The sequence below is a fragment of the Neovison vison genome, chromosome 4, assembly GCF_020171115.1.
Source record: "Neovison vison isolate M4711 chromosome 4, ASM_NN_V1, whole genome shotgun sequence".
NCBI classification, from domain to species: domain Eukaryota; kingdom Metazoa; phylum Chordata; class Mammalia; order Carnivora; family Mustelidae; genus Neogale; species Neogale vison.
The window spans coordinates 91,124,181-91,268,359 of record NC_058094.1 but is presented as its reverse complement, the minus strand read 5'-3'; positions in this window follow the sequence as shown (position 1 = coordinate 91,268,359).

Genomic DNA, 144,179 nt, shown 5'->3' with positions numbered 1-144,179 from the left:
ACACTAGGTCAGGGCTCAGGCTCTTTCAGCACTAGTGGCCAGGGCAACATATAAATAGGGGTTCCCTCAAGGGCCGATCAGATTGATCTTCTTTTGGGGTTCCTGGCCAGACTCCCCAGCCACTTATTTCTATAGGGAAGGCAGAATGCTGCATTGTGACTCCAGAATTCCCTATCAAGAGAGCCTGGGGACCAGTCAGGTGAGGATGGAATTGTAAACACAAGCTACGATTCCATTCAGTGCCAAGCAAAAGGTAGTTCCTATGTGCAGCGGGTCATTCGAGACATCCACCACCAAAATAAGGGCGATGTCAGATGTTTGCTCACACTAGAGTTTGCGTCTATGATGACTGACAAATGGAGGGGTGGTGTCAAGAGGCCATGGAGGAGTTCACACAATGAGGCCTGTGAGATGCTGTAAACAGAAAGGTTTCCTTCTACTGGGCAGGTGAAGTCTGGTTTGTTTGCTCTAGGTTCTGCCATTTGGAAACTTTATGAAGCAGAGCTCTCTGACATGGATGCCTGGAAAGCACACCTCCATGGACCATTACAGTTTAGGAACATGTGAGGTTCATTCTGGTGGCACTGGGGCGAAGTACCAAGGCCTTGATTTGACATGGAATCTCTTGCAGATGGGCCACAATGATGGTTTGTTACCAAGGAGATCTTTAAATGTTCTGGTGGCTAAGGTGCCAAGCAGGATTCTCCTACCCTGTGGGTCTGGCACAGGTCGAAGAGCACGGTATCCTTCTGGGGACAGGAGATGTTCTGTTGCGTGGCACAGAGAACACATGATGTGTCATAAATGGGGATTGCAGGTCAGGCCCCTGAGAACAGATGCCTGAAAACCAAATTTAGGGCTCCAATAATGTCCTAGGGGCATGCTAGGTTTACTATTCTGATTAAGGACCATTGATTAGGCTGTCTGCCTGGATGTAGGTGATAAGGGTGTTTCAGACTGTGTCTTTGTGTTCAGAGCAGCATCCAGTATTGGGGTAGGCTCAGGGGCCTTGCTGGTTTCTCCTAATCTAGAAGGTTTGGGCAACTGTGATGGGCACAGTTTCCTTGAGGATGGCAGGGACAGGTCTGTGGCGTGGATCCTGAAAACCCATCCTGGAGGGCATGTGTGCCATAGTTTTGGTAGAGAAGTCTGCAAACACAAATTCGGATTAGGGTGAGTGGCGAGGTGATCGCAGGTCCAATGCATATACCTGGAGGGTAGCTCGTCTGGAAGTGTAATTAGTGTGATTGGAAGGCGGTAGCAGAGGCTTTTCTCTCTGGATTGTGTATCCAGGATGGCCTCAGAATGCAGGTGGGTTCTCATGGTTCCATGGGAGACATTTCCTCTCAATGGATCTTGGTGGCTCCCCATAGTTTGGTGGCTATTTTGGGTAAGGGAAGAGTGCTATATTCCATCTTAAGGATGCCCCAAAACAAGGATTCCAGAGACAGGCTCTGGGTCTGGGCACATGGGAAATACAACCAAGTTTTAGGATTTGTGCCTAGGGGCATACCAGGCCTGAAATGCGGAATCGTGGTGGTGCAACTGAGAGGGATTGCTTGAAAGCATGCTCAGGCTGAGGGTCACAAGCTTGTTTGTGTCCAGGTCGTCCCTCAGGAGTGGTCATGGTCTCATTGGTCTTGTAACTGGCTCCCCCTTTGAGGGTTGGACACCCATCCCAACAGCCAGGTTTATTGCCATGGGGAAAGAGGAGTTGTCTATTGTGCTTCAGGTTCCCCCATTGGCATGGATTCCAGCAAATGTCTGGGGACAGGTGCCTGAATACCAAGGATGGGTAGAGATGACGTACTTGGGACATGGCCATCCCATTTGCTAGATATGGGGCCTGCTCTCTGGTTGCTGACTCAATTGGGTCTCAGGCTCTGTCAGACACAACACTAGTGGCTGTGGCAGCCAATAAATTGGAGTTGACTTAAGGGCCTAGCAGATTGATCCTCATGTGGGGTTTCTGGCCAGACTCCCCAGGTACTTCTTTCTATAGGAAAGGCAGAATGCTGCCTTGTGGCTCCAGAATTCCCTATCATGAGGGCATGGGGACCAGTCGGGTGAGGATGGAATTGTAAACACAAGCTACGGTTCAATTCAGTGCCAAGCGGAAGGCAGTTCCTACGTGCAGCGGCTTATTCGAGATATTCAGCACCTGAGTTAGGGCGGATATCAGATATTTGCTCACACTGGAGTTTTTGTCTATGTTGACTGAGAAATGAAGGAATGGAGTCAAGAGGCCATGGAGGATTTCACACGCTGGGGCTTGTGAGATGCTCCAAACAGCAAGGTTTCCTTCTACCAGAGAGGGGGAGTCTGGTTTGTTTACTCCAGGGTCCCCCATGTGGAAAGTTTGTGTACCAGAGCACTCCCGCATGGATACCTGAAATGCACACCTCCGTTGACATTTGCAGCTGAGGAACATGGCCAGTTCATTCTGGTTTCTCTGGGGCGAAGTACCAAGACCTGGATTTGACATGGAGTCTCATGAAGATAGGTCCCAATGCAGGTTTGTTACCAGGGAGAACTTAAAATGTGCTGGTGGCTAAGGGACCATGTAGGATTCATCTACCCTGAGGCTTTGACACCAGTTGAAGAGCACGGTTTGCTTCTGGGACCAGAGATGTTCTGTTGTGGGGCTCATGGACCTAATGTTGTATCATAACTTGTAATTCCAGAACAGGCCTCTGTGGACAGATGCCTGAAAATTTAATCTAGGGTTCCAATGAAATCCTAGGGGAATGTCAGGATCAATCCTCTGACTCAGGACAATTGACTTCGATGTTTGCCTAGATGTAGGTGATCAGGGTGTTCCAGACTGTACATTTGTGTACAGAATGGCAACAGTATTGAGGTGTGCTTTGGGGACTTGCAGGTTTCTCCTAATCTGGAAGGATTCAACAGTTTTGATGGGTACAGTTTCCTTGGCAATGATGGGCACATTTTTCTGGTGTGGCTCCAGACACCGCATCCTGGAGTGTATGTGAGCCATGGTTTTGTGAGGGAAGTCTGCAAACAAAAACAGGGGTTAGGTTTAGTGGCGAGGTGTTCATAGGCCCAGTGCGTAGACCTGGAGGGAGCTCGTCGGGAACTGTAAATCGTGTGCCTCGAAGGAGGTAGCACAGGCTTTTTTATCTGGTTTGTGTATCCACTATGGACTAGGAATGCAGGTGTGGTCTCAGGGGTCCATGGGTGATTTTTCCTCTCAAGTATCCTGGGGGATCCCTGTAGTTTGGTGGCTTTCTCGTAGAGGGAAGTGTTCTCTTTTCCATATTAAGGGTGTCCCATAACAGGGATTGCAGAGACGTGCTCTGTCTCTGAGCACCTGGAAATACACCCCAAGGGTTACGATTTGGGCCTAGGGGCTTACCAGGCCTCCAATGCAAGTCCTGGAGGTACAATTGAGAATGTTTTATTGAAAGCATGCTCAGGCTGAGGGTCACTATGCCAGCTTTTGCCCAGGGTAGCCCTCAGGAGTGGGCGTGGTCTCAATGGCCATGCAGTAGGGTACCACTCTGAGTGTTGGATACCCTTCCCACATTCCAGGAATCCTGCCATGGGGAGGGAGGATTTCTCTCTTGTGATTCAGGTTCCCCCATTGGTATGGATTCCAGGAAAGGTCTGGGGACAGATGCCTGAATACCAAGGATGGGTAGAGATGACGGCCCTGGTCCTTGGCCTGTCTCACATGCTGGATATGGGCCTCGCCCTCTGGGTGGCTGACACGAGGTCGGGGCTCATGCTGTCAGACACAGCACTAGTGGCCAGATCTGTCTATAAGTCGGGGTCCCTCGAGGGCCAAGTAGTTTGATCCTCATGTGGAGTTTCTGGGAAGACTCACCAGGCCATTCTTCTTTCTATGGGGAAGGCAGAATGCTCCGTTGTGGCTCCAGAATTACCTATCATGAGGGCTTGCAGACCAGTAGGGTGAGGATGGAATTGTAAACCCCAGCTGCGTTTCAATTCAGTGCCAAGCAGAAGGCATTTGCAGTGTGCAATGGCTGATTCGAATATCCAGCACTGGAGTAAGGGCAGACGTCAGATGTTTGATCATGCTGGAGTTTGTGTCTATGATAACCGACAAATGGAGGGGAGGTGACAATAAGCCATGGAGGATTTCCCATGCTTGGGCCTGTGAGATTCTCCAAACAGCAAGGTTTCCTTCTACCTGACAGGGGAAGTCTGATTTGTTTGCTCTAGTGTCCCCCATGTGGAAAGGTTGGGTAGCAGAGCACTCCCACATCGATACCTGAAAAGCACACCTCCATTGACATTTGCAACTGAAGAACATGGCAGGTTAGTTCTGGAGGCTCTGGGGGAAGTACCAAGGCCTTGAGTTGACATGGAATCTCATGAAGATGTGTCACAATGCTGGCTTATTACCAGTGAGATTTTAGAATCTGCTGGTGGCTACGGGCCAAGTAGGATTCATCTATCCTGAGGGTTTGACACAGGTCCAAGAGCACAGCTTCCATCTGGAGAAAGGAGATGTTCTGTTTTGGGGCTCAGCAATCATATTTAGTATCATAAGTTGGTATTCCAGAATAGGCCTCTGAGGACAGAAGCCTGAAAATCTAATCTAAAGTTTGAATGAGGTCCTAGGGGAATGTCAGATTCAATCTTCTGACTCAGGACCATTGACTCTGGTGTCTGCCTGGGTTCAGGTGATCAGGGTGTTTCAGACTACACATTTGCATCCAGAGCGGTGTCCAGTACTAGGGTGGGTTCAGGGTCCTTGCAGGTTTCACCTTATCTGGAGGGTTGGACAACTGTGACGGGCAATTTCTTTGGGGATGGCAGACACAGTCCTGTGATGTGACTACAGAGACCCCATCCTGGAGGGCATGTGCGCCATGGTTTTGAGAGAGAAGTCTGCAGACCCAAACTCGGGTTAAGGTTAGCGGCAAGGTGATCGTAGTCCCAATCCATAGACCTGGAGGGCAGCAAGTCTGGAACTGCAAAACAGGTGATTCGAAGGTGGTAGCACAGGGTATTGTATCTGGATTTAATTTCCAGGATGGCCTTTAATGCAGGTGTAGTCTCATGGGTCCATAGGAGATATTTTCTCTCAAGGATCCTGGCCGTTCCCAATAGTTTGGTGGATTTCTCCGGGAAGGAATGAGTGCTGATTTTCAGCTCATGTGTGGTCCAAAACAGGGAATCCAGAGAGGGGCTCTGGGTCAGAGCATTTGGAAAATCCCATCAAGGTTTAGGATTTGGGCCTAGGGCCATACCAAGCCTGCAATGCGGGATGCTGGAGGTGCAACCGAGAGCGTTTGTTTGAAAGCATGCTCAAGCTGAGGATCGCAATGCCTGCTTGTGCCCGGGACGCCATCAGGAGTGAGCATTGTCTACTTGGCCATGGAGCTGGTTCCCATTCTGAGGGTTGGACACCCATATGAAAGCCAGGATTCCTGCCATGGAGAAGGAGGAGTTCTTGATTGTGCTTCAGGTTCCCCCATTGGTAGGGATTCCAGCTAAGGTCTAGGACAGATGCCTGAATACCAAGGGTGGGTAGTGATGATGGCCCTGGGCCATGGCCGGTTTCACATACTCGATATGGGCCCCACCATCTGGGTGGCTGACACGAGGTCGGGGCTCAGGCTCTGTCAGACACAGCACTAGTGGCCAGGGAAAACTATAAATAGGGGTTCCTTCCTGGGCTGAGTATATGAATCATCATGCGCAGTTACTGGGCAGACTCACCAGATCCTTCTTTGTATGCAGAAGGCAGAATGTTGCATTGTGGCTCCAGAATTCCCTATCAAAAGATATGGCGGACAAGTAGGGTGAGGATGAAATTGTAATCTGAAGCTAGGGTTAAATTCAGTGCCAAGAGAAAGGTAGTTCCAGTGTGCAGCAGCTGATTCCAATATCAGCATCTGAGTATGGGCGGATGTCAGATATTTGCTCAGGCTGGAGTTTGTGTCTATGATGACTGACAAATGGAGGGGTGGCGTCAAGAAGCCATGGAGGATTTCCCACACTGGGGCTTGTGAAATGCTCCAAACATCAAAGTTTCTTTCTACTGGACAGGGTGAGTCTGGTTTGTTTGCTCCAGTTTCTTATGTGAAAAATTTGTGTAGCAGAGGACTCCCATATGGAGGCCTGGAAAGCACAGCTTCATTGACTATTGCAGCTGAGGAACATGGCAGGTTCGTTCTGGTGGCTCTGGGGTGAAGTACCAAGGCTTTGAGTTGATATGGATCCTCATGAACATGGGTTACAATGCAGGTTTGTTACCAGGGAGATCTTAGAATGTTCTGGTGGCTAAGGGGCTGTGCAGAATTCATACCCTGAGGGTTGGACAAAGGTCCAAGAGCAGGGCTTCCATCTGGGGACAGGAGATTTTCTGTTGTGGGGCTCAGGGACCATATGTTGTACCATAAGTTGGTATTCCAGAAGATGAATCTGAGGACAGATGCCTGAAAAGCTATTCTAGGCTTCCAATGAGGTCCTAGGGCCATGTCAGGCTCAATTATCTGACTTAGTAGCATTGACGTGGGTGTCTGCCTGGATGGAGGTGATCAGGGTGTTTCAGACTGCACATTTGCATCTAGAGCGGCCTCCAATATTGGGGTGGACTCAGGAGTCTTGTAGGTATCTCCTAATCAGGAGGGTTTGGCCAACTGTGATGGGCCCACTTTCGTTGGGTACGGCAGGCACAGTCTTGTGGTGTGACTCTAGGGGCCCCATCCTAGAAGGCATGTGAGCCATGGTTTTGGGAGAGAGATCTGCAAACACAAACTCGGGATAGGGTTAGTGTTGTGGTGTTCACAGACCCAATCCATAGACCTGGAGGGCAGCATATCAGGAACTGTAAATCAGGTGACTCGAAGGCAGTAACACAGTCTCTTGTACCTGGATTGTGTATCCACGATGGCCTCGGAATGCAGATGTGGACTCATGGGACCATGGGAGATTTTTCTTCTCAAGGATCCTGGAGGCTCCCAATAGTTTGGTGGCTTTCTCAGGGAAGCGAAGAGTGCTGTTTTCCATCTTAGGAGTGTCCCAAAACAGGGATTCCAGTGAGGGGCTCTGGATATGGGCACAAGGAAAATCCCACCAAGGGTTAGGATTTGGTCCTAGGTGCGTACCAGGCCTGCAATGCTGGATCCTGGAGGTTCAACTGAGAGCTATTCTTTGAAGTCATGCTCAAGCTGAGGATCACAATGGCTGCTTGTGCCCAGGGCAGCCCTCATGAGTGGGCGTTGTCTCCTTGGCCATGCAGTTGGCTTCCACATTGAGGTTTGGACACCCATATCAACAGCCAGGATTCCTGCCATGGGGAAGTAGGAGTTCTCTATTTTGCTTCATGTTCCCCCATTGGCAGGGATTCCAGTAAAAGTCTGGGGACAGATGCCTGAATACCAAAGATGGGTAGAGGTGATGGACATGGACCCTGGCCGATCTCACATGCTGGAAATGGGATCAGATCTCTGGGTAGCTGAAACTAGGTCTTGGCTCAGGCTCTGTCAGACACAGAACTAGTGCCCAGGACAGCCTATAAATCAAGATTCCCTCGAGCACCAAGCTGATTGATCCTCATTTGGAGTTTCTGCGCAGATTCACCAGGCCCTATTTCTTTCTATTGGGAATGCAGAATGTTGCTTTGTGGCTCCCGAATTCCCTCACAAGAGGGCTGTGGACCAGGAGGCTGAGGATGGAATTCTAAACACAAGCTATGGTTAAATTCATTGTCAAGTGAAACGCAGTTCCAGTGTATAGTGGTGAAACAAAAATCCAGAACCTAAATAAAGGCAGATGTCAGGCATTTGCTCATGTGGGAGTTTGTGTCTATGATGACTGACAAATGGAGGGGTTGTGTCAAGAGGCCATGGAGGATTTCTCACGCTGGTGCTTCTGAGATGCTCCAAACAGAAGGTTGCCTTCTACTGATCAGTGGCTGTCTGGTATGTTTGCTCCATGGCCCACATGTGGAAAGACTGGGTAACAGAGCACTCCCACATGGATGCCTTTAAAGCACACCTCCACTGACCATTGCAGCTTAGGAACATGGCAGGTTCATTCAGGTGGTTCTGGGGCGAATTACCAAAGACTTGATGTGACATGGGATCTCATGAAGATATGTCCCAATGCTTGCTTGTTACCAGGAATATCTTAGAATGTGCTGGTGGCTAAGGGGCTGTGCAGAATTCATATACCCTGAGGGGTGACACAAGTCAAAGAGCATGGATTCCGTCTTGGCACAGGAGATATTCTACTGTGGGGCTCAGGGACCATATGTCATATCATATTGGTATTACAGAATAGGCCTCTGATGCGAAATGCCTGAAATGCTAATCTAGGCTTCCAATGAGATCCTAGAGACATGTCAGGTTCAATCATCTGACTCAGGACCATTGACATGGGTGTCTTCCTGGATTGAGGTGATCAGGGTGTTTCAGTCTGCACATTTGCATCCAGAGCGGCCTCAGGACTGGGCTCAGGGTACTTGCAGGTTTTTCCTAATCTGTAAGGTTTGAGCAACTGTGATGGACACAATTTCCTTGGGGATGGCAGGAACTTTCCTGTGGTGTGGATCCAGAGACCCCATCCTGGAGGGCATGTGAGCCATGGTTTTGGAAGAGAAGTTTTCAATCACAAACCTGGGTTAGGGTTAATGGCGAGGTGATGACAGGCCAAATGCGTAGGTCTGCAGGACAGCTCGTCTGAAATTGTAAATCAGGTGACTCGAAGGTAGGAGCACAAGCTTTTCTCTCTGGATTGTGTGTCCAGCATGGCCTTGGAATGCAGGTGTGGTTTCATGGGTCCATGGGAGATTTTTCCTCTCTAAGCATCCTGGCGGCTCCCAATAGTTTGGAACCTTTCTCGGATAAGGGAAGAGTGCTGTTTTCCATCATAGGGGTGCTCCAAAACAGAGATTCCAGAGACCGGCTCTGGGTATGGTGGCATGCAAAATCCCACCAAGTGTTAGGATTTGGTCCTAGGGGCGTACCAGGCCCGCAAGGCGGGATCCTGGAGATGCAACTGAGAGCATTTGTTTGAAAGCTTGCTAAAGTTGAGGGACACAATGCCTGCTTTTGCCAAGGGCGGCCCTCAGGAGTGGGCGTTGTCTCACTGGCCATGCAGCTGGTTCCCATTCAGAGGGTTGGGCACCCATCGCAACAGCCAGGCTTCCTGCCATGGGGAAGGAGGAGTTCTCAATTTTGCTTCAGTTTACCCCATTGGTAGGGATACCAGCAAAGGTCTGAGATATTTGCCTGAATACCAAGGATGGGTAGAGGTGAAGGACATGTTCCATGGCCGGTTTCACATGCTGGAAAAGGGCCCCACACTCTGGGTGGCTGACATGAGGTCCGGGTTCGGGCTAAGTCAGGCACAGCGGTAGTAGCCAGGGTAAAGTATAAATCGGGTTTCCCTCGAGGGCCGAGTAGATTGATCTTCATGGGGAGTTTCTGGGCAGACTCACCATACCCTTCTTCTTTCTATGGGGAAGGCAGAATGTTGTGTTTTGTCTCCTGAATTCCCTCTCAAGAGGGCTTGTGGACCAGTAGCGTGAGGATGAAATTGTAAACCCAAACTACGCATGAATACATTGTCAAGTGAAAGGCATTTCCAGTGTGCAGTGACTGATTCCATTATCCAGCACCTGAATAAGGGCAGACGTCAGATGTTTGCTGGAATTTGTGTCTATGATGACTGGCCAATGGAGGGGTGGCGTCAAGAGAATATGGAGGACTTCCCACGCTGGGGCTTGTGTGATGCTGCAAACAGATAGATTTCCTTCTACCTGAGAGGGACAATCTGGTTTGTTTGCTCTAGGGTGCCCAATGTGGAATTTTTGGGGAGCAGAGAACTGCCTCATGGATGCCTGGAAATAACACATCCATTGACCATTGTAGCTTAAGAATATGGCAGGTTCGTTTTGCGGCTCTTGGGCAAAGTACAAACACCTTGAGTTGACATGGAATCTCATGAAGATGGGTCACAATTCTGGTTTGTTACCAGGGAGATCATAGAATGTGCTGGGGTTAATGGGCTATGCAATATTCATCAACCCTGAAAGTTGGACATAGGTCCTAGAGCACCGTTTCCTTCTGGAGACAGGAGATTTTCTGTTATGGGGATCAGGGACCACATGATGTATCATAACTTGGTATTCCAGAACAGGACTCTGAGAACAGATGTCTGAAGACCCAATCCAGGGTTCCAGTAAAGTCCTAGGAGCATGTCAGTTTCAATCATCTGACTCAGAACCATTGACTTGCTGTCTGCCTGGATGGAGGTGCTCAGGGTTTTTCAGACTGTATGTTAACTTCCAGAGCGGCCTTCAATATTGGGGTGGGATTAGCTGCCTGGCAGGTTTCTCCTAATCTGGAGGGTTTTGGCAACTATGACGGGCACAGTTTTCTTAGGGATGGCAGGCACTTTCCTGTGGTGTGGCTGCAGAGATCACATCCTGGTGGGTATGTGAGCCATGGTTTTGGGAGAGAAGTCTGCAAACACAAACTGGGATTAGGGTTAGTGGTGAGATGATCGCAGGCCCAGTGCATAGACATGGAGGGCAGCTCGTCAGGAACTGTAAATAGGGTGACTGGAAGGTGGTAGCACAGGCTTTTGTATCTGGATTGTGTGTCCAGGATGGCCTCGGAATGCAGATTTGTTCTTATAGGTCCATGGGAGATTTTTCCTCTCTAAGGATCCTGGCGGCTCCCAATAGTTTGGTGCCTTTCTTGGGGAAGGGAAGAGTGATTTTGTCCATCTTACGGGTGTCCCAAACAGAGATTCTTAGACGGGCTCTGGGGCTGGGCATCTGGAAAATCAAGGGTTAGGATTTGGACCTAGGGCATACCAGGTCTGCAATACTAGAAAAGCAACTGAGAGCGTTTGTTTGAAAGCATGCTCAGGCTGAGGATCACCATGCCTGCTTGTGCCCAGGTCAGCCCTCAGGAGTGGGCGTAGTCTCATTGGCCGTGCAGCTGGCTCCCAAGCTGGGTTGGACAACCATCCCAACATCCATGATTCCTGCCATGGGGAAGGAGGAGTTCTCTATTGTGCTTCAGGTTCATTGGTAGGGATTCCAGCCAAGGTCGGGGGACAGATGCCTGGATACCAAGGATGGGTAGAGTTAACGGCCCAGGGCCATGGCTGATCTCTCATGCTAAATATGGGCCCTGACCTCTGGGTGGCTGACAAAAGGTCGATGCTCAGGCTCTGTCAGACACAGCACTAGTGGCCAGGGAAAACTATTAATTGGTGTTGCCTCGTGGGCCAAGTAGATTGATCCTCATGTGCAGTTTCTGGGAAGACTCAACAGTTCTTTCTTCTTTCATATGTGGAAGGTAGAATACTGCATTGCAGCTCCAGAATTCCCTATCAAGAGATACTGCAGATGAGTAGGGTGAGGATGGAATAGTAATACAAAGCTATTGTTAAATTTAGTGCAAAGCGAAAGGCAGTTCCTGTGTGTAGCTGCTGTTTTGAATATCCAGCACCTGAATAAGGGTGAATGTCAGATGTTTGCTCACGCTGGAGCTTGTGTCTATGATTACCCACAAATGGAGGGGTGGCGTCAAGAGACCATGGAGGATTTCCCACACTGGGGATTGTGAGATGTTCCAAATAGCAAAGTTTCTTTCTACCGGACAGGGGGAGTCTGGTTTGTTTTCTCCGGTTTCTCCATGTGGAAAGTTTGTGTAACAGAGCACCCCACATGGGTGCCTGGAAAGCACCCCTCCATTGACCATTGCAGCTGAAGAACATGGCAGGTTCGTTCCGGCGCCTCTGGGGCATTGTATCGAGGCCTTGAGTTGACATGGAGTCTCATGAATATGGGTCACAATGCTGGTTTGTTACCAGAGAGATCATAGAATATGCTGGTTGCTAAGGGGCCATGCAGAGTTCAACTACCCTGAGGGTTTGACACAGGTCCAGGAGCATGGCTTCCTTCTCGGGGAGATGTTTTGTTCTGTGGCTCAGGGACCATATGTTGTGTCCTAAGTTGGTTTTCCAGAACAGGCCTCTGAGGAAAGATACCTGAAAACCTAATCTAGTGTGCCAATGAAGTCCTTGGGGCATGTCAGGTTCAATCTTATGACTCAGGACAATTGACATGGGTGTCTTCCTGGAAGGAGGTGATCAGGGTGTTTCAGACTGTGCATTTGCATCCAGAGCGGCCTCCATTATTGGGCTGGACTCAGGGGCCTTGCAGGTTTCTCCTAATCTAGAGGTATTGGGCAAAAGTGATGGGCACAGTTTCCATGAGTCTCACAAGCACAGTCCTGTGGTGTGGCTTCAGATTCCAGAACCTGGAGGGTCATGTGAGCCATGGTTTTAGGAGGAAAGTCTGCAAACAAAATGGCGAGGTGATTGCAGGCCCAATGCATAGACCTGGAAGGCAGCTTGTCAGGAACCGTAAAACGGATGACTTGAAGGTGGGAGCACATGATTTGTATCTGGATTGTAAGTGACCCCGTGGTGCAATGGTAGCGCGTCTGACTTCAGATCAGAAGGTTGTATCTGGATTGTATGTACTGGATGGCCTCGGAATGCAGGTGTGGTTTCATAGGTCCATAGCAGATGTTTCCTCTCAAGGATCCTGGTGACTACCAATAGTTTGGTGGCTTTCTCGGGGAAGGGAAGAGTGCTGTTTTCCATCTTAAGGGTGCCCCAAAATAGGGATTCTGGAGATGGGCTCTGTGTCTGGTCCCCTGGAAAATCCCACAGTGTTAGGATTTGGGCCTAGGTGTGTGCCAGGGCTGCAATGCGGATCCTGGTGGTGCAACTGAGATTGCTTGTTTGAAAGCATGCTCAGGCTGAGGGTCACAATGCCTGCTTGTACCCAGGGCAGCCCTCATGAGTGGGCGTGGTCTCCTTGGCCATGGAGCTGGCTCCCACGCTGAGGGTTGAACACTCATCCCAACAGCCAGGATTCCTGCCATGGGAAGGAGGAGTTCTCTATTGTGCTTCAGGCTCCCCCACTGGCAGGAATTCCAGCAAACGTCTGGGGACAGATACCTGAATACCAAGGATAGGAAGAGATGATGGACTTGGGCCATAGCCGGTCTCACATGCTGGATATGGGACCCGATCTCTGGGTGGCTGACACTAGATTCTTGGCTCAGGCTCTGTCAGACATGGCATTAGTGCCCAGGGCAGTCTATAAATCGGGGTTCCCTCAAATGCCGAGCAGATTGATCTTCATGTGGAGGTTCTGGGAAGACTCACCAGGCCCTTCCTCTTTCTATGGGGAAGGCAGAATGTTGATTTTTGGCTCCAGAATTCCCTCTCAAGAGGGCTTGCTGACCAGGAGGTTGAGTATGGAATTATAAACCCAAGCTATGATTAAATTCAGTCAAGTGAAAGGCAATTCCAGTGTGCAGCAATTGAATTGAAAATCCAGCACCTGAGTAAGGGCGGATGTCAGATGTTTGCTCATGCCTGAGTTTGTGTCTATGATGGCCAACAAATGGAGGGGTGGCATCAAGAGGCCATGGGGAATTTCCCATGCTGGGGATTGTGAGATGCTCCAAACAGAAGGTTGCCTTCTACCGGACAGGGGCATTCTGGTTTGTTGTCTCCTGGATCCCCCATATGGAAAGTTAGTGTAGCAGAGCACTCCCATATGGATGCCTGGAAACCACAGTTCCACTGACCATTGCAGCTTAGGAACATGGCAGGTTCATTTTGGTGGCTCTGGAACGAAGTACCAAGGGCTTATTTTGACATGGAATTTCATGAACATGGGTAACAATGCTGGTTTGTTACCAGGGAGATCTTAAAAACACTGGTGGGTAAGGGGCCATGCAGGATTCATCTACCTTGAGTGTTTGACACAGGTCCAAGAGCACATATTCCGTCTGGGGTCAGGAGATGTTCTATTGTGGGACTCAGGGACCATATGTTGTATCATATTGGTATTCCAGAACAACCTCTCAGGCCAGATGCCTGAAAACCTAATCTAGGGTTCCAATGAGGTCGTAGGGGCATGTCAGGTTCAATCTTCTCACTCTGGGTCACTGAGGGAACTCTGGATCGGTGTCTGCCTGGAAGGAGGTGATCAGGGTGTTGCAGACTGTGCATTAGCGTCCAGAGTGGCCTCCAATATTGGGCTGGTCTCAGGGGCCTCGCAGGTTTCTTCTAATCTGGAGATTATTGGGCAACTGTGATGGACACCTTTTCCTTGGGAATGGCAGGCTCTCTCCTGTGGTGTGTCTCCAGAGACCCCATCCTGGAGGGCATGTGAGCCATGGTTTTGGAAGAGAAGTCTTCAAACATAAATTCCGATTAGGGTTAATGGCAAGGTGATCGCAGGCCCATTATGTAGACCTGGAGGGCAGTTCGTCTGCAACTATAAATCAGATGATTCAAAGGCAGAAGCACAGGGTTTTGTGTCTGTATAATGTGTCCAGGATGGCCTCGGAATGCAAGTGTGGTCTCATGGGTCCATCGGAGATTATTCCTCTGTAATGATCCTGGAGGCTCCCAATAGTTTGGTGCCTTAACCGAGGAGGGGAAAAGTGCTGTTTTCCATTATAGGGCTGCCCCAAAACAGGGATTCTGGAAACGGGTTCTTGGTCTGGGCACCTGGAAAATCCCACCAAGATTTAAGATTTGGGCCTAGGGGCCTACCAGGCCTGCAATGCATGTCCTGGATGTGCAACTGAGAGCGTTTGTTTGAAAGCATGCCCACATGGAGAGTAACAATGCCTTCTTGTGCCCAGGGCAGTCCTCCGTAGTGCGTGTGGTCTCACTGGACACGCAGCTAGGTCCCACTCTGAGGATTGGACACTCATTGCAACTTCCAGGAATCCCGCCATGGAGAAGGAGGAGTTCTCTATTGTGCTTTAGTTTCCCCCATTGGTAGAAATTCCAGGAAATGTCTGGGGACAGATCCCTGAATACCAAGGATGGGTAGGGATGATAGCCATGGGTAATGGCTGGTCTCAAATGCTCGATACGGGCCCCGCCCCCTGGGTGGCTGACATGAGGTAAGGGCTTAGGCTCTGTCACACAGCACTAGTGACCAAGGCAGCGTATAAATCGGGGTTCCCTAGAGGGCTGAGCAGATCTACCCTCATGCAGAGTTTCTGGGAAGATGCACCAGGCCCTTCTTCTATGCGTATGACAGAATGTTGGGTTGTTGCTCCAGAATTACCTATCAAGAGGGCTTGTGGACCAGTAGGGTGAGGATGGCATTTTAAACACAAACTATGGTTCAATTCAGGGCCAAGTTGAAGGCAGTTCCAATGCACAGTGCCTTATTCAAAATAATCAGTGCCTGAGTAAGGGCGGATGTCAGATGTTTGCTCATGCTGGAGTTTGTGTATATGATGACCGACAAATGGAGGGGTGACGTCAAGAGGCCATGGAGGATTTCCCCGGATGAGGCTTTTGAGATGCTCCAAACAGTAAGGTGTACTTCTACTGGACAGGTGGAATATGGTTTGTTTGCTCTAGGTTACCCCATGTGGGAAGTCTGGATAGCAGAACTCTTCAACATGGATACCTAGAAAGCACACCTACATTGACCATTGCATCTGAGGAACATGGCAGTTTCGTTCTTGTGGCTCTGGGTCGAATTACCAAGGCCATGAGTTGAGATGGAGTCTCATGAGGATGTGTCACAATGCTGGTTTGTTACCAAGGAGATCTTAAAATGTTCTGGTGGCTAAGGGGATGTGAAGTATTCATATAACCTGAGGGTTTGACAAAGGTCCTGAGTGTGGCTTTCATCTGGGGACAGGAGATATTCTGTTTTGAGACTCAGGGACCATATGTTCCCTGTTTGGGGGCACCCATAATATGGAAAAGAGCACTCTTTTCTTCTCTGAAAAATCCACCAAAATATGGAGAGCAACCAGGACCCATAGAGAGGAAAAGTCTCCCATTGAACCATGAGACCACACCTACATTCCGAGCCCATCCTGGACACATAATCCAGATAGAAAATCCTGTGCTACCAGCTTCCAGTCACTCTAATTACAGTTCCTGAGGGGCTGTTCTCTAGGTCTATGCATTGGGCCTGAAATCACCTTGCCACTATCCCTATCCCAAATTTGTGTTTTCACACTTCCCTCCCAAAACCATGGCTCTCATGCCTTCCAGGATGGGGTCTCTGGAGCCTTACCACAGGACTGGGCCTTCCATCCCCAAGGAAACTGTGCCCATTAAATTTGCCCAAAACTTCCAAATTAGGAGAAACCTGCAAGGCCCCTGAGCTCACCCCAATATTGGAAGTGGCTCTGGATGCAAATGCACAGTCTGAAACATCCTGATCACCTACGTACAGACAGACACCCATGTCAATGGTCCTTAGTCAGAAAATTGAACCCGACGTGAACCTAGGACATCATTGGAACCCTAGATTAGGTTTCAAGCATTTGTCCTCAGAGGCCTGTTCTTGAATACCAAGTTAGGATGCAACATATGTACCCTGAGCCACAAAACAGAACATCTCCTCTCCCAAGAAGGAAACTGCACATCGACCTGTGCCAATCCCTCAGGGTAGGAGAATCCTTCATGTCCCCTTAGTCACCAGCACATTCTAAGACTTCCCTTGTAACAAAGAAGTACTGGGACACCTCTGCAAGAGATTCCAAGTCAACTCAGGGCCTTGGTATTTGGCCCCAGAAAAACCAAAATGAACCTGTCATATTCCTCAGCTGTAATGGTCATTGGGGTCATTGGACGTGTGCTTTCCAGTCATCCATGCAAGAGGGCTCTGCTACCCAAACTTTCCACATGGGAAACCCTGGAGGAAACAAAGCAGACTCCTCCTTCCCATTAGAAGGAAATCTTGTTGTTTGAAGCATCTCACAATCCTAAGCATGGGTAATCCTTCATAGCCTCTTGAAGTCACCCCTCCATTTGTTGGTCATCATAGACACAAATTCCATTGTGAGTAAACATCTGACATCTGCCCTTACTCAGGTGTTGGATGTCTCGTATAAGCTGCTGCACATTGGAACTGACTTCCGCTTGGCACTCAATTTAATCATAGCTGGTGTTTACAATTGCATTCTCACCCTACTTGTCCCCAAGCCCCCTTGATAGGGAATTCTGGATCCACAACACAGCCTTCTGCCTGCCCCATAGAAAGAAGTGCTTCCTGAGTCTGCACAGAAACCCGACATGAGGATCAATCTGCTTGGCCTTCGATAGAACCACGATTTATAGGATTATCTGGCCACTAGTGCTGTGTCTGAGAGAGCCTGAGCCGAGACTTCGTGCCAGCCACCCAGAGAGCTGGGCCGGTATCCAGCATGTGAGAACGGCCATGGCCCAAATCTGTCATCTCTACACATCCTTGGTATTCAGGCATCTTTCCCCAGACCTTTGCTGGAATCCCTGCCAATGGGGGAACCTAAAGCACAATAGAGAATTCAACTTCCCCATGGCTGGAAAGCTGGCCATTGGAATGGGTGTCCATCCCTCAGGGTGGGAGCCAGCACATGGGCAATGGGACCACGCTCACTCCTGAGGGCTGCCCTGGACACAAACACCCATCGTGACGCTCAGCCTAAGCATGCTTTCAAACAAGCCCTCTCAGTTGCACCACCAGGATCCCCCAGTGCAGGTCTGGTATGCCAATAGGCCCAAATCCTAACCCTTAGTGTGATTTTCCAGGCGCACAGACCCAGAGTCCTTCCCTGGAATCCCTGTTTTGGGGCACTGCTACGAATGAAAATAGCACTCTTCCCATCCCGAAAAGCCATCAAACTATTGGGAGCCGCCAGTATGCTTAGAGAGGTAAAATCTCCCATGGACCCGTGAGACCACAGCTGCATTCCGAGGCCATCCTGTACACACAATCCAGATATAAAAGCCTGTGCTTCTGCCTTTGAGTCACTCAAATTACTGTTCCTGACGAGTAGCCCACCAGGTCTACGAATTGCTGTGTGATAACCTCCCCACTAACCCTAACCCGGGTTTGTGTTTGCAGACTTCTCTCCAAAACCATGGCTCACATGCCCTCCAGGATGGGGTCTCTCGAGCCTCACCACATGTCTGTGCCTGTCATCCCCATGAAAATTGTGCCTGACACAGTTACCCAAACCCTCCAGAGTAGGTGGAAACATGCAAGGCCCCTGAGGCCACCCCAATATTGGGGGCTACTCTGGACAGAATTGTGCAATCTGAAACACCCTGATCACCTACATACAGGCAGACACCCAAGTCAACTGTCCTGAGTCTGAAGATTGAACCTGACATGCCCCTAGAACTTCATTGGAACTCTAGATTAGGTTGTCAGGCATCTGTCTTCAGAGGCCTGTTCTTGAATACGAACTTATAATACAACATGTGGGCCCTGAGCCACACAACACTACATCTCCTGTCCCCAGAAGGAAACCGTGCTCTTCGACCTGTGTTAAATCCTCAGTGTAGGAGAATCCTGCATGGCAACTTAGCCACCAACACATTTTAAGATCTACCTGGTAACAAACCAGATTGTGACTCATCTTCAAGAGATTCCATGTCAACTCAAGGCCTTGGTACTTCACCCCAGAGCCACCCTAAAGAACCATCCATGTTCCTCAGCTGCATTGGTCCATGGAGATGTGCTTTCCAGGAATCCATGTGGAAGATCTCTGCTACCCATTCTTTTCACATGGGGGACCCTGGAGCAAACAAACTAGACTCCACCTGTCAAATAGAAAAAAGCAGCCTTGCTGTTTGGAACATCTCACAAGCATCTGCGTGGGGAATCTTCCATGGCCTCTTGATGCCACACTTCCATTTCTCCGTTATCATAGACACAAACTCCAGTGTGAGCATACATCTGACACCCACCCATACTCAAGTGCTGGATATTTCGTTTTTTGGCCATCATAGATACAAACTCCATCGTGAGCAGACATCTGACCCTCGCCCATACTTAGGTGCTGGAGATCTCTAACAACCGCTGCACATTGGAACAGCCATATGCTCGGCACTGAGCATAGCTGTAGCTTGTGTTTTCAGCCTTCTATTCTCACACTCCTCGCCTTCAAGCCCTCCATATTGGGAATTCGGGAGCCACAATGCAACCTTCTGTTTGCCCACAAGAAAGAAGAAGTGCCCTATGGGTCTGCATGAAACTCCAAATAAGGATCCACATGCACTGCCCTCTTTGGCAACCCAATATTTTAGGCCACCCTGTGCACTAATGCTCTGTCTAACAGAGCCCGATCCCTGTCCTCCTGGAAGCCACCCAGATAGCAGGCCCCATATCCTACAAGTGTGACGTGCCTTGACCTGAGTCCTTCATCTCGAACCAACCTGAGTATACATGTACCTGTCCCAGAACATAGCTCAAATTCCTGCGCATGTGGGAACACAAAAGAGTACTCCTCCTTCCCCATGGCAGGAAAACTAAATGTTGAGATGGTGGTCCAACCCTCAGATTGGGATCCAGGTACATGGAACAAGAGACAACGCCCACTCAGAATGGGCAGCTGGGCACAAACAGACATTGTGACCATCACCCTGAGACCCATTTCCAAAAAGTCCCTGTGGGAGCTGGACCAAGGCCCCACAGAGCGTGCTTGTCAGGCCTGTTAGGCACAAATCCTAAGCCTTTGTGGGGTTATCCAGGCACCAGTACCCAGAACCTATCTCTGGAATCCCTGTTTTGACAGGAACCCTGACACGGTAAACCGTGCTCTATCCTCCCCCAAGTAAGATAGCAGACTCTTGGGTGCTGGTCTAAATCCCCAGAGAGTAGAATATCCCATGGACACATGAGGACACCCCACCATTCTGAGGCCATCCTAGACACAATCCAGACAGAAAAGCATTTGCTGCTGCCTCCCAGCCACACAAATTTAAAATCCAGAGGAGTTGCCCTCAGGGTCTGCAGATCGGGCCTGCCATAACCTCCCCCATAACTCTTAGCCCAATTTTGTGTCGGAAGACTTTGGTCCCACAGCCCTTAACCACATCCCCTCCAGGATGGGGCCACCAGAACCACACTACATCACTGGGCATCCTCTCCAGAGGAAACTGCTGTCTCAGTTGCCCAAACCCTCCAGATTAGGAGAAACTGGAAAGGCCCCTGAGCCCACCCCAATTTCATAGGCCGCTCTGGACAAAATGCACAGTCTGACACAGCCTCAGCACCTACCTCCATGAAGACTCTCAGGTCAAAGGCCCTGAGTCTGAAAGCTGAACATGACATGCCCCTACAACCTCATCAGAACCCTAGCCTATGCATTCAGGCCTCTGTGCCCAGAAGCCTGTTCTTGAAATTCAACATATGATCCGACATGGGGTCTCTGAGCCATTCAAGAGAACCCCTCCTGTCCTGAGAAGGAAACATGGCTTCTGGGAAATGGGCCTAACCCTCAGGTAGTAGAACTCTGCATGGCCGCAGACCCACCAACACATTCTAAGGTCTCCCTGGATACCAAGCAGCATTGTGACTCGTTAGACTGAGAACATCCGTCAACTTAGATCACTTGGAAATTGGAACCAGACCAGCGGATCAAGCCTGCCATGTTTCTCTGCTGCAATGGTAATGCAAAGAAGGCTTCCCAGGTCTCCATTCAGAGACCTCTGCTATCGAATCTTTCCATATGGGGGAACCCTGGAGCCCTCTAAGCGGACTTCCCATGTCCCGCAGTAGGAAACATTGCTGTTTGGAGCAGCTCACAAGGTCCTGCTTGGGAAAACATCCAAAAATTCTTGAGGCCACCCCACAATTCATTGACCATCATCGATACAAACTTTAGTGTGAGCAGACATCTGACCCTCGCCCATACTCAGGTGCTGGGGATCTCGAAACAACCACTGCACATTGGAATGGCCATGTGCTTGGCACTGAGCTTATTTGTGGCTTGTGTTTTCAGACTTCTGTCCTCACACCTCTCACCTGAAAGCCCTCCATATTGGGAATTCTGGAGCCACAACGCAGCCTTCTGCCTGCCCACAAGAAAGAAGAAGTGCCCTATGGGTCTTCACAGAAACCCACATGAGGATCCTCCTGCACGGCCCTCAATGGCACCCCAATATAATAGGCTGACCTCTGCACAAATGCTCTGTCTGACACAGCCCAATCCCCGACCTCCTGTCAGCCACACAGATAGTGGACCCCATATTCTGCAGGTGGGTCCAACCTTGGCCCGAGGCCATCATATCGAACCAACCTGGGTATTCAGGTATCTGTCCCAGACATAGCTCAAATTCCTGCCCATAGGGGACCCTGAAGCACAAAAGAGTAATCCTCCTTCCCCATGGCCAGAAAACTGAATGTTGAGATGATTGTCCAACCCTCAGAGTGGGAGCCAAGTGCATGGCCCATGAGAAGACACCCATACCATGGGCAGCTAGGGCCAAACAGGCATTGTGTGACCTTAAGAATGAGACCCCTTTCCAAAGAGCCCCCTTGGGAGCTGGACCAGGATCCCACAGAGAGGGTCTGTCATGCCCCTAGGCCCAAAACCAAAGCCTTGGTTGGGTTTTCCAGGTGCCTGGACCCAGAACCCATCTCTGGAATCCCTATTTGGACAGGACACCTGAGATGGAAAAAAACATTTTCCTCTTTCCCAGAAAGACATCAAACTCTTGGGTGCCAAGCAGAATCCCCAGAGTGGAAAAATATCCCATGGACCCATGAGGTCACCCCTCCATTTTGTGGCCATCCTAGACACACAATCCAGACAGAAAAGCCTTTGCTCTTCCCTCCCAGCCACATGAATTTCAAATCCCGAGGAGCTTCTATCAGGGTCTGCAGATCGGGACTGCCATCCCCTCACTCCTAATTCTGACCCGAATTTGTGTCTGAAGTCTTTTGTCCCAAAGTTCTGACTGACGTGCCTTCCAGGATGGGGCCTCGAAAACCATACGACATCACTGGGTTTGTTTTCCTGAGGAAACTCTGCCCGTCTCAGTTTCCCAAATCTTCCAGATTAGGAGAAAACTTCAAGGCCCCTGAGTCCACCCTAATTTCATAGGCCGCTCTGGAAAAAAATGCACAGCCTGACACAGCCTCATCACCTACCTCCAGGATGACATGCAGGTCAATGGCACTGAGTCCGAAGATTGAACCTCCCATGCCCCTACAACCTCATCAGAACCCTAGCTTAGGTTTTGAGGTCTCTCTCCCCAGAGGCCTGTTCTGGAAATTCAACATATGATCCAACCTGTGGTCCATGAGCCATACAAGAGAACACCTCCTGTCTGGAGAAGGAAACCTGGCTCCTGGCTTCTGGGTCTAATCCTCAGGATAGAGAATCCTGCATGGCATGAGAACTGCCACTACATTCTAAGGTCTCCCTGGACACCAAGTAGCACTGGGACCCGTTAGACTGAGAACTTCCGTCAACACAGATCACTTGGAAATTGCAATCAGTGTCATTGGTTCAAGCCTGCCCTGTTCCTCAGTTGCAATGGTAATGCGATGTGGGCATCCAAGGCCTCCATTCAGAGAGCTCTGCTATCGAATCTTCCATATGGGGGATCCTGGAGCCCTGTAAGTGGACTTCTTCTGTCCCACAGTAGGAAACCTTGCTCTTTGGAGCAGCTCACAAGCTCCAGCTTGAAAAAAACTCCAAGAATTCTTGAGGCCACCGCACCATTCATTGGCCATCATGGATACAAAGTCCAGCATGAGCAGACATCGGACCCTCATCCAGGTGTTGGAGATCTCGAAACAACTGCTGTACATTGGAACGGACATGTGCTTGGCACTGAGCTTAACCGTAGCTTGTGTTTTCAGACTTCTGTCCTCACACTCCTCGCCTGCAAGCCCTCCATATTGTGTATTCTGGAGCCATAATGTAGCCATCTGCCTGCTCACCAGAAAGAAGAAGTGCTCTAAGGGTCTGCAGAGAAACCCCACATGAGGATCAAGTTGCACAGCTCTCAACGGCACCCCAATATCATAGGCCGCACTCTGCACGAATTCTCTGTCTGACACAGCTCGAGCCCGACCTCCTGTCTGCCACCCAGACAGCAGGCCCCATTTCCTGCAGGTGGGGCCTGCCTTGGCCCGAGGAACTCATCTCGAACCAACCTGGGTATTCAGGTTTCTGTCCCAGAACTTAGCTAAAATTCCTGCCCATATGGGACCCTGAAGCTCCAAAGAGTACTCCTCATTCCCCATGGCAGGAAAACGGAATGTTGAGATGGCTTTCCAACCCTCAGAGTGGGAGCCAATTGCATGGCCCATGAGACCATGCCCACTCAGCATGGGCATTTGGGCACAAACAGGCATTATGACCCTCAGCCTGAGACCCATTTCCAACAAGCCCCCTCGGGAGCTGTACCAGGTTAACATGGAGCGGGCCTGTCATGCCCCTAGGCACAAATCCTAAGCTTTTGTGGGGTGATCCAGTCTCCCAGACCCAGAACCCATCTCTGGAATGCCTGTTTGGATGGGACCCCTGACACGAAAAGCGTGTTCCCCCCATTCCCCAGAAATACACCAAACTCTTGGGTTCTGGGCAGAATTCCCAGAAATGTAGAATCTCACATGGACCTATGAGGCCATCCCTCCATTTTGTGGCAGAATCAGACAAACATATCAGACAGAAAAGTCTGTGTTCCTGCCTCCCGGCCGTCCGAATTTCAAATCCCGAGGAGCTGCCCTCAGGATCTGCACATCGGGTCTGCCATCATCTCTCCCCTAACTCTTACCTGAATTTTTGTCTGAAGACTTTGGACCCAAAGTCTTGACCCATATGCCCTCCAGGATGGGGCCTCCAGGACCACACCACATCACTGGAGCTGCTCTTCTGAGGAATCTCAGCCCATCTCAGTTTCCCAAACCCACCAGATTAGGAGAAACCTGAAAGACCCCTAAACCTACCCAATTTAATAGGCCGCTATGGAAAAAATGCACAGTGTGACATAGCCTCAGAACATACCTCCCGGAAGACACACAGGTCAATGGGAAGAGATGAATGGTGTAAGACCATGGCAGGTCCGATGTGCTGGGTGTGCAGCCAGCTGTCTTTGTGTCTGTCGCAAGGTCTGGGCTCAGGCTATGTAAGACAGAGCATTAGTGCTTAGGGTAGCCTATGCAATTGGGGTGTTGCCGAGGGCCAAGCAGGTTGATTTTCATTTAGGGTTTCTGAGCAATGCCATAGACAATGTTTTTCTTCTGAGGGGCAGGCATAGTGCTTCATTCTAGCCCCAGAATAACCAATCTGGAGGGCTTGTGGGACAGGAGTGTGAGGACGGAAATCTGAAAACAAAAGCTACAGTGAGGTTTGGAGCCAAGGGCACGGCAGGCCCACTCTGTAGAAGCTGAATTGAAATCTAATGCATCTGAAGTCAGGGTGAGTATCAGATGTTGGCTGAGGCTGGAGTTTGTGTCCATGATGGCACCTTCATGAAGCGGGAACCTCAAGAGGCCAAGGAAGTTTTCCCACGCTGTGTATGGAGGTTGCTCCAAACCACAAGGTTTCCTTCTGTGGGATAGTCATGTTTTGTTGGATAGCTTCAGGACGTCCCATTCGGAAGGACTGGAGAGCAAGGTTAAAAGTATGGATCCCTATACAGCATGCCTCGCATTCCCATTGTCCATTAGCGACAAGACATGTTTGATCTGCTGGGTATGGTGCAAGCTACGCAGGGGGCTGAGTTGAAATGGACTCTCCTGAGGATGGGTCATAATGTGGGTTAGTGTCCATGGAGACCTTGGAATGTGCTGGTGGTTCAGGGCCCCTGCGGAATTCCCCTACCTGAAGGGTTTGATACAGCTCCAATGAGAAAGCTCCCCATGTGGAGATGAGAGAGGTTCTGTGCCTCAGAAAAGCCCCACGTGCTGGTCTTAGAAACCATCCTCTGAGGAGGGACACTTGGAAAAGAAAGCTAGGGTTCAGATAAGAGCCTAGGGGCATGTCTTTTTCAATATTCTGTCTCTGGGGACACTGTCTGAGTGTCTAAATGGAGATAGTTGCTCAGCTGGTATCAGAGTGCCCCTCTTAGTCCAGGGCAGCCTACACTATTGGGATGTCCTCAGGGGCCATTGGGGTTTTTCCTAATCTGTAGGGCTGTGGTCAATGTATTGGGCACAGTTTCCTTGGAGAGGGCAAGCACAGTCTTTCAGTGTGGCTCCAGAGACCGTATCCTGGAGGTTGTGTGGGTCCAGTCTGTGGGCACAGAAGTCTGAAAATACAAACATGTCCTAGGTGTGGTGCCGAGGGTATGGCAGGCCGAATCTACAGAACAAGAGGGGAGCTCTCGGCTTATGAATGAAGGGTGAGTGGGAGGCGTTCCCTCAGGCTTTTGTCTCTGGATGTTGTGTCCAGGATAGCCGTGGATTGTAGGGGTGGCCTCAGGGACTATGGAAGAGTCTCCCTATCTGGGGATTTGGCCCAGCTCCCAAGAGTTTGGGGTCATTTTGGGGAAGGGTGGAGTCCTGTTTCCGGCTGAGGTGTCTCTCTAAGAGATGGATTCCAGAGCAGAGCCCCGGGTACGGGCGACTGAAAAACTGGAACTCTGGTGAGGATTGGGAGCATAGGGACTTGGCAAGCGCCATATGAGGGCTATTGGTCCAGGCCCTGAGAGGCCTTACTTCGACATGGGCTCACACTGAGGGTCACAATGCGAGTTTGTGCCCAAGGGGACACTCAATTTTGGGCGTGGCCTCAGGGGCCATGAAGGTTTCTCCTACTCTGAAGGTGTGACTTCATGCAAACAGCAAGCTTTCCAGCCATGGGTAATGAGGAGTACTGATTTGTGCTTTAGGTACCCACCTTGAGGGGATTTGATATAATGTCTAGGTTCAGATGTCTGAAAACCCAGGCTGGGAAGAGATGACAGCCTAAGGCCATGGCCTGTTCGATGTGCTGGGTGTGTGGCCAGCTGTCTCCTTGTCTGTCGGGACATCTGGCCCAAGACTGTGTCAGACAGTGCATTAGTGCCCAGGGCAGCCTAGCCAATTGGGGTGCGGTTGAGACCCGAGCAGGTTGATCCTAATTTGGGGTTTCTGGAGAGCCCCATAGGGCAACGTTTGTCTTCTGGTGGGCAGGCAGAGGGCTGCGTTGTGGTTCTGTAGTTCCAAGTCTGGAAAACTTGTTTGCCAGTAGTGTGAGAAAGGAAGTCTGAAAACACAAGCTAGCATGAGGTTTGGGACCGAGGGTACGGCAAGCCCACTCTGCAGAGGCTGAATCGAGATCTCCTGCATCTGAGGTCAGGGCTAGTATGAGACGATGCCTCAGGCTATAGTTTGTGTCCATGATGCCCCTTCCTGAAGGGGGTGGGGACTTCATGAGGCCAGGGAGGTTTCCCTACTCTGGGTGTTGTGATCTACTCCAAACCTCAAGGTTTCCTTCTACAGGACAGTCGAGTCCTATTGGATGGTTCCAGGATGCCCCATACGGAAAGACTCATAGGCAGTGGTCTAAGCATGAATGTCTGTAAACGCCACCTCACATTCCCACTGTTTGGTCAGACAAGGCAGACTCAGTCTGCGTGTTCTTGGGCAAGCCACCCAAAGGGCTGAGTTGAAATGGACTGTCCTGAGGATGGGTTATAATGTGTGTTGATGGCCATGGAGACCTTGGAATATGGCGGTGGTTCAGGGACTTTGCAGGATTCTCCAACCAGAATGGTTTGACAGAGCTCCAACAAGGAAGCTTCCCATGTGGAGAAGAGAAGTGTTCTGTTTGGTGCCTCAGGAAAGCCCCATATGCTAGTCTTCGAGCCGAGGCCTCTGAGGAGTGACACTTGAAAACCAAAGCAAGAGTTCAGATTCTGACCTAGGGGTCTGTCCACTTCAATCTTCTGTCTCTGTGGACATATGTCTGCATGCCTGCATGGAGTTAGTTGCCCAGCTTGTGTCAGAATGCCCCTTTTTGTCCAGGGTGGCTTACAGTAGTGGGATGTCCTTGGGGGCCATGAGGTTTCTCCTATTTTGTGGGGTTGTGGCCAATGGAATGGGCACAGTTTCCTAGGAAAGAGCAGGCACAGTCCTTTGGTATGGCTCCAGAGGACCCAGCCTGGAGGCTGTGTGTGCCAGGGCTGTGGGGACAGATGTCCAAAAAAAAAAAAAAAAAAAAAAAAACTTGGCTCAGGTTTGGGGCCAAGGTTATGGCAGGCCTGATCTCCAGTCTGTGAGGAGAGCTCCTCTGGATATGAAAGGAGGGCAAGTGGGAGGCGGTTGCTCAGGCTTTTGTCTCTGGTGTTGTGTACACAATGGCCATTTAATGTAGGGGTTGCCTCATGAGCCGTGGAAGAGTCTCCCTCTCTGGAGATTGGCCAAGCTCCCAAGTGTTTGGGATCATTCTGTGGGAAGGGAAGAGTACTGTTTTCTGCCACAGGTGTCCCCCAGTAGGGGGAATCTAGAGCAGGGCACTGGGTACAGAGAAATGGAATACCCGCCATCTTGTTAGTCCTGAGTGCCTATGGGCATGGCATGCCCCATATGCGGGCTCTTGCGCCAGCTACTGAGATGCATTACTTGAATAAGGAACTCACGCTGAGGGCCACAATGCGTGTTTGTGCCCAAGGCGGCCCTCAAGCATGGGCATGGCCTCATGCGCCATGCAGGTTTCTCCTACACTGAAGATTTGACTCACTGCCAACAGCAAGGTTTCTTGCCATGGGGAAGGAGGAGTTCTAGATTGTGCATCAGCTTCCCCCTGTGCTGGGATTGGAGATAAGGTCTAGGTTTAGATGCCTGAAAACCCAGTTTGGGAATGGGTGATGGCCTAAGGCTGTGGCGGGTCCAATGTGCTGGGTGTGCAGCCAGCTATTTAGGTGTCTGTGGGCAGGTCTTAGCTCAGGCTATGTAAGACAAATCATTAGTGCTTAGGGTAGCCTATGCATTGGGGTGCTGCTGAGGTCCAAGCAGTTTGATCCTCAATTGGGGTTTCTGGGCAACGGTATAGACAATGTTTTTCTTCTGGAGGGCAGGCAGAGTGATTCGTTGTGGCCCCAGAATTCCCAATCAGGAGGTCTTGTGGGCCAGGAGTGTGAGGACAGAAGTCTGAAAACACAACCTAGGGTGAGGTTTGGGGCCCAGGGCACGGCAGGCCCACTCTGCAGAGGATGAATCAGCATCTCCTACATCTGGATCAAGGTTGATAATCAGACGTTGGATTATGCTGGAGTTTGTGTCCGTGATGGTCCCCTCTGAAGTAGGGGCTTCATGAGGCCAAGGCGGTTTTTCTACACTGAGTTTGTGAGTTGCTCCAAACCATAAGGTTTCCTTCTGCAGGACAGGATGGCTAAAAGGACTTCCCATACAGGAGTGGAGAGCAGCGTTCAAAGGATGGATGCCTGTACTGCATACCTCACATTCCCATTGACTATTTGTGACAAGACGTGTTTGATCTGCTGGATCTGGGTAAAGCTACCCAGGGTGCTGAGTTAAAATGGAACCACCTGAGGATGGGTCATAATGTGAGTTTGTGTGCATGGAGACCTTAGAATGTGCTGGTGTTTCAGGGGCCCTACAGAATTCGCCTACCTGAAGGGTTTGATACAGCTCCAAAAGGAAAGCTCCCCATGTGGAGATGAGAGAGGTTCTGTTTGGTGCCTCAGGAAAGCCCCATTTGATGGTCTTCGAACCCAGGCCCTGAGGAGTGACACCTGGAAACCAAAGCAAGAGATTAGATTAAGCCTAGGGGCCTGTCCGGTTCAATATTCTGTCTCTGTGGACATCTGTCTGTGTGTCTGCATGGATGTAGTTGCTCAGCTTGTGTCAGAATGTCCCTGTTTGTCCAGGGCAGCTTACAGTAGTGGGATGTCCTTATGGGCCTATCTGGTTCAATCTTCTTCTATGTGGACATCTGTCTATGGGTCTGAGTGGAAGTAGTTGCTCTGCTATTGTCAGATCACCCCTGTTTGTCCTCGGTGTCCTACACTATTGGGCTCGCCTCGGTGACTTTGGAGGTTTCTCTTAATTTGCAACGTTGTGGCTAATGGAATGGGCAAAATTCTTTTGGAAAGGGAAGGCACAGTTTTGAGGTGTGGCTCCATGGTCCCAAGCTTGGAGGGTGTGTGCGTCAGGGCAGTGGGGACAGAAGTATGAAAACACAAACTCAGCTTAGGTTTGGGAACAGAGGTATGGCAGGCCCGATCTACAATCTGTGAGGAGAACTCTTCAGGATATGAATAAAGATCGAGTGTGAGGTGCTTGCTCAGGTTTTTGTCTCTGGCTTTTGTGTCAATGATAGTCGTGAAATGTTGGGGAGGCCACACGCACCATGGACGAGTCTCCCTCTCTCTGGATTTGGCCCTTTCCCAAGAGTTTTGGGTCAATCTATGGGATGAGATGAGTCATTTCTGTTTCTTTAACTCAGGTGTCAGAAAAAGAGAGGGATTCCAAAGCAGAGCCCTGGTGAGGGGCGAAGACAACACTGCCTCTGTTTAAAGATTGGGGCCTAGAGGAATGGCAAGTCCAATATGCCATCTCTTGGTCACTGAAAGGCCTTACCTGAGCACAGGCCACACGCCGAGGGCCCCAATGAGTGTTTGTGCCCTCACAGTACTCAAGCAACCAAGCCTCAGGAAACCCCCATATGCTGATATTGGAAACCAGGCCTCTGAGGAGATTTACCTATAAACCAAAGCAATAGATCCGATTAGGGACTAGGGGGCTGTCCGGTTCAATCTTCATCTTTGGGGACATCCATCGACTCTATGAGTGGAGGTAGATGCTCAAAAGTTGTCAGACCACCTTGTTTGTCATGGGAAGCCTACACTATTGGGATGGCCTTGGCAATTTGGAGGTTTCAACTATTTGTACGATTGAGAACAATGGGATGGGGAGAATTCCCGTGGAGTGGGCAGCCACCGACCTGATGTGTGGCTCCAGGGGACCCAGCGGAGGGTTTGTGGGCCAGGACTGTGGGGAAAGATGTCTGAAAACACAAACTCGGCTTAGGTTTGGGGATGTAGGTATGGCAGGCACGATCTACAGAACATGAGGAGAATTCTTCAGGATATGAAGAAAGATGGAGTGTGAGGCGCTTATTTAGGCTTTTGTCTCTGGGTTTTGTGTCCACGATGGCCGTGGAATGTCGTGGAGGCCTCATGGGCCATGAATGAGTCTTCCTCTCTGTGGATTTGGCCAGATCCCAATTGTTTTGGGTCAATCTGTGGAATGGGAGGAGTCCTTCCAGTTTTGTTACCTCAGGTGAGCCACCAAAAGAGGGAATCCAAAGCAGAGCCCTGGGGAGGACCGATTGGACAACCCGAACTATGGTTAAAAATTGGGGCCTAGGGGCATGGCAAGCCCAATATGCTGTCTCTTAGTCCAGCCACTGAGAGGCCTTACTTGAGGATTGGGCTCATGCTGAGGGTCACAATGCATGTTTGTGGCCAACGTGACCATCAAGCATGTGTGGGGCCTCATGAGCCACACTGGTTTCAACTACACTGAACGTTGGACAACATGCCAACCACAAGCTTTATTGCCATGGAGAAGGAGTTCTGATTTCTGCCTCATGTTCAACTCTGGACAGTCATTGCAGATAAGGTCTAGGTTCTGAAGCCTGAAAACAGAGGTTAGGAAGAGATGACGACTTAAGGCCATGGCGGGTCCAATGTGCTCAGTGTGCGGCCAGCTGGCTGGGTGTGGGTCGGGAGGTCCAGGCTCAGGCTGTGTCAAAAAGTGCATTAGTGCCCAGGTAAGCCTGTAGAATTGGGGTACGGTCAAGGGGTGTTCACGTTGATCCTCATTTGTGATTTCAGGGTAGCCCCAGAGGGCAATGTTTTTCTTCTGGAGGTCAGGCAGAGTGCTGCATTTTAGTTCTGCAATTGCCAAACTGGAGGACTTGTGGGTCAGGAGTGTGAGGACGGAAGTCAGAGAACACAAGCTAGGCTTACCTATCAGGGCGACGGCACAATAGGCAAACTCTGCAGAGCAGAATCGAGATCTTGTGCACCTGAAGTCAGGGCGAGGATCAGTCGATCGCTCAGGTTGGACTTTCTGTCCCTGATGGCCCCTTCATGAAGCGGAGGGCGGATCCTGAGGCCATGGAGGTTTTCTCACGATGGAAGCTGTGAGATGCTCCAAAGCACAAATATTCTACGGTGGGATTATTGAGACCTGTTGGGTGGTTCCAGGACTTCCCATATGAAATGATTTGGAGCAGGGTTCTGAGGATGGATGGGTGGGCAGCCTGCATCTCATTCCAATTGTCTCCTAGCGACAAGACAGGTTAGATATGCTGGATCTGGGGAGCAACCGTGGGTGCTGAGTTGAAACAGACACTCCTGCGAATGGGTCCTAATGTGGGTTTGAGTCCATGGAGACCATGGTGTGAGTTTGTGGCACCGGGGCCCTGAAGGCTTCTCCTAACCAGAGGATTTGAGACGGCTCCAACATGCAAGTTTCCCATGTGGAGACGAGATTTGTTCTGATGGGTGCCTCAAGAAACAGCCATATGCTGGTATTGGAATCCAGTCCTTGAGGAGAGATGCCTGGAAGACAAAGTAATATATCCAATTAGGGCCTAGGGACTGATTCGTTCCAATTTACCTCTGGGGACATCTGTCTATAGGTCTGAGTGCAGGTAGGTTCTCAGATGGGTTCAGATTGCCCCTGTTTGTCCTGGGCAGCCAACACTATTGGTATGGCCTCAGGGACGTTGGAGGGTTACCCTATTTTTAAGGTTGTGGCAATGGAATGGGCAGAATTCCCTTGGAGAGGCAGGTACAGTCCTCAGATTTGTCTCCAGGGGCCTGAGCCTGTAGGGTGTCTGTGCCAGGGCTGTGGGGACAGTTGTCTGAAAACACAAACTCAGCTTAGGTTTTGGGTCGTAGGTATGTCAGGACTGATCTACAGACTGTGAGGAGAACTCTTTGGGATATGAACACAGGGCAAGTGTGAGACGCTTGCTCAGGCTTTTGTCTCTGGATATTGTGGCACTGATGGCCGTGGAATGTCGGGGTAACCTCAAAGGCAAAGGACAAGTCTTCCTCTCTGGGATTTGGCCTGATCCCAAGAGTTTGTGGTCATTCTGTGGAATGGAAGGAGACTGTTTAGTTTTTTTTTTTACCTCAGGTGTCCCACAAAAGAGGGATTCCAGAGCAGAGCTCTTGGGAGGGGCAACTGTAAAACCAGAAAACTGGTTAAAAATTGGGGCCTAGGGGCATGGCAAGCCCATTATGTCTTCTAATGGTCCAACCACTTAGAGGACTTACTAGAGGACAGGACTCACACTGAGGGTCACAAAGCGTGTTTATGCCCTCATAGCACTCAAGCATGGGTGGGGCCTCATGGTGAACGCTGGTTTCTCCTACCCTTAATGTTGGACAGCATGCCAACCACAAGGTTTCTTGCCATGGGTAAGGAGGAGTTCTGATTTCTGCATCACGTTCACCCCTTAGCAGGGTTTGGAGTTAAAGTCTAAGTTCTGAAAACTGAAAAGCTAGGTTCGGAAGAGATGACGAGCTAAGGCCATGGCCGGTCCGATGTGCTCAGTGTGTGGTCAGCTGTCTGGGTGTTGGTCAGGAGGTCCGGGCTCAGGCTGTGTTGGACAGTGCATCAGTGCCCATGTTAGACTACATAATTTGGGTACAGTAGAGTACCGTGTAGGTCTATCCTCATTTGGTGTGTCGGGGAAGCTCCATAGGGCAACAATTTTCTTCTGGAGGGAAGGCAGAGTGCTGCATTTTGGGTCCAGAATTGCCAAACTTGAAATCTTGGGGGCCAGTAGTGTGAGGATGGAAGTCTGAGAACACAAGCTAGACATAGGTTTCAGGGCGAGGGCAAGGCAGGCACACTCTGCAGAGCTTAATCGAGATCTCGTGCATCTGAAGTCAGGGCGAGGATCAGACATTGGCTCAGGTTGGAGTTCCTGTCCATGATTTCCCCTTCATAACGGGAAGGTGGGGGCACCTCAAAATCATCGGGGTTTTCCCACGTTGGGAATTGTGCGATGCTCCAAAACGCAAGGATTCCTTCTGAAGGACGTTTGAGACCTGTTGGATGGCTCCACATCATCATATACAGAATGATGCCAGAGCAGGATTCTAAGGATGGATGCCTGGGCAGCCCGCCTCGCATTCCAATTGTCTCCTAGCAATAAGACAGGTTTGATCTGCTGGCTCTGGTGGAGCAACCAGGGGGGCTGAGTTGAAGTGGAATCTTCTGCAGATGGGTCCTAATGTGGGTTTGTGTCCATGGAGACCTTGGAATGGGGCAGTGGCACCGGGGCCCTGAAGAATTCTCCTAACCGGCGATTTTGAGACAGGTCCAAAGAGCAAGTTTCCCATTTGGAGACAAGATTTTTCTAATTGGTGCCTCAGGAAACCCCCATATGCTGGTATTGGAAACCAGGCCTCTGAGGAGAGATACATGGAAACCATAGCAATGGATCTGATTAGGGCCTAGGAGCCGGTCTGGATCAATCTTCTTCTCTGGCGACATCTGTCTATGGTATGAGTGGAGGTAGTTGCTCAGCTGGTGTCAGACTGCCTCTGTTTGTCCAGGCGGCCTACCATTTTGTGATGGCCTCGGGGACTTTGGATATTTCTCTTAATTTGTACGATTATGGACAATGGAAGGGGCAGAATTCCCGTGGAGTGGGCAGACACAGATTGATATTTGGCTCCAGGGGCTCCAGCCTGGAGGGTGTGTGGTCTAGGACAGTGGGGACAAGTTTCCCATTTGGAGACAAGCAATGGATCCTATTAGATGTCTGAAAACACAAACTCAGCTTAGGTTTGGGGACATAGGTATGGTAGGCCCGATCTACAGACCATGAGAACTCTTCGATATATGAAGAAAGAGTAACTGTGAGGCGCTTGCTCAGGCTTTTGTCTCTGGACATAGTGTCAACGATGGCCATGGAATGTCGGGGAGGCCTCATTGGCCTTGGACGAGTCTTCCTCTTTTGGATTTGGCCCGATCCCAAGAGTTTTGGGTAGATCTGTGGGATGAGAGGAGTGCTTTCAGATTTGTTACCTCAGGTGTCCCACCAATAGAGGGATTCAGGAGCAGAGCCCTGGGGAGGGGCGAATGGACAACCAGAAATCTGGTTAAAAATTGGGACCTAGGGGCATGGCAAGCCCATTATGCCTTCTAATGGTCCAGCTATTGAGAGGCCTTCCTTGAGGACAGAACTCATGCTGAGGGTCACAATGCGTGTTTATGCCCTCGTGGAGCTCAAGCATGGGCAGAGACTCATGGTGCGGTGCACGCTGGATTCTCCTACACTGAACATTAAACAACATGCTAACCACATGTATTCTTGCCATGGGTAAGTAGTAGTTCTGATTTCTGCATCTCATTCACCCCTGGGCAGTGATTGGAGATAAGGTCTAGGTTCTGAAGCCTGAAAACCGAGTTTGGGAAGAGATGAAGACCTAAGGCCATGTCAGGTCTGATGTGCTCAGTGTGCAGCCAGCTGTCTGTGTGTTGGTCGTGAGGTTCAGGCTCAGGCTGTGTCAGACAGGGCATTAGTGCCCAGGGTAGATTTTATAAATGGGGTAGAGTCGAGTGCCGTGCAGGTTGATCCTCATTTGGGGTTTCTGGGTAGCCCCAAGGGCAACGTTTTCCTCTGGAGGGCAGGCAGAGTGCTGCATTGTGCCTCCGGAATACCCAAACTGGATGCCTTGTGGGCGAGGAGTGTGAGGACAGAAGTCTGCGAACACATGTTAAACATAGCTTTCGGGGCGAGGGCACGGCAGGCACCCTCTGCAGATCTGAATCGGGATTTCGTGCATCTGAAATCATGGCGAGATTCAGACCTAGGTTCAGGTTCGAATTTCTGTCCATTATGGTCCCTTAATGAAGGGGGCAGCATCTCGAGGTCATGGAGGTGAACCCATAATGGGAGTTGTGAGATGCTCCAAACCGCAAGGATTCCTTCTGATCGACAATTGAGACCTGTTGGATCACTCCAGGACATCCCATATGGAACGACGCCAGAGCAGGGATATAAGGATGGAGGCCTGGGCAACCCGCCTCACATTCCAATTGTCTCCTAGCAAATTTAGAAGTTTGATATGCTGGCTCTGGGGGGCAACCAAGGGGGCTGATTTGAAATGGAATCACCTGCGGATGGGTCCTAATGTGGGTTTGTGTCCATGGAGACCTTGGTATGGGGCAGTGGCACCAGGGCCCTGGAGGATTCTCCTAACCAGAGATTTTGAGACGTCTCCAAAGGACAAGTTTCCCATGTGAGACGAGATTTGTTCTCATTGGTTCCTCAGGAAAACACATATGATGATATTGGAAACCAGGCCTCTGAGGAAAGATACAGGGGAACCAAAGCAATGGATCCTATTAGGGCCTAGGGCTCTGTCTGGTTCAATCAACTTCCTTGGGGACATCCATCTAAGGTATGAGTGGAGGTAGATGCTCAGCTGGTGTCAGACCACCCTTGTTTGACACGGGTGGCCACACTAATGGGATGGCCTCGGGGATTTGGAGGTTTCTCCTAATTTGTAGGACTGTGGACAATGGAGAGGGCACAATTCCTGTGGAGTGGGCAGGCACAGACCTGATGTGTCGCTCCTGGGTCCCCAGCCTGGAGGGTGTGTGGGCCAGGACTGTGGGGATAGAAGTCTGAAAAAACAAACTCTGCTTAGGTTTGGGGACATAGGTATGTCATGCCCGATCTACAGACCATGAGGAGAACTCTTTGGGATATGAAGAAAGAGCGAGGGTGAGGTGCTTATTCAGGGTTTGTCTCTGAATTTTGTGTCAACAACGGCCGTGGAATTTCGGGGAGGCCTCATGGGCCATGGAAGAGTCTTCCTCTCTGTGGATTTGGCCCCATACCAATTGATTTGGGTCAATCTGTGGGATGGGAGGAGTCCTTTCAGTTTTCTTTTTTTTTTAAAGATTTTTTTTTTATTTGTCAGAGAGAGAGGGGGAGAAAGCGAGCACAGGCAGACAGAGAGGCAGGCAGAGGCAGAGGGAGAAGCAGGCTCCCTGCCGAGCAAGGAGCCCGATGTGGGACTCGATCCCAGGACGCTGGGATCATGACCTGAGCCGAAGGCAGCTGCTTAACCAACTGAGCCACCCAGGCGTCCCTCCTTTCAGTTTTCTTACCTCAGGTGTACCATCAAAAGAGGGATTCCAAAGCAGAGCCCTGGGGAGAGGCAAAAGGACAGCACTAATTATGGTTAAAAATTGGGGCCTAGGGGCATTGCAAGCCCAATATGCCATCTCTTGGTCCAGCCACAGAGAGGCCTTACTTGAGGATTGGGCTCACGCTGAGGGCCACAATGCATGTTTGTGACCAACGCAGCACTCAGTCATGGCGGGGGCTAGTGGGCCGGACTGGTTTCAACTACACTGAACGTTGGACAACATGCCAACCACAAGGGTTCTTGCCATGGGGAAGGAGTTCTGATTTCTTCCTCATGTTCAACTCTGGACAGTGATTTGACATAAGGTCTAAGTTCTGAAGACTGAAAACCGAGGTTAGGAAGAGATGATGACCTAAGGCCATGGCGGGTCCGATGTGCTCAGTGTGCGGCCAGCTGGCTGGGTGTGGGTCGGGAGGTCCAGGCTCAGGCTGTGTCAAAAAGTGCATTAGTGCCCAGGGAAGCCTGTTGAATTAGGGTACAGTCAAGTGCTGTTCACGTTGATCCTCATTTGTGATTTCAGGGTAGCCCCATAGGGCAATGTTTTTCTTCTGGAGGTCAGGCAGAGTGCTGCATTGTAGTTCTGGAATTGCCAAACTGGAGGGCTTGTGGGCCAGGAATGTGAGGACGGAAGTCTGAGAACACAAGCTAGGATTAGTTTACTGGCGAGGGAACGGCAGGCCCACTCTGCAGAGCTGAATCAAGATCTCGTGAATCTGAAGTCAGGGCGAGGATCAGACGATCACTAAGGTTGGGATTTTTGTCCCTGATGGCCCCTTCATAAAGGGGGGTGAATCACAAGGCCATGGGGTTTTTCCCACGATGTTAGTTGTGAGATTCTCCAAACCGCAAAGATTCTTCTGCACGACCATTGAGACCTGTTGGTTGGCTCCAGGACTTCACATACGGAAGGATTTCAAGCAGGGTGATAAGGATGGATGGCTTCGCAGCCCACCTCTCATTCCAATTGTCTCCTAACGACAAGACAGGTTAGATATGCTGGATCACCGAGGGGGTGAGTTGAAATGGACTCTCCTAGGGATGGGTCCTAATGTGGGTTTGTGTCCATGGAGACCTTGGAATGAGGCGCTGGCACTGGGGCACTGAAGGGATCTCCTAACCAGAGGCTTTGACACAGCTCCAACATGCAAGTTTCCCATGTGGAGACGAGATTTGTTCTGATGGGTGCCTCAAGAAACAGCCATATGCTGGTTTTGGAATCCAATCCTTGAGGAGAGATGCCTGGGAAACAAAGCAATGGATCCAATTAGGGCCTAGGGGCCTATTCCTTTCAATTTACCTCTGGGGACATCTGTCTATAGGTCTGAGCGCAGGTAGGTACTCAGATGGGCTCAGATTGCCCCTGTTTGTCTGGGGCAGCCAACACTATTGGGATGGCCTCGGGGACGTTGGAGGTATATCCTATTTTTAGGGTTGTGTCAATGGAATGGGCAGAATTCCCTTGGAGAGGGCAAGTACAGGCCTCAGATTTGGCTCCAGGGGCCTGATCCTGTAGGGTGTCTGTGCCAGGGCTGTGGGGACAGTTGTCTGAAAACACAAACTTGGCTTAGGTTTCGGGTCGTAGGTATGGCAGGACTGATCTACAGACTGTGAGGAGAACTCTTTGGGATATAAACAAAGGGTGAATGTGAGACGCTTGCTCAGGCTTTTGTCTCTGGATATTGTGTCACCAATTGTCGTGGAATGTATGGGTGGCCTCATGGGCAATGGACGAGTCTTCCTCTCTGGGGATTTGGACCAATCCCAGGAGTTTGGGGCCATTCTGTGGGAAGGGAGCAGTTCATTTTGTTTTTTTACCTCAGGTGTCCCACCAAAAGAGGGATTCCAGAGCAAAGCCCTGGGGAGTGGCAAATGGACCAACCAACCTCTAATTAAGAATGGAGGCTAGGGTCATGGTTGCCCCATATGCGGACTTTTGTTCCAGCCACTGACTGGCCTTACTTGAGGACAGGACACACGCTGAGGGTCGCAACGCGTTTTTGTACCCAATGCAGCCCTCAAGCATTGTCGGGGCCTCATGGGGTACGCTGGTTTCTCCTATACTGAATGTTGGACAACATGCCCACCACACGATTTCTTGCCACGAGGAAGGAAGAGTTCTGATTTTTGCATCACGTTCACCCCTGGGCAGTGATTGCAGATAAGGCCTAGGTTCTGAAGCCTGAAAAATGATGTTGGAAGAGATGACGACTTAAGGCCATTGCGGTTCTGATGTGCTCAGTGTGTGATCAGCTGTCTGGGTGTCAGTCGGGAGGTATGGTCTCAGGCTGTGTCAGACAGGACATTAGTACCCAGGGTAGACTCTATAATTGGGATCTAGTGGAGCTGAATGCAGGTTGATCCTCTTTTGGGGTTTCTGGATAGCCCAATAGGGCAACGTTTTTCTTCTGGAGGGCAGGCAGAGTGCTGCATTGTGGCTCCGGTATTGTCAAACTGGAGGGCTTGTGGGCCAGGAGTGTGATGACGGAAGTCTGAGAACACAAGCTAGGCTTATTTTTCAGGGTAGGAGCACTGCAGGCACACTCTGCAGAGCTGAATCGAGATCTCGTGCATCTGAAGGCAGGGCGAGGATTAGAGCTTGGCTCATGTTGGAGTTTCTATCCATGATGGCCCTTTCATGAAGGTGTCGGGGCATCACGGGTAAAAGGAGGTTTTCCCACGATGGAGATTTGAGATGCTTCATGCAGCAAGGATTCCTTTTGCGGGACAATTGAGACCTGTTGGTTGGCTCCATGACCTCTCATACGGAATGACTCCAAAGCAGGGTTCTAAGGATGGATGGCTGGGCAGGCTGCATCACATTCCAATTGTATTTTTGGGACAAGACAGGTTCGATCGGCTGGCTGGCTGTGGGGGAGTAAAGAGCATCCTGCAATTTGCTATAATGTGGGTTTGTGTCCATGAATACCTTGGAACTTGCGGTGGCACCAGGGCCCTGAAGGATTCTACTAACCGGATGTTTTGACACAGTTCCAACGAGCTAGTTTCCCATGTGGAGACGAGATGTGTTTTGATGGGGCCCTCTGGAAACCCCCATATGCTGATATTGAAAACCAGACCTCTGGGGAGAGATACCTGGAAACCAAAACAATGGATCTGATTAGGCCTAGGGACCTGTCCGGTTCAATCTTCTTCTCTGGGGACATCTGTCTATGGGTCGGAGTGGAGGTAGTAGCTCAGCTGGTGTCAGATCGCCCCTGTTTGTTCTGGGCAGCCTACGCTATTGGGCTGGCCTCGGGGACTTTGGAGGTTTCTCTCAATTTATATCGTTTTGGCCAATGGAATGGGCAGAATTTCCTTGGAGAGGGCAGGTACAGTCCTGTGGTGTGGCTTCAGGGGTCCCAGCCTATAGGGTGTGTGGGCCAGGGCTGTGTGGACGGAAGTCTGAAAACACAAACCTCACTTAGGTTTCCGGACAGAGGTATGGCCTAACTGATCTACAGACCATGAGGAGAACACTTTGGGATATGAACAAAGGGCGTGTGTTAGGTGCTGGCTCAGGCTTTTGTCTCTGGATTTTGTGTCAATGATAGCCATGGAATGTCGGAGTGGCCTCATGTGACATGAGTGTGTGTCCCTCTCTGGGGATTTAGCTGGATCCCAAGAGTTTAGTGTCATTCGGGAGGATTGGGAGACCATGAGGAGAACACTTTGGGATATGAACAAAAGGCATATATGAGGCGCTTGCTCAGGCTTTTGTCTCTGGATTTTGTGTGAATGATAGCCGTGGAATGTCGGAGTGGCCTCATGTGACATGGGCGTGTGTCCCTCTCTGGATATTTACCCTGATACCAAGAGTTTGGTGTCATTCTGGGGGATTGGGAGAAGTCCGTTCTGGATTTTATTTTTTTTTCCCCACAGGTGTCCCATCAAAACAGGAATTCCAGAAAAGAGCCCTGATTGTGTCGACTGGACAACCTGACCTCTAGTTAAGATTGGGGGCCTAGGGGTATGGCAAGCCCCACATGCGGGCTATTGATCCAGCCACTGAGGTGCCTTACTTGAGGACAGGGCTCACGCTGAGTGTCACTATGTGTGTTTGTGCCTAACGCTGCCTTCATGCATGGGCAGAGCCTCAAGAGCCATGCTGGTTTCTCCAACAGTGAACATTGGAGAACATAACAAACACAAGGTTTCTTGCCATGGGGAAGGAGGAGTTCTGATTTCTGCATCACGTTCACCCCTTGGCAAGGTTTGGAGTTAAGGTCTAAGTTCTGAAGCCTGAAAAGCTAGGTTCAGAAGAGATGACGAGCTAAGGCCATGGCTGGTCCAATGTGATCAATGTGCGGTCAGCTGTCTGGGTGTTGGTCGGGGGGTCCGGGGTCAGGCTGTGTCAGACAGGGCACTAGTGCCCAGGGTGGACTATATAATTGTGGTATAGACGAGTGGCGTGCAGGTTGATCCCCATTTGGTTTCTCTGGGTAGACCCAGAGGGCAATGTTTTTCTTCTGGGGGGCAGGCAGAGTGCTGCATAATGGCTCCGGAATTGCCAAACTGGAGGGCTTGTTGGTCCAGAGTGGGAGGACTGAAATCTGAGAACACAAGCTCGGCATAGGTTCGAGGCGAGGGCAATGAATGCACACTCTACAGAGCTGAATCGAGATCTTGTACACCTGAAGACAAGGCGTGGATCAGACGTTGGCTCAGGTCATAGTTTCTGTCCATGGTGGCCCCTTCAGGAAGGGGGGTGGGGCAACAGGAGGCCATGGACTTTTTCCCTCGATGGGAGTTTTGAGATGCTCCAAACTGCTAAAATTCCCTCTGCGGGAAAATTGAGACATGTTGGATGGCTTAAGGACGTCCCATACGGAAAAACTCCAGAACTGTGTTCTAAAATTTGATGCCTGGGTAGCGCTCTTCATATTCCAATTGTCTCCTTGTGACAAGAGTTCAATCTGCTGGCTCTGGGGGAGCAACCAAGGGGTGTGTTGAAATTGACTCTCCTGAGGATGGGTCATAATATCGGCTTGTGTCCATGGAGACCTTGGAATGGGGTGGTGGCACTGGAGCGGTGAAGGATTCTCCTACCTGGAGGTTTTGAAGCAGCCCCAACGAGCAAGTTTCTAATGTGGAGACAAGATGTGTTCTGATCGTTGCCTCAGGAATCCCCCATATGCTGGTATTGGAAACTAGTCCTGTGCGGAGATGCCTGAAAACCAAATCAATGGATTTGATTAGGGCCAAAGGGCCTGTCTGTTTCAATCTTCTTCACGGGAGATATCTGTCTATGGGTCTGAGTGGAGGTAGATGCTTAGCCGGTGTCATATCAACCCTGTTTGTCCTGGGGGGCCGACACTATTGGGATAGCCTCAGGCGCTTTGGAGGTTTCTCCTAATTTGTATGGTTGTGGCCAATGGAATGGGCAGAATACACTTGGAGAAGGCATGCAGAGTCTTGAGGTGTCACTCCAGGGAGCCCAGCCTGGAGGGTGTGTGGGCCAGTGTTGTGGGGACAGAAGTATGAAAACACAAACTTGGCTTAAGTTTGAGGATGTAGCTATGGCAGGCCGAATCTACAGACCCTGAGGAGAACTCTTTGGGATATGAACAAAGGGCGAGAGTGAGGTGCTTGCTCAGGCTTTTGTCTCTGGATTTTGTGTCACCGATGGGCGTGGAATGTCAAGGTTACCTCATGGGCCATGGATGAGTCTCCATCTCTGGGGATTTGGTCCGAACCCAGGAGTCTGGGGGGATTCTGTGGAATGGGAGGAGTCCGTTCTTTTTTTTTTTTTTTTAACTCAGGTGCCCCACCAAAAGAGGGATTTCAGAGCATAGCCCTGGGGAGGGGCGAATGGGCAAACCGACCTCTGATTAAGAATGGGGGCCTAGGGGCATGGCCAGTCCCATATGCGGGCTCTCGGTCCAACCACTGACAGGCCTTATTTGAGGACAGGACTCACGCTGAGGTTCACAATGCGTGTTTGTGCCCAATGCAGCTCTCACACATGGATGTGGCCTCATGGGCCATGCTGGTTTCTCCTACACTGAACGTTGGAAAACATGCCAACCAGTAGGATTCTTGCCACGGGGAAGGAGGAGTTCTGACTTCTGCATCACGTTCACTCCTAGGCCTTGATGGGAGTTAAGGTCTAGGTTTTGATGCCTGAAAAACGAATTTTGGGAAGAGATGACGACCTAAGGCCATGGCGTGTCTGATGTGCTCAGTATGCAGCCAATTTCATGGGTGTCAGTCGGGAGGTCCAAGCTCAGGCTCTGTCCGACAGGAATTAGTGCTCAGGGTAGACTGTAAATTTGGGGTACAGTACAGTTGCGTGTAGGTTGATCCTCATTTGGGGTTTCTGGGGAGCCCCATATGGCAACTTTTATCTTCTGAAGGGCAGGCAGAGTGCTGATTTGTGGCTCCGGAATTGCCATCCTGAGGGCTTGTGGGCCAAGAGTGTGAGGACGGAAATCTGAGAACCCAAGCTAGGCATAGGTTTCGGAGTGAGGGCACGGCAGGCACGCTCTGCAGTGCTGAATTGAGATCTTGTGCATCTGAAGTCAGGGTGAAGATCAGACATTGGCTCAGGTTGGAGTTTCTGTCCATGATGGCCCCTTCATGAAGGTGGGGGTGCATCACGAGGCCATGGAGGTTTTCCCACGAAAGGAGTTGTGAAATTCTCCAAAGCCCAGACAGCTGGCCGCACACTGAGCACATCGGACCCGCCAAGGCCTTAGGTCGTCATCTCTTCCCAACCTCGGTTTTCTGGCTTTGGAACCTTGTCCTTATCTTCATTAACTGCCCAGTGGTGAATGTGATGCAGACATAAGAAGTCCTCCTTCCCCATGGCCAAAAATCTTGTGGTTGGCATGTTCTCCAACATTTAGTATAGGAGAAAACAGTGTTGCCCATGAGGTCCCGCCTATGCTTGAGGGCCATGTTGGGCACAAACACGCATTGTGGTTCTCAGCGTGTGCCCTGTTCTCAAATAAGGCCTCTCAGTGGCTGGAACAAGAGCCCGCATATGGGGCATTCATGCCCATAGGCCCCCATTCTTAACCAGAGTTCGGGTTGTCCAATCGTCCCTCCCCAATGTTCTTCTCTGGAATCCCTCTTTTGGTGGGACAACTGAGGTATAAAAACAGAAAGGACTCCTCCCATCCCACAGAATGACCTCAAACTCTTGGGATCAGGCCAAATCCTCATAGAGAAAGACTAGTCAAAGGCCCACGAGGCCACCCCAAAATTCCATGCTCACCTTTGACACAAAATACAGAGACAAAAGCCTGAGCAAGTGCCTCGCCCTTTGTTAATAGCCCAAAAAATTCTTCTCACGGTCTGTAGATCATTCCTGCCATACCTACGTCCCCAAACCTAATCCAAGTTTGTGTTTTCAGACTTCTGTCCCCAAAGCTCTGGCCCACACACCCTCCATGCTTGGGCCCCTGGATCCACAACTCATGACTGTGCATACCCTCTCCAAGGTAATTCTGCCCATTCCATTGGCCACAACCCTACAGATTAGGAGAAATCTCCAAAGTCCCCAAGGCCATCCCAATAGTGTTGGCCCCCCAGGACAAACAGGGGCAATCAATCCCAATCTGAGAAACTACTTCTACTCAGACCCATAGACAGATATCCCCAGAGAAGAATATTGAACCAGACAGGCACCTAGGCCATAGTAGGATCCATTGCTTTTGCTTCCTCGCATCTCTCCTCAGAGGCCTGGTTTCCATTACCAGCATATGGGAGTTTCCGGACATACCAATAAGAACAAATCTAGTCTCCACATGGGAAACTTGCTCTTTGCAGCTGTGTCAAAAACTCTAGTTAGGAGAATCCTTCAGGTCCTCAGATCCCCCACCCCATTCCAAGGTCTCCATGGACACAAACCCACACAATGACCAATACTCAGGAGAGTCCATTTCAACTCAACCCACTCAGCTGCTCCCTCAGAACCAGTAGATTAAACGAGCCTTGTTGCAGGAGACAATTGGAATGCCAGCCGGGCTCTCCAAGCATCCACCTTAGAACACTGCTCTGGCGTCATTCCATATGGCACACGTGGAGCCATCCGACAGGTCTTGACTGGCCCACAGAAGTAATTCTTGCCAATTAGAGCATCTCACAACCATCATGGGAAAACGTCCATGGCCTCATGATGCCACCCCCATTCATGAAGGGGGTCATGGAAAGAAACAATAACCTGAGCCAACATCTGATCCTTGAGCTGACTTCAGATGCACGAGATCTCGATTCAGCTCTGCAGAGCGTGCCTGACATGCCCTTGCCCCAAAACACTGGCCTAGCTTGTGTTCTGAGACTTCTGTCCTCACAGACCTGGGCCACCATCGCCCCAATTTGGGAATTCTGGAGCCACAATGCAGCATTCCGCCTGCCCTTCAGAAGAAAAATATTGCCCTATGGAGCTACCCAGAAAACCCAATGAAGATAAAAATGCTCGCCACTCAATGGTACTCCAATTACACAGTCTAGCCTGGGTAATAATGACCTGTCTAACACAGCTTGAGCGCAGACCTCCCGACCAACATCCAGACAGCTGGGGCCACACTTCGGGACTGTGCCTGCCCTCTCCATGTGAATTCTGACCATTCCATTGGCCACAACACTGCAGACTAGGAGTAACCTCCAAAGACCCCGAGACAATCCCAATACTTTCGGCTGCCCGGGAGAAACAGGGGCGATCTGACACAAGCTGAGCAACGTCCTCCACTCAGAACCATAGACAGATGTTCCAAGAGAAGATTGAAATGGTCAGACCCCTAGGCCTTAATTGGACCAATTTCTTTGGTTTCCAGCTATCTCTCTTCAGATTCCTGGTTTCCAATACCACCTTATTGTGGTTCCTGAGGCACCAATCAGAACAAATCTCGTATCCACATGGGAATCTTGCTCTTTGGAGCTGTCTCAAAACCTCTGGTTAGAAGAATCCTTCAGGGTCCCGGAGCCACTGCCCCATTCCAAGGTCTCCATGGACACAAACCCACATTACGACCAATCCTCAGGAGAGTCCATTTCAACTCAGCCCCCTCGGTTGCTCCCCCAGAACCAACAGATTGAATCTGCCTTGTCGCTAGGGATCAATTGGAATGCGAGTTGGGCTGCCTAGGCATCCATCATTAGAACCTGCTCTGCAGGTCCTTATGGGACATCCTCGATCCATCCAACAGGTCTCGACTGTCCGGCAGAAGGAATCCTTGCGGTTTGGAGCATCACGTAATCCCACCGTGGGAAATCCTCCATGGCCTCGTGATGCACCCCCACCTTCAAGAAGGGGCCATCATGCCCTCTCCAGGGGAATTCTGCCCATACCATTGGCCACAACCATACAGATTAGGAGAAACCTAAAATGACCCTGAGGCCATCCCAATAGTGTAGGCCACCCAGGACAAACAGGGGAGATTTATCAAAAGCTGAGCAATGACCTCCCCTCAGACCCGTAGACAGATAATACCCAGAGAAGAAGATTGAAATAGATAGGCACTTAGGCCTTAATCGGATCCATTGCTTTTGTTTCCAACCATCTCTCCTCAGAGGCCTGGTTTCTAATACTAGCATATGGGGGTTTCCAGAGGTACCAAACAGAAAAAATCTCATCTCCACATGGGAAACTTGCTCTTTGGAGCTGTGTCAAAACCACTATTTAGGATCAACCTTCAGGTCCCTGGAGCCACTGCCCCATTCCAAGGTCTCCATGGACATAAACGCACATTATGACCCATCCTCAGGAAAGCCCATTTCAAATCAGACCCTTCGGTTGCTCCCCCAGAGCCAGCAGATTGAACCTGCCTTGTTGCTAGGAGACAATTGGAATGCGATTTGGGCTGCTCGGGCATCCATTTTTGCAACCCCGCTCTGGAGAATTACCTTATGGGGTCTCCTTGATCCTTTTGACAGGTCTCAACTGTCCTGCAGAAGGAATCCTTGTGGTTTGCAGCATCACACACTCGCACCATGGGAAAACATCCATGTCTTCGTGATGCCACCACCTTCATGTAGGGGACATCATGGACAGAAACTTCAACCTGAGGCAATGCCTGACCTCGCCATGACATCAGATGCACGACATCTTGATTCAGCTCCGCAGAGTGTGCCTGCCATGCCCTCTACCCAAAACCTAAGCCTAGCTTGTGTTCTCAGACTTCCATCTTCACATTCCTGGCCCACAAGCCCTCCAGTTTGGGAATTCTGGAAACACAATGCAGCACTCTGCCTGCCCTCAGAAGAAAAAAGTTGCCCTATGGGGCTACCCAGAAACCCCAAATGAAGATCAACCTGCACGCCACTCGACTGTACCAATAATACAGTCTAGCCTGGGCAGTAATGCCTAGTCTGACACAGACTGAACACTGACCTCATGACTGACACCGAGACAGCTGGCCGCACACTGAGCACATCGGACACACCATGGCCTTAGGTCATCATCTCTTCTCAACCTCGGTTTTCAGGCTTCAGAACCTAGACCTTATCTCCAATCACTGCCAAGCAGTATATGTGATGAAGAAATCAGAACTCCTCCTTGCCCATGACCAGAAATTTTGTGGTTGGCATGTTGTCCAATGTTCAGTGTAGGAGAAACAAACGTGGCTCATGAAGCCCCGGCCATGCTTGAGGGCCACAATGGTCACAAATACACATTGACGCCCTCAGTGTGAGCCCTGTCCTCAAGTAAAGCCTCTCACGCACTGGACCAAGAGCCCGCATATGGGGCTTGCTATGCCCCTAGTTCCCCAATCTTAAACAGAGCTCGAGAAGTCTGTTCATCCCTACTCAGAGCTCTTCTCTGGAATCTCTCTTTTGTGGGACAAATGAGGTAAACAAAAATTGAGAAAGGACTCCTACTATCCAAAGAATGACCCCAAACACGTGGAATCGGGCCAAATCCACAGAGAGAAAAATTTGTCCAGGGCCGATGAGGCCAGCCCGACATTCCACAGCCACCATTGACACAAAATCCAGAGACAAAAGCCTGAAAAAGCGCCTCACACTCGCACTTTGTTCATAGCCCGAAAAATTCTTTTCACACTATGTAGATTGGGCCTGGCATACCTATGTCCCCATACCTAAGCCAAGTTTGTGTTTTCAGACTTCTGTCTCCATTGTCTTGGAGACCCTCAAGGCTGGGGCCCCTGGACTGTGCCTGTGCCTGTGCTCTCCAAGGGAATTCTGCTCATTACTTTCAACACATCCCTACAGATTAGGTGAAACCTCCAAAGCCCCTAGGACATCCCAATAGTGTAGGACATCCAGGACAAACAAGGACAATCTGACACAACCTGAGCCACTACCTCCACTCAGACCCGTAGACAGATATGCCCAGAAAAGAAGATCGAACATGGCAAGCACCTAGGCCCTAATTGGATCCATTGCTTTTGTTTCCAGGCATCTCTCCTCAGAGGCCTGGATTCCAATACCAGCAGATGGGGGTTTCCAGAGGTACCAATCAGAACAAATCTCGTCTTCACATGGGAATCTTGGTCTATGGAGTTGTGTCAAAAACTCCAGTTAGGAGTAGGAGTAAACTAACTGAACAGAAATGGACAGAAACTCCAACCTGAGCCAAAGTCTGATCCTTGCCAATAATTCATATCCACAAGATCTCAATTCAGTCAATTCAGCTCAGCAGTGTGTGCCTGCCGTGCCCTCAGTCCAATACCAGGCAACTTTCCTCAGAGGCCTAGTTTCCAATACCAGCTTATGGGGTTTCCTGAGGCAACATCAGAGCAAATCTCGTCTCCACATGGGAAACTTGCTCTTTGGAGCTGTGTCAATACCTCCAGTTAGGAGAATCCTTCAGGGCGCTGGCATCATTGCCCCATTCCAAGGTCTCCATGGACACAAACCCACATTAAGACCGATTCTCAGGAGAGTCCATTTCAACTCAGTCCCTCGGTTGCTCCTCCAGAGCCAGCCGATCCAAACCTGTCTTGTTGCTAGGAGACAATAGGAATGCGAGATGAACCCTGCTCTTGAGAAGTTCCTTATGGTACACCCTGGACCCATCCAACAGGTTTCGACTGTCGCACAGAAGGAATCCTTGCGGTTTGGAGCATCAGACAATCCCACCGTGGGAAAACATCCATTGCCTTGTGATGCCCCCCCCCCCACCAATTTCATTAAGGGGCCATCATGGACAGAAACTCCAACCTGAGCCAACGTCTGATGCCCTGACTTCAGATGCACGAGATATCCATTCAGCTCTTCAGAGTGTGCCTGGTGTGCCCTCGCATCAAACCTAAGCCTAGCTTGTGTTCTCAGACTTCCGTCCTCACACTTCTTGCCCACAAGCCCTCCAGTTTGGCATTCCAGAACCAAAATGCAGCACTCTGCCTACCCTCCAGAAGAAAAACGTTGTCCTATGGGTCTACCCAGAAACCCCAAATGAGTATCAACCTGTATGCCACATGACTATACCCCAATTATACAGTCTAGTCTGGGTACTAATGCCCTGCTGACACAGCCTAAGCCTGGAATTCACGACCAACCCCCAGATAGCTGGCCACACACTGTGCACATCGGACCCGCCATGGCCTTAAGTCGTCATCTGTTCCCAAACTCGGTTCCCAGGCATCAGAACCTAGACCTTATCTCCTATCACTGTCCAGCGTTGAACGCAATGCAGAAATCAGAACCGCTCGTTCCCCATGGCCAAAAACCTTGTGGTTGGCATGTAGGAGAAAAGAGCGTAGCCCATGAGCACCTGACCTTGCATGAGGGCCACCATGGGCACAAACACTCATTTTGACACTCAGCATCAGACCCAAACTCAAGTAAAGCCTCTCAGTTACTGGACCAACAGCTTGGACAGGGGGTTTGCCATGCCCCTAGGCCCCCATCTCTAACCAGAGCTCGAAATGTCTAGTCACCTCTACTCTGGGCTCTTTTCTGGAATCCCTCTTTGTTGGGACACCTGAAGTAAAAACAAAAAATACAGAAAGGAAACCTCTCATCCACAGACTGACCCCAAACACTTGGGATCTGGCCAAATCACCAAAGAGAAAGACTCTTCAATGGCCCATGAGGCCAGTCCGACATTCCACGGCCACCAATGACACAAAATCCAGAGACAAAAGCCTGAGCAAGCGCCTCACACTCGCCCTTTGTTCATAGCCTGAAAAATTCTCCTCTCGGGCTGTAGATCAGGCCTGTCATACATACTCCCCTATCCTAAGCTGAGGTTGTGTTTTCAAACTTCTGTCCCCACCATCTTGGCCCACACACCCTCCAGGCTGGCGCCCCTGGAGCCACACCTAAGGGCTGTGCCCGCCCTCTCCAGGGGAATTCTGCCCAATCCATTAGCCACAACCCTACAGATTAGGAAAAACCTAAAATACTCCCATAGCCATCCCAATACTGTAGGCTGCCCACGACAAACAGGGACGATTTATCAGAAGTTGAGCAACTAGATCCATTCAGACCTGTAGACAGATATCCCCAGAGAAGAATATTGAACAGGACAGGCACCTAGGCCCAACTCAGATCCATTGCTTTGGTTTCCAGGCATCTCTCCTCAGAGTCCTTGTTTCCAATACCAGCATATAGGTTCTTCCAGAGATACCAAACAGAACAAATCTCGTCTCCACATGGGAAACTTGCACTTGGGAGCTGTGTCAAAACCTCCAGCTAAGAGAAACCTTCAGGTCCCTGGTGCCACCGCCCCATTCCAAGTTCTCCATGGACACAAACCCACATTATGACCCATCCTCAGAAGAGTTCGTTTCAACACAGACTCCTCGGATGCTCCCCCAGAGCCAGCAGATCGAACCTACCTTGTTGCAAGGAGACAATAGGAATGTGAGGCAGGATCCCCAAGCATCCATCCTTAAAACCCTCGTCTGGCATCGTTCCGTTTGGGACGTCCTGGAGACATCTGTCAGGTCCCAAGGGTCCCACAGAAGGAATACTTGCCGATTGGAGCATCTCACAACTCCCATACTGGGAAAACATCCATGGCCCCATGATGCTCCCACTTTCATGAAGGGGCCATCCTGAACAGAAACTTTACCCTCAGCCAAAGCCTGATCCTCGCCCTGACTTGGGATGTAGGAGATCTCGATTTAGCTCTGCAGAGTGTGCCTGCCATGCCCTCGCCCCGAAACATAAGCCTAGCTTGTGTTCTGAGACTTCCTTCCTCGCACTTCTGGCCTGCAATCCCTCCAGTTTGGGAATTCCGGAGCCACAATGCAGCACTATGTCTGCCCTCCAGAAAAGAAATGTTGCTCTATGGGGCTACCCAGAAACTCCAAATGAGGATCAACCTGCACGCCACTCAACTGTACTCCAATTATACAGTCTACCCTGGGCACTAATGCCCTGTCTGACACAGCCTGAGCCCGGACCTCCCAAACGACAGCCAGACAGCTGGGGCCACACCTCAGGACTGTACCTGGCCTCTCCAAGGGAATTCTTCCCATTTCATTTGCCACAACCCCACAGATTAGGAGAAAACTCCAAAGTCTCCAAGAACACCCAAATAGTGTTGAACTCCTGGGACAAACAGGGACAATCTGACACAAGCTGAGCAATGACCTCCACTCTGAACTGAAGGCAGATTTTGTCAGATGAGAATTTTGAAGCAGACAGGCACCTAGGCCCTAATTGGATCCATTGGTTTGGATTCCAGGAATCTCTCTTCAGATGCCCGGTTTCCAATACCAGTTTATGGGGGTTCCTGTGGCACCAATTAGAACAAATCTCTTCTCCACATGGGAAACTTGCTCTTTGGAGCTGTCTCAAAACCTCATGTTAGGAAACTCCTTCAGGTCACTGGAGCCATTGCCCCATTCCAAGGTCTCAATGGACACAAACCCACATTATGACCGATCCTTGGGAGAGTCCATTTCAATTCAGCCCCCTCAATTGTTACCCCAGTGCCAGCAGATTGAACCTGCCTTGTTGCTCAGGGACAATTGGAATGCGAGTTGGGCTGCCCAGGCATCCATCCTTAGAACCCTGCTCTTGAGAAGTTCTTTATGGGACGTCCTGGATCCATCCAACAGGTCTTGACTGTCCCAGGAAGGAAACCTTGCGGTTTGGAGCATCAGACAATCCCACCGTGGGAAAACTTGCATAGGCTCGTGATGCCCCTCCACCTTCATGTAGGGGACATCATGGACAGAAAATCCAACCTAAGCCAATGTCTGATTCTCACACACGTCAGATAGATGAGATCTTGATTCAGCTCTTCAGAGTGAGCCTACCGTGCCCTCGCTCCTAAACCTAACCCTAACTTGTGTTCTCAGAATTCTGTCCTCAAACTCATGGCCCAAAAGCCCTCAAGTTGGGAATTCTGGAGCCACAATGCAGTACTCTGCCTGCCTTCCAGAAGAAAAACATTGCCCTATGGGGCTACGCAGAAATGCCTAATGAGGATCAACCTGCATGCCACTCGACTGTACCCCAATTATATAGTCTGATACAGCTTGAGCCTAGACCTCCTGACCGACACCCAGACAGCTGGCCGCACACTAAGTACATCGGACACGCCATGGCCTTAGGTCGTCATCTCTTCCCAACATCAGTTTTCAGTCTTCTGACCCTAGACCTTATCTCCACTGACTTCCCAGAGTAGAACGTGTTGCAGAAATCAGAACTTTACCTTCCCCATGGCCAGAAATTTTGCAGTTGGCATGCTGTCCAATGTTGAGTGTAGGAGAAACCAACATGGCCAATGAGCCCCCAGTCATGCTTGATGATCGCGATGGGCCCAAGCACACATTGTGACTCTCAGTGTGAGCCCTATCCTCAAGTAAAGTCTCTCAGTGACTGGACCAAGAGCTCGTATATTGGGCTTGCTAAGCCTCTAGACCCCCAATCTTAAACAGAGATTGAGATGTCTAGTCACCCCTATTCAGGGATTGCTCTGGAATCCCTCTTTGGTGGGACACTGAGGTAAAAAGATAGATAAAGACGCCTCCTATACACAGAATGTTCCAAACACTTGGGATAGGACAAAATCTATCTACAGACAGAAATCCAAATCTACAGACAGAAAGACTTGTACATGGCTCATGAGGCCGCCTCAACTTTCCAGAGCCACCGTTGACACAAAATCTAGAGACAAAAGCCTAAGCAAGCGCCTCACACTCGCCATTTGTTCATAGCACAAAAAATTCTCCTCATTGTCTGCAGATGGGGTCAGTCATACATACGTCCCCACCTAAGCTGAGTTTGTCTTTTCAGAATTCTGTCCCTATAGTTCTGGCCCACACACCCTCCAGGTTGGGGCCCCTGGAGCCACACCTCAGAACTGTGCCTGCCCTCTCCAGGGGAATTCTGCCCATTCTATTGGCCACAACCCTACAGATTAGGAGAAACCTAAAAAGTCCCCGAGGCCATCCCAATACTGTAGGCCGCCCAGGACAAACAGGGGAGATCTGTCAGAAGCTGAGCAATGACCTCCACTCAGACCCATAGACAGATATCCCCAGAGAAGAAGATTGAACCGGACAGGCACCTAGGCCCTAATCGGATCCATTGCTTTTGTTTCCAGGCATCTCTCCTCAGAGGTCTGGTTTACAATAGCAGCATATGGGGGTTTCCGGAGGTACCAATCAGAACAAATCTCGTCTCCACATGGGAAACTTGCTCTTTTGAGCTGTCTCAAAACCTCTATTTAGGAAAAAAACTTCAAGTCTGTGGAGCACCCTTCCCATTCCAAGTTCTCCATGGACACAAAACCACATTATGACCACTTCTCAGGAGAGTCCATTTCAACTCAGCCCCCTCGGTTGCTCACCAGAGTCATCAAATCGAACCTGCCTTGTCGCTTGGGCTTCCAGGCACCCATCTTTAGAACCCCACTGTGGAGAATTTCATTATGGGGTGTCCTTGATCCGTCTGACAGGTCTCGAAGGTCCCGCAGAAGGAATTCTTGTGGTTTGCAGCATCACCCTCTCGCACAGTGGGCAAACCTCCATGGCTTCTTGATGCCCTCACCTTCATGTAAGGGTACATCATGAAAAGAAACTACAACTTGAGGCAATGTCTGATCCTTGCCCTGACTTCAGATGCGTGAGATCTCGATTGGGCTCTGCAGAGTGTGCCTGCCGTGCCCTCGCCCCAAAACCTAAGCCTAGCTTGTCTTTTCCGACTTCCGTCCTCACTCTCCAGCTCACAATCCCTACAGTTTGGGAATTCTAGAGACACAATGGAGCACTCTGCCTGCCCACCAGAAGAAAAACATTGCCCTATGGGGCTAACCAGAATCCCCAAATGAGGATCAACCTGCATGCCACTAGATTGTACCCCAATTATACAGTCTAGTCTGGGCAGTAATGCCCAGTCTGACACAGACTGAGCCCGGACCTCATTACTGACACCCTGACAGCTGGCCGCACACTGAGCACATCAGACACGCCATGGCCTTAGGTCGTCATCTCTTCCCAACCTCGGTTTTCAGGCTTCAGAACCTAGATCTTATCTCCACCTATTGCCAAACGGTATACGTGATGCAGAAATCAGAACTTCTCCTTCCCCATGACCAGAAACCTTGTGGTTGGCATTTTGTACAACGTTCAGTGTAGGAGAAACCAGCGTGGCCCATGAGGCCTGGCCATGCATGAGGGCCGCAATGGGCACAAACACACATTGGGACCCTCAGCATGAGCCCTGTCCTCAATAAAGCCTCTCATGGGCTGGACCAAGAGCCCACATATGGGGCTTGCATACCCCTAGTCCCCCAATCTTAACCAGAGCTCAAGAAGTCTGGTCATCCCTTCTCAGAGCTCTTCTCTGCAATCCTTCTTTGGTGGGAAACATGAGGTAAAAAAAAAAAAAATATATATATATATATATATATATATATATATATATATATAGAGAGAGAGAGAGAGAGAGAGAAAGAGAGAGAGGACTCTTGCCATCCAAAGAATGACCCCAAACACTTGGAATTGGGCCAAATCTCCAGAAAGAAAAACTTGCCCATGGCCGATGAGGCCAGCCCGACATTCCATGGGCACCATTGACTCAAAATCTTGAGACAAATACCTGATAAAATGCCTTACACTCGCTCATTGATCAGAGCCCAATAAATTCTCCTTAGTCTGTAGATCGAGCTTGCAATACCTATGTCCCCAAACCTAATCCGAGTTTGTTTTCAGACTTCTGTTCCCACAGTCAGGGCCCACATATCCTTTAGGGTGGGTCCCCTGGAGCCACACCTCAGGACTGTGCCTGCTCTCTCCAAGGAAATTCTGTTCATTCCTTTGGACACAACATGACAGATTAGGAGAAACCTCCAAAGTCCCCGAGGCCATCCCAATATTGTCAGCCACCCAGGAAAAACAGGGGTAATCTGTCACAAGCTGCACAACTACCTCCACTCAGACCCGTAGACAGATATCCCCAGAGAAGAAGATTGAACCAGACAAGCACCTAGGCCCTAATCGGATCCATTGCTTTTGATTCCAGGCATCTCTTCTCAGAGGCTTGGTTTCCAATACCAGCATACGTGGGTTCCCAGAGGTTTCAATCAGAACAAATCTTGTCTCCACATGGGAAACTTGCTTTTTGGAGCCATGTCAAAACCTCCAGTTAGGAGAAACCTTCAGGAACTCGGAGCCACTGCCCCCTTCCAAGGTCTCCATGGACACAAACCCACATTATGAACCCTCCTCAGGAGAGTTCATTTCAACTCAGCCCCCTCAGTTGCTCCCCCAGAGCTAGCGATCGAACCTGCTTTATTGCAAGTAGATAATTGGAATGCAAGGCGAGCTGCACAGGATTCCATCCTTAGAACCCTGCTCTGGCATCATTCTGTAATGGACGTCCTGGAGCCATCTGACAAATCTCGACTGTCCCCCAGAAGGAACTCTTGGGGATTAGAGCATCTCACTACTTCCATCTTGGGAAAACCACCATGGCCTCATGAGGCGCCCCCCTCCTTGTGAAGGGGGGAAATGGACAGAAACTCCAACCTGAGACAAAGTCTGATCCTCGCCATGATATCATATCCACGAGATCTCGATTAAGCTCAGCAGAGTGTGCCTGCTGTGCCCTCGCTCAGAAACCTACACCTAGCTTGTGTTCTCAGACTTCCTTCCCCACACTCCTGGGCCACAAGCCCTCCAGTTTGGGAATTCTGGAGCCACAAGGCAGCAATCTGCCTGACCTATAGAAGAAAAACTTTGCCCTATGGGACTACCCAGAAACCCCAAATGAGTATCAACCTGTACCCAACTCGACTGTACCACAATTGTACAGTGTACCCTGTACACTCTTGCACTGTCTGACACAGCCTGAGCTCAGACCTCCTGACAGATACTTGGACAGCTGGGACCACACCTCAGGACTGTGTCTGCCTCTCCAAGGGAATTCTGCCCATTCCATTGGCCACAACCCTACAGATTATGAGACACCTCCAAAGACCCCTAGACCATCCCAATAGTGTAGGCCTCCCAGGAGAAACAGTGGTGATTAGATGCAAACTGAGCAACGACCTCCACTCAGTACCGTAGACAGACGTTCCCAGAGAAGAAGATTGAAGCGGACAGGCCCTAATTGGATCGATTGCTTTGGTATCCAGGCATCTCTCCTCAGAGACCTGGTTTCCAGTTTATGGGGTTTCCTGAGGCAACAATCAGAACAAATTGCGTCTCCACATGGGAAACTTGCTCTTTGGATCTGTGTCAATACCTCTGGTTAGGAGAATCCTTCAGGGCGCCAGCACCACTGCCCCATTCCAAGGTCTCCATGGACACAAACCCACTTTATGGTCCTTCTACAGGAGACTCCATTTCATCTCACCCCCCCTAAGTTGCTCCCCCAGAGCCAGCAGAGAGAACCTGAATTGTTGCTAAGAGAAGATTAGATTACAAGTTGGGCTGCCCAGGCATCCATCGTTAGATCCCTGCTCTGGAGAAATTTTTTATAAGACGACCTTGATCCATCCGACAGTTTTCGACTGTCCCGCAGAAGGAATCCTTGTGGTTTGCAGCATCACACACTCACACTGTGGGAAAACATCCATGGCCTCGTGATGCCCCCACATTCATATAGGGGACAACATGGACAGAAACTCCAACCTGAGGCAATATATGATCCTCGCCCTGACTTCAGATGCACGAGATCTCGATTCAGCTCTGCAGAGGGTGCCTGCCGTGCCCTCGCCCCGAAACCTAAGCCTAGCTTGTGTTTTCAGACTTCTGTCCTCACACTCGAGAGGTACTCTCACAAGCCCCCCCCCCCACAGTTTGGGAATTCTGGAGACACAATGCAGCAATCTTCCTGCCCTCCGGAAGAAAAATGTAGCCCTATGGGGCTACCTAGAAACCCCAAATGAGGATCAAACTGCACGCCACTCAACTGTACCCCAATTATACAGTCCAGCCTTGGCAGTAATGCACTGTCTGACACAGCCTGAACCCGGACCTCATGACCAACACCCAGACACCTGGCCGCATATGGAGCACATCGGACACACCATGGCCTTAGGTTTCCTCTCTTCCCAACCTCGGTCTTCAGGCTTCAGAACCTAGACCTTATCTCCACTCACTGCCAAGCGGTGTATGTGATACAGAAATCAGAACTTCTTCCCCATGGCAAGAAACCCTGTGGTTGGCATGTTGTCCAACGTTCAGTGTAGGAGAAACCAGTGTGGCGCATGAGGCTCTGGCAATGCTGGAAGGCCGCAATGGATACAAACACATATTGGGACTCTCAGCGTGAGCTCTGTCCTCAAGTAAAGCCTCTTAGAAGCTAGACCAAAAGCCCGCATATGGGGCTTGCCATGCCCCTAGTCTCCCAATCTTAACCAGATCTCGAGAAATCTAGTCACCCTGTTTCAGAACTGTTCTGGAATGCCTCTTTGGTGCGAAACATGAGGCAAAAAAAAAAAAAAAATAGAGAAAGGACTCATACCATTCAAAGAATGACCCCAAACACTTAGAATCGGGTCAAATCCCCAGAGAGTAATACTCGTCCATGGCCAATGAGGCCAGCCCGACATTCCACGGCCACCGTTGGCACAAAATCTGGAGACAAAAGCCTGAGCAAGCGCCTCTCACTCGCCCTTTGTTCATAGCCCAAAAAATTCTCCTCACAGTCTGTAGATTTGGTCTGTCATACATAATCCTCAAACCTAGGCCGAGTTTGTACTTTCAGGCTTCAGTCCCCATAGTCCTGGCCCACACAGCCTCCACACTGAGGCACCTAGAGCCAAACCTCAGGACTGTGCCTGCCCTCTCCAAGGGAATTATGCCCATTTCATTGGCTACAACTCTACAAATGGAGAAACCTCCAAAGTCCCTGCGGCCATCACAGTAGTGTAGTCCTCCCAGAACATACAGGCGTGACCTGTCACAAGCTGAGCAATGACCTCCGCTCAGAACCATAGACAGATGTCCCCAGAGAAGAAAATTGACCTGGACAGGCACCTAGGCCCTAATCAGATCCATTGCTTTTGTTTCCAGGAATTTCTCCTCAGAGGCCTGGTTTCCAATACTAGCATATGGGTTTTTCCGGAGGTACCAATCAGAACAAATCTCGTCTCCACATGGGAAACTTGCTCTTTGGAGTTGTGTCAAAACTTCCAGTTAGGAGAAACCTTTAGGTCCCCGGAGCCACCGACCCCTTCCATGGTATCCATGGACACAAAACCACATTATGACCCATCCTCAGGAGAGTCCATTTCAACTCACCCCCTCCGTTGCTAACCCAGAGCCAGCAGATCAAACCTGACTTGTTGTAGGGAGAAAATTGGAATACGAGTTGGGCTGACTGAGCATCTATCATTAGAACCCTGTTCTGGAGAAATTTTTCATGAGACTCCTGGATCCATCCAACAGGTCTGGACTGTCCCGCAGAAGGAATCCTTGTGGTTTACATCATCACAGACTCACACCTTGGGAAAACCTCCATGGCCTTCTGACGCCCCAACCTTCATGTAGGGGACATCATAGACAGAAACTACAACCTGAGACAATGTCTGATCCTCTCCCTGACTTCAGATGCACGAGATCTCCATTTCACTCTGCCGTGCCCTCACCCCAAAACCTAAGCCTAGCTTGTGTTCTCAGACTTCCGTCCTCACACTCCTGGCTCACTGGTCCTCCAGTTTGGGAATTCTGGAGACACAATGCAGCACTCTGCCTGCCCTCCAGAAGAAAAATGTTGCCTTATGGGGCTACCCAGAAACCCCAAATGAGGATCAACTTGCACGCCTCTAGACTGTACCCAAATTAAACAGTCCAGCCTGGGCAGTAATGCCCTGTCTGACACAGCCTGAGCCCAGACCTCGTGACTGACAACCAGACAGCTGGCCGCAAACTGAGCGATGGATACAAAGACACATTGGGACCCTCAGCATGAGCCATGTCCTCATGTAAAGCCTCTCAGGGGCTGGACCAAAAGCCCGCATATGAGGCTTGCCATATCCCTAGTCCCCCAATATTAGCCAGAGCTCGAGAAGTCTAGTCAACCCTATTCAGAGCTCTTTTCTGGAATCCCTCTTTGGTGGGACACATGAGGTTAAAAAAAAAAAAATAGAGAAAGGACTTCTACCATCCAGAATGACCCCAAACACTTGGAATCGGGCCAAACCCACAGAGAGAAAAAACTCATCCATGGCCGATGAGGCCAGCCCTACATTACATGGCCACTGTTGACACAAATCTGGAGATAAAAGCCCAAAAAAGCACCTCACACTCGCCCTTTGTTCATAGCCCAAAAAATTCTCACAGTCTGTAGATCCGGGCTGTCATACCTATGTACCCAAACCTAAGCCGAGTTTGTGTTTTCAGACTTCTGTCTCCATTGTCCTGGCCCACACACCCTCAAGGGTGGGGCCCCTGGAGCCACAACTCAGGACTGTGCCTGCCCTCTCCAAGGGAAGTCTGCTCATTCCTTTGGACAAAACCCTACAGATTAGGAGAAACCTCCAATGTTCCCAGACATCCCAATAGTGTAGGACATCCAGGAAAAACAAGGGTGATCTGACACAAGTTGCGCCAACCTCCACTCAGACCTATAGACAGATATGCCCAGAGAAGAAGATTGAACCAGACAACCACCTAGGCCTCAATAGGATCCATTGCTTTTGTTTCTAGGCATCTCTCCTGAGAGGCCTGGATTCTAATACCAGCATATGGGGGTTTCCAGAGGTACCAGTCAGAACAAACCTCGTCTCCACATGGGAATCTTGCTCTATGGAGCCGTGTCAAAACCTCCAGTTGGTTTTGGTCACTGGAGGTGACTTCAGGTCACCGGAGCCACCACCCCATTCCAATGTCTCCATGGACATCAATCCCACATTATGACCCATCCTTAAGAGAGGCCATTTCAACTAAACCCCCTCGGTTGCTCTCCCAGAGCCTGCAGATCGAACCGGACTTCCTGCTAGGAGACAGTTGAAATGCTAGACAGGCTCTTCAGGCATCCATCCTTAGAATCCTGATCTTGCATCGTTCCTTATGGGACGTCCTGGAGCCATCCAACAGTTCTTGACTATCCCACAGAAGGAGTCCTTGGTATGGACCATCTCACAACTCCCATCATGGGAAAACTTCCAAGCCACATGATGCCCCAAATCTTCATGAAGGCGGATCATGGACAGAAACTCAAACCTGAGCTGAAGGCTGATCCTTGCATTGACTACAGATGCACAAAAAATCGATTCAGCTCTTCAGAGTGTACCTGCCGTGCCCTCGCCCCGAAAACTCAGCACTGCTTTTGTTCTCAGAATTCCATCCTCACACTCCTGGAACACACACCCTCCAGTTTGGGAATTCTGGAACCAAAATGCAGCACTTTGCCTGCCCTTCAGAAGAAAAACGTTGCCCTGCTGGGGCTACCCAGAAATGCCAAATGAGGATCAACCTGCATGCCACTAGACTGTACCCCAATTATACAGTCTACCCTGGGCACTAATGCCCTGTCTGACACAGCCTGAGTCCGGACCTCCTGACCATCTCCCAGACAGCTGGGGCCACATGTCAGGACTGTGTCTGCGCTCTCTATGGGAATTCTGCCTATTCCATTGGCCACAACCCAACAGATTAGGAGAAACCTCCAAAGTCCATGAGACCAACCCAGTAGTGTAGGCCGCCAGGGACAAACATGGTCAGTCTGTCACAAGCTGAGCAACAACCTCCACTCAAAACCATAGATGTGCCCAGAGTAGATTGAAGCAGACAGGCTCCTAGGCACGAATCGGATCAATACTTTGATTTCCAGGCATCTCTCCTCAGATGCCTTGTTGCTAATACCAGTGTATGGGGGTTGCTGAGGCAACAATCAGAACAAATCTCGTCTCAACATGGGAATCTAGCACTTTAGAGCTGTGTAAAAACCTCTTGTTATGAGAATACTTCAGGACCCTGTAGCCACCGCCCCATTCCAAGGTCTCCATGGACACAAACCCAATTATGATCCATCCTCACGAGATTCCATTTCAACTCAGGTCCCTCAGATGCTCACCCAGTGCCAGCAGACCAAACCTGTCTTGTCGCTAAAAGACAATTAGAATGCGAGTTCGCTGCCCAGGCATCCATCGTTAGAACCCTGCTCTGGAAAAGTTCCTTATGGAGCGTCCTTGATCCATCCAACAGGTTTCGACTCTCCCACAAAAGGAATCCTTGTGGTTTGCAGCATCACACACTCGCACCGTGAGCAAACCTCCATGACTTAGTGAGCCCCCACCTTCATGTAGGTTACATCGTGTACAGAAACTCCAACCTGAGCCAACATCTGATCTTCCCCGTGACTTCAGATGCACAAGATCTTGATTCAGCTCTGCAGAGTGCGCCTTCCGTGCCCTCACCCCAAAACCTAAGGTTAGTTTGTGTTCTCAGACTTCCGTTATCACACCCATGGGCCACAAGCCCTCCAGTTTGGGAATTCTGGAGACACAATGCAGCACTCTGCCTGCCCTTCAGAAGAGAAACGTTGCCCTATGGGGTTACTTAGAAACCCCAAAAGAGGATCAACCTGCATGCCACTCGACTGTACCCCAATTATACAATCTAGCCTGGGCACAAATGCCCTATCTGAAACAGCCTGAGGCCTGACTTCCCGACCGACACCCAGACAGTTGACCGTACACTGAGAACATCTGAACCGCAATGGCCTTTGTTCATCATCTCTTCATAAACTCGGTTTTCAGGTTTCAGAAACTTATACCTTATATCCAGTCACATCCCATGGGTGAACGTGATGAAAAAATCAGAACTCCTCCTTTCCCCTCACCAGAACCTTGTGGTTGGAATGTTGTCCAACGTTCAGTGTAGGAGAGAACACCTGGACTATGAGGCCCTGTCCATGCTTGAGGGCCGCGATGGGCACAAACACACATTGGGACCCTCTGCTTGAGCCCTGTCCTCAAGTAAAGCCTCTCAGGGGCTGGACCAGGAGCATGCATATGGGGCTTGCCATGCCCCAAGTCTTCCAATCTTAACCAGAGGTCGAGATATCTAGTCACCCCTACTCAGGGCTCTTCTCTGGAATCCCTCTTTGGCGGGACACCTGAGGTAAATAAATCCAGAAAGAACTCCTCCCATCCACAGAATGACCAAAACCACTTTAGATACGGCCAAATGCCCAGAGAAAAAGACTTTTCCATAGCCCATGAGGCCACCTCGACATTCCACGGCCACTGTTGACACAAAATCCAGAGACATAAGCCTGAGCAAGTGCCTCACACTCACCCTTTGTTCATAGCCTGAATAATTCTCTGCACAGTCTGTAGATCAGGACTGCCATACCTACGTCCACAAACATAAGGCGAGTTTGTATTTCAGACTTCTGTACGACAGTCTTGGCCCACACACCCTCCAGGCTGGGGCCCCTGGAGCCACATCTCAGGACTGTGCCTGCTTCTCAAAGGAAATCCTGCCCATTCCATTGGAGACAACCCTAGATATTAGGAGAAAACTCCAAAGGACCCGACGCCATGCCAATAGTGTAGGCCTCCCAGGACAAACAGGGGTGATCTATCAGAAACTGAGCATCTTCCTCCATTCAGACCCATAGACAGATATACCAGATATACCCAGATAAGAAAATTGAACCAGACAGGCACCTAGGCCCTAATAGGATCCATTACTTTGGTTTCCAGGAATCTCTCCTCAGAGGCCTGGTTTCCAATACCAGCATATTTGTCCTGAGGCACAAATAAGAAGAAAACTCGTCTCCCAATGGAAAACTTGCTTGTTGGAGCTGTGTAATAACCTCTGGATAGGATAAACCTTCAGGACCCTGGTGCCACTGCCCCATTCCAAGGTCTCCATGGACTCAAACCCATATTATGACCCATCCTCAGGCGAGTCCATTTCAACTCAGCCCCCTCATTTGCTACCTCAGAGCCAGCAGATCAAACGTGTCTTGTCGAGAGGAGGCAATTGGAATGTGAGGCCGGCTGCCCAGGCATCCATCCTTAGAACCCTGCTCTGGAGAACTTCCTTATGGGACGACCTTGAGCCATCCAATAGGTCTTCATTGTCCCGCAGAAGGAATCCTTGTGGTTTGGAGCATCTCACATCTCCCATCCTGGGGAAACCTCCATGGCCTCGTAATGCACCCCCCCCCTTCATGACGGAGCCAACATGGACAGAAACTCCAACCTGAGCCAACGTCTGCTCCTCGCCCTGACTTCAGATGCATGAGATCTCGATTCAGCTCTGCAGAATGTGCCTGCCGTGCCCTTGCCCTGAAACCTAAGCCTAGCTTGTGTTCTCAGACTTCTGTCCTCACTCTCCTGGCCCACAAGCCTTCCAGTTTGGAAATTCCGGAGCCACAATGTAGCACTCTGCCTGCCCTCCAGAAGAAAAACTTTGCCCTATGCTGCTAATAAGAAACACCAAATGATGATCTAATGCACTCCACTCGACTGTAAAGCAATTATACAGTCTACCCTGTGTACTAATGCCCTGTATGGCACAACCTGAGAACAGACATCCAAAACGACACCCAGACAGCTGGCCCCAAACTGAACACCTCAGACCTACCATGGCCTTAGGTCGTCATCTCTTCTCAACCTCGGTTATCAGGCTTCAGAAGCTAGACCTTGTCTCCAATCACTTCCAGGGGTGAACGTGATGCAAAAATCAGAACTCCACCTTCTCCATGGCAAGAAACCTTGTGGATGGTATGTTGTCCAACATACAGTGTAGGAAAACCTGCGTGGTCTGAGAGGCCACGCCAGTGCTTGAGGGCCTCCTTGGGCACAGACATGCATTGTGAACCTGAGCGTGAGTCCCGTGTTCAAGTAACGCCTCTCAGTGGCTGGACCAAGAGCCCGGATATGGGGCTAACCATGCACATAGGCTCCCAGGCCTTACCAGAGGACAGGTATTGGAGTTTTCAGTACTCACTGCTCCGCTATAAAATCCCTCTATTGGAAGGACAAATGGGGCAGAATACAGATCTCCCCCTTCCCACAGAATGACCAAAAACTCTAGGGAGATGGGCAAATCACCAGAGAGGGGATACTCTTCCTCGGCCCATGAGGACACCCCTACATTAAATTGCCATCATGGACACAACATCCAGAGACAAAAACCAGAGTGACCGCCTCCCACTCACCCTCATTTCATATTCTGAGGATAAACCCTAACTGACTGTAGATCAGGCCTACCATAACCTCGGCCCCAAAGCTGACCGAGTTTGTGTTTTCGGACGTCTGTTCCCACAGCCCTGGCACAACAGACTCCCGGCTGGGGCCTCTGGAGCCACACCACAAGACTATGCCTACTCTCTTCTAGGAAACTGTGCCCATTGCATTGGCCACAATCCTACAGAATAGGAGAAACCCCAAAGTATCTGGGGACATCCCACTACTGTAAGCCTCCCTGGACACAAAGGAGCATTCTGACACAAGCTGAGCAACTACGTCCATGCAGACACGCAGACAGATGTCCACAGAGACAGAAGATTGGACCGGACAGGCCCCTAGGACCTAATCTAAACACTTGCTTTGGTTTCCAGGTGTCACTCCTCAGAACTCTGGGTTCGAAAACTAGCATATGGGGCTTTCTTGAGACACCAAACAGAACACATCTCATCTCCACATGAGAAGCTCCTTTTTGGAGCTGTATCAAACCCTTCGGGTTGGGGAATCCTGCAAAGACCCTGAGCCACCACCACATTCCAAGGTCTCCATGGCCACCAACCCAAATTATGACCCATCCTTAGGAGAGTCCATTACAACTCAGCCCTCTGGGTAACTTGCCCAAGATCCCGCAGATTGAGCCTGCCTTATCCCTACCAGTCAATGGGAATGTGAGGTGGATTTTCCAGGCATCAATGCTTAGACACCTGCTCTTGAGTCTTTCAGTATGGGGTGTCCTGGAACCATCCAATAGGACTCGACTGTCCTGCAGAAGGTAAACTTGAGGTTTGGAGCAGCTCACAACTCCCATCGTAGGGAAACCTCCCTGGCCTCATGACGCCTCCAACCCCTTCAGGATGGGGCCATAATGGACACAAACTCTAGCCTGAGGCAAGGTCTGATACTCGCCCTGACCTCAGTTGCAGGAGGTCTCAATTCAGTCTCTGCAGAGTGGGCCTGCTGTGCCCTTGGCCCCAAACCTCATGCTAGCTTGTGTTTTCAGACTTCCTTCCTCACACTCCTGGCAAACAAGCCCTCCAGACTGGGAATTCTGGAGCCACAACACAGCCCTCTGCCTGCCCACCAGAAGAAAAATGTTGCCCAATGGGGTTCTCCAGGAACCCCAAATGGGGATCAATCTGTTCGGGCCTCAACCACACACCAACTGGATAGGCTGTCCTGGGCTCTAATGCTCTGTCTGACACAGCCAGAGGCCAGACGTCCTGACAGACAAGGAGAGAGCTGGCTTAACACCCAACACATCGAACACGCCATGTCCTTAGGCCGTCATCCCTTCCCAACCGGGCTTTTCAGACATCTGAACCTAGATATTATATCAAATCCCCTCATAGGTGGGTACCTGAAGCACAAATCAGAACTCCTCCTTCCCCATGACTGTAAAGCTTGCTGTTGGCATGGAATCACACCTACAGGGTAGGAGAAACCTTCATGGCCCCTGAGGCCACGCCCAAACTTGAGTGCCAACTTGGGCCCAAACTCGCATGGTGACCCTCACCGTGAGCCCCATGTCGAAGTAATGCCTCTCAGGGCTGAGACCAAGAGTCCACATATGGGGCTTACCAAGCCCATATGCTCCCAATCCTCACCAGAGTTTGAGTTTTCCAGTCGCCCGTACCTGGGGCTCTGCTCTGGAACCCCTCTCTTGGAAAGACACCTGAGCCAGACAACAGGACTCCACCCTTCCCACAAAATGACCCCAAACTCTTGGGCCAAATCCCCAGGGAGGGAGACTCGTCCATAGCCCCTGAGGCCACCCTACAATCCACGGCTATCCTGGACACAACATCCAGAGACAAAAGCCTGAGGGACCACGTCCACTTGCCCTTCTTTCAATAGCCAAGGAACTCCCCTCATGGTCTGTAGATATGATCTGTGTTACCCTTGGCACCACACCTAAGCTGAGTTAGTGTTTTCAGACTTCTGTGTCCACAGCCCAGACCAACACGCCCCACAGCCTAGGGCCTATGGAGACACACAGAAGGACTGTGCCTGTCTTATCCAATTTAACTGTGCCCAATCTTTGACCACAACCCTAAAGATAAGGAGAAACTTCCAAGGCCCCTGAGGCCATTCCGATAGTGTCAGGCCGCCCTGTAGTAAGAGGGGCACTCTGACACTAGCTGAGCAACTATCTCCACTTAGACACTCAGACAGTGTCCCCAGAGACGGAAGATTGAAGCAGACAGGCCCCTAGGCCCTAATATGAACCCTAGCTTTGGTTTCTAGGTGTCTCTCCTCAGAAGACTGGTTTTGAAGACCAGCATCTGGGGCTTTTCTGAGGCACCAAACAGAACCTCTCTCGTCTTCACATGGGGAGCTTTCTTATTGGAGCTATATCAAACCCTTCAGGTAGGCCAAATCTGCCGGGCCCCTGAGCCACCAGCACATTCCAAGGTCTCCATTGACACAAACCCACATCATGACCCATCCTCAGGAGAGTCCATTTCAACTCAGCCCCCTGGGTAGCTTGCCCCAGAGCCAGCAGTTCAAACATGTCTTGTCCCAAGAGCCTATGGGAATGTGAGGTATGCTGTACAAGCATCCATCCTTATACCATGCTCTCCATTACTTCCGTATGGGATGTCCTGGAGCCATCCAACATGATTCGTCTCTCCTGCAGAAGGAAACCTTGTGGTTTAGAGCAACTCACAAACTCAGCGTGGGAAAACCTCCTTAGCCTCATGAGCCCCCCCGCTTCATGAAGGGGCATCATGACACAAACTCCAGCCTCAGCCAACGTTTGATCCTCACCCTGACTTCAGATGCAGGAGATCCCGATTCAGCCTCTGCAGAGTGGGCCTGCCGCGCCCTTGGCCCCAAACCTCACCCTAGGTTGTGTTTTCAGACTTCGGTACTCACACTCCTGGCCCTCAAGCCCTCCTGACTGGGAATACTGGGGCCAAAATGAAGCACTATGCCTGCCCACTGGAAGAAATACATTGTCTGTGGCATTTCCCAGAAGCCCAAAAGGAGGATCAACCTGCTCGGCCCTCGGCAACACCCCAATTGCATAGGCTACCCTAAGCACTAATGCTCTGTCTTACATAGCCTGAGCCCAGACCTTCCAACAGACACCGAGACAGCTGGCCGCACACCTAGCACCTTGGACCCACCATGGTCTTAGGGCATTCATCGCTCCTCATTGACCTGCATGGCTTCCTGGAGGTGTGTTCTGAGGCTGTGTCAGACTGTGTATTTTTCTAGAGCAGCCTATGGAATTGGGGTGGGCTTAGGGGCCTAACAGGTTTCTGCTAATCTAGAGGGCTTGGGAAACTGATACGGGCAGAGTTTCTCGGAAGAGCAGGCCCAGTGATGTGATGTGGTTCTGGAGGCCACATCCTGGAGTGCATGTGGGTCAGGACTTTGGGACCAAAGTCTTCAGACACAAATTCGGGTAAGAGTTAGGGGGGAGGTGATGGCAGACCCGATCTGCAAACCCTGAGGGTAGCTGCTTGGGATTTGAAATTTGGACTGCTGGGAGGCAGGAGCACAGGCTTTTCTGTGTGGATTGTGTGTCTAGGATGGCCATGGAATGGAGGGGTGGCCTCGTGTGCCCAAGGGAGATTCTATCCCTCTGGGGATTCCCCCCGGCACCCCAGAGTTTGGTGTCTTTCTGGGGGAAGAGGAGAGCACGGTTTTCCATTTCAGGGGTCCTGTCCAAACAGGAATTCCGGAGATTGGTTCTGCATCCGGGCACCTGGATAACCCCACCAAGGCTAAGGATTTGGGCCTAGGAGCATGACAGGCTCACTCGGCGGGCTCCTGGTCCAGCTCTTGAGGGGCTTTGTTGGAAAGGGTCTTAGGGTGAGGGTCACAATGCCTATTTGTGCCCAACTGCTCATCCTTAGAGGGCTTGGTCTCATGGGCCATGCACGTGGCTCCCACTCTGAGGGTTGGACTGTCATCCCAACATTCAGTTTTCCTGCCATGGGGAAGGAGTAGTATTCATTTCTGCTTCAGGTTCCTCCATGGGCAGATTTGAGCTAAGTTCTGGGACATATACTTGATTCCCCAGGTTGCTTCAAGATGATGGCCTCAGGCCAAGGCAGGACCCACCTGCCGGATATGCTGCCCGCTGTCTGGGTGGCTGACCAGAGATCGGTGCTCGAGCTGTGTCAGACAGAGCATTAGGGCATAGGCGGCCCATGATATTGGGGTGCCTTTGAGAGTTATGCAACTGGATACTCATGTAGGGTTTCTGTGAGGACCCATAGGGCACACTTCTTTCTGGTGGGCAGGGAGTAGGCTGTGTTGTGGCTCCAGATTCCCCAATATGGAGGGCTTGCAGGCGAGGACTGTGAGGACTGAAAACACAAGCTATGGTTAAGCTCAGTGCCAAGCACATGGTCGTTCCAATGTACAGTGGTTGTTTCGAGATCTCCAGCAGCTGAGTATGGTCAAGGGTCAGATGTCTGCTCATGCTGGAGTTTATATCCATGATGGCCAAGGCTTCTCAAGAAGCCTTGGAGGTTTTCCCATGCTGAGCTTCTGATCTGCTCCAAATAGCGAGGTATCCTACTGTGGGACAGGGGAAGTCCGCTTAGAGGGCTCCAGGTTCCCCCATATGGAAGATTCGATAGCCCAGGTCTCTGAATGGAGGCCTGGGAAGCCCACCTCGCATTACCATTACAGCCGAGGAACAGGGAAGGCTTGATCTGCTCTCTCTGGTTCCAAGTTCCAAGTGATCTGAGTTGATGGAAGTTCTCAGTCTAACGGGTCCCAATGCTGCTTCATGTCCAGGGAGACCTTAGAATGTGGCAGAGGCCCTGAGCCCATGCTGGATTCTCCTATCTGAAGGATTAGACCCAGTTCCCAGGAGAAAGTTTTCCTTCTCAGGACAGGAGGGATTCTCTTGTATGGCTCAAGGACCACAGATTGGACCATAAATTGGTTTTCTAGGACAGGCCTCTATGGACAGAGGCCTGAAAACCTAAGCTAGGGTTCTGATGAGGTCCTAGAGGCATGGCAGATTCAATATTCAGACTCAGCCCCATTGACCTGCATGTCTTCCTGGAGTTAGGTGCTGAGGCTGTGTCAGACAGTGCATTTTTTCCAGAGCGGCCTAAGAAATTGGGGTGAGTTCAGGGGCCTTGGAGGTTTCTCCAAGTTTTCTCCTAATGTGGAGAAACCACCTGAGACGGACAGAGTTTCCTCCGGAGAGCAGGCTCAGTGATGTGTTGTCGTTCTGGAGGCCCCATCCTGGAGGGCATGTGGTTCAGGGCTCTGGGACCAAAATCTTCAGACACAAAATTGGGTACGAGTTAGGGGCGAGGTGATGGTAGGACCGATCTGCAGAACCTAAGGGCAGCTCCTTGGATTTGAAATTCGGACGGCTGGGAGGGAGGAGCAAAGGCTTTTCTGTCTGGATTGTGTCTAGGATGGCCACGGAATGTATGGGTGTCCTCATGTGCCCATGGGAATTTGTTCCTATCTGGGAATTCTGCCCAGCACCCAGGAGTTTGGTGTCTTACTGGGGAAGGGGAGACAGCGTTTTACCGTGTCAGGGTTCCTTTCAAAACATGAATTCCACACATGAGTTCTGGGTCCTGGTGCCTGTGTAACCCCACCATGGCTTAGGATTTGGGCCTAGGAGCCTGAGAGGTCCACTCTGTGGGGTCCTGGTCTAGCTCACGTGGGGGCTTGTTGGAAATGGGTCTCACGGTGAGGGTCACAATGACTATTTGTGCCCAGCTCCCCATCCTGAGTGGGCGCTGTTTCTTGTTCCATGCACCTGGATCCCAATCTGAGGGTTGGACAACCATCTCAACATTTAGATTTCCTGCCATGGGGAAGGAGGAATACTCTTTTGTGCTTCAGGGTCCCCCCAGGTAGAATTTGAGCTATGTTCTGGAACAGGTACCTGAATACCCAGGTTGAGTGGAGATGAAAGACTCAAGTAAAGGCAGCTCACACCTGTATGATATGGGGCCCCTTATCTGTGTAGCTGCCAGGTGGTCGGGGCTCGTTCTGTGTCAGACAGAGCATTAGTGCATAGGGTGGCCTATTATATTGGGGTGCCATAGAGGGCCGTGAAGCTGGATCCTCATGTGGATTTTCTGTGCAGACCCATAGGGCACTTCTTCTTTCTGGTGAGCAGGTAGAAGGATGCATTGTGGCTCCCAAATTCCCAATATGGAGGGCTTACAGGAGAGGAGTGTGAGGACAGAAGTCTGAATAGACAAGATACATTTAAGCTCAGTGCTGAGCACATTTGCATTCCAATGTGCAGCAGTTTTTTTGAGGTCTCTAGCACCTGAGTACGGGTGAGGTCAGATGTCTGCTCATACTGGAGTTGATATCTATGATGGCCAACGTACGAGATATCCAGCAACTGAATAATGGTGGATGAATGATGTTTGCTCACACTAGAGTTTGTGTCTATGATGACCGACAAATGGAGAGATGACGTCAAGAGGCCATGGAGGATTCCCCACACTGATGCTTGTGAGATGCTCCAAACAGCAAGTTGTTTTTTCTACTCTCAGGTGGAGTCTGGTTTGTTTGTTCCCCACGTGGTAAGTATGGATAGCAGAGCTCTCTGACATGGATCCCTGGAGAGCACACATCCATTGACCATTGCAGCTGAGGAACATGGCAGGTTCATTCTGTTTGCTCTCAGGCGAAGTACCAAGGGTGATGAGTTAACATGGAATCTCCTTCAGATGGGTCACAATGCTGGTTTGTTACTATGGAGATCTTAGAGTGTGCTGGTAGCTAAGGTGTCATGCAGGATTCTCCTACCCTGATGGTTTAACACATGTCAAAGAGCTGTGTCCCCTTCTGGGGACTGGAGATGTAGTGTTGTGTGTCTCAGGGCCCACATGTTGTATCATAAGTTCATATTCCAGAATAGGCCTCTGAGGACAGAGGCCTGAAAACCTAATTTAGGGTTCCAATGAAGTCCTAGGGGCATGTCAGTTTCAATCTTTAGACTCAGGACAGTTGACTTGGGTATCTGCCTAGATGTAGGTGATTAGAGTGTTTCAGACTGCATTTGTGTCCAGAGCGGCCTCCAATTTTCCAGTGTGGTCAGGGGATTTGCAGGTTTCTCCTAATCTGGAGGTTTGGGAAACTGTGAAGTGTACAGTTTCCTAGGGGATGGCACGCACAGTGCTGTTGTGTGATTCCAAGACCCCTTCCTGGAGGGCATGTGAGCCATCGTTATGGAGAGAAGTCTGCAAACACAAACTCGGGTTAGGGATAATGGCAAGGTGATTGCAGTCCCAATGCGTAGAACTGGAGGGCAGCTCATCAGGAACTGTAATTAGGGCAATGCGAAGGTGGTAGCACGGGGTTTTATATCTGGATTCTGAATCCAGGATGGCCTCGAAATGCAAGAGTGGTCCCATAAGTCCATGGGAGGTTTTACTCTCTAAGGATCCTGGCGTCTCCTAATAGTTTGGTGGGCTTTTCGGGGAAGGGAAAAGTGCTGTTTTCCATCTTAGGAGTGCCCCAAACAGGGATTCCATAGACGGGCTCTAGCTCTGAATGCTTGGAATATCCCACCAAGGGTTACGATATGGGCCCAGGGGAGTCCCTGGCCTACAAAGAAGGATCCTGGTGGTGAAACTGAGAGGGCTTGTTTGAAAGCATGCTCAGGTTGAGGGTCTCAATGCCTGCTTGGGCCCTAGGCGGCCCTCATGTGTGGTTGTGGTCTCATTGGCCATGCAGCTGGCTCCATCTCTGAGAGTTGGACACCCATCCCAACAGTTAGGATTCCTGGGCGCCTGGGTGGCTCAGTGGGTTAAGCCGCTGCCTTCGGCTCAGGTCATGATCTCAGGATCCTGGGATCGAGTCCCGCATCGGGCTCTCTGCTCGGCAGGGAGCCTGCTTCCTCCCCTCTCTCTGCCTGCCTCTCTGTCTACTTGTGATCTGTCTCTGTCAAATAAATAAATAAAATCTTTAAAAAAATGTTTATGTTAAAAAAAAAAAAAAACAGTTAGGATTCCTGCCATGGAAAAGGTGGAGTTCTCTGTTGTGCTTCAGTTTGGCAGGGATTCCAGCAAAGGTCTGAGGACAGTTGCCTGAATACCAATTATGAGTAGAGATGATGGAGTAAGGCCATGTTCAGTCCCACATGCTAGAAACGGTCTTGCTCTCTGGGTTGTTGACACTAGGTCAGAGCTCAGGCTCTGAGAGACACTGTACGAGAGGCCAGGGCAGCCTATAAATCGGGGTTCCCTGAGGGCCTCGTAGTTTGATCCTCATGTGGGTTTTCTGGGCAGGCTCAACAGGCACTTCTTCTTTCTATGGGGAAGGCAGAATACTGTGCTGTGTCTCTGGAATTCCATATCCAGAGGGCTTGGGGACCAGTAGGGTGAGAATGGAATTGTAAACACAAGCTATGGTTAAATTCAGTGCCAAGTGGAAGCCTGTACCCATCTGCAGCAGAATCTGTGAGATATCCAGAACCTGAGTAAGGGAGGATGTCAAATATTTGATCACACTTGAGTCTGGGTCTATGATGACTGACAAATGGAGAGGTGGGGTCAAGAGGCCATGGAGGATTTCCAAGGCTGGGGCTTGTGAGATGCTCCAAACATCAATGTTTCCTTCTACTGGACAGGTGGAGTCTGGTTTGTTTGCTCCAGGGTCCACCATGTGATAACTTAGGTAGGAGAATTCGCCCGGATGGATGACTGGAAAGCACAACTCCATGGTCCATTTCAGCTGAGTAACATGGCAGATTTGATCTGGTGACTCTGGGGATAAGTTCCAAGCAGCCTGAGTTGACATGGAATTTCATGCTGTTCGATCATAATGCTGATTGGTAGCCATGGAGAAAATAGAATGTTGATTGGTCAGAGGGCCATGCAGGATTCTTCTACACTGTATCTGGGACACAGCTACCAAGAGTAAGGTATCCTACTGGGGACAGGAGAGGTACTTTAGTGTTTCTCAGTGACCACATGTTGGAATATAAGTCAGTATTGGGGAAGAGGCACCTGTGGACAGGCACCTGAAAACCTAAGCTTGGGTATTGATGAAGTCCTAGAGGAATGTCAGGTTCAATAATCTGACTCAGGGCCTTTGACTTTAATGTCTCCTTGGAGGCAGGTGCTCATTGTATGTCACAATGAGCATTTGGGTCCAGAACGTTCTTCAAAATGGAGGTGGGCTCAGGGCTTTGTACTTGCTCCTAATCATCAGGGTTTGGGCAACAGTGAAGAGCAGAGTTTCCTTCGGGAGGATAGGAACAGTCGTCTGGTGTGGCTCCAGAGTCCCCTTACTGAGGGCATGTGGGCCAGAGCTTTGGGGACAGAAATCTCCAAACGTGAACTAGGATTAGGGTGATGGCCGAGGTAATCACAGGCCTGATCTGCAGTCCCTGAGTGCAGCTCATATTGTACTGAAATTAAGGTGGCATGGAGGCAGTAGCACAGGCTTTTCTGTCTGGATTGTATGTCCAGGACGTTCGCAAAATGTAAGGGTGGGTCAGGTGCCATGGGAGATTCTTCATTTCTGGGGATTCTGCTTGGATCACAGAGTTTGGTTTCTCTGGGGGAAGGGAAGACTGCTGTTTTTGGTCTAGGGGGACCCTCAAAAAAGGGATACCAGAGATAGGTTCGGGGTGGGAGCCTGGACAATTATGAAAGACAATGAGGATTTGGCCCTAGGAACCTAGGAGGCTCGCTCTGCAGGCTTCTGGCCCAGCTACTGAGGGGTTTTTTTTGAAAGCAGGCTCATGCTGAAGGTCACAATGCTTGTTTGTGCCCAGGGCGGCTCTCATGAGTGACTGTGGTCTTATGGCCCATGCAGCTGGTTCCACTCTGAGGGTTGGACACCCATCTCATTAGCGAGGTATCCTGCCATTGGGAAGGAGGACTACCTCTGGGCTTCAGGTTCCCCCATAGACAGGGATTTGAGCTACTGTCTGGGAAGAGATGCCTGAATATCCAGGTTGAGTAGATGTGCCGGCTTCATTCCATGGCAGGTCCCTCCTGCAGGATATGGGGTCCACTGTCTAAGTGACTGTAGGTCATGGCCCATGCTGTGTCAGACAGCCTCAGTGCCCATAGTGACCTATGATATTAAGGTGCCTTCGAGGGCCATGGAGGTGGATCCTCATGTGGGTTTTCTGTGCAGACTCTCCAGGCACTTTTTCTTCTGTGGGGAAGGCAGAATGCTGTGTTGTGGCTCAAGAATTCCCTATCAAGAGGGCTTGGTGACCAGGAGAGTGAGGATGGAATAGTATACACAAGCTACGGTTCAATTCAGTGACAAGCAGAAGGCAGTTCCAGTGTGAAGCAGATGATTTGAGATATCCAGCACCTGAGTAAGCGTGGATGTCATAAGTTTGCTCACACTGGAGTCTGTGTCTATGATGACTGCCAATTGGATGGGGCGTGTCTTGAGGCCTTGGAGAATTTCCCACCCTGGAGCTTTTGAGATGCTCCAAACAGCAAGATTTCCTTCTATTGGACGGGGGAGTCTGGTTTGTTTGCTCCAGGCTCCCCCATATGGAAACTTTAGGTAGCAGAGCTCTCCCTCATGGATGCCTGGAAAGCACAACTCCGTGACCATTATAGCTGAGGAACATGACAGGGTCGATCTGGTGCCTCTGGGCCGAAGTTCTAAGTGGCCTGAGTTGACATGGAGTTTCATGCTCTTGGCTCACAATGCTAGTTGGTATCCAGGGAGACTTTAGTACATTGGGGTGGTCAGGGGGCCATGCAGGTTTCTTCTACGCTGAGTCTTGGACACAGCTACCAAGAGCAAGGAATGCTTCTGGGGACAGGAGGGGTTCTGTTGTGTGGCATAGGGACCATATGTTGAACAATGAGTTGGTTTTGGAGAAAAGGCCTCTGGGGGCAGGCGCCTGAAAATCTCAACTAGGGTATTGATGAAGTCCTAGAGGCATGTCAGTTTCAATCTTCTGACTCAGGGCCTTTGACTTGGATGTCTGCCTGGAGGCAGGTGCTCATTGTGTGTCAGAATGTGCATTAGGGCCAGGGCATTCCTCAAACTTGAGCTGGGCTCAGGGGCTTTGTACTTTGTTCCAAATCTTCAGGGTTTGGTCAACTGTGAAGGGCAGAATTTCCTTTGGGAACTTAGGGACAGTCGTCCGGTGTGGCACCAGAGTGTGCATCCTGGAGGACATGTGGGCCAGTGCTTTGGGTACTGAAATCTGCAAAAGCAATCTAGGTTTAGGGTAAGGGCCATGGTGATTACAGGCCTGATCTGCAGGCCCTGTGGGAAGCTCATAGAGTACTGAAATTAACGTGTCATGCAGGCGGTAGGGCAGGCTTTTCTGTCTGGATTGTGTGTCTAGAACGGTCGCAAAATGTAGGGTAGTCTTCATGGTGCCATGGGAGATTCTTCATCTCAGGGGATTTTGCCCAGATCCAAGAGTTTATGTCTCTGGGGGAAGGGAAGATTTCTATTTTCCATCTCAGGAGACCCCCCAAAAGAGGGATTCCAGAGATAGGTTCTGGGTGTGGACGAATGGAAAACACGAACACAGGTGAAGAAATGGTCCTAGGGACATGGTAGTCCCATTCTGTGGGCTCCTGGTCCACCTACCAAGGGGGTTTGTTTGAAAGCAGGTTCACGCTGAGGGTCACAAACCTATTCGTGCCCAGGGAGGCTCCCATGAGTGACCATAGTCTCATGGGCCATGCATCTGGTTCCCACTCTGAGGGTTGGATACCCATCTCAACAGCCAGGTTTCCTGTCATCAGGAAGGAGGAATACTCCTGTGCTTCAGGTTCCCACATAGGCAGGGATTTGAGCTACATTCTGGGAAGAGATGCTTGAATATCCAGGTTGAGTAGATGTGAAGGCTTCAGGTCACAGCAGGTTCCACCTGATGGATATGCTGCCCACTCTCTGCATGGCTGACTGGAAGTCATGGCTCCGGCTTTGTCAGACAGAGCCTGAGTGCCCATGGCGGCCTATGATATTAGGGTGCTGTCGAGGGCCATGCTGGTGGATCCTCATATAGGGTATCTGGGCAGACTCACCAGGCACTTCTTCTTTCTGTTGGATAGGCAAATTCTGTGTCATGGCTCCAGAAATCCATATCAAGAAGGTCTGGTGACCAGGAGGGTGAGGATGAATTGTAAACACAAGCTACGGTTATTCAGTGCCAAGCGGAAGGCATTTCCAGTGTACAGAGGCTTATTCGGGATATCCTGTACCTGAGTAAGGGTGGATGTCAGATGTTTGCTCACATTGGAGTTTGTGTCTCTGATGACCATCAAATGGAGGAGCGGCGTCATGAGGCCATAGAGGATTTCCCACACTGGGGTTTGTGAGATGCTCCAAACAGCAAGATTTCCTTCTACTGGACAGGGGGAGTCTGGTTTGTTTGCTCCAGGGTCCCTCATATGGAATGTTAGGGTAGAAGAACCCTCCCGTATCGATGCCTGGAAAGCACAACTCCATTGATCATTGCAGGTGAGGAACATGACAGGTTAAATATGGTGACTCTGGAGCGAAGTTCAAAGCCGCCTGAATTGACATGGAGTTTCATGATGTTGGATCATAATGCTGGTTGGCATCCATGGAGACGTTAGAATGTTGGTGTAGTCAGGGGTCCATGCCAGATTCTCCTACACTCTGTCTTGAACACAGCTACCAAGAGCAAGGTATCCTTCTGGGGACAGGTTTGGTTCTATTGTGTGGGTCAGAGACCACCTGTTGGAATATAAGTTGGTATTGGAGAACAAGCTTCTGGGGACAGGCACCTGAAAACATAAACTAGAGTATCAATGATGTCCTAGAGGCATGTCAGGTCCAATCTTCTGAGTCAGGGCCTTTGACTTAGATGTCTGCCTGGATGCAGGTGCTCATTGTGTGTCAGCGCGCTCATTTGGATCCAGAGCATTCTTTGAAATTGAGGTCGGCTCAAGTGCTTTGTAATTTTCTCCTAATCTTCACAGTTTGGGCAACAGTGAAGGGAAGAGTATCCTTCTGGAGGGTAGGCTCACTTTTCACTGTGGCACCAGGGGCCCAATCCTGGAAGGAATTTGGGCCAGGGTTTTGGGGACAGAAATCTGCAAACGTGAACCTGGTTTAGGGTGAGGGCCAAGGTGATGACAGGCCCGATTTGCAGGCCGTGATTGCAGCTCATAGTGTACTGAAATTTAGATGTCATGAAAGCGGTAGCACAGGCTTTTTTTTTTTTTTTTTTTCTGAATGTGTGTCCAGGATGGCCACAAATCATAGGGGAGTCTTCATGGATCCATGGGAGATTTTTCGTCTCTGTGGATACTGCCCAGCTCCCAAGAGTTTGGTGTCTCTGGGGGAAAGGAAGACTGCAGTTTTCAGTCTCAGGGGTCCCCCAAAAGAGGGAACCCAAAAACAGGTTCTTGGTCTTGGTGCCAGGAAATCATGAACAGGGGTGAGTATTTGGTCCTTGGGACATGGCAGGCCTGCTCGGTGGGCTCCTGGTCCAGCTACCAAGGGTTTTTTTTTTTTTTTTTTTGAAAGGAGTTTCAGGCTGAGGATCACAATGCCTGTTTGGACCCAGGGCGGTTCCTATGTGTGGCAGTGGTCTCATGGGCAATGCAACTTGTTCCCACTCTGAGGGTTGGACACAAATTTCAACAGCCAGGTTTCCTGCCTGTTGGAAGGAGGAGTACTCTTGTGCTTCAGGTTCCCCCTCAGGCAGGGATTTGATCTTTGGTCTGGGAACAGATGCCTGAATACCCATGTTGAGTAGAGCTGATGGCTTTGGGCCACATTAGGTCCCACCTGAAGGATATGGGGTCCACTGTCTGCGTGGCTGTCTGGAGGTCATGACTCAGGCTGAGCCAGAGTGCCCATGGTGGCCTATGATATTAGGGTGTGGTCAAGGGCCATGCAGGTGGATCTTCATGTGTGGTTTATGGACAGACTCACCAGGCACGTCTTCTGTCTTTGGGGTAGGCAGAATGCTTTGTTTTGGGTCCAGAATTCCCTGTCAAGAGTGCTTGGTGACCAGGAAGGTGAGGATGCAATTGTAAACACAAGCTATGGTTAAATTCAGTGCCAAGCGGAAGGCAGCCAGTGTGCACTGGCAGATTCGAGATACCAACACCTGAGTGAGGGTGGATGTCAGATTCTTGCTCATAATGGACTTTGTGTCTATGATGACCACCAAATGGAGGGGTGGTGTCATGAGGCCATGGAGGATTTCCCATGCTGGTGCTTGTGAGATGCTCCAAATAGCAAACTTTCCTTGTACTGGACAGGGTGAGTCTGGTTTGTTGGTTCCAGGGTCCCTGTATGGAAAGTTTGGGTAGCAGAGATCTTCCTATGGATGCGTGGAAAGCACACCTCCATTGTCCATTGAAGCTGAGGAACATGGCAGGTTCAATCTCGAGGCTCTGGGGCGAGGTTCCAAGTGGCCTGAGTTGACATGGAGTTTCATGCTGTTGGATCATAATGATGGTTTGAATCCAGGGAGACGTTAGAATGTTGGTGTGGTCAGGGGTCATGCAGGATTCTCCTACACTAAGTCTTGGACATAGCTACCAAGGGTAAGGTATGCTACTGGGGACAGAAGGGGTATGTTGTGTGGCTTACAGACCACATGTTAAAATATAACTTGGTATTGGAGAAAAGGTCTCTGGGAACAGGCGCCTGACAATCTAAGCTAGGGTATTGATGAAGTCCTAGGGGCATTTCAGGGTCAATCCTCTGACTCAGGCACTTTAACATGGATGTCTGCGTGGGGGCAGGTGCTCGTCGTGTGCCAGAATGTGCATTTCGGCCTTAGTTTTCCTTGCAATTGAGGTGGTCTCAGGGACTTTGTACATTGCTCCTAATCTTCAGGATTTTGGCAACAGTGAAGGGCAGAGTTTCCTTCGGGAAGTTAGGCATAGTCGTCCAGTGTGGCTCCAGAGTCCCCTTCCTGAGGGCATGTGGGCCAGGGCTTTGGGGACAGAAATATGCAACCACGAACTAGGATTAGGGTGAGGGCCGAGGTGATCACAGGCCCAATCTGCAGGCTCTGAGGGCAGTTCATAGTGTACTGGAATTAAGGTGTCATGGAAGCACTAGCACAGGCCTTTCTGTCTGGACTGTGTCCAGGATGATCACAAAAAGCAGGGTTGGCTTCATGAGGCCATGAGAGATTCTTCATCTCTGGGGATTCTACCCAGCTCCCTAGAGTTTGTTGTCTCTGGGGGAAGGGAAGACTGCGGTTTTCCGTCTCAGAGGACCCCCCAAAGGAGGGATTCCTGAGATAGGTTCTAGGTCTGGGCACCTGGCAAACACGAATGAGGGTGAGGTTTTGCCCCTAGGGACCTCGCAGGCACACTCTGAAGGCTCCTGGCCCAGCTACTGAGTGGGTTTGTTTGAAAGCAGGATCATGCTGAGGGTCACAATGCCTGTTTGTGCTCAGGGCGGCTCCCATGAGTGGACGTGGTCTCATGGGCCATACAGCTGGTTCCCACTCTGAGGATTGGACACCCATCTCAGCAGCCAGGTTTCCTGCCCTCATGAAGGAGGAGTACTCTTGTGCATCAGGTTCCCCCATACTCAGGGATTTGAGCTACGGTCTGGGGAGAGATGCCTGAATATCCAGGATGAGAAGATGTGACTGCTTCGGGCCAAGACACGTCCCAACAACAGGTTATGGGGCCCACTGTCTGCGTGCCTGACTGGAGGTCGTGGCTCAGGCTATGTCATACAGAGTCTGAGTGTCATGTCGGCCTATGATATTAGAGTGCCGTCACGGACCATGCAGGTGGATCCTCATGTAGGGGTTATGGGCAGATTCACCAGGCACTTCTTCTTTCTATGGGGAATGCAGAATGCTGCGTTGTGGCTCCAGAATTCCCTATTAAGAGGACTTGGGAACCAGGATGGTGAGGATGGCATTGTCAACACAAGCTATGGTTAAATGCAGTGACAAGCGGAAGGCAGTTCCAGTGAGCAGCGTCTGATACGAGATATCCAGCACTGGAGTAAGTGTGGATATTAGATATTTGCTCACACTGGAGTTTTTGTCTATGATGACTGCCAAATGGAATGGTGGCATCACAAGGCCATGGAGGATTTCCCACTCTGTGACTTGTGAGATGCTCCAAACAGCAATGTTTACTTCTATTGGACAGGTGGAGTCTGGTTTGTTTACTCCAGGGTCCCAACTTGGAATGATTGTGTAGCAGAGCTCTCCCTCATGGATGCCTGAAAGCACAACTCCATTGACCATTGTAGCTGAGGAACATGGCAGGTTAGATCTGGTGCCTCTGAGGCGAAGTTCCAAGAGGCCTAAGCAGACATGGAATTTCATGCTTTTTGGTCACAATGATGATTGTTATCCAGAGAGATGTTAGAATGTTTGGGTGGTCATGGGGTCATGCAGGATTGTCCTCCACTGAATCTCGGACACAGCTACCAAGAGCAAGGTGTTTCTGGGGACATGAGGGGTTCTGTTGTGTGGCTGAGGACCACATGTTGGAATATAAGCTGGTACAGGGTAACAGGCCTATGGAATAGGAGCCTAAAAACCTAAGATAGGGTATTGATAAAGTCCTAGAGGCATGTTAGGTTCAAACTTCTGACTCAGGCCTTTTACTTGAATGTCTGTCTGGAGGCAGGTACTCATTGTGTGTCAGAATACGCACATGGGCCCAGAGCATTCTTCGAAATTGACCTGGGCTCAGGGGTTTGTACTTTGCTCCTAATATTCATGGTTTGGGCAACTGTGAAGGGCAGAGTGTTCTTCAGGAGGGTTGGCACACTCGTCTGGTGTGGTGCCAGAGACCCCATCCTGGACGGTATGTGGGCCAGGGCTTTGGGGACAGAAATCTGCAAACACAAACTATGGTTAGTGTGAGGGCTGGTGTGATCACAGGCCTAATCTGCAGGGCGTGAGTGCACCTTATAGTGTACTGAAATTAAGGTGTCATGGAGGCGGTAGCACAGGCATTATTGTCTGGATTGTGTGTCCAGGACAGTCACAAAATGTAGGAGAGTCTTCATGGGTCCATGGGAGATTCTTCGTCTCTGGGGATTCTGCTTAGCTCCCTAGAGTTTGGTGTCTCTGTGGGAAGGGAAGACTGCTTTTTCCGTCTCAGGGGACCCCCAAAAGAGGGATTCCAGAGACAGTTTATGGGTCTGGGCGCCTGGTAAACACGAACGAGGGTGAGGATTTGGACCTAGGGACTTGGAAGGCCTGCCCTGTGTGCTCATGGTCCAGGTACCAAGGTGGTTTGTTTGAAACCAGGCTCATGCTGAGGGTCACAATGCCTGTTTGTGCCCAGGGCGACTCCCATAAGTGGCCGTGTTCTCATGGGCCAGACAGCTGCTACCCACTCTGAGGGTTGGACAACCATCTAAATAGCCAGGATATCTGCCATTGGTTAGGAGGAGTACTCCTGTGCTTCAGGTTCCCCCATAGGCAGGGATTTGAACTACGGTCTGGGGAGAGATGCCTGAATATCCAGGTTGAGTAGATGTGATGGCTTCGGGCCACAACAGGTCCCTCCTGCAGGATATGGGGTGAACTGTCTGTGTATATGACTAGAGGTCGAGGCTCAGCCTGTGTCAGACAGATCTTGAGTGCCCATCGTGGTTTATGATATTAAGGTGCCATCGAGTGCCATGCAGGTGGATCCTCATGTGGGGTTTCTGGGCAGACTCACCGGGCACGTCTTCTGTTGTCAGGTAGGCAGAATGCTGCATTTTGGCTCCAGAATTCCCTGTCAAGAGGGCTTGGTGACCAGGAGGGTGAGGATAAAATTGTAAACACAAGCTACAGTTAAATTCGGTGCCAAGTGGAAGGCAGTTCGAGTGTGCAGAGGCTGATTTGAGATACCAACACCTGAGTAAGGGCTGATGTCAGATGCTTGCTCACACTGGACTTTGTGTCTACGATGACCACCAAATGGAGGGGTGGAGTCACGAGGATATTGACGAAGTCCTAGGGGCATGTCAGGGTCAATCTTCTGACTCAGGCCCTTTGACATGGATGTCTGCCCGGAGGCAGGTGCTCATGGTGTGCCAGAATGCATATTTCGGTCCAGAGTTTTTCTCGCAATGGTGGTGGGCTCAGGGCCTTTGTACATTGCTCTAATCTTCAGGATCTGGGCAACAGTGAAGGGCAGAATTTCCTTCGGGAGGTTAGGCAGAGTCGTCTGGTCTGGCTCCGGAGGCTCCATCATGGAGGACATGTGGGCCAGGGCTTTTGGGACAGTAATCTGCATACGCAAACTAGGGTTAGGATGAGGGCCGAGGTGATCACAGGCCCGATATTCAGGCCCTGAGGGCAGTGCATATTGTACTGAAATTATAGTGTCTTGGAGGCGGTAGCGCTTGCTTTTCTGTCGGGATTGTATTTCCAGGACGGTCACAAATTGTACCGGTGGCTTCATGAGGCCATGTGAGATTCTTCGTCTATGGGGATTCTGCCCAGCTCCTTAGAGATTGGTGTCTCTGGTGGAAGGGAAAATTGCTGTTTTCCGTCACAGGGAATACCCAAATTTGGGATTCCAGGGACAGTTTCGGGGTCTGTGAGTCACGAAACACGAACGAGGGTGAGCATTTGGCTCTAGAGACCTTGCAGGAATGCTCGGCGGTCTCCTGCTGTAGCTACCGAGGGGGTTTGTTTGACAGCAGGCTCACGCTGAGGGTCACAATGCCTGTTTGTGCCCAGGGAGTCTACCAAGAGTGGCCATGTTCTCATGGGCCATGCAGCTGGTTCCCGCTCTGAGGGTTGGACACCCATCTCAACAGCCAGGTTTCCTGCCATCTAGAATGAGGAGTACTCTTGTGCATCAGGTTCCCCCATACTCAGTGATTTGAGCTTCTATCTGGTGAGAGATTCCTGCATATCCAGGTTGAGTATATGTAACGACTTGGGACAAGGCAGGTCCCACTAGCAGGTTATATGGCCCACTGCCCGCTTGCCCGACTATAGGTCATGGCTCAGGGTCTGTCAGACAGAGCCTGAGTGCTCTTGTCAGCCTATGATATCAGGGTACCATCGAGGGCCTTGAAGGTGGATCCCCATGTGGGGTTTCTGGGCTGTCTCACCACGCAATTCTTCTTTCTGTGGGGCATGCATAATTCTGAGTTGTGGCTCCAGAACTCCCAAGCAATAGGGCTAGGGGATGAGGAGGGTGAGGATGGAATTGTCAACACAAGCTACAGTTAAATTCAGTGCCAAGCAGAAGACAGTTCCAGTGTGTAGTGGCTGATTCAAGATAACCAGCACCTGAGTAAGGGCAAATGTCAGATGTTTGCTCATACTGGAGGGTGTGTTTATGATGACCACCAAATGGAGGGGTGGCGTCACGAGACCATGGAGAATTTCCCACTCTGAGGCTTGTGAGATGCTCCAAACTGCAAGGATTCCTTCTACTGGACAGGGAGAGTCTGGTTTTTTGCTCCTCTGTAGCCCATATGGAAAGTTTTGGTAGCAGAGCTCTCCTGAATGGATGTCTGGAAAGCACACCTCCATTGACAATTACAGCTGAGGAACATAGCAGGTTCGATCTGTTGGCTCTGGGGAAAAGTTCCTTCCATTTTGAATTAACATGGAGTTTCATGCTGTTGGATCACAAAGCTGGTTTTTATCCAGGCAGATGTTAGAATGTTGGGGTGCTCAGGGGCTATGCAGTATTCTCCTACACTGAGTATTGGACCAAGATACCAAGAGCAAGGTATCCTTCTGGGGACAGAAGGGGTACTGTAGTGTGGCTCAGGGACCACATGTTGGAATATAAATTGGTATTGGAGAACAGGCCTTTGGGGACTGGCACCTGAAAATCTATGACAGGGTATCAATGAAGTCCTTGGGACATGTCATGTTCAATCTTCTGACTTTTACTTAGATGTCTGCCTGTAGGCAGGTGCTCATTGTGTGTCAAAATAGGCATTTCGGTCCAGAGGGTCCTTTGAAATTGACATTGGCTCAGTGGCTTTTACTTTGCTCTTAATCTTCAGGGTTTGGGCAACAGTGAAGTGTAGAGACTCCTTCGGGAGGGTTGGCACAATCATCTGGTGTTGCACCAGAGCCCCCATCCTAGAGGGCATGTGGGCCAGGGCTTTGGGGACAGAAATCTGCAAACATGAACTAGGGTTTAGGTGAGGCCCGAGGTGATCACAGGCCCGATCTTGCAGGCCCTGAGGGCAGCTCACATTGTACTGAAATTAAGATGTCATGGAGGCAATAGTGAAGGCTATTTTGTCTGAGTTCTGTGTCTAGGACTGTCTCAAAATATAAGGGTGGCTTTATGGGTCCATGGGAGATTCTTCATATCTGGGTATTCTGCCCAGCCCCCAAGAGTTTGGTGTCTCCGGAGGAAGAGAAGTCTACTGTTTTCAGTCTCAGGGGAACCCGAAAAGAGAGATTCTGGAGACAGTTTCTGGGTCTGGGTGCCTGGAAAACACCAACGAGGGAGAGGATTTGGCCATAGCAACCTGGTAGGCTGACTCTGTGGACTCCTGGTGAAGTTATTGAGGGGTATTTTTTGAAAGTAGGCTCATGCTGAGGGTCACAATGCCTTTCTGTGCCCAGGGCATCTCCCATGAGTGACTGTGGTCTCAAGGGCCATGCAGCTGGTTCCCACTCTGAGGGTTGGACACCCATTTCACAGGCCAGATTTCCCACCATTGGGAAGGAAGAGTACTCTTGTGCTTCAGGTTCCCCCATAAGCAGGGATTTGAGCTAAGTTCTGGGGACTTATCCCTGAATAACCAGGCTGAGCAGAGAAGACAGTTTCGGGCCATGCCAGTGTCCATTTGCAGGATATGGGGCCCAATGTCTAGGTGGCTGACTGGAGGTTGTGCATCTGGTTATGTCAGACAGAGCTTTAGTGCCCATGGTGGCCTATGATATTAGGGCATTGTTGAGGGCCATCCTGGTGGATCCTAATGTGGTGGATCTCAGCATACTCACCAGGCACTTCTTTCTATGTGGTAGGCAAAATGCTACATAGTGGCTCCAGAATGCCCTATCAAGAGGTCTTGGGGAAAATTAGGGTGAGGATGGAATTGTAAACACAACTATGGTTAAATTCAGTGCCAAGTGGAAGGCAGTTCCAGTGTGCAGGGGTTTATTCGAGATATCCAGCATCTAAGTAAGGGCGGATGTCAGATGTTTGCTCACACTGGAGTTTGTGCCAATGATGACCAACAAATGGAGGGGTGGCATCAATCGACATGGAGGATTTTCCATGCTGAGACTTGTGACATGCTCCAAAGAGCAAGATTTCCTTCTACTGGACAGGTGGAATCTGTTTTTTTTGCTCCAGGGTCCCCCATTTTGAAATTCTGGATAGCAGAGCTCTCTGACATGGATCCCTGGAGAGCACACCTCCATTGACCATTGCAGCTGAGGAACATGGCAGGTTCATTCTGTTTGCTCTCAGGCGAAGTACCAAGGGTGATGAGTTAACATGGAATCTCCTTCAGATGGGTCACAATGCTGGTTTGTTACCAGAGAGATCTTTGAATGTGCTGGTGGCTAAGGTGCCGTGTAGGATTCTCTTATCCTGAGTGTTTGACACAAGTCAAAGACCACGGTTTCCTTCTGGGGACAGGAGATGTTCTGTTGTGTGGCTCAGGGATCACATGTTGTACCATAAGTTGGTATTCCAGAATAGGCCCCTGAGGACAAATACCTGACAACCTAATCAAGGGTTCTAATGACGTCCAAGGGCATGTCAGGTTCAATCTTCTGACTCAGGGCCATTGACGTGGCTGTCTGCCTGGATGGAGGGGATCAGGTTGTTTCAGACTGTGCTTTTGCGTCCTAAGTGGCCACCAATATTGGGGTGGGCTCAGAGGCCTTGCAGGATGCTCTTAATCTGTAAGTTTGGGCAACTGTGATGGGCACGGTTTTCATGGAGATAGCAGCCACAGTCTTTTGGTGCACCTTGAGTGACCCTATCCTGGAGGGCATGTGAGCCATGGTTTTGGGAGAGAAGTCTGCAAACACAAATTCCAGTTCAGGTGAGTCGAGAGGCAATTGCAGCTGGGGGGGGGCAGCTCGACAGGAACTGTAATTAGGGTGACTGGAAGATGGTAGCACAGACTTTTCTATCTGGATTGTGTGTGTAGAATGCCCTCTGAATCCAAGTGAGGTCTCATAGGTCCATGGGAGACTTTTCCGCTCTAAGGATTCTGGCGGCTCCACATAGTTTGCTGACTTTTTCGGGGAAGATAGGAGTGCTGTTCTCCATCTTAGAGGTGCCCCAAAACAGGGATTCCAGAATGGGGTCTGGGTCTGGGCACCTGGAAAATCCCACCAAGTGTTAGTATTTGGGCCTAGGGGCGTACCAGGCCTGCAATGTGGGAACTTTGTGGTTGAACTGAGAGTGTTTGTTTGAAAGCATAATCAATTGAGGGTCACAATGCCTGTTTGTGCTCTGGGCAGCCCTAAGTAGTTGGTGTGGTCACATTGGCCATGCACCTGGATCCCAATTTGAGGGCTGGACACCCATTCCAACAGGCAGGTTTCCTTCCATGGGGAAGGAGTAGTACTCAATTATGCTTCAGATTCCTCCACTGGAAGGATTCCAGCAAAGTCTGGGGAAAGGTCCCAGAATACCAGGATGGGTAGAGATGATGGACTTGGGCCATGGCCAGTCCCACATGCTAGATATGGGGCCCACTCTCTGGGTGACTGACACTAGGTCGGGGTTCAGGCTCTGTCAGACACAACACTAGTGGCTGGGGCAGTCCATATATCTGGGTTCCCTTGAGAGCTGAGCAGATTGATCCTCATGTGGGGATTCTGGACAGACTCAGCAGGCACTTTTTCTTTCTATGGAGGAGGCAGAATGCTACACTGTGGCTCCAGAATTCAATATCAAGAGGCCTTGGGGACCAATAGGGTGAGGATGGAATTGTAAACACAAGCTAATGTAAATTCAGTGCCAGCAGAACACAGTTCCAATGTGAAGAATCTTTTTTGAGATATCCAGCACCTGAGTAAGGCGGTTGTCAGATGCTTGCTCACGCTAGAGATTGTGTCTATGATGACCAACAAATACAGGGGTGGCATCAAATGCCCATGGAGGATTTCCCCCACTGAGGCTTGTGAGATGCTCCAAACAGCAAGGTTTACTTCCAGTGGACAGATAGAGTCCCATTTGTTTGCTCCACGGTACCCCATGTGGAAAGTTTGGGTAGCAGAGCTCTTTGGCCTGGATGCCTGCAAAGCACACCTCCATTCTCCATTGCAGCTGAGGAACATGGCAGGTTCATTCTGGTGGCTATGGGGTGAAGGAACAAGGCTTTGAGTTGACATGGAATCTCTTGCAGATAGGCCACAATGATGGTTTGTTAACAAGGAGATCTTAGAATGTGCTGGTGGCTAAGGTGCCATGCAGGATTCTCCTACACAAAGGTCTGGCACAGGTCGAAGATCACGATTTCCTTCAGGGGATGGGAGATGTTTTTTGTGAGGCTCAGGGACCTCCTGTTGTATCATAAGTTGGTATTCCAGAAAAGGCCCCAGAGGATAGATGACTGAAAACCTAATCTAGGGTTCCAATGAAGTCCTATGGGCATAACAGTTTCAGTCTTCTGACTCCGCACCGTTGACTTGGCTGTTTGCCTATATGTAGGTGATCATGGTTTTTCAGATACACATTTGCATCCAGAGAAGCCCCCAATATTGGGTTGGGCTCAGGGGCCTGGCAGGTTTCTCCTAATCTGTAAGGATTGGGCAACTGTGATGGGCACATTTTCCTTGTGGATGGCAGGCACATTCCTGTGGTTTGGCCCCAGAGTCCTCATCCTGGAGGACATGTGACACATGTTTTTGGGAGAGAAGTCTGCAAACACAAATTCGGGTTAAAGTTATTGGCGAGGTGATCTCTGGGCCAATGCGTAGACCTGGATGGCAGCTCGTCAGGAAATGTAATGGTGACTGGAAGGCGGTAACACAGGCTTTTTTTATCTGGATTGTGTGTGCAGGATGGCCTCGGAATGCAGGTGTGGTCTCCTGCCTCAATGGGAGATTTCTCTTCTCTAAGGATCCTGGTGACTCCTCATGGTTTGGTGGCTTTTTCATGGATGGGAAAAGTGCTGTTTTCCATCTTAGGGGTGCCCCAAAACAGGGATTCCGGAGACTTGCTCTGGGTCTCGGCACCTGAAAAATCCCACCAAGGGTTTGGATTTTGGCCTAGGGTAGTACCAGGCCTGCAATGCGGGATCGTGGTGGTGCAACTAAGACGGTTTGTTTGAAAACATGCTCAGGCTGAAGGTCAAAATGCCTGTTTGTGCCCAGGGCGGACTGAAGGAGTGGGCGTGGTCACTTTGGCCATGCACCTGGCTCCCACTCTGAGGGTTGGACACCCATCCCAACAGTCAGGTTTCCTTCCAAGGGGAAGGAGTATCTCACAGTTGTGCTTCAGGTTCCCCCATTGGAAGGATTCCAGCAAAGTCTGGGAAAGGTGTCAGAATACCAAGGATGGGTAGAGAGGACGGACTTGGGCCATGGCCGATCTCACATGCTGGATTAGGGGCACCCGCTCTCTGGGTGGCCGACACTGGTTCTCGGCTCAAGCTCTGTCAAAAAGAAATTTTCGATCTGCTGGGTCTGGTGGAGCCACCAAGGGGGCTGAGTCGAAATGGATTCTCCTGCGGATGGTTATAATGTGGGTTTGTGTACATGGAGACCTTGGAATTGGGCAGTGGCACTGGGGCCCTGAAGGGTTCTCCTGACTGGAGATTTTGACACAGCTCCAAAGAGCACGTTTAACTTGTGGAGATGACATTTGTTCTGATTGGTGCCATGGAATGTCGGTGTGGCCTCATGGGCCATGGGTGTGTCTTCCTCTCTAGAAATTTGGCTGTATCCCAAGAGCTTGTGTTCATTCTGTGGGATGGGAAAAGTTCTTTTTTTTTTTTTTTTTATACCTCAGGTGTCCCACCAAAAGAGGGATTCCAGAACAGAGTCCTGGGGAGGGGTCACTGGACAAACCGAACTCTGGTTAAGATTGGGGGCCTAGGAGCATGGCAAAATCCATATGCGGGTTCTAGTTCCAGCCAGTGAGAGGCCTTATTTGAAAACAGAGCTCACGCTGAGGGTCACAATGCTTGTTTGTGCCAAACGCGGCCTTCAAGCATGGGCAGGGCCTCATGGAATATGCTGGTTTATCCTACACTTAACGTTGGACAACATACCAACCACAAAGTTTACTGCCATGGAGAAGGAGGAGTTCTGATTTCTGCATCATGTTCATCCCAGGGCAGCGATGGGAGATAAATTCTAGGTTTTGAAGCCTGAAAACCAAGGTTGGGAAGAGATGATGAGCTAAGACCATGGCAAGTTTGATGTGGTCAGTGTGCGGTCAGCTGTCTAGGTGTCGGTCGGGAGGTCCGGGTTCAAGCTGTGTCAGACAGGACACTAGTGCCCAGGGTGGACTATATAATTGGGGTACAGTCGAGTGGCGTGCAGGTTGATCCTCATTTGTGGTTTCTGGGTAGCCCCATAGAGCAACGTTTTTCTTCTGGATGGCAGGCAGAGTGCTGCATTGTGTCTCCGGAATTGTCAAACAAAAGGGCTTATGGCCCAGGAGTGTGAGGACAGAAGTCTGAGAACACAAGCTAGGCTTAGGTTTCGGGGCGAAGGCACGGCAGGCACACACTGCAGAGCAGAATCGAGATCTCGTGCATCTGAAGTCAGGGCGAGGATCAGACGTAGGCTCAGGTTGGAGTTTCTGTCGATGATGGCCCCTTCATGAAAGGCCGGGGCAACACGAGGCCATGGAGGTTTTCCTTTGATGGGAGTTGTGAGAATCTCCAAACCGCAAGGATTCCTTGTATGGGACAATTGAGACCTGTTGAATGGCTCCAGGACCTCCCATAAGGAATGACTCCAGAGCAGGGTTCTAAAGATGGATACCTGGACAGCCTGCCTCACATTCCAAATGTATCCTCTCGACAAGAGAGGTTCAATGGGTTGGCTCTGGGGGAGCAACCGAGTGGGTTGAGATGAAATGGACTCTCCTGTGGATGGCTCATAATGTGGGTTTTTGTTCATGGAGACCTTGGAATGGGGCAGTGGCACCAGATCACTGAAGTTTTCTCCTAACCGGTGGTTTTGAGACAGCTCCAACGAGTAAGTTTCCCAGGTGGAGATAAGATTTGTTCTGATCGGTGCCTCAGAATACCCCCATATGCTGGTATTGAAAACCAGGCCTCTGAGGAGAGATGCCTGGTAACCAAAGCAATGGAATCGATTAGGGCCTAGGGGCCTGTCCAGTTCAATCTATTTCTCTGGGGAAATCTGTCTATTGGTCTGAGTGGATGTAGTAGCTCCACTGGTGTCAGATCACCCCTGTTTCTCCTGGGCGGCCTACACTATTGGGATTGCCTCGGATACTTTGGAGGTTCCTCCTAATCGTTAGGGTTTGGCCAATGGAATGGGCAGAATTCCCTTGGAGAGGGCAGGCACAGTCCTGAGTTGTGGCTCCAGGGGCTCCAGCCTGGAGGGTGTGTGGGCCAGGGTTGTGGGGACAGAAGTCTGAAAACACAAACTCAGCTTAGGTTTGTAAGCTAGGTTAGGCAGACCCGATCTATAGACTGTGAGGAGAACTCTTTGGGATATGAACAAAGGGCAACTGTGAGGCGCTTGCTCAGGCTTTTGCTCTGGATTTTGTGTCACCGATGGCCATGCAATGTCGAGGTCGCCTAATGGGCCATGGATCAGTCTGCCTTTCCTGGGATTTGGACCAATCCAAGAGTTTTGTGCAATTATGTGGTATGGGAGGAGTACTTCCTGTTTTTTCACCTCAGGAGTCCCACCAAAAGAGGGATCCCAGAGCAGCGCCCTGGAGAGGTTCAACTGGACATCCCGACCTCTGGTTTCGATTAGGACTTAGGGGAAAGGAAGCACCATATGTGGGCTTCTGTTCCAGCCACTGAGAAGTCTTACTCGAGGAAAGGGATCATGCTGAGGGTCACAATTCATGTTTGTGCCAAACGTGGCACTCAAGCATGGGCGGGGCCTCATGGGCCACACTGGTTTCTCCTACACTGATCGTTGGACAATATGCAAACCACAACGTTTCTGGCCATGGGGAAGGTAGAGTACTGATATCTGCATCATGTTAGCCCCTGGCAGTGACTAGAAATAATATCTAGATTCTGAAGCCCGAAAACTGAGGTTGGGAAGAGATGATGACATAAGGCCTTGGCGGGTTCAATGTGCTCAGTGTGCAGCCAGCTGTCTGGGATTCAGTCAGGATGTCCGGGCTCTGGCTTTGTCAGACTGGGCATTAGTGCCCAGGGTAGACTGCAAAATCGGGGTACAGTCGAGTGGCATGTAAGCTGATCCTCATTTGTTCTGGTTGGTGCCACCCCGACATTCCAAGGCCATCATTGACACAAATTCCAGACAAAAACCTGAGCAAGCTCCTCACACTCTTCAATTTAAAATCCCGAGGAGCTGCCCTCAGGGTCTGCAGATCGGGCCTGCCATCGCCTTGCCTGTAACTCTAAGCTCAATTTTGTGTCAGAAGACTTTGGTCCCAGCGTCCTTAACCACATCCCCTCCAGGATGGGGCCGCCAGAACCACACTACATCACTGGGCCTCTGCTCCAGAGGAAACTCTGCCGTCTCAGTTGCCCAAACCCTCCAGATAAGGAGAAACTGGCAAGGCCCCTGAGCCCACCCCAATTTCATAGGCCGCTCTGGGCAAAATGCACAGTCTGACACAGCCTCAGCACCAACCTCCAGGAAGACTCGCAGGTCAAAGGCCCTGAGTCTGAAGGCTGAACATGACATGCCCCTACAACCTCAACAGAACACTAGCCTAGGTATTCAGGCCTCTGTGCCCAGAGGCCTGTTCTTGAAATTCAACATATGATCCGACATGGGGTCTCTGAGCCATACAAGAGAAGGAAACATGGCTTGTGGGAACTGGGTCTAACCCTCAGGTAGTAGAATCCTGCATGGCCGCAGACCCACCAAAACATAATAAGGTCTCCCTGGACAACAAGCAGCATTGTGACTCATTAGACGGAGAACATCCATCAACTTAGAGCACTTGGAAATTGGAACCAGAACCAGCGGATCAAGCCTGCCATGTTTCTCTGCTGCAATGGTAATGCAAGGAAGGCTTCCCAGGTCTCCATTCAGAGACCTCTGCTATTGAATCTTTCCATATGGGGGAACCCTGCAGACCTCTAAGCAGACTTTCCATGTCCTGCAGTAGGAAACATTGCTGTTTGGAGCAGCTCACAAGATCCTGCTTGGGAAAACCTCCAAAAATTCTTGAGGCCACCCCACAATTCATTGACCATCATCGATACAAATTCCAGTGTGGGGACGCCTGGGTGGCTCAGTTGGTTGGACGACTGCCTTCGGCTCAGGGCGTGATCCTGGAGTCCCGGGATCGAGTCCCGCATCAGGCTCCCAGCTCCATGGGGAGTCAGCTTCGCTCTCTGACCTTCTCCTTGCTCGTGCTCTCTCTCACTGTCTCTCTCTCTCTCAAATAAATAAATAAAATCTTTAAAAAAAAATTCCAGTGTGAGCAGACATCTGACCCTCGCCCATACTCAGGTGCTGGGGATCTCAAAACAACCACTGCACATTGGAATGGCCATGTGCTTGGCACTGAGCTTATTTGTGGCTTGTGTTTTCAGACTTCTGTCCTCACACCTCTCACCTGAAAGCCCTCCATATTGGGAATTCTGGAACCACAGTGCAGCCTTCTGCCTGTCCACCAGAAAGAAGAAGTGCCCTATGGGTCTTCGCAGAAACCCACATGAGGATCCTCCTGCACGGCCCTCAATGGCACCCCAATATAATAGGCCGACCTCTGCACAAATGCTCTGTCTGACACAGCCCAATCCCCGACACCCTGTCAGCCACCCAGATAGTGGACCCCATATTCTGCAGGTGGGTCCAGCCTTGGCCCAAGGCCATCATATCAAACCAAGCTGGGTATTCAGGTACCTGGCCCAGACTTACCTCAAATTCCTGCCCATAGGGGACACTGAAGCACAAAAGAGTAATCCTCCTTCCTCATGGCCAGAAAACTGAATGTTGAGATGACTGTCCAACCCTCAGAGTGGGAGCCAAGTGCATGGCCCATGAGATGACACCCACACAGGATGGGCGGCTAGGGCCAAACAGGCATTGTGACCTTAAGAATGAGACCCCTTTCCAAAGAGCCACCTAGGGAGCTGGACCAGGATCCCACAGAGCAGACCTTTCATGCCCCTAGGCCCAAAACCAAAGCCTTGGTTGGGTTTTCCAGGTGCCTGGACCCAGAACCCATCTCTGGAATCCCTATTTGGACAGGATCTCTGAGATGAAAAACAGCATTTTCCTCTTTCCCAGAAAGACATCAAACTCTTGGGTGCCAAGCAGAATCACCAGAGTGGAAGAATATCCCAGGGACACATGAGGTCACCCCTCCATTTTGTGGCCATCCTAGACACACAATCCAGAAAAAAAAGCCTTTGCTCCTCCCTCCCAGCCAGCTGAATTTCAAATCCCTAGGAGCTTCCATTAGGGTCTGCAGATCGGGACTGTCATCCCCTCACTTCTAACTCTAACCCGAATTTGTGTCTGAAGTCTTTTGTCCCAAAGTCCTGACTGACATGCCTTCCAGGATGGGGCCTCAAGAACCACATAACATCACTGGGCCTTTTCTCCCGAAGAAACTCTGCCCATATCAGTTTCCCAAAACTTCCAAATTAGGATAAAACTGCAAGGCCCTTGAGTCCACCCTAATTTAATAGGCCGCTCTGGAAAAAAATGTACAGCCTGACACAGCCTCATCACCTACCTCCAGGATGACATGCAGGTCAGTGGCACTGAGTCCGAAGATTGAACCTGCCCTGCCCCTACAACCTCATCAGAACCCTAGCTTAGGTTTTGAGGTCTCTTTTCCCAGAGGCCTGTTCTGGAAATTCAACATATGATCCAACCTGTGGTCCGTGAGCCATACAAGAGAACACCTCCTGTCTGGAGAAGGAAACCTGGCTAGTGGGTTCTGGGTCTAATCCTCAGGATAGAGAATCCTGCATGGTCCGAGAGCTGCCACTACATTCTAAGGTCTCCATGGACACCAAGCAGCATTTGGACCTGTTAGACTGAGAACTTCCATCAACACAGATCACTTGGAAATTGCAGTCAGTGTCATTGGTTCAAGACTGCCTGTTCCTCAGCTGCAATGGTAACGTGAGATGGGCATCCCAGGCCTCCTTTCAGAGAGCTCTGCTATCGAATCTTCCATATGGGGAACCTGGAGCCCTGTAAGCGGACTTCTCCTGTCCCGTAGTAGGACACCTGGCTGTTTGGAGCAGCTCGCAAGCTCCAGCTTGGAAAAACCTCCAAGAATTCTTGAGGCCACCGCACCATTCATTTGCCATCATGGATATAAACTCCAGCATGAGCAGACATCTGACACTCGCCCAGGTGCTGGAGATCTCGAAACAACTGCTGTACATTGGAACGGACATGTGCTTGGCACTGAGCTTAACCGTAGCTTGTGTTTTCAGAATTCTGTCCTCACACTCCTCGCCAGCAAGCCCTCCATATTGTGTATTCTGGAGCCATAATGCAGCCATCTGCCTACTCACCAGAAAGAAGAAGTGCTCTAAGGGTCTGCAGAGAAACCCCACATGAGGATCAAGTTGCACAGCTCTCAATGGCACCCCAATATCATAGGCCGCACTCTGCACGAATTCTCTGTCTGACACAGCTCGAGCCCGACCTCCTGTCAGTCACCCAGACAGCGGGTCCCATTTCCTGCAGGTGGTTCCTGCCTTGGCCCGAGGAACTCATCTCGAACCAACCTGGGTATTCAGGTTCTTACCCAGAAATTAGCTAAAATTCCTGCCCATATGGGACCCTGAAGCACAAAAGAATACTCCTCATTCCCCATGGCAGGAAAACGGAATGTTGAGATGGCTGTCCAACCCTCAGAGTGGGAGACAAGTGCATGGCCCGTGATACCACGCCCACTCAGCATGGGCATCTGGTCACAAACAGGCATTGTGACCCTCAGCCTGAGACCCATTTGCAACAAACCCCCTCAGGAGCTGTACCAGGTTAACATGGAGCGGGCCTGTCATGCCCCTAGGCCCAAATCCTAAGCCTTGTTGGGGTGATCCAGTCTCCCAGACCCAGAACCCATCTCTGGAATGCCTGTTTGGATGGGACCCCTGACACAAAAACCGCGCAACCCCTATCCCTCAGAAATATACCAAACTCTTGGGTGCCGGGCAGAATTCTAAGAAATGTAGAATCTCACATGGACCTATGAGGCCATCCCTCCATTTCATGGCAGAATCAGACAAACAAATCAGACAGAAAAGTCTATGTTCCTGCCTCCTGGCCATCCGAATTTCAAATCCCGAGGAGCTGCCCTCAGGGTCTGCACATCGGGTCTGCCATCATCTTTCCCCTAACTCTTACCCGAGTTTGTGGCTGAAGACTTTGGACCCAAAGTCTTGACCCATATGCTCTCCAGGATGGGACCTCCAGGACCACACCACATCACTGGAGCTGCTCTTCCGAGGAATCTCAGCCCATCTCAGTTTCCCAAACCCACCAGATTAGGAGAAACCTGCAAGGCCCCTAAGTCTACCCCAATTTAATAGGCCGCTCTGGAAAAAATGCAGTGTGACATAGCCTCAGAACATACCTCCCGGAATACATGCAGGTCAATGGGAAGGGATGAATGGCGTAAGACCATGGCAGGTCCGATGTGCTGGGTGTGCGGCCAACTGTCTCGGTGTCTGTCAGAAGGTCTCGGCTCAGGCTATGTAAGACAGAGCTTTAGTGCTTAGGGTAGCCTATGCAATTGGTGTGTTGCCGAGGGCCGAGCAGGTTGATTTTCATTTGGGGTTTCTGAGCAATGCCATAGACAATGTTTTTCTTCTGGGGGGGGGAAGGCAGAATGCTTCGTTCTAGCCCCAGAATTCCCAATCGGGAGGGCTTGTGGGCCAGGAGTGTGAGGACGGTAATCTGAAAACACAAGCTAGGGTGACGTTTGGAGCCAAGGGTACGGCAGTCCCACTCTGCAGAGGCTGAAACGAAATCTCCTACATCTGAAGTCAGGGTGAGGATCAGACGTTGGCTGAGGCTGGACTTTGTGTCCATGATGGCACCTTCATGAAGCGGGGGCCTCATGAGGCCAAGGAAGTTTTCCCATGCTGAGTTTGGAGGTTGCTCCAAACCATAAGGTTTCCTTTTGTGGGACAGTCAAGTCCTTTTGGATGGCACCAGGACGTCCCATATGGAAGGACTGGAGAGCAGGGTTCGAAGGATGGATCCTTGTACAGCATGCCTCACATTCCATCTTGTCCATTAGCGACAAGGCATGTTTGATCTGCTGGCTCTGGGGAAAGCTAGCCAGGGCCCGAATTGAAATGGACTCTCCTGAGGATGCGTCACAATGTGGGTTTGTGTCCATGAAGACCTTGGAATGTGCTGGTGGTTCAGGGGCCCTGCGGAATTCGTCTACCTGAAGGGTTTGATACAGCTCCAATAAGAAAGCTCCCCATGTGGACATGAGAGAGGTTCGGTTTGGTGCCTCAGAAAAGTCCCATATTCTGGTCTTCAAAACCAGTCCTCTGAGTAGGGACACTAGGAAACCAAAGCTAGAGTTCAGATTAGGGCATAGGGGCTTGTCCGTTTCAATCTTCTGTCTCTGGGGACACTGTCTGAGTGTCTAAGTGGAGATGGTTGCTCAGCTGGTGTCAGAGTGCCCCTCTTAGTCCAGGGCAGCCTACACTATTGGTATGTCCTCAGAGGCCTTGGAGGTTTTTCCTAAACTGTAGGGTTGTTGTCAATGGATTGGTCACAGTTTCCTTGGAGAGGACAGGCAAAGTTTTTCGTGTGGCTCCAGAGGCCCTAGCCTGGAGGTTGTGTGCGTCCAGGCTGTGGGCACAGAAGTCTGAAAACACAAATTCAGTTTGGGTGTGGCGCCGAGGGTATGGAAGGCCGGATCTACAGACCCAGAGGGGAGCTCCTGAGCTTATGAAAGAAGGGCGAGTGGGAGGCATTCCCTCAGGCTTTTGTCTCTGGATGTTTGTTCAGGATAGGCATGGATCATAGGGGTGGCCTGAGGGGCTATGGATGAGTCTCCCTCTCTGGGGATTTGGCCCAGCTCTCAAGAGTTTGGGGTCATATTGTGGGAGGGGTGGAGTCCTGTTGTCTGGCTCAGGTGTCTCTCCAAGAGAGGGATTCCAGAGCAGAGCCCCAGGTACGGGCGACTGGAAAACTAGATCACTGGTGAGGATTGGGAGCATAGCGGCTTAGCAAGCCCCATATATGGGCTAGTGTTTCCAGCCCTGAGAGGCCTTGCTTTGACATGGAGCTCACGCTGAAGATCACAATGCGGTTTTGTACCCAAGGCGTCACTCAAGTTTGTGTGTGGTCTCAGGGGCCATGAACGTTTCTCCTATACTGAAGGTGTGACTCCATGCCAACAGCAAACTTTACAGCCATCGGGAAGGAGGAGTTCTGATTTGTGCTTCAGGTACCCACCTGTTTGGGGATTTGATATATTGTCTAGGTTCAGATGTCTGTAAACCCAGGTTGGGAATAGATGACGGCCTAAGGCCATGGCGTGTCTGATGTGCTGGGTGTGCAGCCAGCTGTCTCCTTGTCTGTCAGAAGTCTGGCCTCAGGCAGGGTCAGACAGAGCATTAGTGCACAGGGCAGCCTATCCAATTGGGGTGCGGTCAAGGCCCGAGCAGGTTGATCCTCATTTGGGGTTTCTGGAGAGCCCCATAGGGCAAAGTTTTTCTTCTGGTGGGCAGGCAGACAGCTGCGTTGTGGTTCCAGAATTCCAAGTCTGGAGGGATTGATTGCCCGGAGTGTGAGGAAAGAAGTCTGAAAACAGAAACTAGCATTAGGATTGGGGCCAAGGGCACGGCAGTCCCACTGTGCAGAGGCTGAATCGAGATCTCCTGCATCTGAGGTCAGGGCGAGTATCAGATGTTGCCTCAGGCTAGAGTTTGTGTCCTTGATGGCCCCATCCTGAAGGGGGTGGGTCTTCATGAGACCAGGGAGGTTTCCCTAGGATGGGATTTGTGAGCTTCTCCAAACCTGAAGGTTTCTTTCTGCAGCACAGTCGAGTTCTATTGGATGGTTCCAGGACGCCCCATACAGAAAGACTCGAGAGCAGGGGTCTAAGCATGGATGCCTGGAAACGCCACCTCACATTCCCACTGTATGTTGGGGACAAGACAGGCTCAATCTGTGAGCTGTTGGGTGAGCTACCCAAAGGGCTGAGTTGAAATGGACTCTCCTGAGGATGGGTCATAATGTGTGTTGATGGCCATGGAGACCTTGGAATGTGGCGGTGATTCAGGGACTCTGCAGGACTCTCCAATCCAAAGGGTTTTACACAGCTCCAACAAGGAAGCTTCCCATGTGGAGACGAGAGGTGTTCTGTTTGGTGCCCCGGGAAAGCCCCATATGCTGGTTTCGAACCCAGGCATCTGAGAAGTAACATCTGTAAACCAAAACAAGAGTTCAGATTAGGGCCTAGTGGCCTGTCCTCTTCAATCTCCTGTCTCTGTGGACATCTGTCTGCATGCCTGCATGGACATAGTTGCTCAGCTTGTATTAGAATGTCCCTGTTTGTCCAGGGCAGCATATGGTAGTGGGATGTCCTTGGGGACCTTGAGGTTTCTCCTATTCTGTAGGGTTGTGGCCAATGGAATGGGCACAGTGTCCTAGGAGAGAGCAGGCACAGTCCTGTGGTATGGCTCCAGAGGACCTAGCTTGGAGGCTGTGTTTGCCAGAGCTATGGGGACAGATGTCCGAAAACACAAACTTGGCTCAGGTTTGGGGCCAAGGTTATGGCAGGCCTGATCTCCAGTCTGTGAGGGGAGCTCCTCTGGATATGAAAGGAGGGCGAGTAGGAGGCAGTCGCTCAGGCTTTTGTCTCTGGGAGTTGTGTCCACAATGGCCGTTTAATGTAGGGGTTGCCTCGTGGGCCAAGAAATAGTTTCCCTTTCTTGGGATTGGCCAAGCTCCCAAGAGTTTGGGGTCATTCTGTGGGAAAGGAAGAGTACTGTTTTCTTCCACAGGTGTCCCCCCCCAGTAGAGAGATTCTAGAGCAGAGCAGTGGGTACTGACAACTTGAATACCTGCCATCTGGTTAGGCCTGGGTGCCTATGGGCATGGCAAGCCCCATATGCAGGCTCTTGGTCCAGCCACTGAGAAGTGTTACTTGAATAAGGGACTCATGGTGAGGGTCACAATGGGTGTTTGTGCCCAAGGCATCCCTCAAGCATGGGTGTGGCCTCATGGGCCATGCAGGTTTCTCTTACACTGAAGGTTTGACTCACTGTCAACAGCAATTTTTCTTGCCATGGGGAAGGAGGAGTTCTGACTTGTGCATCAGGTAACTCTGTGTGCAGGGTTTGGAGATAAGGTCTTGGTACCGATGCCTGAAAACCCAGGTTGGGAAGGGATGAGGGCCTAAGGCCGTGGAGGGTCCAATGTGCTGGGTGTGCAGCCAGCTGTCTCAGTGTCTGTTGGAAGGTCTGGGCTCAGGCTATGTAAGACAGAGCTTTAGTGCTTAGGGTAACCTATGCAATTGGGGTTTTGCCGAGGGCCAAGCAGCTTGATCCTCATTTGGGGTTTCTGGGCAATGGTATAGACAATGTTTTTCTTCTGGGGGGCAGGAAGAGTGCTTCATTGTTTTCCCAGAATTCCCAGTCGGGAGGGCTTGTGGTCCATGAGTGTGAGGACGGAAGTCTGAAAACACAAGCTACAGTGAGGTTTCGGAACAAGGCATGGCAGGCCAACTCTGTAGAGGCTGAATTGGGATCTCCTGCATCTGGATTCAGGGTAATGATCAGATGTTGAATGATGCTGGAGTTTGTGTCCGTGATGCCCCTTCATGAAGCAGAAGCTTCATAAGGCCAAGGCAGTTTTCCCACATTGAAATTGTGAATCGCTCCAAACCACAATGTTTCCTTCTGCAGGAAAAGCGATTCCTTTTGGATGGCTAAAAGCACGTCCAATACAGAAAGACTGAAGTGCAGGGTTCGAAGAATGGATGCCTATACAGCATACCTGCCATAGCCCATTGGCTATTTTCAACAAGACATGTTTGATCTGTTGGCTCATGGGGCAAGCTACTCAAGGTGCTGAGTTGAAATGGACTCTCCTGAAGATGGGTTGTAATGTGGGTTTGTGTCCATGGAGCCCTTAGAATATGCTGGTGTTTTAGGGGCCATACAGAATTCACCTACCTGAACGGTTTGATACAGCTCCAATAAGAAATCTCCCCATGTGGAGATAAGAGAGGTTCTGTTTGGTGCCTCAGGAAAGTACCATATGATGTACTTTGAACCCAGACCTCTTTGGAGTGACACCTAGAAAACAAAGGAAGAGGTCATATTAAGCCTAAGGGCCTGTCTGGGTCAATCTTCCATTTCTATGGACATCTGTCTGCGTGTCTGCATGGATGTAGTTGCTCAGCTTGTGTCAGAATGTCCCTATTTGTCCAGGGTGGCTTACAGAAGTGGGATGTCTCTAGGGTCCTATCCGGTTCAATCGTTTTCTATGTGAGCATCAGTCACGGGTCTGAGTGGAGTTAATTGCTCAGCTCTTGTCCGATTGCCCCTGTTTGTCCTGGGGGGCCTACACTATTGGTATCGCCACGGGGACTTTGGAGGTTTCTCTTAATTTGCAAGGTTATGACAATGGAATGGGCAGAATTCTTTTGGAAACGGAAGGCACAGTTTTGAGGTGTGGCTCCAAGGGCCCAATCATGGAGGGGGTGTGGGTCAGGGCTGTGGGGACAGAAGTATGAAAACACAAACTCGGCTTAGGTTTGGGGACGTAGGTATGGCAGGCCCGATCTACAGACCGTGAGGAGAACTCTTCGGGATATGAACAAATGGCAAGTGTTAGGCACTTCCTCAGGCATTTGGCTCTGGATTTTGTGTCAACAATGGCCGTGGAATGTCACGGAGGCCTCATGGTCACGGACGAGACCGTCTCTGTGTATATAGCACGTTCCCAAGAGTTTTGGGTCAATCTGTGGGATGAGATGAGTCATGTCTGTTTTTTACCTCAGGTGTCCCACCAAAGGAGGGATTCCAGAGCAGAGCTCTGGTGAGGTGCGACTGGACAACCCGACCTCTGGTTAAAGACTGGGGCCTAGGGGGATGGCAAGTCCAATAAGCCATCATTTGGTCCAACCTCTGAAAGGTCTAACTTGAGGACAGGCCTCCCGCTGAGGGTCCCAATGGGTGTTTGTGCCCTTTCAGCACTCAAGCAACCAAGCCTCAGGAAACCCCATGTGCTGATATTGGAAACCAGACCTCTGAGGAGAGATCTCGGGAAACCAAAGCAATGGTTCTGATTAGGGCCCAAGGGTCGGTCAAGTCCAATCTTCTTCCTTGGGGACATCCATCTACAGTATGAGTGGAGGTAGATGCTCAGCTGTTGTCAGTCTGCCCTTTTTTGTCCCTGGTGGCCTACAATATTGGGATGGCCTTGGGGACTTTGGAGGTTTCTCCTAAATTCTACGATTGTGGACATTGGAATGGGCAGAATTCCTGTGCAGTGGGCAGGCACAGTCCTGATGTTTGGCTCCAGGGACCCCAGCCTGGAGGGTGAGTGGGCCATGACTGTGGGGACAGATGTCTGAAAACACAAATTCAGCTTAGGTTTGGGGATGTAAGTATGGCAGGACTGATCACAGAGTGGGTGGAGAACTCTTCAGGATATGAAAAGAACGAGTGTGAGGTGCTTGCTCACGCTTTTGTCTCTGGATTTAGTGTCCATCATGGCCATGGAAAGTCAGGGAGGCCTCATGGGCCATGGACGAGTCTTCCTCTCTGTGGATTTGGCCCGATCCCAATTGTTTAGGGTCAATCTGTGGGATGCGAGGAGCCCTTTCAGTTTTGTTACCTCAGGTGTCCTACCAAAAGAGGGATTACAAAGTAGAGCCCTGGGGAGGGGCGAATGGACAACCCGAATTATGGCTAAAAATTGGGGCCTAGTGCCATGGCAAACCCAATATGCCATCTCTTGGTCCTGACACTGAGAGGCCTTATGGGAGGACCGGGCTCACACTGAGGGTCACAATGCGTGTTTGTGACGAACGCGGCCCTCAAGCATGGGCTGGGCCTCATGGGCCGCACTGGTTTCAACTACACTGAAGGTTGGACAACTTGCCAACCACAAGGTTTCTTGCCATGGGGAAGGAGTTCTGATTTCTGCATCATGTTCAACACTTGGCAGTGAGTGGTGATAAGGTATAGGTTCTGAAGCCTGAAAACCAAGGCTGGGAAGAGATTACAACCTAAGGCCATGGCGGGTCCGATGTGCTCAGTGTGCCGCCAGCTGGCTGGATGTGGGTCGGGAGGTCCAGGCTAAGGATGTGTCAGAATGGGCATTAGTGCCCAGGACAGCCTGTATAATTGGGGTATAGTCAAGTGGCGAGCAGGTTGATCCTCATTTGGGGTTTCTGGGTATCCCCAGAAGGCAAAGTTTTTCTTCTGGAGGGCAGGCAGAGTGCGCACTTTGTTCTGGAATTGCCAAACTAGAGGGATTGTGGGCCAAGGGTGTGAGGACCGATGTTTGAGAACACAAGCTAGGCTTAGGTTTCTGGGCGAGGGCATGGCAGGCGCACTCTGCAGAGCTGAATCGAGATCTCGTGCATCTGAAGTCAGGGCGAGGATCAGACGAATGCAAAGGTTGGAGTTTCTGTCCCTGATGGCCCCTTCATTGGGGGGGGGGGCGGATCACGAGGCCATGGAGGTTTTCCCACGATGGGAGTTGTGAGATGCTCCAAACTGCAACGATTCTTCTGTGGGACCATTGAGACCTGTTGGTTGGCTCCAGGACTTCCCATACGGAATGATTCTGAGTAGTGTTCTAAGGATGGATGCCTGGGCAGCCCGCCTTGCATTCCTATTGTCTCCTAGCGAATAGACAGGTTTGGTATTCTGCCTCTGGGGGAGCAACCAAGGGGTCGGAGTTGAAATGGACTCTCTGGAGGATGGGTCCTAATGTGGATTTGTGTCCATGGAGAACTTGGAATGGGGTGGTGGCACACGGGCCCTGAAGGCTCCTCTAACTGGAGGTTTTGAAACATCACCAACGGACAAGTTACCCATGTGGAGATTAGATTTGTTCTGATTGGTGCCTCAGGAAAGCCCCAAATGCTGATATTGGAAACCAGGCCTCTGAGGAGAGATACCTGGAAACCAAAGCAATGGATCCTATTAGGGCCTCGGGGTCTGTCCGATTCAATCTTCTTCCTTAGGGATATCCATCTATGGTATGAGTAGAAGTAGATTCTCAGCTGTTGTCAGACTGCCCCTGTTTGTCCTGTGCAGCCTACACTATTGGGATGGCCTTGGGGACTTTGGAGGTTTCTCCTAATTTGTACGATTGTGGACAATGGAAGGGGCAGAATTCCCGTGGTGTGGGAAGGCACAATACTGATGTATGGCTCCAGGGGCCCCAAACCAGAGGGTGTGTGACCACTACTGTAGGGACAAAAGTCTAAAAACACAAACTCGGCTTAAGTTTCGGGACATAGGCATGACAGGCCCGATCGACAGACCAGGAGAACTCTTCGGGATCTGAAGAAAGAGTGAGTGTGGGGTGCTTATTCTGGCTTTTGTCTCTGGATTTTGTCTCAATGATGGCAGTGGAATGTCGGGGAGGCCTCATGGGCCATGGACGAGTCTTCTTCTCTGTGGATTAGGCATGATCCCAATTGTTTTAGGTCAATCTGTGGGATGGGAGGAGTCCTTTCAGATTTGTTACCTCAGGTGTCCCACCAAAAGAGGGATTCTAAAGCAGAGCCCTGGGGTGTGGTGAATGGACAACCCAAATTATGGATAAAACAGGGGCCTAGCGGCATAGCAAGCCCAATATGCCGTCTCTTGGTCCAGACACTGAGAGGCCTTACTGGAGGGCTGGGCTCACACTGAGAGTCACAATGCTTGTGACCAACGTGGCCCTCAAGCATGGTTGGAGCCTCATGGGCCACACTGGTTTCAACTACACTGAAGGTTGGACAACATGCCAGCCACAAGGTTTCTTGCCATGGGGAAGGAGTTCTGATTTCTGCATCATGTTCAACCCTGGGGAGTGATTGGAGATAAGGTCTAGGTTCTGAAGCCTGAAAACCGAGGTTGGGATAAGATGAAGACCTAAGGCCATGGCGGGTCCGATTTGCTCAGTGTGCAGCCAGCTGGCTGGGGGTGGGTGGGATATTCAGGCTAAGGATGTGTTAGAAAGGTCATTAGTTCCCAGGGAAACCTGTATAATTGGGTTATAGTCAAGTGGCGAGCAGGTTCATCCTCATTTGGGGTTCTGGGTAGCCCCCAGAGGGCAACATTTTTCTTCTGGACGGCAGGCAGAGTGCTGCATTGTAGTTCTGGAACTGCCAGACTGGAGGGCTTGTGGGCCAGGACTATGAGGACAGAAGTCTGAGAACACAAGCTAGGCTTAGGTTTCTGGGCGAGGGCATGGCAGGCACACTCTGCAGAGCTGAATCGAGATCTCGTGCATCTGAAGTCAGGGAGAGGATCAGACAAATGCTCAGGTTGGAGTTTCTGTCCCTAATGTATGTTTCCAACATGCAAGTTTGCCATGTGGAGATGAGATTTGTTCTGATGGTTGCCTCAAGAAAGAGCCATATGCTGGTTTTGGAATTCAGGCCTCTGAGTAGAGATGCCTGGAAACCGAAGCCATGGATCTGATTAGGGCCTAGGGGCCTGTTCGTTCCAATTAACCTCTGGGGACATCTGTCTACGGGTCTGAGTGCAGGTAGGTGCTCAGATGGGCTCAGATTGTCCCTGTTTTCCTGGGCAGCCACCACTATTGGGATGGCATCAGGGACTCTGGAGGTTTATCCTATTCGTAGGTTTGTGGCCAATGATATTGGCAGAATTCCTTTGGAGAGGGCAGGTAGAGTCCTCAGGTTTGGCTCCATGGGCCTGAGCCTGTAGGGTGTGTGGGCCAAGGCTGTGGGGACAGTTGTCTGAAAACATAAACTCGGCTTAGGTTTCAGGTCGTAGGTATGGAAGGACTGCTCTACAGACAGTGAGGAGAACTCTCCAGGATATGAACAAAGGGCCAGTGTGAGGCGATTGCTAAGTCTTTTGTCTCTGGATATTGTGGCACCGATGGCTGTGGAATGTCCGGGTTACCTCATGGGCAATGGACTAGTCTTCCTTTCTAAGGATTTGTCTTGATCCCAAGACTTTAGGGTCATTCTGTGCGATGGGATGAGTCTGTTTTGTTTTTTAACCTCAAGTGTCCCACCAAAAGAGGGATTCCAGAGAAGAGCCCTGGAGAGGGGTGACTGGACAACCAGAAATCTGGTTAAAAATTGGGGCCTAGGGGCATGGCAAGCCCATTATGTCATCTAATGGTCCAGCCACTGAGAGGACTTACTAGAGGTCAAGACTCACACTGAGGGTCACAAAGCGTGTTTATGCCCTCACAGCACTCAAGCATGGGCGGGGCCTCATGGTGAATGCTGGTTTCTCCTACAGTGAACATTGGAAAACATGCCATCCACCTGGTTTCTTGCCATGGGTAAGGAGGAGTTCTGATTTCTGCATCACGTTCACCCCTTGGCAGGGTTTGGAGTTAAGGTCTAAGTTCTGAAGCCTGAAAAGCTAGTTTGGGAAGAGATGACAGGCTAAGACCATGGTGGGTCGGATGTGCTAAGTGTACGGTCAGCTGTCTGGGTGTTGGTCAGGAGGTCCGGGCTCAGGCTGTGTCAGATCATGTATAAGTGCCCAGGTTAGACTATATAATTTGGGTACGGTAGAGTGCCGTGTAGGTCTATCCTCAATTGAGATGTCTGGGTAGCTCCAAAGGGCAATTTTTTTTTTTTTTTCTGGAGAGCTGGCAGAGTGCTGCATTGTGTGTCAAGAATTGCCAAACTTGAGGGCCTGGGGGCCAGGAGTGTGAGGACAGAAGTCCAAGAACACATGCTAGCCTTAGGTTTCATGGTGAGGGAAAGGCAGGCACACTCTGCAGAGCTGAATCGAGATTGGGTGAATCTGAAGTCAGGGCAAGGATCAGACATTGGCTCAGGTTGGAGTTCCTGTACATGATTTCCCCTTCATAAAGGGGGGGTGTCACAAACCCATCGATATTTAACCACATTGGGAGTGGGGAGATGCTCCAAAAGGCAAGGATTCCTTCTACATGACATTTGAGACCTGTTGGATGGCTCCAGGACATCCCATATGGAACGATCCCAGAGCAGGTTCTTAGGATGGATGCCTGGGCAGCCCGTCTCGCATTCCAATTGTCTCCTAGAGACAAGACAGATCCGATCTGCTGGCTCTGGGGGAGCAACCAAGAGGGCTGTGTTGAAATGGAATCTCCTGCGGATAGGTCCTAATGTGGGTCTGTGTCCATAGAGACCTTGGAATGGGGCTGTGGCTCTGGGGCCCTGAAGGATTCTCCTAACCGGAGATTTTGAGACAGCTCCAAAGAGCAATTTTCCTATGTGGAGACAAGATTTGTTCTAATTGGTGCCTCAGGAAACCCCCATATGCTGGTATTGGCAACCAGGCCTCTGAGGAGAGATACCTGGAATGCACAGCAATTAATCTGATTAGGGCCTAGGTACCTGTCGGGTTCAATCTTCCTCTCTGGCGACATCTGTCTAAGGTATGAGTGGAGGTAGTTGCTCAGCTGGTGTCAGACCGCCCCTGTTTAGCCGGGCGTTCTACACTAATGGGATGGCCTCGGGGACTTTGGAGGATTCTCCTAATTTGTACAATTATGTACAATGGAAAGGGCAGAGTTCCCGTGGAATGGGCAGGCACAGACCAGATGTGTGGCTCCAGGGCCCCCAGCATGGAGGGTGGGTGGGCCAGGAATCTGTTGACAGAAGTTTGAAAACACAAACTCGGCTTAGGTTTGGGGACGTAGTTATGGCAGGCCCAATTTACAGACAGTGAGGAGAACCCTTTGGGATATGAAGAAAGAGCGAGAGTAAGGCACTCATATAGGCTTTTGTTTCTGGATTTTGTCTCAACCATTGCCGTGGAATGTTGGGGAGGCCTCATGGGCCATGGACGAGTCTTCCTCTCTGTGGATTTGGCCCAATCCCAATTGTTTTGGGTCAATCTCTGGGATGCGAGGAGTCCTTTCAGTTTTTTTTTTTTTTTTTTTTTTTACCTCAGGTGTCCACGAAAAGAGGGATTCCAAAAGAGACCCCTGGCAAGGGGCGAATGGACAACCCAAAATATGGTTAGAAATTGGAGCCTAGGGTCATGGCAAGCCCAATAAGCCGTCTCTTGGTCCAGCCACTCAGAGGCCTTTTTGAGGACACCGCACACGCTGAGGGTCACAATGCATGTTTGTAACCAATGTGGCCCTCAAGCATGGGCGAGGTCACATGGGCCACACTGGTTTCAACTACACTGAAGGTTGGACAACATGCCAACCACAAGATTTCTTGCCATGGGGAAGGCATTCTGATTTCTGCATCATGTTCAACCCTAGGCAGCGAGTGGTGATAAGGTCTAGGTACTGAAGCCTGAAAACCGAGGTTGGGAAGAGATGAGGACCTAAGGCCATGGCGGGTCTGATGTGCTCAATGTTCGGCTAGCTGGCTGGGTGTGGGCCGGGAAGTCTAGGCTCAGATTGTGTCAGAAAAGGCATTAGTGCCCAGGGCAGCCTGTATAATTGGGGTACAGTCAAGTGGCGTGCATATTGATCCTCATTTGGTGTTTCTGGGTAGCCCCAGAGTGCAATGTTTTTCTTCTGGAAGGCAGGCAGAGTGCTGCATTGTAGTTCTGGAAATGCCAAACTGGAGGGCTTGTGGGCCAGGAGTGTGAGGACGGAAGTCTGAGAACAGAAGCTAGGCTTAGGTTTCTGGGCGAGGGCACAGCAGGCTCACTCTGCAGAGCTGAATTGAGATCTTGTGCATCTAAAGTCAGGACCCGGATGAGACCATCGCTCAGATTGCAGTTTCTGTTCCTGATGACCCCTTATTAAGGGGTGGAGGAGATTTGGAGGCCATGGAGGTTTTCCCACGATCGGGGTTGTGAGATGCTCCAAACCGCAAAGATTCTTCTGCGGGACCATTGAGACCTGTGGGTGAGCTCCAGGACTTCCCATACTGAAGGATTCCGAACAGCGTTCTAAGGATGGATGGCTGGGCAGCCCGCCTCTTGTTCTAATTTTCTCCTAGCGACAAGACAGGGTAGATCTGCTGGATATGGGGGAACAACCAAGGGGGCTGAGTTGAAATGGACTCTCTTGCGAATGCGTCCTAATGTGGGTTTGTGTTCATGGAGACAGTAGAATGAGGTGGTGGCACCAGGGCCCTGAAGTGTTCTTCTAAGCAGAGGCTTTGACACAGCTCCAACAGGTAAGTTTCCCATTTGGAGACGAGATTTGTTCTGATGGGTGCGTCAAGAAACAGCCATATGCTGGTATTGGATTCCAAGCCTCTACAGAGAGATAACTGGAAACCAAAGAAATGGATCCGATTAGGGCCTAGGGGCCTGTTCATTCCAATTTACCTCCGGGGACATCTTTCTCTTTGTCCGAGTTCAGGTAGGTGCTCAGATGGGCTCAGATTGCCCCTGTTTGTCCTGGGCAGCCAACACTGTTGGGATGGCCTCGGGGACTTTGGAGGCTTATCCTATTTGTAGGGTTTTGGCCAATGGAATGGACAGAATTCCCTTGGAGAGGAAAGGTACAGTCCTCAGGTTTGGCTTCTGGGGCCTGAGCCTGTAGGGTGTGTGGGCCAGGGTTGTGGGGACAGATGTCTGAAAACACAAATTGGACTTAAGTTTCTGGTCGTAGGTATGGCAGGACTGCTCTACAGACAACGAGGAGAACTCTTCAGGATATAAACAAAGGGCAAGTGTGTGGCGCTTGCTCAGGCTTTTGTCTCCGTATATTGTGTCACCGATGGCCATGGAATGTCCGGGTTACCTCATGGGAAATGGACAGGTCTTCCTCTCTGGGAATTTGTCCTGATCCCAAGAGTTTCGGGTCATTTTTTGGGATGGGAGGAGTCTGTTATGTTTTTTACCTCAGGTGTCCCACCAAAAGAGGGATTCCAGAGAAGAGCCCTGGGGAGGTATGACTGGACAACCAGAAATCTGGTTAAAAATTGGGGCCTAGGGGCATGGCAATCCCATTAGGATATCTAATCGTCCAGCCACTGAGAGTACTTACGAGAGGACAGGACTCATGCTGAGGGTCACAATGCGTGTTTATGCCCTCACAACACTCAGGCATGGGCAGGCCCTCATGGTGAATGCTGGTTTCTCCTACACTGAACGTTGGACAACATGCAACCCACGAGGTTTCTTGCCACGGGAAAGGAGGAGTTCTGATTTATGTATCACATTCACACTTTGGCAGGGTATGGAGTTAAGGTCTAAGTTCTGAAACCTGAAAAGCTAGTTTGGGAAAAGAAGACGAGGTAAGGACATGGTGGGTTCGATGTGCTCAGTGTGCAGTCAGCTGTCTGGGTTTTGGTCAGGAGGTCTGGGCTCAGGCTGTGTCAGACAGCGTATTAGTGCCCAGGTTAGACTATATAATTTGGGTACAGTAGAGTGCCATGTACGTCTATCCTCATTTGGGGAGTTTGGATAGCTCCATAGGGCAACATTTTTCTTCTGGAGGGCAGGCAGAGTGCTGCATTTTGTGTCCAGAATTGCCAAACTTGAGGGCTTGGGGGCCAGGATTGTGAGGGTAGAAGTATGAGAACACAACCTGACACGTACGTTTCAGGGTGAGGACAAGGCAAGCACACTCTGCAGAGTTGAATCGAGATCTCGTGCCTCTGAAGTCAGGGCAAGTGTCAGACGTTGGCTCAGGTTGGAGTTCCTGTCCATGATTTCCCCTTCATAAAGGGGGTGGGGGAAATCACAAATCCATCGAGGTTTACCTACGTTGGGAATTGCGAGATACTCCAAGATGCAAGAATTCCTTCTGCACGATATTTTAGACCTGTTGGATGGCTCCAGGACGTCCCATACAGAATGACACCTGAGCAGGGTTCGAAGGATGGATGCCTGGGCAGCCCGTTTCGCATTCCAATTGTCTCCTAGAGACAAGACAGATTCGATCTGCTGGCTCTGGGGGAGCAACCAAGAAGGCTGTGTTGAAATGGAATCTCCTGCGGATATGTCCTAATGTGGGTTTGTGTCCATGGTGACCTTGGAATTGGGCGGTGGCACTGGGGCCCTGAAGGATTCTCCTACCTGGAGACTTTGAGACAGCTCCAAAGAGCAAGTTTCCTATGTGGCGATAAGATTTGTTCTAATTGGTGCCTCAGGAAACCTCCATATGCTGCTTTTGGAAACCAGGCCTCTGAGGAGAGAAACGTGGTAAGCACAGCAATGGATCTGATTAGGGCCTAGGGACTTGTCAGGTTTAATCTTCTTCTCTGGTGACATCAGTCTATGGTATGAGTGGAGGTAGTTGCCCAGCTGGTATCAGACAGTCACTGTTTGGCCGGGCGGCCTACACTATTGGCATGGGCTCAGGGACTTTGCAGGTTTCTCCTAACTTGTACGATTATGGAGAATGGAAGGGGAAGAATTCCCGTGGATTGGGCAGGGACAGACATGATGTGTGTCTCCAGGTGCCCCAGCCTGAAGGGTGTGTGGGCCAGCACTGTGGGGACAGATGTCTAGAAACACAAACTCAGCTTAGGATTGTGGACGTAGGTATGGCTGGCCCTATCTACAAACAGTGAGGAGAACTCTTTGGGATATGAAGAAAGGGCGAGTATGAGGGGAAGCTCAGGCTTTTATCTTTGGATTTTGGGTCAATGATGGCCGTGGAATGTCGGGGAGGCCTCATGGGCCATGGACGAGTCCTCCTCTCTGTGAATTTGGCCCTATCCCAAAGTTTTGGGTCAATCTGTGGGATGCGAGGAGTCCTTTCAGTTTTGTTACCTCAGGGGTCCCACCAAAAGAGGTATTCCAAAGCAGAGCCCTGGGGAGGGACGACCAGACTACCAGAAATCTGGTTAAAAATTGGGGCCTAGGGGCATGGCAAGCCCAATATGCCTTCTAATGATCCAGCCACTGAGAGGCCTTCCTTGAGGTCAGAATTCACGCTGAGGGTCAATGTGTGTTTGTGCCCTCGTGGCGCTCAAGCATGGGCTGTGACTCATGGTGCATGCTGTTTTCTCCTACACTGAACATTGGACAACATGCCAACCACATGTATTCTTGCCATGGGGAAGTAGCAGTTCTGAATTCTGCATCTCATTCACCCCTGGGCAGTAATGGGAGATGAGGTCTAGTTTGTGAAGTCTGAAAACCGAGGTTGGGAAGATATAACGACCTAAGGCCATGTTGTGTCCGATATGTTTCAGTGTGGAGCCAGCTGTCTGGGTGTTGGTCAGGAGGTTCAGGCTCAGGCTGTGTCAAACAGGGCATTAGTGTCCATGGTAGATTGTATAGTTGGGTACTGTCAAGTGGCGTGCAGGTTGATCCTCATTTGGGGTTTCTGGGCAATGGTATAGACAATGTTTTTCTTCTGGGGGGCAGGTAGAGTGCTTCATTGTTTTCCCAGAAATCCCAGTCGGGAGGGCTTGTGGTCCATGAGTGTGAGGACGGAAGTCTGAAAACACAAGCTACGGTGAGGTTTCGGGCCAAGGCATGGCAGGCCCACTCTGTAGAGGCTGAATTGGGATCTCCTGCCTCTGGATTCAGGGTGATGATCAGACGTTGAATGATGCTGGAGTTTGTGTCCGTGATGCCCCTTCATGAAGCAGAAGCTTCATGAGGCCAAGGGGGTTTTCCCACATTGAAATTGTGAGTTGCTCCAAACCACAATGTTTCCTTCTGCAGGACAGTCGATTCCTTTTGGATGGCGAAAAGGACGTCCAATACAGAAAGACTGAAGTGCAGGGTTCGAAGAATGGATGCCTGTACAGCATACCTCGCATTCCCATTGGCTATTTTCAACAAGACATGTTTGATCTGTTGGCTCTGGGGCATGCTACTCAGTGTGCTCAGTTGAAATGGACTCTCCTGAAGATGGGTTGTAATGTGGGTTTGTGTCCATGGAGCCCTTAGAATATGCTGGTGTTTTAGGGGCCATACAGAATTCGCCTACCTGAATGGTTTGATACAGCTCCAATAAGAAATCTCCCCATTCTTCTGTTTGGTGCCTCAGGAAAGTATCATATGATGTTCTTCGAACCCAGGCCTCTTTGGAGTGACACCTAGAAAACAAAGGAAGAGGTCAGATTAAGCCTAAGGTCCTGTCTGGTTCAATCTTCCATCTCTGCGGACATCTGTCTGCATGTCTGCATGGATGTAGTTGCTCAGCTTGTGTCAGAATGTCCCTGTTTGTCCAGGGCAGCTTACAGAAGTGGGATGTTTCTAGGGTCTTATCTGGTTCAATCATTTTCTATGTGAGCTTCAGTCACGGGTCTGAGTGGAGGTAATTGCTCAGCTCTTGTCCAATCGCCACTGTTTGTCCTGGGGGCCTACACTATTGGTATTGCCACGGGGACTTTGGAGGTTTCTCTTAATTTGCAAGGTTATGACAATGGAATGGGCAGAATTCTTTTGGAAACGGAAGGCACAGTTTTGAGGTGTGGCTCCAAGGGCCCAATCATGGAGGGGGTGTGGGTCAGGGCTGTGGGGACAGAAGTATGAAAACACAAACTCGGCTTAGGTTTGGGGACGTAGGTATGGCAGGCCCGATCTACAGACCGTGAGGAGAACTCTTCGGGATATGAACAAATGGCGAGTGTTAGGCACTTGCTCAGGCTTTTGGTTCTGGATTTTGTGTCAACAATGGCTGTGGAATGTCAGGGAGGCCTCATGGTCACAGACGAGACCCTCTCTTGTATATAGCACGTTCCCAATAGTTTTGGGTCAATCTGTGAGATGAGATAAGTCATGTCTGTTTTGTTACCTCAGGTGTCCCACCAAAAGAGGGATTCCAGAGCAGAGCTCTGGTGAGGTGCGACTGGACAACCCGACCTCTGGTTAAAGACTGGGGCCTAGGGGGATGGCAAGTCCAATAAGCCATCATTTGGTCCAGCCTCTGAAAGGCCTAACTTGAGGACAGGCCTCACGCTGAGGGTCCCAATGGGTGTTTGTGCCCTCGCAGCACTCAAGCAACCAAGCCTCAGGAAACTCCATGTGCTGATATTGGAAGCCAGACCTCTGAGGAGAGATCTCGGGAAACCAAAGCAATGGATCCGATTAGGGCCTAAGGGTCGGTCAAGTCCAATCTTCTTCCTTGGGGACATCCATCTACGGTATGAGTGGAGGTAGATGCTCAGCTGTTGTCAGTCTGCCCTTTTTTGTCCCTGGTGGCCTACAATATTGGGATGGCCTTGGGGACTTTGGAGGTTTCTCCTAGATTCTATGATTGTGGACATTGGAATGGGCAGAATTCCTGTGCAGTGGGCAGGCACAGTCCTGATGTTTGGCTCCAGGGGCCCCAGCCTGGAGGGTGAGTGGGCCATGACTGTGGGGACAGATGTCTGAAAACACAAATTCAGCTTAGGTTTGGTGATGTAGATATGGCAGGTCCGATCACAGAGTGGGTGGAGAACTCTCCAGGATATGAAAAGAACGAGTGTGAGGTGCTTGCTCATGCTTTTGTCTCTGGATTTAGTGTCAATCATGGCCATGGAAAGTCAGGGACGTCTCATGGGCCATGGACGAATCTTCCTCTCTGTGGATTTGGCCCGATCCCAATTGTTTTGGGTCAATCTGAGGGATACGAGGAGTCCTTTCAATTTTGTTACCTCAGGTGTCCCACCAAAAGAGGGATTCCAAAGTAGAGCCCTGGGGAGGGGCGAATGGACAACCCGAATTATGGCTAAAAATTGGGGCCTAGTGCCATGGCAAGCCCAATATGCCGTCTCTTGGTCCTGACACTGAGAGGCCTTACGGGAGGACCGGGCTCACACTGAGGGTCACAATGCGTGTTTGTGACCAACGCGGCCCTCAAGCATGGGCTGGGTCTCATGGGCCACACTGGTTTCAAATACACTGAAGGTTGGACAACTTGCCAACCACAAGGTTTCTTGCCATGGGGAAGGAGCTCTGATTTCTGCATCATGTTCAACCCTTGGCATTGAGTGGTGATAAGGTATAGGTTCTGAAGCCTGAAAACCGAGGTTGGGAAGAGATGACAACCTAAGGCCATGGCGGGTCCAATTTGCTCAGTGTGCCGCCAGCTAGCTGGATATGGGTCGGGAGGTCCAGGCTAAGGATGTGTCAGAATGGGCATTGTGCCCAGGACAGCCTGTATAATTGGGGTATAGTCAAGTGGTGAGCAGGTTGATCCTCATTTGGGGTTTTTGGGTATGCCCAGAGGGCAAAGTTTTTCTTCTGGAGGGCAGGCAGAGTGCGCACTGTAGTTCTGGAATTGCCAAACTGGAGGGATTGTGGGCCAAGAGTGTGAGGACCAATATTTGAGAACACAAGCTAGGCTTAGGTTTCTGGGCGAGGGCACAGCAGGCACACTCTGCAGAGCTGAATCGAGATCTCATGCATCTGAAGTCAGGGCGAGGATCAGACGAATGCAAAGGTTGGAGTTTCTGTCCCTGATGGCCCCTTCATTAAGGGGGGGGTGGATCACGAGGCCATGGAGGTTTTCCCACGATGGGAGTTGTGAGATGCTCCAAACTGCAACGATTCTTCTGTGGGACCATTGAGACCTGTTGGTTGGCTCCAGGACTTCCCATACGGAATGATTCTGAGCAGTGTTCTAAGGAAGGATGCTTGGGCAGCCCACCTTGCATTCCAATTGTCTCCTAGCGAATAGACAGGTTTGGTATGCTGGCTCTGGGGGAGCAACCGAAGGGGCGGAGTTGAAATGGACTCTCTGGCGGATGGGTCCTAATGTGGGTTTGTGTCCATGGAGAACTTGGAATGGGGTGGTCGCACACGGGCCCAAAGGCTCCTCTAACTGGATGTTTTGAGACATCACCAAAGGACAAGTTTCCCATGTGGAGACAAGATTTGTTCTGATTGGTGTCTCAGGAAAGCCCCATATGCTGATATTGGAAACCAGGCCTCTGAGGAGAGATACCTGGAAACCAAAGCAATGGATCCTATTAGGGCCTAGGGGTCTGTCCAATTCAATCTTCTTCCTTGGGGACATCCATCTATGGTATGAGTAGAAGTAGATTCTCAGCTGTTGTCAGACTGCCCCTGTTTGTCCTGTGCAGCCTACACTATTGGGATGGCCTCGGGGACTTTGGAGGTTTCTCCTAATTTGTACGATTGTGGACAATGGAAGGGGCAGAATTCCCGTGGTGTGGGCAGGCACAGTACTGATGTCTGGCTGCAGGGTTCCCATCCCAGAGGGTGTGTGACCAGGACTGTAGGGACAGAAGTCTAAAAACACAAACTCGGCTTAAGTTTCGGGACGTAGGCATGACAGGCCCGATCTATAGACCGGGAGAACTCTTCGGAATCTGAAGAAAGAGTGAGTGCAGGGTGCTTATTCAAGCTTTTGTCTCTGGATTTTGTCTCAACGATGGCCGTGGAATGTCGGGGAGACCTCATGGGCCATGGACGAGTCTTCCTCTCTGTGGATTAGGTGTGGTCCCAATTGTTTTAGGTCAATCTGTGGGATGGGAGGAGTCCTTTCAGATTTGTTACCTCAGGTGTCCCACCAAAAGAGGGATTCTGAAGCAGAGCCCTGGGGTGTGGCGAATGGACACCCCAAACTACGGTTAAAATTGGGGCCTAGTGGCATAGAAAGCCTAATATGCCATCTCTTGGTCCAGACACTGAGAGGCCTTACTGGAGGGCGGGACTCACGCTGAGAGTCACAATGTTTGTTACCAACGCGGCCCTCAAGCATGGGTGGGGCCTCATGGGCCACACTGGTTTCAACTACACTGAAGGTTGGACAACATGCAAACCACAAGGTTTCTTGCCATGGGGAAGGAGTTCTGATTTCTGCATCATGCTCAACCCTGGGAAGTGACTGGAGATAAGGTCTAGGTTCTGAAGCCTGAAAACCGAGGTTGGGATAAGATGAAGACCTAAGGCCATGGCGGGTCCGATTTGCTCAGTGTGCAGCCAGCTGGCTGGGTGTGGGTTGGATGTTCAGGCTAAGGATGTGTTAGAAAGGTCATTAGTTCCCAGAGCAACCTGTATAATTGGGTTATAGTCAAGTGGCGAGCAGGCTGATGCTCATTTGGGGTTCTGGGTAGCCCCCAGAGGGCAACGTTTTTCTTCTGGAGGGCAGGCAGAGTGCCGCACTGTAGTTCTGGAACTGCCAGACTGGAGGGCTTGTGGGCCAGGACTATGAGGACAGAAGTCTGAGAACACAAGCTAGACTTAGGATTCTGGGCGAGGGCACGGCAGGCACACTCTGCAGAGCTGAATCAAGATCTCGTGCATCTGCAATCAAATGCTCTACCCCTGAGCTATACACCTGAGATCTCGTGCATCTGAAGTCAGGGCGAGGTTCAAACAAATGCTCAGGTTGGAGTCTCTGTCCCTAATGCATGTTTCCAACACGCAAGTTTGCCATGTGGAGACGAGATTTGTTCTGATGGTTGCCTCAAGAAACAACCATATGCTGGTTTTGGAATCCAGGCCTCTGAGGAGAGATGTCTGGAACCCGAAGCCATGGATCCGATTAGGGTCTAGGGGCCTGTTCATTCCAATTAACCTCTGGGGACATCTGTCTACGGGTCTGAGTGCAGGTAGGTGCTCAGATGGGCTCAGATTGTCCCTGTTTTCCTGGGCAGCCACCACTATTGGGATGGCGTCAGGGACTCTGGAGGTTTATCTGATTCGTAGGTTTGTGGCCAATGACATTGGCAGAATTCCCCTGGAGAGGGCAGGTACAGTCCTCAGGTTTGGCTCCATGGGACTGAGCCTGTAGGGTGTGTAGGCCAAGGCTGTGGGGACAGTTATCTGAAAACATAAACTTGGCTTAGGTTTCAGGTCGTAGGTATGGCAGGACTGCTCTACAGACAGTGAGGAGAACTCTTCGTGATATGAACAAAGGGAGAGTATGAGGCGCTTTCTAAGTCTTTTGCCTCTGGTATTGTAACACCGATGGCTGTGGAATGTCCGGGTTACCTCATGGGCAATGGACTAGTCTTCCTTTCTAAGGATTTGTCCTGATCCCAAGACATTAGGGTCATTCTGTGCGATGGGATGAGTCTGTTTTGTTTTTTAGCCTCAAGTGTCCCACCAAAAGAGGGATTCCAGAGAAGAGCCCTGGAGAGGGGTGACTGGACAACCAGAAATCTGGTTAAAAATTGGGGCCTAGGGGCATGGCAAGCCCATTATGTCATCTAATGGTCCAGCCACTGAGAGGACTTACTAGAGGAAAGGACTCACGCTGAGGGTCACAAAACGTGTTTATGCCCTCGCAGCACTCAAGCATGGGCGGGGCCTCATGGTGAATGCTGGTTTCTCCTACAGTGAACGTTGGACAACATGCCATCCACATGGTTTCTTGCCATGGGTAAGGAGGAGTTCTGATTTCTGCATCACGTTCACCCCTTGGCAGGGTTTGGAGTTAAGGTCTAAGTTCTGAAGCCTGAAAAGGTAGTTTGGGAAGAGATGACAGGCTAAGGCCATGGCGGGTCGGATGCGCTCAGTGTGCGGTCAGCTGTCTGGGTGTTGGCCAGGAGTTCCGGGCTCAGGCTGTGTCAGATCATGTATAAGTGCCCAGGTTAGACTATACAATTTGGGTACAGTAGAGTGCCGTGTAGGTCTATCCTCAATTGAGATGTCTGGGTAGCTCCAAAGGGCAAATTTTTTTTTTTTTTTTTTCTGGAGGGCTGGCAGAGTGCTGCATTGTGTGTACAGAATTGCCAAACTTGAGGGCTTGGGGGCCAGGAGTGTGAGACAGAAGTCCAAGAACACATGCTAGCCTTAGGTTTCATGGGGAGGGAAAGGCAGGCACACTCTGCAGAGCTGAATCGAGATTGGGTGAATCTGAAGTCAGGGCAAGGATCAGACATTGGCTCAGGTTGGAGTTCCTGTACATGATTTCCCCTTCATAAAGGGGGGGGTTGTCACAACACAAAGCCATCGATATTTAACCACATTGGGAGTGGGGAGATGCTCCAAAAGGGAAGGATTCCTTCTACATGACATTTGAGACCTGTTGGATGGCTCCAGGACGTCCCATATGGGACAACGCCCGAGCAGGTCCTTAGGATGGATGCCTGGGCAGCCTGCCTCGCATTCCAATTGTCTCCTAGAGACAAGACAGATCCGATCTGCTGGCTCTGGGGGAGCAACCAAGAGGGCTGTGTTGAAATGGAATCTCCTGCAGATAGGTCCTAATGTGGGTCTGTGTCCATAGAGACCTTGGAATGGGGCTGTGGCTCTGGGGCCCTGAAGGATTCTCCTAACCGGAGATTTTGAGACAGCTCCAAAGAGCAATTTTCCTATGTGGAGACAAGATTTGCTCTAATTGGTGCCTCAGGAAATCCCCATATGCAGGTATTGGAAACCAGGCCTTTGAGGAGAGATACCTGGAATGCACAGCAGTTAATCTGATTAGGGCCTAGGGACCTGTCGGGTTCAATCTTCTTCTCTGGCGACTTCTGTCTAAGGTATGAGTGGAGGTAGTTGCTCAGCTGGTGTCAGACCGCCCCTGTTTAGCCGGGCGGTCTACACTAATGGGATGGCCTCGGGGACTTTGGAGTGTTCTCCTAATTTGCACAATTATGTACAATGGAAAGGGCAGAGTTCCTGTGGAATGGGCAGGCACAGACCAGATGTGTGGCTCCAGGGCTCCCAGCATGGAGGGTGTGTGGGCCAGAAATCTGTTGACAGAAGTTTGAAAACACAAACTTGGCTTAGGTTTGGGTATGTAGTTATCGCAAGCCCGATTTACAGACAGTGAGGAGAACCCTTTGGGATATGAAGAAAGAGCGAGAGTAAGGCACTCATATAGGCTTTTGTTTCTGGATTTTGTGTCAACCATTGCCATGGAATGTCGGGGAGGCCTCATGGGCCATGGACGAGTCTTCCTCTCTGTGGATTTGACCTGATCCCAATTGTTTTGGAGCAATCTGTGGGATGGGAGGAGTCCTTTCAGTTTTGTTACCTCAGGTGACCCACAAAAAGAGGGATTGTAGAGTAGTGCCCTGGGGAGGGGTGAATGGACAACCAGAAATCTTGTTAAAAATTGGGGCTTAGGGGCTTAGAAAGCCCAATATGCCTTCTAATGGTCCAGCCACTGAGAGGCCTACCTTGAGGACAGAGCTCACGCTGAGGGTCACAATGTGTGTTTATGCCCTCGTGGCACTCAAGCGTGGGCGGGGACTCATGGTGCACGCTGGTTTCTCCTACACTGAATGTTGGACAACCTGCCAACCACATGTATCCTTGCTATGGGGAAGTAGTAGTTCTGATTTCTGCATCTCATTCACCCCTGGGCAGTGATTGGAGATAACATCTAGGTTGTGAAGTCTGAAAACCGAGGTTGGAAAGATATGACGACCTAAGGCCATGTTGAGTCTGATGTGCTCAGTGTGGAGCCAGCTGTCTGGGTATTGGTCAGGAGGTTCAGGCTCAGGCTGTGTCATACAGAGCATTAGTGTCCATGGTAGATTGTATAATTGGGATACAGTCGAGTGGCATGCAGGTTGATCCTCTTTTGGTGTTTCTGGGTAGCCACAAGGGCAACGTTCTTCTTCTGGAGGCCAGGCAGAGTGCTGCATTGTGGCACCGGAATTCCCATACTGGATGCCTCGTGGGCGAGGAGTGTGAGGACGGAAGTCTGAGAACACACGTTAGGCATAGGTTTCGGGGCGAGAGCATGGCAGGCACCCTCTGCAGATCTGAATCAGGATTTCTTGCATCTGAAGTCAGGGCGAGGTTCAGACTTAGGCTCAGGTTGGAGTTTCTGTCCATTATAACCCCTTCAAGAAGGAGGGAGCATCTCGAGGCCATGGAGGTTTAATCAGGATAGGAGTTGTGAGATGCTCCAAACCACAAGTATTCCTTCTGATCGACAATTGAGACCTGTTGGATCGCTCTAGGATGTCCCATATGGAACGACACCAGAGCTGGGATTTAAGGATGGATGCCTGTGCAGCCCACCTCACATTCCAATTATCTCCTAGCGAATAGACAGGTTTGATATGCTGGCTCAGGGGGGGCATCCGAGGGGGCTGCATTGAAATGGACTCTACTGTAGTGGGTTCTAATGTGAGTTTGTGGCCATGGAGAATTTAAAATTGGACGGTGGCACATGGGCCCCGAAATATTCTCCTAACTGGAGTTTTTGAAACATCTCTAAAAGAAAAGTTACCCATGTGAAGACAAGATTTGTTCTGATTGGTGCCTCAGGACACCCCCATATGCTGATATTGGAAACCAGGTCTCTGAGGAGAGATACCTGGAAACCAAAGCAATGGATCTGATTAGGGCCTATGGGTCTGTCCGGTTCAATCTTCTTCCTTGGGGACATCCATCTATAGTACGAGTGTAGGTAGATGCTCAGCTTGTTTCAGATTGCCCCTATTTGTCCTGGGCGGCCTACACTATTGTCATGGCCTCGGGGACTTTGCAGGTTTCTCCTAATTTGTACGATTATGAACAATGGAATGGGCACAGCTCCTGTGGAGTGGGAAGGCACAGTCCTGATGTGTGGCTCCAGGTTCCCCAGCCCGGAGGGTGTGTGAGCCAGGACTGTGGGGACAAAAGCCTGAAAACACAAACTTGGCCTAGGTTTGGGGACACAAGTGGCAGGCCCGATGTACAGACCGTGAGAAAAACTCTTCTGGATATGAAGAAAGAGCGAGTGTGAGGCGCTTATTTAGGCTTTAGTCTCTGGATTTTGAGTCAAATGGCCGTGGAATGTCAGGGAGGCCTCATGGGCCATGGACGAGTCTTCCTCTCTGTGGATTTGGCCCAATCCCAATTGTTTTGGGTCAATCTGTGGGATGCGAGGAGTCCTTTCAGTTTTTTTTTTTTTTTTAACCTCAGGTGTCCCACCAAAAGAGGGGTTCCAAAGGAGACCCCTGGTAAGGGGCAAATGGACAACCCGAAATATGGTTAAAAATTGGAGCCTAGGGGCATGGCAAGCCCAATAAGCCGTCTCTTGGTCCAGCCACTCAGAGGCCTTTTTGAGGACTGGGCACACGCTGAGGGTCACAATGCGTGTTTGTAACCAATGTGGCCCTCAAGTATGGGCGGGGCCTCATGGGCCACACTGGTTTCAACTACACTGAAGGTTGGACAATATGCCAACCACAAGATTTCTTGCCATGGGGAAGGAATTCTGATTTCTGCATCATGTTCAACCCTAGGCAGTGAGTGGTGATAAGGTCTAGGTACTGAAGCCTGAAAACTGAGGTTGGGAAGAGATGAGGACCTAAGGCCATGGCGGGTCTGATGTGCTCAATGTGCGGCCAGCTGGCTGGGTGTGGGTCGGGAGGTCCAGGCTCAGACTGTGTCAGAAAAGGCATTAGTGCCCAGGGCAGCCTGTATAAATGGGGTACAGTCAAGTGGCGTGCATGTTGATCCTCATTTGGTGTTTCTGGGTAGCCCCAGAGTGCAATGTTTTTCTTCTGGAGGGCAGGCAGAGTGCTGCATTGTAGTTCGGGAAATGCCAAACTGGAGGGCTTGTGGGCCAGGAGTGTGAGGACGGAAGTCTGAGAACAGAAGCTAGGCTTAGGTTTCTGGGCGAGGGCACAGCAGGCTCACTCTGCAGAGCTAAATTGAGATCTTGTGCATCTAAAGTCAGGACGCGGATGAGACCATTGCTCAGATTGCAGTTTCTGTTCCAGATGACCCCTTATGAAGGGGTGGGGGAGATTTTGAGGCCATGGAGGTTTTCCCACGATGGGGGTTGTGAGATGCTCCAAACCGCAAAGATTCTTCTGCGGGACCATTGAGACCTGTGGGTGAGCTCCAGGACTTCCCATACTGAAGGATTCCGAACAGCGTTCTAAGGATGGATGGCTGGGCAGCCCGCCTCTTGTTCTAATTGTCTCCTAGCGACAAGACAGTGTAGATCTGCTGGATATGGGGGAACAACCGAGGGGGCTGAGTTGAAATGGACTCTCTTGCGAATGCGTCCTAATGTGGGTTTGTGTTCATGGAGACAGTAGAATGAGGTGGTGGCACCGGGGCCCTGAAGTGTTCTTCTAAGCAGAGGCTTTGACACAGCTCCAACAGGTAAGTTTCCCATTTGGAGACAAGATTTGTTCTGATGGGTGCCTCAAGAAACAGCCGTATGCTGGTATTGGATTCCAAGCCTCTACAGAGAGATAACTGGAAACCAAAGAAATGGATCCGATTAGGGCCTAGGGGCCTGTTCATTCCAATTTACCTCCGGGGACATCTCTCTCTTTGTATTCAGGTAGGTGCTCAGATGAGCTCAGATTGTCCCTGTTTGTCCTGGGCAGCCAACACTGTTGGGATGGCCTCGGGTACTTTGGAGGCTTATCCTATTTGTAGGGTTTTGGCCAATGGAATGGGCAGAATTCCCTTGGAGAGAGAAGGTACAGTCCTCAGGTTTGGCTTCTGGGGCCTGAGCCTGTAGGGTGTGTGAGCCAGGGATGTGGGGACAGATGTCTGAAAACACAAACTGGACTTAGGTTTTGGGTCATAGGTATGGGAGGATTGCTCTACAGACCACGAGGAGAACTCTTCAGGATATGAACGAAGGGCAAGTGTGAGGCGCTTGCTCAGGCTTTTGTCTCCGGATATTGAGTCACCGATGGCCATGGAATGTCCGGGTTACCTCATGGGAAATGGACAGGTCTTCCTCTCTGGGAATTTGTCCTGATCCCAAGAGTTTCGGGTCATTTTTTGGGATGGGAGGAGTCTGTTATGTTTTTTACCTCAGGTGTCCCACCAAAAGAGGGATTCCAGAGAAGAGCCCTGGGGAGGTGTGAATGGACAACCAGAAATCTGGTTAAAAATTGGGGCCTATTGCATGGAGCACTAGGTGTGGTGAAAAAATAATGAATACTGTTTTTCTGAAAATAAATAAATTGGAAAAAAAATTGGGGCCTAGGGGCATGGCAATCCCATTAGTATATCTAATGGTCCAGCCACTGAGAGTACTTACGAGAGGACAGGACTCACGCTGAGGGTCACAATGCATGTTTATGCCCTCACAACACTCAAGCATGGGCGGGCCCTCATGGTGAATGCTGGTTTCTCCTACAGTGAACATTGGGCAACATGCAACCCACGAGGTTTCTTACCACGGGTAAGGAGGAGTTCTGATTTCTGCATCACATTCACACTTTGGCAGGGTATGGAGTTAAGGTCTAAGTTCTGAAGCCTGAAAAGCTAGTTTGGGAAGAGATGACGAGCTAAGGACAAGGTGGGTTCGATGTGCTCAGTGTGCAGTCAGCTGTCTGGGTTTTGGTCAGGAGGTCCGGGCTCAGGGTGTGTCAAACAGCATATTAGTGCCCAGATTAGACTGTATAGTTTGGGTACAGTAGAGTGCCATGTAGTTCTATCCTCATTTGGGGAATTTGGATAGCTCCATAGGGCAAAATTTTTCTTCTGGAGGGCAGGCAGAGTGCTGCACTTTGTGTCCAGAATTGCCAAACTTGAGGGCTTGGGGGCCAGGATTGTGAGAACAGAAGTCTGAGAACACAACCTGAGACTTGTGTTTCAGGGTGAGGACAAGGCTAGCCCACTCTGCAGAGTTGAATGAAGATCTCGTGCATCTGAAGTCAGGGCAAGGGTCAGACGTTGGTTCAGGTTGGAGTACCTGTCCATGATTTCCCCTTCATAAAGGGGGTGGGTGAAATCACAAATCCATTGAGGTTTACCTACGTTGGGAGTTGTGAGATACTCCAAGATGCAACAATTCCTTCTGCAGGATATTTTAGACCTGTTGGATGGCTCCAGGAAGTCCCATACGGAATGGCACCAGAGCAGGGTTCTAAGGATGGATGCCTGGGCAGTCCACCTCACATTCCAATTGTCTCCTAGAGACAAGAAAGATTCGATCTGCTGGCTCTGGGGGAGCAACCAAGAGGGCTGTGTTGAAATGGAATCTCCTTCAGATATGTCCTAATGTGGGTTTGTGTCCATGGAGACCTTGGAATTGGGCGGTGGCACTGGGGCCCTGAAGGATTCTCCTACCTGGAAACTTTGAGACAGCTCCAAAGAGTAAGTTTCCTATGTGGAGATAAGATTTGTTCTAATTGGTGCCTCAGGAAACCCCCATATGCTGCTTTTGGAAACCAGGCCTCTGAGGAGAGAAACCTGGTAAGCACAGCAATGGATCTGATTAGGGCCTAGGGACCTGTCAGGTTTAATCTTCTTCTATGGCGACATCAGTCTATGGTGTGAGTGGAGGTAGTTGCCCAGCTGGTATCAGACAGTCGCTGTTTCGCTGGGCGGCCTACACTATTGGCATGGCTTCAGGGACTTTGCAGGTTTCTCCTAACTTGTAGGATTATGGAGAATGGAAGGGGAAGAATTCCCATGGATTGGGCAGGCACAGACATGATGTGTGGCTCCAGGTGCCCCAGCCTGAAGGGTGTGTGGGCCAGGACTGTGGGGACAGATGTCTAAAAACACAAACTCAGCTTAGGATTGGGGACGTAGATATGGCAGGCCCTATCTACAGACCTTGAGGAGAACTCTTTGGGATATGAAGAAAGGGCGAGTATGAGGTGCAAGTTCAGGCTTTTATCTTTGGATTTTGGGTCAATGATGACCGTGGAATGTCAGGGAGGCCTCATGGGCCATGGGCTTGTCTTCCTCTCTGTAAATTTGGCCCGATCCCAAAAGTTTTGGGTCAATCTGTGGGATGCGAGGAGTCCTTTCAGTTTTGTTACCTCAGGTGTCCCACCAAAAGAGGGATTCCAAAGCAGAGCCCTGGGGAGGGGTGACCCGACTACCAGAAATCTGGTTAAAAATTGGGGCCTAGGGACATGGAAAGCCCAATATGCCTTCTAATGATCCAGCCACTGAGAGGCCTTCCTTGAGGTCAGAACTCACGCTGAGGGTCAATGTGTGTTTGTGCCCTTGTGGCGCTCAAGCATGGGCTGCGACTCATGGTGCATGCTGTTTTCTCCTACACTGAACATTGGACAACATGCCAACCACATGTATTCTTGCCATGGGGAAGTAGCAGTTCTGAATTCTGCATCTCATTCACCCCTGGGCAGTAATGGGAGATAAGGTCTAGTTTGTGAAGTCTGAAAACCGAGGTTGGGAAGATATGACGACCTAAGGCCATGTTGGTTCCGATATGCTTCAGTGTGGAGCCAGCTGTCTGGGTGTTGGTCAGGATGTTCAGGCTCAGGCTGTGTCAAACAGGGCATTAGTGTCCATGGTAGATTGTATAGTTGGGTACAGTCGAGTGGCGTGCAGGTTTATCCTATTTGGCGTTTCTGGGTAGCCCCAAGGGCAATGTTTTTCTTCTGGAGGGCAGGCATAGTGCTGCATTGTGGCTCCGGAATTCCCAAACTGGATGTCTTGTGGGGGAGGGGTATGAGGACGGAAGTCTGAGAACACATGTTAGGCATAGGTTTTGGGGCGACGGCACGGCAGGCACCCTCTGCAGATCTGATTCGGGTTTCATGCATCTGAAGTCAGGGCGAGGTTCAGACCTAGGCTCAGGTTAGAGTTTTTGTCCATTATGGCCCCTTCATGAAGGGGGAAGCATCTCAAGGCCATGTAGGTTTACTCAGGATGGGAGTTGTGAGATGCTCCAAACTGCTCACACTCCGGCCCGCATGCCCGCCACTTTGGGATTTCTGGATCCAGTATTCAGCACTCTGCCTGCCCTCTAGATGTAAATCTTTGCCCTATTGGGATAACCAGAAACCCCAAAAGAGGATCAACCTGCACACAACTCGACTGCACACCAATTACACAGTCTACCCAGGGGCCTTCTGAACTTTCTGACACAGCCTGAGCCCGGACCTCCCAACCAACAAGCAGACAGCAGGCCCCACACTGAGCACTCAGAACTGCCATGGCCTTAAGTCATCATCTCTTCCCAACTTCGATTTTTAGGCTTCAAAATCTAGATCTTATCTCCGATTAGTCCAGTGGTGGACAAATCTCCACAGCCCAGGGGTGAGCTTGATACAGAAATCACAACTCCTCCTTCCCCGTGGAAAGAAAACTTGTGGTTGGCATGTTGTCCAATGTTCAGTGTAGGAGGAACCAGCGTGCCCAGGTGGCCCCGCCCATGTTTGAGGGCCACGTTGGGCACAAACACACATTGTGACCCTCAATATTACCCTGTCCTCTGGTAAGGCCACTTAGTGGCTGAAACAAGAGCCCTCATATGGTGATTGTCATGCCCCTAGGCCCTGAATCTTAACCAGAGTTTGGGTTGTCCACTTGCCCCTCTCCAAGGCTTTGCTCTGGAATCCCTCTTTTGGTGGGACACCTGAGGGGGGAAAAAAAAAAAACAGAAAGGACTCCTCCCATCCCACAGAATGAACCCAAAGTCTTGGTATCTGGCCACATCCCTGAGAGGGAATCTCATCCATGGCCCATGAGGCCACCCCGACATTCCATGGCCATCATTGACACAAAATCCAGTAACAAAAGCCTGAGCAAGCGCCTTACATTCGCCCTTTGTTCATTTCCCAAAGAGTTCTCCTCAAGGTCTATAGACCGCGCCTGCCATACCTACGTCACCAAACCTAAGCCGAGTTTCTGTTTTCAGACTTCTGTCCCCACAGCCCTGGCCCACACACCCTCCAGGCCGTAACCTCTGGAGACATAACTCAGGACTGTGCCTGCTCTCTCCAAGGGAATTATGCCCATTCCATTGTCCACAACCATACAGATTAGGAGAAACCGCCAAAGACCCCAAGGACATCCAAATAGTGTAGGCCGTCCAGGACAAACAGGGGTGATGTGACACAAGATGAGCAACTACCTCCAATAAGACCAGTAGACTGATGTGTCCAGAGAATCAGATTGTACCTGACAGGCCCCTAGGCCCTAATTGAATCCATTGCTTTGGTTTCCAGACATCTCTCCTCAGAGGCCTGGTTTCCAGTACCAGCATATGGGGGTTCCTGAGGCACTCATCAGAACAAATCTTATCTCCATATTGGAAACGTAATCTTTGGAACTCTGTCAAAACCTCCGTTTAAGAGAATCTTTCAGGGCCCCGGATCCACCACCCCATTCCAAGGTCTCCATGGACACAAACGCACAATATGACCCATCCACAGGAGAGTCCATTTCACCTCAGCCCCCTCTGATCCTCCCCCAGAGCCAGATGATTGAACCTGCCCTGTCGCTAGGAAATAATTCGAATATGAGGCAGCACACCACAAATCCATCCTTAGAATCCTGCTGTGGAGTCATTCCTTAGGGACCTCCAGAAGCCATACAGCTGTTCTCGAGGATCCGACAAAAGGAATCCTTGTGGTTTGGAGCATCTCACAACACCCATCGTGGGAATACCTATATAGCCTCTTGAGACACTCCCCCTTCATTTAGGGGCCATCATGGACAGAAACTACAACCTGAGCCAAAGTCAGATGCTCGACCTGTGTTCAGATGCACAAGATCTCTATTCAGCTCTGCAGAGTGTGCCTGCCATGCCCTCGCCCTGAAACCTAAGCCTAGCTTGTATTTTCAGACTTTCGTCCTCACACTCCTGGGTCACAAGCCCTCCAGACTGGCAATTCCAGAGGCACAATGCAGCACTCTGCGTGCCCTCCAGAAGAAAAACGTTGCCCTATGGGGCTACCCAGAAACCCCAAATGAGGATCAACCTGCACGCCACTCGACTGTACCCCAATTATACAGTCTACCCTGGGCACTAATGTCCTGTCTGACACAACCTGAGTCCGGATCTCCTGACCGACACCCAGACAGCTGGCCGCACAACGAGTACACCTGACCCGCCATGGCCTTAGGTCCTCATCTCCTCCCAACCTTGTTTTTCAGGCTTCAGAACCTAGACCTTATCTCCAATCACTGCCCAGGGTTGAAAATGATGCAGAAATCAGAACCTTTCCATCTGCATGGCAAGAAACCATGTGGTTGGCATGTTGTAGAACATTCAGAGTAGGAGAAACCAGCGTGGCCCATGAGGTCCCACCCATGCTTGAGGGCCAGGTTGGGCACAAACTCGCATTGTGACACTCAGCGTGAGCCCTTTCCTCAAATAAGGCCTCTCAGTGGCTGGACCAGGAGCCAGCATATGGGGCTTGCGATGCCCCTAGGCCCCCATTCTAAACCAGAGGTTGGGTTGTTCAGTCGCCCCTCCCCAGTGCTCTCCTCTGGAATCCGTATTTAGGTGGGACACTTGAGGTAATAAACAGAAGGGACACCTCCCATCCCAGAGAATTACCCCAAACTCTTGGAATCAGTCTAAATCCCCAGAGATGGATACTTGTCCATGCCTTGACATTCAATGGCTATTGTTGACACAAAATCCAGAGACAAAAGCTTAATGAAGCACCTCACATTCGCCATTTGTTCATATCACGAAGAGTTCTCCTACCATCTGTAGATCATGCCTGCAGAACCTACGTCCCCAAAACTAAGCTGAGTTTGTGTTTTCAGACTTCTGTCCCTACAGCCCTAGTCCACACACCCTCCAGGATGGAGCCCCTGGAGCCACACGTCAGGACTGTGCCTGCCCTCTCCACAGGAATTCTGCCCATTTCATTGGCCCCAACACTACAGATTTGGAGAAACCTCCAAAGATTCTGAGGTCATCCCAATACTGTGGACCACCCGGGACAAACATGGGTGATATGACACCAGCTTTGCAACAACCTCCACTCAGTCGCGTAGACAGATGTCCCCAGAGAAGAAGATTCAATGGGACACGGACCTAGGCCCTATTCAGATCCATTGCTTTTGTTTCCAGGCATCTTTCCTCAGAGTCCTGGTTTCCAATACCAGCATATGGGGTTTTCCTGAGGCAGCAATCATAACAAATCTCATCACCACATGGGAAACTTGCTCATTGGAGATGTGTCAAATCCTCCTGTTATGAGAATCCTTCAAGACCCCGGTGCCACCGTTCCATTCCAAGGTCTCCATGAACAAAAACCCACATGATAACCGATCCTCAGGAGAGCCCATTTCAACTAAGCCCCTTCGGTAGCTCCCCCAGAGCCAACAGATCGATCCTGTCTTGTTGAGAGGATACAATTGGAATGCGAGGCGGGTTTCCCAGGCATCCATCCTTAGAACCCTGCTCTGGAGTCATTCCGGATAGGAGGTCCTTGAACCATCCAACAGTTCTCAATTGTCCCGCAGAAGGAATCCTTGCGGTTTGGAACTTCTCACAACTCCCATCGAAGGAAAAACTCCATGGCCACGTGATGCACGCCCCCCCCTCATGAAGGGGCCATCATGGACAGAAACTCCAACCTGAGCCAACGTCTGATCCTTGCCCTGACGTCAGATGCACAAGAGCTCTGCAGAGATTGCCTGCCATGCTCTCGACCCAAAAACCTGGCCTAGCTTGTGTTCTCAGACTTCCGTCCTCACACTCCTGGGCCACAAGCCCTCCAGTTTGGGAATTCTGGAGCAACAATGCAGCACTCTGCCTGCCCTCCAGAAGAAAAACGTTGCCCTATGGACATACCCAGAAACCCCAAATGAGGATCAACATGCACGCCACTGGACTGTACCCCAATTATACAGTCTAGCCTGGGCACTAATGACCTGTTTGACACAGCCTGAGCCTGGACCTCCCTACCGAAACGAAGACAGCTGGGGCCACACCTCAGGACTGTGGTTCCCCTCTCCAAGGGAATTCTGCCCATTCCTTTGGCCCCAACACTACAGATTAGGAGAAACCTCCAAAGACTCCGAGGCCATCCCAATACTGTGGGCCACCCGGGACAAACATGGGCGATATGACACCAGCTTCACAACTACCTCCACTCAGACCCGTAGACAGATGTCCCCAGAGAAGACGATTCAACCGGATACGCCCCTAGGACATAATCGGATCCATTGCTTTGGGTTCCAGGCATCTCTCCTCAGATGAGGAGATAAATACCAATTTATTGTGGTTCCTGAGGCACGAATCAGAACAAACCTGACTCCACATGGGAAACATGCTCTTTGGAGCTGTCTCAAAGCCTCCGGTTAGGAGATTCTTTCAGGGTGCCAGCGCCACTGCCCCATTCCAAGGTCTCCATGGACACAAACCAACATTAAGACCGATCCTCAGAAGAGTCCATTTCAACTCAGCCCCCTCGGTTGCTCCCCCAGAGCCAGCAGATCAAACCTGTCTTGTCACTGGGAGACAATTGGAATGCGAGTTGTGCTGCCCAGGCATCCATTGTTGGAACCACGCTCTGGAGAAGTTCCTTATGGGGCGTCCTTGATCCATCCGACAGGTCTCGGTTGTCCCGCAGAAGGAATCCTTGCGGTTTGGAGCATCACACAATCCTAACGTGGAGAAACCTCCATGGCCTCGTGATGCTCCCCCCACCTTCATGAAGAGGCCATCTTGGATAGAAAGTCCATCCTGTACCAACGTCTGATCCTCGCCCTGATTTCAGATGCACAAGATCTCGATTCATCTCTGCAGAGTGTGCCCGCCATGCCCTCATCCCGAAACCTAAGCCTAGCTTGTGTTCTCAGACTTCCGTCCTCACACTTCTGGCCCACAAGCCTCCAGTTGGGAATTCTGGAGACACAATGCAGCACTCTGCCTGCCCTCCAGAAGAAAAACGTTGCCCTATGAGGCTATGAGAAACGCCAAATGAAGATCAACCTGCATGCCACCCGACTTTACCCCAATTATACAGTCTAACCTGGGCACTAAAGCCCTGCCTGACACAGCCTGAGCCCAGAAGTCCCGACCGACATCCAGACAGATGGCCGTACATTGAGCATATCGGACCTGCCATGGCCTTAGGTCGTGATCTCTTCCCACCCTCAGTTTTCAGGCTTCAGAACCTAGAACTTATCTCCACTCACTACCCAGGGGTGAACGTGATGCAGAAATCAGAACTCCTCCTTCCCCAAGGCAAGAAACCTTGTGGTTGGCATGTTGTCCAGAGTTCAGAATCCAGTGTGGCCCATGAGGCTCCGCCCATGCTTGAGGGCCGCGATGGGCACAAACAAACATTGGCAACATCAGCGTGAACTGTGTCCTCAAGAAAAGGTTCTCAGGGGAAAGAACAAGAGCATGCATATGGGGCTTGCCATGCCCTTAGTCCCCCAATCTTAACCAGAGGTTGAGATGTCTACGCACCCCTACTCAGGGCTCTGCTGTGGTACACCTGAGGTAAAAAAAAAAAAAAAAATACCTAAAGGACTCCTCCCATCCATGGAATGACACTAAATACGTGGATTCTGGCCAAATCCACAGAAATAAAGACACGTCCATGGCCCATGAGGCCATCCCAACATTCCACAGCCACCGTTGACACAAAATCCAGAGACAAAAACCTGGAAAAGCGCCTCACACTTGCCCTTTGTTCAAAGCCTGAAAAATTCTCACAGTCTATAGATCAGGCCTTTCATACATACGTCCCCAAATCTAAGCCGAGTTTGGGTTTTCGGATTTCTGTCCCCACAGTACTAGCCCACACACCCTCCAGGCTGGGGACCCTGGAACGGCACCTCAGGACTGTGACTGCCCTCTCCAAGGGAATTCTGCCCATTCCATTGGCCACAACCCTACAGATTAGGAGAAACCTCCAAAGTCCCCGAGGCCATCCCAATACTGTCAACCACCCAGGACAAAGAGGGGTGATCTGTCCCAAGCTGGGCAACTACCTCAACTCAGACCCGTAGACAGATATCCCCAGAGAAGAAGATTGAACCGGACAGGCACCTAGGCCCTAATCGGATCCGTTGCTTCTGTTTCCAGGCATCTCTCCTCAGAGGCCTGGTTTCCAATACCAGCATATGGTTTCTTCCGGAGGTACCAATCAGAACAAATCTCATCTCCACATTGGAAATGTGCTTTTTGGAGCTGTGTCAAAACCTCCAGTTATGGGAAAACTTTAGGTCCCCGGAACCACCACCCCATTCCAAGGTCCCCATGGACACAAACCCACATTATGACCCATCCTCAGGAGAGTCCATTTCAACACAGCCCCATCTGTTGCTCCCCCAGAGTAGGCAGATTGAACCTACCTTATCGTTAAAAGAACATAGTAATGCAAGGCGGGCTCTCCAGGTATCAGTCAGGACGGCCAGGCTCAGGCTGTGTCAGACAGGGCATTAGTGCCCAAGGTAGACTGTATTATTGGGGAACAGTTGAGAGGCGTGCAAGTTGATCCTCATTTGGGATTTTTTTGTAGCCCCATAGGGTAACGTATTTCTTCTGGAGGGCAGGCACAATGCTGCATTATGGCTCCGGAATTCCCAAACTGGAGGGCTTGTGGGTCAGGAGTGTGAGAACGGAAGTCTGAGAACACAAGCTAGGCTTAGGTTTTGGTGCGAGGACACGGCAGGCACACTCTGAAGAGCTGAATCGAGATCTTGTGCTTCTGAAGTCAAGGCTAGGATTAGCCATTGGCTCAGGTGGGATTCGGCCCACGATCCGCCTTCATGAAGATTGGGGGCATCATGTGGCCTGGGAAGTTTTCCCAGGAGTTGTGAGATCCTCCATGCACAAGGATTCCTTCTGTGGGACAGTCGAGACCTGTTGGATGGCTCTAGGATGTCCCATAAGGAACGACACAAGAGCAGGGTTCTAAGGATGGATGCCTGAAGAGCCTGCCTTGCATTTCATTTATCTCCTACAGACAAGGCCGGTTTGATCTGCTGGCTATGGGGGAGCTACCAAGGAGGTTGAGTTAACATGGACTCTCCTGAGTATGGGTCATGATGTGGATTGTGTCCATGGAGACATTGGAATGGGGTGGTGGCTCTGGTGACCTGAAGTTTTCTCCTAATGGGAGGTTTTCACACAGCTCGATAGGACAAAGTTGACATGTGGAGACGAGATTTGTTTTGATTGGTACCTCCAGAAACCCCAATATGCTGGTATTGGAATCCAGGCCCCTGAGGAGAGATGCCTGGAAACAAAAGCAATGGATTCGATTAGGGCATAGGTGCTTGTCCCATTCAATCTTCTTCTCTGGGCATATCTGTCTACGGGTTTGAGTGGAGGTAGTGGCTCAGCTTGTGTCAGATTGCCCATGTTTGTCCTGGAAGTCCTACACTATTGGGATGGCCTTGGGAACATTGGAGGTTTCTCTTAATCTGTAGGGTTGTGTCCAAAGGAATGAGCAGAATTCCCTTGGAGAGGCCAGGCACAGTCCTGAGGTGTGGCTATAGGGGCCCCAGAATTGAGGGTGTGTGGGCCAGGATAGTGGAGACAGAAGCCTGCAAACACAAACTCTTCTTAGGTTTTGGGGACATATGTATGGCAGGCCCGATCTACAGACCGTGAGAAGAAATTATCAGGGTATGAAAGAAGGGTGAATGTGACTCGCTTTTTCAGGCTTTTGTCTCCTATTTTGTGTCAATGGTGGCCGTGGAATGTCGGGCTGGCCTCATCGGCCAGGGACGAGTTTTTCTGTCTGTGGATTTGGCCCAATTCCAAGTGGTTGGGATCATTCTTTGTATGTTAGGAGACTTTATATATATATATATATATATATATATATATATATATATATATATATATATATATTTACCTCATGTGTACCACCAAGGAGGAATTCCAGAAAAGAGCTCTGAATAGGGTTGACTGGACTTCTCAGGCTCTGGCTAAGATTGGGGGACTAGGGGCATGGCAAGCCCCATATGCAGGCTTTTAGTCCAGTCCCTGAGAGGCTTTGCTTGAGGATAGAGCTCACACTGAGGGTCCCAATGTGTGTTTGTATCCATCGCTCTGTGTGTGGTCAGCTGTCTGGTTGTCAGTCACAAGGTCTGGATCAGGCTGTGTGACACAGGGCACTACTGCCCAGGCTGGACTGTTTAATTGGGGTACAGTCTAGAGGCGTGCTGGTTAATCCTCATTTGGGGTGTCTGGGTAGCCCCATAGGGCAACGTTTTCCTTCTGAGGGCAGGCAGAGTGCTGCATTGTGTCTCCAGAATTCCAAAACTGGAGGACAAGCTAGGCTTAGGTTTTGGGGCGAGGGCACGGCAGGCACATTCTGCAGAGCTGAATCGAGATCTCGTGAATCTAAAGTCAGGGCGAGGATCAGACATTAGCTCAGGGTGGTGTTTCTGTCTATGATGTCCCCTACATGAAGTTTGCAGCATCACGATACCATGGAGGTTTGCCCACTGTGCAAGTGTGTGATTCTGCAAACCACTAGGATTCCTTCTGTGAAACAGTCCAGATCTGTTGGATGGATCCAGGACGTCTCATAAAATATTTCTCCAGAGCAGGATTTGAACGATAGATGCCAGGGCAGTCCAACTCGTATTCCAATTTTCTCCCTGAAACAAGGCAGTTTTGATCTGCTGGCTCTGGGTTAGCAACGGAGGGGGTAGTTCAAATGGACTCTCCTGAGGATGGGTGATAATGTGTGGTTTGTGTCCATGGAGGCCTTGGAATGGTGCGCTTGATCCGGGGCCCTTAAATATTCTCCTAAACGGAGGTTTTGACAGAGTTCCAAAGAGTATGTTTCCTATGTGGAGATGAGGTTTTTCTGATGAGTACCTCAGTAATCCCCCATATGCTGGTATTAGAAACCAGGCCTCTGAGGACAGACGCCTGGAAACAAAAGCAATGGATGCGTTTAAGGCCTAGGTGCCTGCGTGGTTCAATCTTCTTCTATGGGGATATCTCTCTCTGGGTCTGAGTGGAGGTAGTTGCTTAGCTTGCGACAGATCACCCCTGTTTGTCCTGGGTGGCCGACATTACTGGGATGGTCTCGGGATGTTTGCAGGTTTTTCCTAATCTGTAGGGTTGTGGCCAATGGAATGGGCAGAATTACCCTGGAGAGGACAGGCACAGTCCTGAGGTGTGTCTCCATGGGCCCAAGATCGGAGGTTGTGTGGGCCAGTACTGTGGGGACAGAATTCTGGAAACACAAACTCAGCTTAGGTTTGGGGACGTATATATGAAAGGCCCGATCTACAGACCATGAGAAGAATTTTTCGGGCTATGAACAAAGGGTGAGTGTGAGGCGCTTGCTCAGGATTTTGTCTCTGGATTTTGTGTAAAGTGTGGACATGGAATGTCAGGGTGGCCTCAAGGGCCATGGACAAGTCTTTCTCTCTGGGGATTTGGTCGGAACCCAAGTGGTTGGGGTCATTCTGTAAATGGGAGGAGTCCGTTCTGTATTTTTTTTAACCTCAGGTGTCCCACCAAAGAGGGATTCCAGATCTGAGCCCTGAGTAGGGGTGACTAGACATCTCAAAATCTGGTTGTGATTGGGGGAACAGGGCCTTGGTAAACCCCATCTGGGGGCTCTTGTTCCAGTCACTAAGAGGCTTTTACGTGTGGATTGGACTCACTCTGAGGGTCACAATGTGCGTTTGTACAAATTGCGGCCCTAAGGGATAGGCGGGACATCATGGGCCACGCTGCTTTCTCCTACAACGTACGTTGGACAACATGCCAACCACAAGGTTTCTGGCCATGGGGAAGGAGTTCTGATTTCTGCATCACGTTCAATCCTGGGCAGTCAGTGGAGATAACGTCTATGTTCTGAAGCCTGAAAACCGAGGTTGGGTAGAGATGATGACCTAAAGCCATTGTGCGTATGATGGGCTCAGTGTATGACCAGCTGTTTGGATGTTGGACAGGAGGTCTGGACTCAGGCTGTGTCAGACAGGGCTTTAGTGCACAGGCTAGACTGCATAATTGGGTTATGATCAAGTGGCATGCAGGTTGTTCCTCATTTGGCGTTTCTGTTTAGCCCTATAGGGCAACGTTTTTCTTCTGGAGGGCAGACAGAGTACTGCATTGCGTCTCCAGAATTCCCAAACTGGAGTGTTTGTGGGCCAGGAGTGTGTGGACGGAAGTCTGAGAACACAAGCAGGCTTAGGTTTCTGGGCGAGGGCACAGCAGGCACACTCTGCAGAGTTGAAACGAGATCTCATGCATCAGAAGTCAGGGGGTTGATCAGACGTGGGCTCAGGTTGGAGTTTCTGTCCAGGATGGTCCTTTCATGAAGGGAAGGGGACATCACGTGGCCATGGAGGTTTTCCCACAATGGGAGTTGTGAGATGCTCCAATCCACAAGAATTCCTTCTGCTGGACAGTCGAGACCTGTTGGATGGCTCTAGGACGTCCCATACGGAATGACGCCAGAGCAGGGTTCTAAGGAAGGATCCCTGGAGAGCCCGCCTCACATTCCAATTGTATCCAAGCAACAAGGCAGGTTTGATCTGCTGGCTCTGGGAGAGCAACAGGGGGGGTTGATTTGAAATGGGCTCTCCTGCAGTGGGTCATAATTTGGGTTTGTATCCAAGGAGAACTTGGAATGGGGCAGTTGCTCCCGCGACCTGAATATTTGTTTGAACTGGAGGTTTTACACAGCTCCAAAGGACAAGTTTCCCATGTGGTGACAAGATTTCCTCTGTTTGGTACCTCAGGAAACCCCCTTATGCTGGTATTGGAAACCAGGCCTCTGTGGAGAGATCCGATTAGGAGACAAAAGCAATGGATCCAATTAGGGCCTAGGTACCTCTCCAGTTCAATCTTCTTCTCTGGGCATATCTGTCTATGGATCTGAGGGGAGGTAGTTGTTCAGCTTGTGACAAATTGCCCCTGTTTGTCCTGGGTGACCTACACTATTGGGATGGCCTCAGAGACTTTGGAGGCTTCTTCTAATCTGTACTGTAGTGGCCAATGGAATGGGCAGAATTGCCTTGGAGAGGGCAGGCACTGTCCTGAGTTGTGGCTCCAGGGGACCCACTTAGGAGGGTGTGTGGGTCAGGACTGTTGGTACTGAATTCTGAAAACACAATCTCAGCTAAGGTTTGGAGACATAGGATCAGATGTTGGCTCAGGTTGTAGTTTTTGTCTGTGGTGGCCCCATCATGAAGGTGGAGGGCATCACGAGGCCATGGAGGTTTTCCCACGGTGGGAGTATGTGATGCTCCAAACCGCAAGGATTCGTTCTGTGGGACAGTCAAGACCTGTTGGATGAATACAGGACATCCCATAAGAAGTACTCCAGAGCAGGGTTCTATCGATGGATACCTGGGTGGCCCACTCGCATTCCAATTGTCTCCTAGAGACAAGGGCGATTCAATCTGCTGGCTCTGGGTAGCAACCGAGGGGGCTGAGTTGAAATGGACTCTCCTGAGGACCGGTCATAATGTGGGATTGTGTCCATGGATACCTTGGAATGGGGCAGTGTCTCCAGGGCCCTGAAGCATTCTCTTAACCGGAGGTTTTCATACAGCTCCAAAGAGCAAGATTCCCATGTGGATACTAGATTTGTTCTGATTGGTGCCTCAGGAAGCCCCATAAGCTGGTATTGGAAACCAGGCATCTGAGGAGAGATGCCTGGAATCCAAAGCAATTGATCCAATTCGCACCTAAGGGCCTGTCTTCTTCAGTCTTCTCTGGGCACATCTGTCTATGGTTCTGAGTGGAGGTCGTTGCTCAGCTTGTGTCAGATCGACCCTGTTTTTTCCCGGGTGGCCTACACTACTGGGATGGTCTCGGGGATTTTGGAGGTTTCTCCTAATATGTAGTGTTGTGGCCAATGGGATAGGCAGAATTTCCTTAGAGAACACAGGCACAGTCCTGAGATGTAGCCCCAGCTGTCCGGGTGATGGTCGGGAGGTCCGGGCTCAGGCTGTGTCAGACATGGCATTAGTGCCCAGGGTATACTGTATAATTGGGATACAGTCGAGTGGCGTGCAGGTTGATCCTCATTTGTCATTTCTGGGTAGACCCATAGGGCAACGTTTTTCTTCTGGAGTGCAGGCAGAGTGTTGAACTGTGGCTCCGGAATTCCCAAACTGATGTGCGTGTGGTCCAGGAGAGTGAGGATGGAAGTCTGAGAACACAAGCTGCGCTTAGTTTTCAGGGCAAGGGCACGGCAGGTACACTCTGAATAGCTGAATCGAGATCTCATGCATTTGAAGTCAAGCGAGGATTAGTCATTGGCTCAGGTTGGAGTTTCTGTCCATGATCCGCCTTCATGAAGTTTGGGGGTATCAAGTGCCCACAGAAGTTTTCCCACAATGTGAGTTATGAGATGCTCCAATCCGCAAGGACTCCTTCTGTGGGACAGTCGAGAGCTGTTGGATGGCTCCAGGATGTTCCTTAAGGAACGACGCAAGAGCAGGGATCTAAGGATGGATGCCGGAAAAAATCTCCCTCTCATTTCAATTGTCTCCAGTGACAAGGCAGTTTCGATCTGCTGGCTCTAGGGGAGCAACCGAGGGGGTTGAGTTGAAATGGACTCTCCTGAGGATGGGTCATAAGGTGGGATTGTGTCCATGGAGACCTTGGAATGGGGCAGTGGATCTGGTGACCTGAAGTCTTCTCCTAATTGGAGGTTTTGACACAGATCCATAGCACAAGTTTCCTATGTGGAGATGAGATTTGTTCTGATTGGTACCTCCTGAAACCCCCATATGCATGTATTGGAATCCAGGGCTCTGAGGAGAGATGCCTGGAAACAAAAGCCATGGATCCGATTAGGGTCTAGATGCTTGTCCTGTTCAATCTTCTTTTCTATGGATATCTGTCTACGGATCTAAGTGGAGGTAGTGGCTGAGCTTGTGTCAGAAAGCCCCTGTTTGTCCTGGACATCCTGCACTATAGGTATAACCTCGGGGACTTTGCAGGTTTCTCCTGACCTGTAGGGCTGTGTCCAAAGAAATGAGCAGAATTCCCTTTGAGAGGGCAGGCACAGTCCTGAGGTGTGGCTCCAGGGGTTCCAGCCTGGAGGGTGTTTGTTCCAGGACTGTGGGTATAGAAGTCTGAAAAAAAAAAAAAAACTCGCCTTAAGTTTGTGGACATAGATATGGCAGGCCCGATCTATGGACTGTGAGAATAAATTTTCGGGCTATGAACAAAGGGTGAGTGTGAGGCGCTTGCTCAGGCTTATGTCTCTGGATTTTGTGTCAAGGGTGGCCGTGGAATGTCGGGGTGGCCTCATGGGCCATGGACGAGTCTTTCTCTCTGGGGATTTGTCCCGATGCCAAGTGGTTGGTGTCATTCTGTGGATGGGAGGAGTTTTTTCTGTATTTATTTACCTTAGCTGTACAAACAGAGAGGGATTCCACAGCAGAGCCCTGAGTAGGTGTGACTAGATATCTCGACTTCTGATTAAGATTGGGAGACTTGAGCATGGCAAATCACATATGCAGGCTCTTGGTCTAGGCCCTGAGATGCTTTACTTGAGGACAGGGCACACACAGAGGGTCCCAATGTGTGTTTGTGCCCATCGCGGCCCTCAAGCTTGGGCGGGGCCTCATGGGCCAGCTGGTTTCTCCTACACTGAACGTTGGACAACATTCCAACAACAAATTTCTGGTGAGCGGGAAGGAGGAGTTCTGTTTTCTGCATCACATTCACTCATGGGAAGTGACTGGAGATATGGTCTAGGTTTCTGAAGTCTGAAAACCGAGGTTGGGAAGATATGAGGACATAAGGCCATGGCGGTTCAGATGTACTCAGTGTACGGCCAGCTGTCTGGATGTTGGTCGGGAAGTCAGGCCCCAGGCTGTGTCAGACAGGGCATTAGTGCCCAGGCTAGAATGTACTTGGGGTACAGTCAAGTAGTGTGCAGGTTGATCCTCTTTCGGGGATTCTGGGTAGCCCATAGGGCAATGTTTCTCTTCTGGAGGGCAGGCAGAGTGCTGCATTGTGTCTCCAGAATTCCCAAACTGGAGGGTTTGTGGCCCATGAGGCCTCCCCGATACTCCATGGCTGTCATTGACAGAAAATCGAGGAAAACCTCGATGGCTTTGTGATGCCCCCCCCCTCCACTTTATGATGGGGAAATCATGGACAGGATCTCCAACCTGAGTCAATGTCTTATCCTCGCCCTGTCTTCAGATGCACGAGATCTCGATTGTACTTTACAGAGTGTGCCTGCCTTGCCCTCGCCCTGAAACCTAAGTCTAGCTTGTGTTCGTCCTCACACTCCTGGGCCCCAAGCCCTCAAGTTTGGTAATTCTGGACCCACAAGGCAACACTCTGCCAGCACTCCAGAAGAAAAATTTTGCCCTATGGAGCTTCCCAGACACCCCAAATGAGGATAGACCTACACGGCACTCTACTGTACCAAAATCATGTAGTCTAATCTGGGCACTAATAAACTGTCTGAACAACCTGAGCCCGGACCTCCTGACCAACACCCAGACAGCTGACTGCTCACGGAGCATATTGACCCACCATGGCCTTAGCTCGTCATTTCTTCCCAACCTAGCTTTTCAGGTTTCAGAACTTAGACCTTAACTCCAAACCCTGCCAAGGGGTGAACGTGATGCAGAAATCAGAACTCCTCCTTCCCCGTGGTAAGAAACCATATGGATGGCCTGTTGTCCAACGCTCAGTGTAGGAGAAACCAGCATTCACAATGAGGCCCCTCCCATGCTTGAGTGCAGCAAGGGCATAAACACGCAGTGTGACCCTCAGCGTGAGTCCTGTCCTCTAGTAAGTCCTCTCAGTGGCTGGACCATTAAACGTCATAATGGGCTTGCCAGGCCTCTAGGCCCCAATTTTTAACCAGATTTCTGGTTGTTCAGTCATCCCTCCCCAGGGCTCTGCTCTGGAATCCCTCTTTAGGTGGGAAACCTGAGGTAAGAAAACCAAACAGACTCCTCCCATTCCACAGAATGATCCCAAACTCTTGGGATCAAGAGATCGGGCCAATTCCACAGAAAGGAAAACTCGTCCATTGCCCTTGAGGTCACCTGGATATTCCATGGCCATCAGTGACACAATATCCAGAGAAAAAAGCCTTAGCAAGCGCCTCACACTCGCCCTTTGTTCATATCCTGAACAGTTCTCCTCATGGTCTGTAGATCAGTCCTGCCATACATATGACCCGAAACCTAAGCTGAGTTTGTGTTTTCAGACAACTGTCCCCACAGCCCTGGCCCGCACACACTACAGGCTCAGGCCCCTGGAGCCAAACCTGAGGACTGTACCTGCCCTCTCCAATGGAATTCTGCCCATTCCATTGGCCAAAACCCTACAAATAAGATAAAACTCCAAGTTCCCTGAGGCCATCCCAATAGTGTTGGTTGCCCAGGACAAACAGGGGCAATCTGAGACCATCTGAGCACCTACCGGCACTCAGACCCGGAGACAGATGTCCCCAGAGGTAAATTGGAACGAACAGACCGCTAGGTCCTAATCGGATCCATTGTTTTGGTTTCCAGGCATCTCTCCTCAGAGGTCTGGATTACAATACCAGCATATGGCTGTATCTTGAGGCACCCATCAGAACAAATCTCGTCTCCACTGGGAAAATTGCATGTTGGAGCTGTGTCAAAGCCTCTGGTTAGGAGAACTCTTCATGGCCCCAGTGCCACTGCCTCATTCTACGGTCTCCATGGACACAAACCCACATTAGGATCCATCCACAGGAGAGTCCATTTCAACCCAGCCCCATCGGTTGCTCCCCCAGATCCAACAGATCTAACCTGTCTTGTCACTAGGAGACAATTGGAATGAGAGGCTGGCGGCCCAGACATCCATCCTTAGAACCATGCTCGGAAGTGTTCCATATGGGAAATCCTGGAGCCAACCAACAGGTCTCAATGGTCCCGCAGAAGAATCTTTGTGGTTTGGAGCATCTCACAACTCCCATCGTGGGAAATCCTCCATGGCCTCGTGATCCCGCCCCCACCCTTCATGAAGGGGCCATCAGGGACAGAAACTCCAACCTGAGCTATTGTCTAATCTTTGCCATGAGTTCAGAAGCATGAGATCTCGATTCAGCTCTGCAGAGTGTGCCTGCCATGCCCTCGCCTGAAACCTAAACCTAGATTGTGTCCTCAGACTTCCGTCCTCACACTCCTGTCCCACAAGCCCTTCAGTCTGGCTATTCCAGAACTACAATACAGCACTCTGCCTGCCTTCCAGAAAAAAAAAAATGCCCTCTGGGAATACCCAGAAACCCCAAATGAGGATCAACCTGCATGCCACTTGACTCTACCCCAATTATACAGTCTTCCCTGGGCACTAATGCCCTTTGTGACACAGCCTGAGCCTGGTCCTCCAGACTCACACCTAGCCAGCTGGCTGCACACTGAGCACATTGGACCTGCCACGGCCTTAGGTCGTCATCTCTTCCCAAACTCGGTTTTCAGGCTTCAGAACCTAGACTTTATCTCCAATCACTGCCCAGGGGTGAACATGATGCAGAAATCAGAACTTGTGGTTACCATGCTGTCCAATGATCAGTGTAGTTGAAACCAGTGTGGACCATGAGGCCCTGCCCATGTTTGAGGGCTGCATTGGTCACAAACCGGCATTGTGACCCTCAGCATTAGCCTGTTCCCCAAGTAAGGTCTCTCAGTGGCTGGACCAAAAGATGGCATATTGGGCTTGCCATGCCCCTAGGCCCCAATTTTTAACCATATTTCGGGTTGTCCATAAGGCTCTTCTTTGGAATCCTCTTTTTGTGGGACACGTGCAGTAACAAACCTGAAAGGACTCCTCCCATCCCACAGATTGTCCAAAACAACTGGAATCGGGCCAATTCCACAGAGAGGAAGACTCGTCTTTGGCCAATGAGGCCTCCCCGGCATTCCACGGCCATCGTGACACAAAAACCAGAGCAAAAGGCTGAATAAGCTCCTCACACTCGCTCTTTCTTCAAATCCCAAATCGTTCTCCTCACGGTCTGTAGATTGGGCCTGCCATACCTACGTCCCCAAACCTAAGCTGAGTTTGTGTTTTCAGACTTCTGTCCCCACAGTCCTGGCCCACACACCCTCCAGGCAGGGACCCCTGGAGCCTCACATCAGGACTGTGCCTTCCCACTCCACAGGAATTGTGCCCATTCCATTGTCCACAATCGTACAAATTAGGAGAAACCTCCAAAGTCCCTGTGGCCATCCCAATTGTGTAGGTCACCCAGGACAAACAGGGGCGGTCTGACACCAGCTGTGCATCTACCTCCACTCATACCGTAGATAGATGTCCCCAAGGAAGAAGATTGAACTGGATAGGCCCCTAGGCACTAATCGGATCCATTGATTTGGTTTCCAGGTGTCGCTCCTCAGAGGCCTGGTTTCCAATATCAACATATGGGGGTTTACTGAGGCATCAATGAGAACAAATCTCTTCTCCACATGGGAAACTTTCCTTTGGAGATGTCTCAAAACCTCCGGTTAGGAGAATCCTCCAACGCGTGTTCCACCGGCTCATTCCAAGTACTCCATGGACACAACCCACATTAGGATCCATCCGCAGGAGAGTCCATTTCAACTCAGCACCCTCGGTTGATCCCCCAGAGCCAGTATATCAAAACTATCTATTCGCATGGAGACAAATGGAATGCGAGTCGGGCTGCCCAGGCATCCAATCTTAGACCCCTGTTCTCGTGTCATTCCATGTGGGACGTCCTGGAGCCATCCAATAGGTCTCAATTGTTGATCAGAAGGAATCCTTGCTGTTTGGAGCATCTCACAACTCCCATCATGGGTAAACCTACATGGCCTTGAGATGCTGCCCCATTCATGAAGGGGCCATAATTGACAGAAACTCCAACCTGAGCCTAGGTCTGAACCTCGCCCTGACTTCAGATGCACGAAATCCTGATTCAGATCTGCAGAGGGTGCCTGCCGTGCCCTCACCCCGATACCTATGCCTAACATGTGTTCTCAGACTTCTGTCCTCACACTCCTCGCCCACAAGGCATCCAGTTTGGGAATTCCGGAGCCACAATGCAACACTCTGCCTTCCCTCCAGGAGAAAAACATTGCCCTTGGGGCTACCCAGAAACACCAAATGAGGATCAACCTGCACGGCACTCGACTGTACCCCAATTATACAATCTACCCTGGGCACTAATGCCCTGTCGGACACAGCCTGAGCCTGAACCTCCCGACCATCACCCAGAAAGCTGGCTCTGCACAGAGCACATCAGACCCGACATGGCCTTACGTTGTCATCACATCCCAACCTCGGTTTTCAGATTTTATGGCCTTACGTGGTCATCACATCCCAACCTCGGTTTTCAGATTTCACAACCTAGACCTTATCTCCAATCACTGCCCAGGGGAGAATGAGATGCAGAAATAAGAACTACTACTTACCTATGGCAAGAATACATGTGGTTGCCATGTTGTCCAACATTCAGTGTAGGAGAGACCAGGTTGCACCATGAGTCCCCACCCATGCTTGAGCACGACAAGTGCATAAAAAAAGCATTGTGACCCTAAGCGTGAGTTCTGTCCTCAAGGATGGCCTCACAATGGCAGGACCTAACCATAGTTCAGATTGTCCATTCTCCCCTCCCCAGGGCTCTGCTTTGGAATCCCTCTTGTGGAGGGACACCAGCCATAACAAAAAAGAAAGGACTCCTCCCATCCCACAGATTGATCCAAAACAATTGGGATCGAGCCAAATCCACAGAGAGGAAGACTCATCCTTGGCCCATGAGGCCTCCCCGACATTCCACGGCCATGGCTGACACAAAATCCAGAGACAAAAGCCTGAATAAGCACCTCACACAGGCTCTTTCTTCATATCCTGAAGAGTTCTCCTCACGGTCTGTAGATCGAGCCTGTCATACCTACGTCCCCAAACCTAAGCTGAGTTTGTGTTTTCAGACTTCTGTCCACACAGTCCTGGCCCACACACCTTCCAGGCAGGGACCCCTGGAGCCACACATCAGGACTGTGCCTGCCCAGTCCATGGGAATTCTGCTCATTCCATTGTCCACAATCATACAAATTTGGAGATACCTTCAAAGTCTCTGAGGCCATCCCAATAGTGTTGGCCGCCCGAGACAAAAAAAAAAAAAAAAAAAGCTGTGTGACACCAGCTGAGCATCTTCCTCCACTCATACTGTAGATGGATGTCCCC